This window comes from Coregonus clupeaformis, chromosome 25 (genome assembly GCF_020615455.1).
Source record: "Coregonus clupeaformis isolate EN_2021a chromosome 25, ASM2061545v1, whole genome shotgun sequence".
NCBI classification, from domain to species: Eukaryota; Metazoa; Chordata; class Actinopteri; order Salmoniformes; family Salmonidae; genus Coregonus; species Coregonus clupeaformis.
Window position 1 is genome coordinate 11,544,981 of NC_059216.1, and position 144,179 is coordinate 11,689,159.

General features: G+C 42.6%; 5 protein-coding genes and 4 long non-coding RNA genes across 13 annotated transcripts; 4 read left to right on the forward strand and 5 right to left on the reverse strand.

The window, feature by feature from the left end:
* Positions 1 to 311: 311 nt before the first annotated feature.
* Positions 312 to 47,637, forward strand: LOC121539207 (cytosolic 5'-nucleotidase 1A). The gene is made up of 6 exons (XM_041847526.2): positions 312 to 1,480; positions 21,705 to 21,872; positions 22,005 to 22,134; positions 46,362 to 46,484; positions 46,763 to 46,950; positions 47,189 to 47,637. Exons 1-6 carry the CDS (start codon positions 1,424 to 1,426, stop codon positions 47,567 to 47,569), a joined length of 1,047 nt encoding a protein of 348 aa, XP_041703460.1. The 5' UTR covers positions 312 to 1,423; the 3' UTR covers positions 47,570 to 47,637.
* A 25,596-nt stretch (positions 47,638 to 73,233) lies between these two features.
* Positions 73,234 to 75,199, forward strand: LOC121539205 (interferon alpha-inducible protein 27-like protein 2A). The gene is made up of 5 exons (XM_041847524.2): positions 73,234 to 73,384; positions 73,533 to 73,560; positions 73,689 to 73,718; positions 74,511 to 74,675; positions 74,808 to 75,199. Exons 2-5 carry the CDS (start codon positions 73,551 to 73,553, stop codon positions 74,906 to 74,908), a joined length of 306 nt encoding a protein of 101 aa, XP_041703458.1. The 5' UTR covers positions 73,234 to 73,384; positions 73,533 to 73,550; the 3' UTR covers positions 74,909 to 75,199.
* A 2,346-nt stretch (positions 75,200 to 77,545) lies between these two features.
* LOC123481884 lies at positions 77,546 to 79,499 on the forward strand. The gene is made up of 5 exons (XR_006657423.1): positions 77,546 to 77,671; positions 77,832 to 77,859; positions 77,988 to 78,017; positions 78,811 to 78,976; positions 79,109 to 79,499. It is a non-coding gene; the product is annotated as an uncharacterized LOC123481884 (long non-coding RNA).
* A 2,097-nt stretch (positions 79,500 to 81,596) lies between these two features.
* Positions 81,597 to 83,794, forward strand: LOC121538786 (interferon alpha-inducible protein 27-like protein 2A). 2 transcript variants are annotated; one of them, XM_041846951.2, is made up of 5 exons: positions 81,602 to 81,974; positions 82,135 to 82,162; positions 82,291 to 82,320; positions 83,114 to 83,278; positions 83,411 to 83,794. In XM_041846951.2, the coding sequence occupies exons 2-5, from the start codon at positions 82,153 to 82,155 to the stop codon at positions 83,509 to 83,511; spliced, it is 306 nt and encodes a 101-aa protein (XP_041702885.1). In that variant the 5' UTR covers positions 81,602 to 81,974; positions 82,135 to 82,152; the 3' UTR covers positions 83,512 to 83,794. The 2 variants fall into 2 exon arrangements, with proteins under 2 accessions (XP_045063367.1, XP_041702885.1); XM_045207432.1 differs by lacking the exon at positions 82,291 to 82,320 and having other exon boundaries at positions 81,597 to 81,974.
* Positions 83,795 to 118,909: 35,115 nt separating this feature from the next.
* On the reverse strand, positions 118,910 to 120,676 carry LOC123481886. Its single transcript, XR_006657425.1, has 4 exons — positions 120,628 to 120,676; positions 120,449 to 120,478; positions 119,905 to 120,066; positions 118,910 to 119,562 (listed from the first exon to the last, which is right to left on the reverse strand). It is a non-coding gene; the product is annotated as an uncharacterized LOC123481886 (long non-coding RNA).
* A 2,141-nt stretch (positions 120,677 to 122,817) lies between these two features.
* LOC121539202 (interferon alpha-inducible protein 27-like protein 2A) lies at positions 122,818 to 127,962 on the reverse strand. Of its 4 annotated transcripts, none has more exons than XM_045207502.1 (4): positions 127,870 to 127,962; positions 127,688 to 127,720; positions 123,606 to 123,767; positions 122,818 to 123,264 (listed from the first exon to the last, which is right to left on the reverse strand). In XM_045207502.1, the coding sequence occupies exons 1-4, from the start codon at positions 127,877 to 127,879 to the stop codon at positions 123,170 to 123,172; spliced, it is 300 nt and encodes a 99-aa protein (XP_045063437.1). In that variant the 5' UTR covers positions 127,880 to 127,962; the 3' UTR covers positions 122,818 to 123,169. The 4 variants fall into 4 exon arrangements, with proteins under 4 accessions (XP_045063437.1, XP_045063439.1, XP_045063436.1 ...); XM_045207504.1 differs by having other exon boundaries at positions 127,688 to 127,699; positions 127,870 to 127,894; XM_045207501.1 differs by lacking the exons at positions 127,688 to 127,720; positions 127,870 to 127,962 and adding exons at positions 124,150 to 124,182; positions 124,332 to 124,419.
* A 1,933-nt stretch (positions 127,963 to 129,895) lies between these two features.
* Positions 129,896 to 130,834, reverse strand: LOC123481885. The gene is made up of 2 exons (XR_006657424.1): positions 130,686 to 130,834; positions 129,896 to 130,343 (listed from the first exon to the last, which is right to left on the reverse strand). It is a non-coding gene; the product is annotated as an uncharacterized LOC123481885 (long non-coding RNA).
* Positions 130,835 to 136,675: 5,841 nt separating this feature from the next.
* LOC121539201 (MARCKS-related protein 1-A-like) lies at positions 136,676 to 139,568 on the reverse strand. Its single transcript, XM_041847519.2, has 2 exons — positions 139,280 to 139,568; positions 136,676 to 137,999 (listed from the first exon to the last, which is right to left on the reverse strand). The coding sequence occupies exons 1-2, from the start codon at positions 139,361 to 139,363 to the stop codon at positions 137,493 to 137,495; spliced, it is 591 nt and encodes a 196-aa protein (XP_041703453.1). The 5' UTR covers positions 139,364 to 139,568; the 3' UTR covers positions 136,676 to 137,492.
* Positions 139,569 to 141,632: 2,064 nt separating this feature from the next.
* Positions 141,633 to 143,750, reverse strand: LOC121538784. Its single transcript, XR_005995246.1, has 3 exons — positions 143,716 to 143,750; positions 143,317 to 143,404; positions 141,633 to 142,281 (listed from the first exon to the last, which is right to left on the reverse strand). It is a non-coding gene; the product is annotated as an uncharacterized LOC121538784 (long non-coding RNA).
* Between the last annotated feature and the right edge of the window lie 429 nt (positions 143,751 to 144,179).

A 144,179-nucleotide genomic window follows, 5' to 3' on the forward strand; every position in this document is an offset into this window, starting at 1 on the left:
CTGTTAAATGAGATGTAAGTGCATCTGGTAACCCATTTATCAATTTGTGTCTTTATTAAGTCCTTTACAGGATGTCTATGTAATATCTCTTCCAGTCACTAGTAACAGATTATAGATTTAGTAAAACCATATAACCAACGCGGATATGATTATCCATTTGTGTTCTTCAAAGTAAAAGCGACACCAATATCTTATTTTCCTGGGGCGTCTGCCTCTGTAACGTCATTTCTCAGGCTAAATACAGAGCATGGAACACGGCAGCTAATCAGCTTCCAACGTGAGTGTCCCATGGTTGCTAAGCAGCTGCTGCTGTGCTGTAATTCTATCAAATGAGAGAGCTGCAGGGGTTCGGAAGAGAGGCAATAAGAAATCATCATAAAACGCGGAGGGGACCAATGATCCAGTGACACCATTTTCCTGCATATTAAGCAGTGAAAAGGAAAACACTACTCAGCACTCAAGGGGAGTAGAGTGGTGTGAGGGCTGGGCAACCATGGGTAACTTGCCTGTCTTGAACCTAACAATCACAATTAGCCTACGTTTATAGTGGAGAACAAGCCTCCGCTTCGGTGATCTCTGAGGGTTGTAGCCATTTTCACTCGTACCCGTATACCACTTGAACATTGCAGATTTGGGGACTGATAAACGCATACATTGGAACGCAGTGGCAGTAGGCCTAAAGTAACATATTCAGAGGCGTCATGCCAATCTCAGTCTGTATTGTGAGGAGTTTGCATCTCTTTCTTTATTGGGAAATTGGGAACAACTATTTGATATGCAAAGGGTCCATCCATGTTCAATGTTTGATATGTATCTGTTAGCCTACCTATCAATTAGTTAACTGAATGTACTGTATCTCCTGTCATGTGGCAATTATCATTGACATTTACACCAAATAAGGAACCAGTTCCTTCATTTTAAAAACGTTTGTTATTAGATAGGTAGGCTACTAGACAAGGCTTTCATAATGCATTTGAACTACCGTAGAAGAGAGGCTGTTATGTCAGTAATGACACTAGCAGCCTACAGTCACCCGTTGCGCTTAGTTATTGAAGACAGACCCACATAACTTTATATGCGCCTGCCTGGGGTGATGCAGGGAGTTGGGTGATGCAGGGAGTTATTTTAAGCAGCCTAACTAGCCAAATCAACGGCTAAAATGACCAAATATTTATCCATGTCCAATAGTTTCAGTCTATTGGTAGTAGAATAGAACATTACGTCATAAAAGTATAGCCTACCAAAATGAAAGACAACAATTCCGTCCTGAAGGGTCTGAGACAAACGCATTGTGACAACATCAAACCGGTCAACAAGGAACTGAATAATATTTAGTCCTGCTGTTGAAATATCGCAGACGGCACTTTGACAGGGTCCAGCAACCCCACAGATACATCTCACCTGCCTAATTTCAGAGAGGACAATGCGTCGAAACGATACCGTTCCCACCACACGCAAGGTGCAGGGAGGGATCTTCTTCGTAAGTGAACTTATTTTTTATCTCTGAAATCATCCAACACTTTAGGTGACTGTAGCCTAACCACCTTTCCATCCACAGTTTTTATGCGAGGAAAGTCATATCTTATTAAAATAAATCACAAAATTATGACACCATTTTATAAATGCATACAGATAATTTGTTCGTTCGACATGATGGAATCTTTTTGTGTCGGTAAAATTAATTACGCGAGAAATGGCGGTGGAAACGCCTTTATGCTCAAATATTGATATAATAACCATCATATCGAGGTATACTTGGAGTCATGCGATGACATTGTGTGGTCCTCCGACTACGACTCGGGAAACCATGCAGTTTATTAGGCTACAGATGAAATAATTTGTGATGAACTTCACAGGGTGGTGAAAGCGCACGGTATGAGCTTGCTTTCTAGTAAATGTCGAGGGTCATATTCTGGGGGCATGATAATCAATGCTTGACTGCCGTTTGACAAATAAAAATATTATCGCTCTTATCCATAATAATCTCATCATGTAGACCAGGGGTTCCCAAACGTTTTCACTTGGGGCCCCCCTTCTAGCATTGGGGAACATCCCGTATATTTTTCCCCCTCATCAATCTACACACAATACCCCATAATGACAAAGCGAAAACAGTTTTTTATAGATTTTTGCAAATTCATTAAAAATAAAAAACATAAATACCTTATTTACATAAGGATTCAGACCCTTTGCTATGAGACTCGAAATTGAGCTCAGGTGCATCCTGTTTCTATAGATCATCCTTGAGATGTTCTACAACTTGGAGTCCACCTGTGGTAAATTCTACTGATTGGACATGATTCGGAAAGGCACACACCTGTCTATATAAGATTCCACAGTTGACAGTGCATGTCAGAGCAAAAACCAAGCCATGAGGTTGAACGAATTGTCCGTAGAGCGCCGAGACAGGATTGTGTCAAGGCACAGATCTGGGGAAGGATACCGAAACATTTCTGCAGCATTGAAGGTCCCCAAGAACATAGTGGCCTCTATCATTCTTAAATGGAAGTAGTTTGGATGGGAAGTGTCACGGCACAGCTATTTTCAGGTCTCTCCAAAGACCACCAAGACTTCCTAGAGCTGGCCCCCCGGCCAAACTAAGCAATCGGGGGAGAATGCCCTTGGTCAGGGAGGTGACCAAGAACCCAATGGTCACCCTGACAAAGCTCCAGAGTTTGTCGGTGGAGATGGGAGAACCTTCTAGAAGGACAACCATCTATGCAGCACTCCACCAATCAGGCCACCAACTAAGCGTCACATCTGGAGGAAACCTGCCACCATCCCTACGGTGAAGCATGGTGGTGGCAGGATCATGCTGTGGGGATGTTTTTTTGCGGCAGGGACTGGGAGACTAGTCAGGATCGAGGGAAAGATGAACAGAGCAAAGTACAGCAGGATCCTTGATGAACACCCGCTCAGGACCTCAGACTGGGGAGAAGGTTCACCTTCCAACAGGACAATGACCCTAAGCACACAGCCAAGACAATGCAGGAGTGGCTTCGGGACAAGTCTCAATGTCCTTGAGTGGTTCAGCCAGAGCCCGGAATTTAACCCGATCAAACATCTCTGGAGAGACCTGAAAATAGCTGTGCAGTGATGCTCCCCATGCAACCTGACAGAGCTTGAGAGGATCTGCAGAGAAGAATGGGAGAAACTTCCCAAATACAGGTGTGCCAAGCTTGTAGCGTCATACCCAAGAAGAGACTCGAGGCTGTAATCGTTGCCAAATGTGCTTCAACAAAGTACTGAGTGAAGGGTCTAAATACTTATGTAAATGCGATATGTTTTTATAAATTAGCAACATTTATTTAACCCGCTTTTGCTTTGTCATTATGGGGTATTGTGTGTAGAATGAGGATATTTTTTTATTTTTTTTAGAATAAGGCTGTAACCTAACAAAATGTGGAAGAAGTCAAGGGGTCTGAATACTTTCCGAAGGCACTACCGGTCAAAAGTTTTAGAACACCTACTCATTCAAGGGTTTTTATTTTTTACATTGTAGAATAGTAGTGAAGACATCAAAACTATGAAATAACACACAATCATGTAGTAACCAAATAAGTGTTAAATCAAAATATATTTGAGATTCTTCAAATAGCCACCCTTTGCCTTGATGACAGCTTTGCACACTCTTGGCACTCTCAACCAGCTTCACCTGGAAGGCTTTTCCAACAGTCTTGAAGGAGTTCCCACATATGCTGAGCACTTGTTGGCTACTATTCCTTCACTCTGCCGTCCGACTCATCCCAAACCATCTCAATTTGGTTGAGGTCGGGGGATTGTGGAGGCCAGGTCATCTGATGCAGCACTCCAGTTCTCTCCTTCTTGGTAAAATAGCCCTTACACAGCCTGGAGTTGTGTTGAAAAACATGATTGTCCAACTAAGCCCAAACCAGATGGGATGGCATATCACTGCAGAATGCAGTGGTAGCCATGCTGGTTAAGTGTGCCTTGAATTCTAAACAAATCACAGACAGTGTCACCAGCAAAGCACCCCCACACCATTTTACATTTTAGTCATTTAGCAGACGCTCTTATCCAGAGCGACTTACAGTTAGTGCATACATTATTTTTTTTCATACCCCCTGTGGGAATCGAACCCACAACCCTGGCGTTGCAAACGCCATGCTCTATCAACTGAGCTACATCCCTGCCGGCCATTCCCTCCCCTACCCTGGACGACGCTGGGCCAATTGCGCGCCGCCGGCTACGACAGAGCCTGGATAACACCACCTCCTCAATGCTTGACGGTGGGAAATACACATGTGTAGATCATCCGTTCACCCACAACGCATCTCACAAAGACAGTGTTACGAACCCTGTGGCTTTAAAAGTCTGGGGTGGATGGAAAAGAGACCCGTAACATAACTCATGCAAATTAGAATATTGACACGGAACAGTGAGAACAAAATACACCGACAACCATAAGCTACCGTCAAATACATTTTTAAAAATTATAAAACACACGGTAAAGGTTTGGGGAAAAGGGGCTGAGCTGGACCCAAGGAATAAAACAATAATGTAAAAAAAGAATAAACTGATCTTGCCTGCCTCAAGAACCGCTAAGCTTACTACTAACTACACAGAAATACAGTGGGGTGGTCCGCTCAGGTCTTACTAGTGTTTTTAGACAAAGTTTTCCTACGGGTAATGTATGGCCAAGGGCGACTTGCTAAAAAATCCCCTTTTCCCAGGAACAAACAAACAACATAGTTACCATATGGAGTAAACAGCAAATGAGTGAGTACACAAAAAACAAGACACCACAGTAGCCATACTCACAAACAAAAATAGTCTCTGTCAGAAAACACAACTGACTGGCTTTTAAAACCAGGGGATTTGATATGGTAATGTAAAACCAGAAACAGGTGGTGCAATACGGAGGAATTTCCACTGATTGGTCCACCTCAGCAATCAGCAGACGAACGGATGTCGGACAAGTGGGACACACCAACGACCACCAATCAGGAAAACAAGGGACACCTGTGATTAGGGCAGAAGGAGAAGAAAAACAAATATACATACAGGATACCTGTATCCGTAACACACAGCGTTTGGAACCAAAAATCTTAAATTTCCAGCGGTCTAATGTCCATTGCTCGTGTTTCTTGGCCAAAGCAAGTCTCTTCTTCTTATTGGTGTCCTTTAGTAGTGGTTTCTTTGCAGCAATTTGACCACGAAGGCCTGATTCACACAGTCTCCTCTAAACAGTTGATGTTGAGATGTGTCTGTTACTTGAACTTTGTGAAACCTTTATTTGGGCTGCAATTTCTGAGGCTGGTAACTCTAATGAACTTAACCTCTGCAGCAGAGGTAACTCTGGGTCTTCCATTCCTGTGTCTTTATGGTTTTTGCGACTGCCCTTGAAGAAACTTTCAAAGTTCTTGAAATGTTCTGTACTGACTGACCTTCATATCTTAAAGTAATGATGGACTGTTGTTTCTCTTTGCTTATTTGAGCTGTTCTTGCCATAATATGGACTTGGTCTTTTACCAAATAGGGCTATCTTCCCTATCTTGTCACAACACAACTGATTGGCTCAAACACATTAAGAAGGAAAGAAACTCCACAAATTAACTTTTAAGAAGGCACACCTGTTAATTGAAATGCATTCCAGGTGACTACCTCACGAAGCTGGTTGAGAGAATGCAAAGAGTGTTCAAAGCTGTCATCAAGGCAAAGGGTGGCTATTTGAAGAATCTAAAATATAATAGATATTTAGATTTGTTTAACACTTTTTTGGTTGCTAAATGATTCCATATGTGTTATTTCATAGTTTTGATGTCTTCACTATTATTCTACAATGTAGAAAATAGTAAAAATAAAGAAAAACACTTGAATGAGTAGGTGTATATATACAGTGGGGAGAACAAGTATTTTATACACTGCTGATTTTGCAGGTTTTCTTACTTACAAAGCATGTAGAGGTCTGTAATTTTTATCATAGGTACACTTCAACTGTGAGAGACGGAATCTAAAACAAAAATCCAGAAAATCACATTGTATGATTTTTAAGTAATTAATTTGCATTTCATTGCATGACATAAGTATTTGATACATCAGAAAAGCATAACTTAATATTTGGTACAGAAACCTTTGTTTGCAATTACAGAGATCATAAGTTTCCTGTAGGTCTTGACCAGGTTTGCACACACTGCAGCAGGGATTTTGGCCCACTCCTCCATACAGACCTTCTCCAGATCCTTCAGGTTTCGGGGCTGTCGCTGGGCAATACGGACTTTCAGCTCCCTCCAAAGATTTGCTATTGGGTTCAGGTCTGGAGACTGGCTAGGCCACTCCAGGACCTTGAGATGCTTCTTACGGAGCCACTCCTTAGTAGCCCTGGCTGTGTGTTTCGGGTTGTTGTCATGCTGGAAGACCCAGCCACGACCCATCTTCAATGCTCTTACTGAGGGAAGGAGGTTGTTGGCCAAGATCTCGCGATACATGGCCCCATCCATCCTCCCCTCAATATGGTGCAGTCGTCCTGTCCCCTTTGCAGAAAAGCATCCCCAAAGAATGATGTTTCCACCTCCATGCTTCACGGTTGGGATGATGTTCTTGGGGTTGTACTCATCCTTCTTCTTCCTCCAAACACAGCGAGTGGAGTTTAGACCAAAAAGCTATATTTTTGTCTCATCAAACCACATGACCTTCTCCCATTCCTCCTCTGGATCATCCAGATGGTCATTGTCAAACTTCAGATGGGCCTGGACATGCGCTGGCTTGAGCAGGGGGACCTCGCGTGCGCTGCATGATTTTAATTCATGACGGCGTAGTGTGTTACTAATGGTTTTCTTTGAGACTGTGGTCCCAGCTCTCTTCAGGTCATTGACCAGGTCCTGCCGTGTAGTTCTGGGCTGATCCTTCACCTTCCTCATGATCATTGATGCCCCACGAGGTGAGATCTTGCATGGAGCCCCAGACCGAGGGTGATTGACCGTCATCTTGAACTTCTTCCATTTTCTAATAATTGCGCCAACAGTTGTTGCCTTCTCACCAAGCTGCTTGCCTATTGTCCTGTAGCCCATCCCAGCCTTGTGCAGGTCTACAATTTTATCCCTGATGTCCTTACACAGCTCTCTGGTCTTGGCCATTGTGGAGAGGTTGGAGTCTGTTTGATTGAGTGTGTGGACAGGTGTCTTTTATACAGGTAACGAGTTCAAACAGGTGCAGTTAATACAGGTAATGAGTGGAGAACAGGAGGGCTTCTTAAAGAAAAACTAACAGGTCTGTGAGAGCCGGAGTTCTTACTGGTTGGTAGGTGATCAAATACTTATGTCATGCAATAAAATGCTAATTAATTACTTAAAAATCATACAATGTGATTTTCTGGATTTTTGTTTTAGATTCCGTCTCTCACGGTTGAAGTGTACCTATGATAAAAATTACAGACGTCTACATGCTTTGTAAGTAGGAAAACCTGCAAAATTGGCAGTGTATCAAATACTTGTTCTCCCCACTGTATATATATTTTTTTAAATAGGGGGGACCCACTGATGTAGACTAACCTACCAGCAGAGAGCTGTTGCATCTGTGAGCTGTTGGCTAGAGCGCACATGCCAAGACCAGAGTAGGCACATTTGCTATTTAACGCAACAGTTTGTGACAAAACTATCGGTAGAGAGTTGAAAATGCGATGGAAACACATTGAGCATTATATTTTTATATGGTACATGAAAACTTTAAAATGCACTATGCAGAAATCGCTCCACCATTTCCTGGTTGCTAAAATTCTAATAGTTCCCCTAATTTAAGTTTGTGACAAAACAAGCAAATATAGTGTAGATAATCATTGTACCATCTAAACCGCTGTGAAATAATTTTTTCATAACCAAAATTATTGTGTTTTCAGCTGTTTGAAGCCGAAACCAAACCGAAAGTAAAATCAAAAACGAAACTTAACAAGAAACATAGAAACAATGCACATATTACAGATCTACCGCTTCTTATACTTGCTTTCAATGAGAATGACAGATCTATAATGAACATTTCTTTGTGAATTTGGTCTGGTTGCCCAAAAAGTTACATGTTGCAGCTTTAATTGAAAAAGTACTTTGTTTGCACTATTTCATCACACACTGATGTTTATCAGTGTGGTGTCCGAACAACGATGCTGCGATGATGTGTTGATAAGAAATCCGCTGACACTGTACTTTGATTATAAAGGTTTATTATATCAAAGATTTCAGCATCAATTTACAGACTCTGCAGAATCTAGAAAGCAACGAAACCAATCCCAAATATGATCACTCTCCCCCTCCTTCGCCAAACCATGGTATATAAATCCCATGCTTCATGCAACACAAGGTGGCGTGATTTGAATAGACCAATCCCTGGCCTCCACATAGCCCAATGTCCTCTGTTTTAGGGGGCCCCTATAATAACACTTTCCAGATGTTTCAGCAAAGTAGAGTAAAGTTCATCTAACCCACAATATGAAAACCTCAGAAACTACATATTTCCCCCCTTCGAGACTAATTAAGTCTCGAAAACAAAAATAATAGGATTATGACAAATAACAATTTTTATTACATCAGGCTTCTTGTGTAACTTTAGCAATAAAACAAAGTTTATGGAGTGTGAACAAATTGTTATGGAGTGTAAGAGCGAAAAACCTGTCTGGCAGCTTTCTTTCCAAATATCCATCAATCAATCAAGACAGGAAAATTTTCTCACGGCCCCTCTGCCCCATGCGACCACCTAAGTACTCCAGATCAATTTATAAATCTTTATCAATGCATTTTAAGCTATGGTGCAATCGAATACACGTGAAAGCCTCAGAAAACAAAATAAAATAAAATAAATGTCCACATTCAGGCTGGTCGACCCATCGGACCCTCCCGTGGATTCTCTCTGTCCCTGCCTAGACCCAATATCCCTAAGCGTCAAAGAAAAACGAAAAACATCTGAGGTCCCCACATGTACCCAACAACAGAAAACATATTTAAAAAAAAAAACTAATACAGAAAGAATATGACACAAATTATGTATTACACATGCAAATATGTATATATATCAGTGCAGACACTGGAATGTAGTCCACTATACTGCAGCTCCTCAGCAGTGTCGACTTTCAATGCAACGTCGATGATGGAATCTGAACATTTCCACACCGTCCTTGTTCAGCTTCCTCCAGTCCATTCATATTGTCCATGTTTGTGTATTTGAATCCCACTCTACACATTCCCCATATGCTTCTGGAAGAAAAGAAAACACCAACCAGTATCTTTTGCAAAGCAACACATGAAAATTAAACATCAATAATAATATATAAAAATGATATATAAAAATGAATCACATTCCATTTCCCCCCTTTGATTCATAAGAAAACACTAAATATCACAACAATATGCAAAGAAATGTGAAATTTATCGCACAATCAGATATTCAAACTGGATATCTATCCATCAATACTCCATCCAGTACCACTTGTTCATCTCCATCTAGATCAGTCACGGTTAACAACGGCATCTGAGTGTTGTCTCCAGGCATCACAACTCCAACCCATCTCAATATCATAGCCTTCGCAAAAGTCAATAACAAAGACTTTCCTAGAGTTACTTCAACCCTAGTTTTCGTAACGTTTTGGTCTGACTTTTTTCCGAACTGGTCTGGGGCTACTTTGTCTAACCGAATCACCGGCTTCTCCTGTAACAGAGTTGCCCTTGGTGATCTCTGCGGTTTCACATTCCACTGAAATATGCCCTGTTGTTTCTGGGACGTATTGAAAATCAATGTCCCCAAATCTCCTTTCCTGTCCATCCATTGCAGAGTCGTGTCTGGCATCATCAGAAATGTACACATGATCATCAACGTTGTCCACAGCATGGACAATCTCTCCTTCTGGGTTTTGACTCTGGATATTGTCATGCATCTCTCCTTCTGTCTGTTCTTCCCTATCTTCATCCTGCTCTCTTGAGCCTTCAACATCTTGGCTCTCTGCGCGTGGCACCTCTTCTCTAGGCGCTTTAACACAATGTAACAAATGATACCACGTTGGAGACCCTTTAACCTGGACAGCCGTTCCAGTACTACGAACAACTTCAAATGGTCCCTCACGGCGTTCGTTATACCACTTCCTTCTAAATACCTTCACGAACACCTTGTCCCCAGGTTGCACTGTACTCCTTTTTTGCTCATCGAGCTTCTCCTGCACCTCTTCTTTTCTTTGCCTGTCAGAAACATATGTGGATAGCTTTTTATGACAATGTAACATACGCTCTCATTTCATCTTCCAAAAGAGCCAAACTTGGACCCTTTCCGTTTGTTCGCAAACAAGGCGTAGGCATTCTTCTTCCTGTGACCAGTTCATGGGGTGTCATACGTAGATCACGCAACTCACTTGAGCGACACACCATTAATGCTAAAGGGAGCGCCGCTATCCAGTTTAGACCCGTATGCTGGCAAATCTTGACAATGCGATTTTTCAAAACACCATTCATTTTTTCACAAATCCCTTGACTTTGTGGGTGATAAACTGCTCCTAGACGTTGCTTAATTCCCTATTTTTTCTAAATCAATTTCACTGATTTATCCACAAATTCTTTCCCATTATCTGAGGATATTCGATTGGGAAGTCCCCACCTGCTTATGACTTCTTTACACAAGAACTTGGCAACCGACTGAGCAACCACCAGCATGTATCTTTTCCCTTCAACTGGTTTTATCATATCAACAAAGTCGATAACCAACTCACGCATAGGACCTCTCGGTGTTGGAATGTGACCAGGAAGAACAGTCACACCCCTGCAAACATTATTTTTCTGACAGATTGTGCACCTGCCTATGACATAGTCAACCTGTTCAAGCAAATATGGTGCCCAAAAACCATAGTCCTTTGTGATCTTTCTCCTAACCTCCCCCCTTGCAACATGAGCTAACCCATGTGCTTCCTGAATCATCAGACCTAAAAGGTCTAGAGGCGCTACTATCAACCCCTCATGGTTTCTCCAAAGACCCGTAGCATCTTTGACGGCACCTCGGTCTAGCCATAACTGTTTGTCAATCATAGAAGCAGCTTCCTGCATCAAAATAACATCCTTAAGCGTAATTTTGTCTTCCAAGTCCACTCCATGAGTGACCAGAAAAACCTTGCCCAATTTGTCCGCTCCTGTGATGGCTTTTGCAGCTTCATCAGCAGCTTTGTTCCCTTGTGTGACTTTTGACACATCTGTTTTATGAGCTGCACACTTAGCTATCGCTATCTCTTTAGGCTTCATCATAGCATGCAACAGTTTCATTATTTGCGCGTGATGTTGTATCGGAGAACCATCTGTTTTCTTAAACCCTCGACCTTTCCACACTGCTCCAAACAAATGACATACACTATGTGCATATGCAGAATCAGTATATATCGTCACTCGCTTTCCTTCTGCTAACAAACACGCTTCTGTTAGCCCCACAAGTTCAGCAAGTTGTGCGGACGCAGGCTGTGGTATTACTTCAGCCTTTTCAATAACAAATCCAGTTCCTTGGGCTTTAACTACTGCATAGCCAGCACACAATTTATCTCCCACACGATAACAAGACCCATCAGTCCAATACTCCAGGTCTGCCTCACGTAATGGAAGGACTTGCAAATCTGATCTAAGCCTCGAGTATTTATCTGCTTCTTGAACACAATCATGTGGCTCACCATCCTCTGAAGTTGGCAAATTCTCGGCTGGATTCACCGTATCACACCTCACTAGGGTGACATCTTCCTGCTCTAAGAGCCTATGATAGTCTCTGAGCCTAGGCATAGCCAATGTATATTTTCCATAGTTCAGAAGATTTCTGAGACTATGATGGGTAAGAATTGTTACTGGGTAACCCATCGTAACAGATGATGCTTTGTCATACATTAAATATACTCCCACCATTGCTCTGTAGCACAATGGTAGCCCTAGTTCTACTTCTGAATAGGCAGTAGAGTAGTAGGAAATAGGTTGAGGATTCGTCCCTGTACCTGTCGGCTGACAAAGAACTGCACATGCATATTTACCTCCAGTAGAAGTAGACACATATAGCAAGAAATTCTTAGAGTAGTCTGGTAGTGTGAGTGCTGGTGCCTCTTGTAACCTCTGTTTGATCGTTTCAAATGCTACAAGGCCTTCCTGTGTCCAGGAAAGATTGCTATGGAGTTGACCATTCCCAGTATCTTTAACCATAGCTCTCAAAGGTCCCGTCAAACTAGCATAGCCCTCAACCCAGGCTGAAGAATAACCAGCAATACCAAGAAATGTCATCATCTCTCTGACAGTTCTAGGTGTCGCATCAGGAGGAATTTGGGCTAACAAGGTACGCGGGTCTGGCACTTCTGCTGGAAAATCAGTTACTACTTCATTCACTGCTCTCAAATCATGAACCATACGATAAGTCTCATCGGGTTTCTTCACAGGCAACAAAGGCGTGTTACTCTGAGGATTTTTTATTGTCTTCAAAACACCTGCTTTCGAAAGTCCTTCAATTTGTGGTTCGATCCCTTGGATTGCTTCATCTTTGAATGGATACTGATTCTTCCAAGGAGGTCTGGCTGCACTGCAAATAGATTCATGTGTCATCCGTACAGCTTGTGGCTGTCCTTGTCCTTGAGCCGAAATCATGATTTTGAGAAATCGCTGATCTTCAGTCCTCCAAATCGCCAAATTCTCTTTAATCGGTACAAAAACAGCTTCCTCTGCTTCTGTCATCATTTCTCCTATATGCTTCTGCTCATAGTCTTCAGAAACCAACAAGGTCACATGTGGCACACTCTTCTCAATCTCAAATTCTTCATCCAGATAATCATCTGTGTTTATCTTCATAGCTGCTCCTTGTGGTCCTAAAATTATGCAACATGAGCTGAGTTTAACTTTCTTTGGTTGATGACTCAACCATTCCTCTGAGTTCGATTGGGCAGCATTCTTGAAATACTTGAGCGTACAATGAAATGGATATTCCGGAAGCCTCGCATCTGGCATGTTTGCCACAATTAATTTCTCCCATATCTTAGCCGGCTTCAAAAAATCTGCACTGAGATTTCCAATCCAAAATACTGAAGAAGAGTCAATCTCTGTCGTCATCAACAATTGGTAAACCGTTTCTTTTGTCACTTCTACCAGACAGCCGTCTGGCGTACATTTTATTGTACAATTCAATCTACACAATGCATCTCTTCCCAACAATGCAATAGGTGTATGTTCCGATACCAGTATGGGTATTTTAGTTTTCAGATTTTTATAGCAGAGCTCAATTGGTTCCGTAAGAGGAATCAGCTGTTTCACTCCCTCAAACCCGATTGTCCGAATCAGTTGATTGGACATGGGGAGATGTGTAGCATCTTCAGGCTGAACACAGGTGAAAGCAGCTCCGCTATCCGCCATCACTTCCAATGGTCGGTTGTTTACTTTCACCTCAATTGTTGGATCTTTTTCCGGTCCTGATGCTACCAGCTGACACCCCCCTTTCGGATCTTCTGGGCACCTCTAGAATCCTGGCTCTGGGCCCCTATAAGGGTTCACCGGTCCTCCAAATGATCTTGACTGGCCCCTGTATCTTCCTCTGAAATTTCCTCTGGTGTTTCCTCCTGGCCCATTACACTCACGGGCAAAGTGTCCAACCTGTCCACAATTATAACACACTTCTGAAGATTGCTGGAAGTATGGATTAAATCTTCCTCCTCTTCCTCTTCCTAAACCTTCTCGTCCTCTTCCTCTCCAATTCTGTGTCTGTCCGGAAACTGGCTGTGGATATGAAACAACTGGTACCACTAGTGGTGGCTGGGACAATTGCGGTTGGACCTGGTTTGGTTGAAGCTGTGGCAGTGATTGTTGATTTGGTGAACACTGATTCTGCATAACCAAAGCCTGTTTCTTCTCCGTCTTCTTATTCTCTACCAGTTGTATTTGATTTAGTTTTCTGAGAGTTTCTTGGTCCTGTTCTTTCTGGTTGTGTTCCTTTTTCCTGTATAGATCCACTTGATGGGCTATATGATCTGTATAGATACCCTTTGCCATGCTTCCAAGTCCAACCACCTCTGCCAGTTTGCTCCTTACTGGTGAGGGCAGCCCCATCTGCAGTTTAGCTCGCAAAATTGACTGCTCCATTTGACTCACATCTGGATCATTTCCGGTAATATTTCTCCACACTTGATGAGCTCTTGACACATAGGCTCTCTGATTTTCTTGTTGTCCTAGTGGGTCAATCAGTATGTTGTCAGGATGCACATTTGCTGGAAACGTATCTTTCAGTGCTCTCCACAGCCGATTTCTACTTGCAGCTAACAACTCAGGATCATTCACCGCAGTCCCCACATATCGATTAAGTCCAGCTCTCTGAAAAATGTATTCCATACCTGGAATCCCAAGGAGATTAGCCAAAAGTCTCTTAATGTCTCCTATGGCAGACTGTGTTCCCACCGTAATTTCTTCCAACTTTGAAATCCAAGGATGTGCTCCATCTTGAAGAGTAGGCAGCTTCTCAAGTATATCTGACATATCGGTATTCTGCAAAGGCTTATACTCCAGGTTCTGTCCTCGGATTATCACTGGCATCATCTTCTTACTTGTGCTCCCTTTTCTTGGGCGCAATGTATACATCCTCTCCAATTTTTGGGATTCTTTTTTCAGCAGTTTTTCCTTCTGTATCTTCAGCTTCTCGAGTTGTTCTTCCAATTCTCTTACTTCTTCTAAATTATTTCGACTTATCCAAGCATGATATGTATCGATCCATATCTCTTTCTATTTCTTCTGTGCTAGTCATTGTATGATAAAATCCTCTTGAACATGAAGCACCTTTAATCTCAAAATCTTCATCGCTGTCTCCATCTTCACTTTCATCAGAGGTCGGGTCTCTTGTATCCTTCTTCTTCCAACTTCCATCACCCCTTCTTTCCGCTCTGGCCAACCTCCATCTGATCACAGGGTCATATCCACCCATGATCTCTTCTGAATCACTCTGATCATCATCATCATCTTCAAATTCCATCCTCCTGAACCTCACTCTACCCTTAGTTTCCAGACGTGTCATTTTCTTCTTACTTTTGGAGTTTGGATTCATCTTTATGGTCGTTTCTGCTTGTCCTCTCTCTATTATTCGTTCATCTTCATCTCTGATGCAATAATCACCCTCCTGAATGATCACTGGAAGCTGAGGATAGACGTCCTTAAACTCTACTTCTTCCTCGTAAGGTGGGGGTCTTTTTGCTGAATCCGTATGTGAGAAAGGTGTATTGACTTCTGCCATTAGTTTTTCTGTTACCTTCGCCTCTTTTGTCATTTTCTCTATACCTCTGTCTCTTTTATCTTTTGTATCTTTTATCAGTTTTTGTCCCTCATTTTCAAACAACTTAAGAACACCCAGCTCTCTTTGACTCTTTTCTTTACGTTGTTCCCCTTTTTTCTGCTTCTTTTGATCTGCCTTATACGTGGACACAAGCACTTGCATTATTTTAATTACGTCTGGGTTAAGAGTCCCTTCCACTGGCCATGGTTGTTCAATGTCAGGCCAACGTTTATGCCATTTTCCAGATAACCTTGCAATACCATTAACTAGAGGGTTACTCTTTTGTACTACATCAACAGGAGTAATTACTTTCGTAGTTTTGATGTCCTTTTTCCGCATTGTAACAACTCTTTTATATTCCTTTATTGTGAATTATTTTATTATTATTATTATTATTATTATTATTATTTTACACTAATTAATTTGTAAACCCAAAAATACTTTAAGCTATGTAGCTTATCTTTCCCTCCTATTTTTTAAAAATATTTTTATTTTATTTTTATTCTACCAAATTATTAATTAGTGGCAATCTTACCACATCCGATAAAGAAAAGTAAAGGAAACTAGTCAACTTCAGAGCAATCAAAAAAGAAAGACTTGTAATCCAGCAACACTACAGCGCCCACAAACCAATTGCTTAATAAGCACCCAATCACCTTAATTTTACAGAATAATCTCAGTGCTGGATTTCCAACACAACTCTAATCAAAACAACCCATGCACAAACAAAACTCCAATGTGTAATTCTCCATTACATCAATTGATCAGTCTGTTGCCAAGTCCCTGTTATTCCCAGATGGCATGAACACGGCATTTGTTAAGAGTTTGTGGATAGAACAGTACTGGCCTTAATTGGACTGGATCCGGGTCAGCACATGCTGTCGCGTGACGCACTGGTCAGCACCTCCTCTCTCTCTGTCTCCTCCTTCTCGTCTCTCACACCACAGGAGAACAAAAGAAACAGACAACAATTTAGTATTTTATGTACTCACTGGGTTATTTCAACCATACAATACGTCAACATAGCTCTTATTTATAAATTCAATCGATCTCAATCAAATAGTTTCATAGTCAAGCAACAGCCGCTTAACAAACATAATACTTTATTTGTGTGTACTCAAGTCTCCCCCTCCTTCTCTTTGCATCTATAAGTCTGCGTGTCACAGCAGCTCAGTGCAGGCAGGGGAGTGGCATATTCATTCTGTGTAACTGTAAACTCCTAGAACTCCACACATGCGCAGGTCATTTATTAGTGTGACTTCAGAGTGAGATGAGTGCTCCCGCAAGCAATTTTTCTCCAAGTCAAACAGCAGACAGACCAGCTGTCTCTCCGTTCTTTCCAACAAACCACATTTACCACACAGACAACGGTAACACTGAACAAAACACACAAACCAACACAAAACATAGAACACAAATCCTACATCGAAGTTTCTTAACTTTCCTATAGTCTATTTTCTCTCTCCTCTTTCTTCACCCATTCTACTACAATCTGCAGACCTATACCCATTTTCTTATCCATTACAAATCCTCTCTATACAATCATAATGTCCTCCCGGGGGCTCATAGACTTTAACAAATTTGAAATCGTTCTCTCAAATGGAGACTCATAAGGTTTTAACCGTAATTAACAGATTTCCTTACAAAAAACTAAAATCCCTGTTCTCAACCAAAACATATATATGTATATATATCTAACATAAAATCTTATCATAGCATGAGTCGAGCATATAAACCTCTGCACAATCCACACAGCTGAAACACAGCAGAGACATCTTTCTTTGCGCACACTCTCTTTCTCTCACACACACATGAAAACTTCCCTAAAGCATGCTTCCGCCGCTCCTTTTCCTTTATTTTCTTCTCTTCCTAAATTTTTGCTACCTTGAGTTGCAGATATTCAATGAGAGGCTACATCGGACATATAGCTCGTCAACTATATATCGAAAGGTAACATACAATTGAATTTCTATTCTACAATCTCCCAGTTCCTTGGAACGGACCCGAAAATTCACCTAGTGACTTTCCAGGATTTGCGGCCCATCTAATGATCGCCTCATTTGAGGGCTTCCGTAGATCAGCGGCGTCCTAAACGTTATTCCTGTTTTCCTTATTTTATTCCTTTATTTTATTCCTTTTTCCCTTTAATTTTATTCAAGCCAAATTTCCCTGGGCCCAGTGTTATCAATTCCTTTTTTTTCCTTTGATCCTTTATTATATTCACACTCCCCCCTGTTTGCGTTGTTTCCAACGCAAACAAAATGCAGAAATTTAGAACGGAATCTCATCACACAGCAATCACAGCATGGCACACACAGGTTCTTCACGGTGCATTCCCTCAACGCACACACAGCCACACGAACTGACCAGCGCCCAAAGTTGTGAGAAAGCTCACTTTAACTGCCGGCCTCTGGAGCGGGAGTCAGCTCGGAGCCCATGATGGAACGTTGAAACAGACGCAACTCGCCCCAAAATCCTCGTCAGCAATTTCTGTGGTGTCCGAACAACGATGCTGCGATGATGTGTTGACACTGTACTTTGATTATAAAGGTTTATTATATAAAAGATTTCAGCATCAATTTACAGACTCTGCAGAATCTGGAGAGCAACGAAACCAATCCCAAATATGATCACTCTCCCCCTCCTTCACCAAACCATGGTATATATATCCCATGCTTCATGCAACACAAGGTGGCGTGATTTGAATAGACCAATCCCTGGCCTCCACATAGCCCAATGTCCTCTGTTTTAGGGGGCCCCTATAATAACACTTTCCAGATGTTTCAGCAAAGTAGAGTAAAGTTCATCTAACCCACAATATGAAAACCTCAGATACTACAATCAGCAACAAGTCAGTATGGTGGAAACTGTCTGCATATTTTCTTTATGCGGATTTTAGAATATTTGCTAGCTAGGTTTCCATCCAATTGGCGACAGATTTTCATGTGAATATTCTAAAAGTGTTTCCATCGGATTGTTGCGGATAAAAGGCTGTGCGTGATGACGGAATGCATATAAAAATAACCTATGCGGTTAAAATCCCATTTACCGAATAAAAAAATACAAAATAAATGGGTTTCAATCGCATTTTCAACTCTACTTATTGTTTTGTCACTAAACATTTTGCGTTATATAGCGAATGGGCCTACTCTGGTTTTGGTACGTGCGCTCTAGCCAACAGCTCGCAGATACAGTGCGGGTAGGCTACCTGCAGACTATTATGGACAAAAGAGAGAGATAATTTTTTATTTATCAAACGTCAGCCAAGCAATGATCATCATGTCACCAGTATAAGACACTCAATATTTATTGGAACGGAGCATCGCCATGCACTTCCACTTCCCTGTGATGTTCATCATAATTTACTGCGTTTAATCTGTAGCCTAATAAACTGCATGCTTTCCGGAGCCGTAGTGGGAGGACCACACAAAATAACATTGTGTGACTCCCAAATTGACTTCGATATGATGGATATAATATCAATATTTGAGCATAAAGGCGTTTCCATCGCCATTTCTTGCATTATTAATTTTACCAACACAAAAAGATCCCACCTCATATTTTATTTATGCAGATTTGGATGGAAACCTAGCACTCTTGATTATATGACAGGTTATCTTAGGTTAAAGTTACCACTGGGCTCTGTCTGTCTTCAGGACTGAGTTTTATAATAGATACCTGTACAGTAGGCTATCTATCTGAAGATTCAATAATGGCAGTATACTGTACCTTTTTACTATTTAGGTAGGCCTATGCTTACAGATTTGCCATAGACAATTATAAAAATATATATATATAAAAAAACAAGGCACATAAATGTTAAACTGATACCATTCCAACACATCCATACAACTGATTCAAATAAACTAAATGGAGATAGAAAATCAAGAACCATTTAAAGATGCACTATGCAAAAATAGCTCCGCCATTTCTTGGTTGCTAAAATTCTAATAGTTTGCCTAATTTCAGTTTATGTGACAAAATAAGCAAGTATAGTGTAGAGAATCATTATACCATCCAAACCGCTGTGAAATATCTTTTGCATAACCAAAAATATTTCTGCTGTTTGAAGCTGGTGTACAAATCCGAAAGTAAAAGACGCAAAAAACAAAAACAACACTTAAGAACGGGAAGCATAGAAATAGCGTGCATAGAACAGATCTACCGCTTCTTAGACTTGCTTTCAGTGAGAATGACAGATCTATAACACACATTTTTATGTGAATTTGGTCGGGTCGCCTAAAAAGTTCCATATTGCAGCTTTAAATGTGGTATTGTACTCTGGTTTGAACCCTATACAGGTACTCAAGGGGTTAACAAGTGGCAGCCAATCTGGAATGTAGCTCTGCTTCATTTGTTATCAATCTGGCTGGGGGAAGGTAGTCATGTCAAACTGTCACCTCAGCTCTTATCACACAGCTCTATCACTGTGACTAGTCTGAAACCAGTGGGGCGCGACCGACCAGCATTTTATAGTGGGACCTACCCATGTAATGAGTCTGTTAATGTGCTCTTCAAGGCTGTTTTCTGTTAGCCTGGTCCCAGATCTGTTTGTGCTTTTGCCTACTCCATTGTCATTGTCAAGCCAAATCACTCTGTAAAAAGTTGCTAGGTCACGTCACATTTCTCCAACTTAATACATACTACAATTTCAACCACAAAGCTTATTCACTTTGATTTTAAACATCAAAATACAAGTGCTTGCCTAGCTAACATCTAAATGTTTGATTTTGTTGTTAACATTTTTATTCTAAATTGAGGTTCCAGATGTTGTCTTGGAATTATTCAATGTTATGTTCAGCAACCAATCAGTGACCTTGCACAAAATTCGGCTGCATATTGAAATGTTGAGATTCACAGAAAGGCCAGACTGTTTTGCATGTCAATTCCATAAGGAGTTGGCAAGAGAGTAAAAACAGACTGGAAACCAGGCTAGTTTTCTGCAGTTATGTTTACAATAAAATAGCTCTCTCCAACCCACCGCCCTAGCCTTAGCCAGCGGTTGAGATAGGCCTACATGATATGCAAATACAGTAGGTTCTATCCTCGTAAAAATAGTTGGTTCAATCACTGAGGTAGAGCATTTCCTTTGCTGTGAAATATGATCCAATCGAAACTGAGCAAGCCAATTGACAAAGAGAACAAATGTGATTAGACTGCCAAGTACTTTTCCTTCCCCTAATTCCAAGTATGTCCCTTCTTAGTTTATCCTCACAGATTCCATGTTGCTCACAGATACCTTTAAATCAGCTGCTGTACAGTATTTCACTTTGACACTGTCCACTACAGCTATAAAACAAGTAGAACTATGGACACCAGTATACCTTCTGTCTAACTCTGGCGCCACAGTACCCTGTCCCTGTCTGGGGGCCACTTAACCTACTTACACTCCAACTCCATCATCACTACCAAGGAGTTACTGTCTCAGACTGTAGTGGACTGATCCACAGGGCTTCTGGGTGATTCTACACAAGGATGGTCCCAAAATATTTTTGCCATCTCAGATTGTTCTGGCAATTCTCACATACAAACTTAATTGTGAGGAAGGATGTTTGATATGCTTTTTACATTTATATCACAAACCATTTCTGAGAAAATCATGATGAACGTGGCCATTTTAGGCCCTTTTTAGACCTATACATGCATCCTGTAAGACCCTATGATCCGTGAACCGTACATGATACAGACACAACATCATGTCATTATACTCCTTATAGTGTGCTCTAAAATATGGAGTATTCCTAAAAGTACCCTTTTTGATTTTGACATTTTTTGGAACCATATACTTTTGAAGATGTGAACCATTTTATTCATAGAAATTGACATTATAGGTCATTAACCAATCACATTCAGCAAATCACCAGCAGTTCCCTTTGAATCCATTTTCCCATTCACGATGTTGGTGGTGCTCATAAAATGTATCATAACTTCAAAAGTAGCAGAGTACCCACTCTGGAAATGTGATGTACTTGTAGAGTATATTGTTTAAAACAATATGTCCAGAAAATTTACAAAATCAAAAAGGTTACTTTTGAGATATTAATATTTGTAATGTTTAATACATTTGTGAATTTTTTTATTTCAGAATCTAGACATACTAAATATTTTAGAGCACACTATAAGGAGTATAATGACAAGATGTTGTCTGTATCATGTACGGTTCACGGATCATAGGGTCTTACAGGAGGCATGTATAGGTCTAAAAAGTGCCTAAAATTGCCACTTTCATCATGATTTCGCCCCCCCCCCAAAAATGTTGATACAAATTTAAAAAGCATATCAAACATACTTCCTCCCAATTAAGTTTATATGTGAGAATTGCCAGAACAATCTGAGATACCCAAAATATTTTTGGGCCTTTCTGGCGTGGAATCGCCCTTCTTACTTGTGTGTTGGAGTATTTGTGTGTGTTGTATTGTGTGATCAGGTATTAAGCATTGTGTCCCCTCATTCAACAGCCTAAGCCTCAGAATGCCATCACCATTGCGGTGTCATCGCGGGTCCTCTTCAACATGGATAAGGAGCAGCAGATCTACGAACAGAAAGGCATGGAGGACTACCTCAAGTACCAGATAGAGCACGAGATGGAGCCCTTCGCCCCCGGCCCTGCTTTTCCTTTCGTTAAGGTCAGGGAAATAAAGACACAAAGACATACAAACAGACAGAAATACACCCAGAGCTTTGACATTGCCGATCATGTTCGTCAATGTGCATGATGTATGGTGAATGTTGAGAGCTTCTGTTTGACGTGACCCCAGGCTCTGGAGGCAGTGAATACTCGGCTGAGGGAGCTGTACCCTGAGAGTGAGGAGCTCTTTGACGTTGTGCTCATGACCAACAGCCACGCACACGTCGGTCTCCGACTCATAAACACAATCAACCACCATCGTGAGTGCCTAATCACACACACAGACACACATGCATAAACACGTGCACACATGTGCACAACCTGGCCATTGTGCTGTGAATGAGGACATCTTTCATTCAAATTCAGTGTGATGCCCTGATATTAGGTTGGGCTTAAGGGTACCAGGAGATGAGGGCTGGTCTGATGCACTGATGATGAAGTTTGAGTTCATTTATTCTTGCTCACAGATAAAACTGAAGAAGTGCAGAACTGACATTACTAATAATTGCAAAACACTAATTTAAAATACATAATACGTGACATAAATAGAATACAGAACACTTGAAACATCACAGACATTTTTCATGATGGAAATTTAAATGTTAAAATGTGATTGTAAAAAAAAGAATCTTTGGGAAAACCATTGAAGAACTAGAGTCTGACAGCAGTGGGTAGAGTGGCGTTTCGCAGGCGGTTCGTACGGGCAGTTATATAGTGTAACCAACTTCACATATCCCCCCAGAAGAAAGGCACACGGACACCCACACTTCAGGTTGACTCGGTTTTTATCTGCAGTAAAATATATCAAACAGTGATGACAGGCATTGACAGGACGGTCACAGCCACACGTTCACTGCTCTCAGAATATCTCTCTCAGACTGAATCCACAAAGTGATCGTATAGTATACATGCGTTGTGTTTAGAAAATAACAAAAATACAGAAAAGCATACCTGCAGTAAAAGATATCAAACAGTGATGACAGGCATTGACAGGACGGTCACAGCCACACGTTCACTGGTTAGGTAGTGTAGCTCCTCCAGTGACAGGCATGAGGCATGAGGTCTTGATTTGAATACAGGGCTTTAATGCTGGTCAACCCGTGAGAACTGGTTTAAAGAAAGAAAAAATACATTAACAAAATAATGCCATATGCATGGCTCACACATCTGGCGTTATAATCAAGCTCATACAGCTAGACACTTTATGTATATTTTACACCAAAAAATGACGCACGTAAACACAAACACCCTCATAGCAAAATAAATAGTCAACAAACCTCATTGCTGCTTATCACACAGAGGTGCTAAACATCCTTTTAAATGTCCTTTATCTTCTTTGTAAGTATGCACTTAAACACGATAACAGTGGAAAAATAATTCGCTTTTTGCGGTAAAGTTTCCTCGGTGCGTCGCTAAAGGCGCTTGGGTGACAACACTCGGGCGGAACCAATAATTAGTTCCGTCTTGCTGTAAACGTACAATTCAGAACAAATTAAATAATAAAAAGTGCAAATACATTAAATAAAAAGTGCTAATACATGAAATAAACTGGCGACAGAGGCAGTTACACTCCCACCAAATCACAAGTGATTTCTTAAAACTTGGAGACAAACCTACTGCATGAATAAATTAAATGAAACTCTGTCCTAATAAACAACTAATAAACTGTGTGTGAGTGTATGATAGAACCATCAGTCTGCTTCTAGCAATGTAACTGTTTTCTGAATGGGTCTCTCCAGGTAAACAGGTTTGGCTGTACGCTTTCCTCTTCCATCCAGGGAGGAGTCACTGATGAGTAACTTGAGTCTCCTCACTCTTTCATCACTTCCAGGATACACCTCGATGACTCTTGCTAGCTTCCATTGGTTTCGTGGTGTGGCAGCATCTTGTAACAGAACAATGTCACCGACCTTTGCATTTCTGCGATCTTTGGTCCACTTCTGTCTGTGTTGGAGATTCAGGAGATACTCTTTTTTCCATCGTACCCAAAAGTTGTTGGTTAAGAGTTGAACTCTGCGCCATCTTTTGCGGAGGTAGAGATCCTCTTTGACAAACTTTCCAGGAGGAGGGAGAATGATTGTGGATTTCATGGTCAAGATGTGGTTTGGTGTCAAGGGCTCTGGACTGGTAGAATCGTTCAGATGATCAGTGGTTAGAGGTCTGCTATTCACAACCGCCATAACCTCATATAGAAATGTTCGTAGGGAAGAGGAGTCAAGTTGTCTGGACGACTGTTCTAGAATGGACGCCAGGACGCTTCTGATAGTGCGGATTTGTCTTTCCCAGACTCCACCCATATGACTTGAGGCAGGGGTGTTCATGATGAACTCGCAGCCCAAATCTTTGAGCTCTTCTTGATCCATCTCTTTCAGTGCTTCAATGAACTCACACCTTGCTCCGACAAAGTTTGTCCCTTGATCACACCTTATTTGCCTTACTGATCCACGAATGGCGATGAATGAACGCAGAGCATTGATAAAGGCATCTGAGGTCAAGTCATCAAGTGCTTCAATGTGAACAACAGCCCATAACGCTTTAGCTCCTTTCTTCCTTCCTTAATGTGAAATGGTCCGAAGCAGTCCATTCCACAGTAAGTGAATGGAGCAGTTGTTTCCATCCGCTCTTCTGGAAGGTCTGCCATCCTTTGTTGCCCTGTGCATCTTCGGAACCTTCTGCAACTTGTGCACTTGTGAATATGGGATGAAACAAGCTTGCTGCAACCCAGGATCCATATGCCATTGGATCGGAGTTCATTTATAGTCATTCCTCGACCTTGATGGTACACTCTCTCATGATAGTGCTTGACGAGCAATGCAGAAACATGACTGTCTCTAGGAAGTACTGCTGGATGCCTCACATGTGGATGTAGGGCAGCATGAGCTAAGCGGCCTCCTACTCTGATTACACCTTGATCATCCAGGAACGGACATAGTTTGTGCAACTGGTTGGCTTTGTCTTTGACCTTTGTCTCCTTATGATGTCTAAGGCGTTGAATTTCTTGAGAGAGAGTTGCTTCCTGGACCATCTTGATTATGGTCAGCTCCGCCTCTTTCCTTTCCTCCAAGTTCGAGGCCTCACAGGACTTTGGCTTGAGACCTTTGATTTCCTTAGCACGGCGCTTGAGTCTGGCAACAGCCTTCACCATTCTTGCCCAGTCTGAGAACTTGTGTAGACGATCTAAAGTTGTTTTTGCTTCTTCTGCCTGAGTGTCATGAACCTGAGCTTTCTTGACCTCTGGGTCACTGCTCTCGATCTCTCCCACCATGACAACTCCAGTTGGTAGCTCTTTTTGCCAAAGAAGGTCTGGACCTGTGAACCAGTTAGAAGCTGTGAGTTGTTCTGCTGTGACACCCCTTGAGGCGTGGTCAGCTGGGTTGTCTTCTGAAGCTACATATCTCCATTGTCTGGCCTCTGTACTTAGGTGCACTTCGTTTGGGAGATTTGGAAGAACTGATGTCACTTGCTTCACAATGACTTGATGGCTTATTCCAAAGGCATCTCCAAAGTCAAGACATGGGTTGCCATAGCCGACTACACTCCAACCCAAGTCTGTTCTCTGAGCAAAGGGCTCATTTTCTTCTCCAGCAACCACTTGTCTTGGTACAAGAGCTTGAGGACAGTTGTAGCCAATTAGTAGGCCGATGTCACAGCTCTGCAGAGGAGCAATTTCATCTGCAATGTGCTCAAGATGAGACCATGCCTTGGCAGTCTCTGGTGTGGGAATATGATCTCTGTTTGCAGGGATGAATTCTCTTGAGTAAGTAACTGGCAGGTAGATTATCTTATCGGAGTAGAATCCTCTTATTTGTAGATCAGTCAGCCTTCTGCTAGGCACCACTGTATTTCTTGAAGCCATTGTGGAGAGCTTTAACTGGACTGGTTCATTTTTAGTGTGAAGCATCTTTGCTGTCTCTTCAAGGATGAAGGTCGTGTCACTCTGTGTATCGAGAAGAGCATACACAAGGACTTCATGATTTGGCTTACTTGTAGTGGACAACCACACAGGAATGACTGAGGATGTATGGGTGCCTTTAACATTCTGGATAACTCTGTTAGATGTTACCTCGCGTGGTGGTTTTGTCACCCTCTCTTGTGAACGATCTGTCGTTCCTTCTTTTGACTTGTCACTCTCCATTTCTCCATCAGTCCTTGTTGACATTCCTCTTTCTTTGCTGCGATTATCGTGTAGGCAGGTTGGATGTCCTTTCTCACAAGTATCACAGATCCTTCTATTTTCACACTCCTTTGAGCGATGGCCAGGCTTCAGACAGCCAAAGCACAACTTCATCCCTTGAACAAACTTGACTCGCTCAGAGATGGTTTTATTCATAAATTTCCAACACTTGTGTAGACTGTGACCTGACTTCTCACAAAAAACACAGCTTGTGGAGGAAGCTTTTTCATCTGAGTTAGTTGCTAGTACCTTTGCTCCGAGAGCTCTGTTCTTTAAAACCTTGATCTGCTCACCTTCAGCAGATTTCAGAGCATGGAGAGATGTTATTGGGTTATTAGCAATCTTAGCTTCACGTGTGAGAAACTTTACAAACTGCTGGAAGCTTGGTAATGTTTGACTTTCTTCCTCCACTTCTATGACCTTTCTGTTCCATCTCGAGGTCAGCCAGTCTGGAAGCTTTGCAAGTAACTTCTGGTTCTCATTGCAGTCATTAAGTACTTCGAGGCCTCTGATCTGAGTCATAGCAGCCTCACAGCTCCGAAGAAAATCAGCAAACTCTTGAAGTTCGATACTGCCTTTGGAGCTTATCTTGGGCCATGCCTCCAGCTTATCTCTGAATGCTTTGGCTATGAGGAATGGATTTCCATATCTTTCCTCGAGAATCCTCCATGCTGCGTGATAGGCTGACTCTGAACCAAGCAGGAAGTAGCTCTCTATAGCCTTTTTAGCAGGTCCACCCACATACTTTCGCAAGTAATATATATTTTCTTCGGCTGGAATGTTTTTCCGATCAATGAGTGTCTGAAATGAAACCTTCCAGTCATTGAATCTGAGTGGGTCGCCATTGAATATTGTTGGTTCAGGTATAGGAAGACGACCTGCACTGATGGACTCTGCAAGTGCTCTAACAAGAGCTGCTGTGCTGTCATCCTGCTTTGAATGTGCCCGGTCTTGTGGTGAAGAATGGTGCTGCAACAGATTATTTTCATGTTTAACTTCTTCCTTTTCCTTCATACAGACACTTTGATGGAGTAGACTGCTTATTTCTTTATCTGAGCACTCACTCTGATCATACACTCGCTGACGTGCCTTAGCAGCCTTTAACTTTTTAACTGTCTCTAGTCGCTCCAGTTGTCTCCGCTTTGCATCTAGCACCTTTTGTCTCTCTGCAGCTTCAGCTTCAAGCCTTTCCAATTCCTCAATGCAACACTCTTGTTCTAGTAGTACTTCTAGAGTAGCTTCATTGGCAGCAACTTCAGCAGCGGCATCTTGTCTGCTAACAGAAATCCGACTTCAATGTCTGGAGCTGCTTTGAGCATGAGAGGACTTAGTGCATTGGGATTTGATACTTATCTTGTCTGAGGCTACAGACTTGAATATAGACGATGTCGCCCTGTTGCCTCGTTGTTCATCTCCTCCACCGTTATCTGCTGTCTCCAAACGATCTTTTGCAGTTTGGATGATCTTCCTGGTTACTGCATCACAGGTGTCAATTCTGCGACGTGTGTCATGGTCAGGGTTGTCTATGCGCCTTACCTCATCATAAGCAATGTTCAGATTCTCTGAGGCAGCACTTATTTTGCTTATGTGTTCATGTAGCAGGTTGTTTGAGCATTGCCCACTCAAAGCTTGCTTGGCGTCTTTAGCAATAGCCTTCCACTCCTCATAGCTCACAGTGAAACGGTGAGCAAATCTTCTTATTTGCTCATTGTACAGTTCTTGGCCCTTTTCTGTTAACTTTTGGTCTCTTTGGCTTCTTCGTGGTTCTTGTGAGGGAAGTGTGGTCATTAGCTCTTGTGCCTTTAGTAGCCTGTGGTTGCATGTCTATGCACTGCTGCTCTATACTTTCACCTACATTAACCTGCTTTCTCCCAGAGGTAAGACTAGGCTCTGACATTGTTACTTGGTGTACTTAAATTTGGGTTAAATCTAATTTGGCCTGTAGCTAAGTGATTCAGCTCCCATTAGCTATTCACATTTATACTATTTTTACCACTAATATTATTTTTTAGAACATATTCACATCTACTTCACACAAATCAATATCACGTTGTTCTATGAAATGCAAAATTCAGTCTCTTGGTTGTAGCTTAGTTAACACTTAAACATACACACAACTATACCGTATGAATATGAAGGCAAAAATGTGTCAGTCTCTTGTGGGAAATAGTTTAAGCTTCTTTGCATCGGCTGGATTCATGGTAAGGCGCCTGGATTCTTCTGTGGATGCTGCGGCTGTGTAAATGTCAGGAGCAGATGCACACTCTTGGATGTAGAGATGTCCCTTCTTGTCACGGCTCTTTGGTACTGTCTTCCTCGTCTACTCATGCAGAGCAGATGAGTTCTCACTGTAGCTCCTCCAGTGACAGGCATGAGGCAAGAGGTCTTGATTTGAATACAGGGCTTTAATGCTGGTCAACCCTTGAGAACTCGTTTAAAGAAAGAAAAAATACATTAACAAAATAATGCCATATGCATGTCTCACACATCTGGCGTTATAATCAAGCTCATACAGCTAGACACTTTATGTATATTTTACACCAAAAAATGACGCACGTAAACACAAACACCCTCATAGCAAAATAAATAGTCAACAAACCTCATTGCTGCTTATCACACAGAGGTGCTAAACATCCTTTTAAATGTCCTTTATCTTCTTCTGTATACTTTCTTTGTAAGTATGCACTTAAACACGATTAAAGTAAAGTTTCCTCGGTGCGTCGCTAAAGGCGCTTGGGTGACAACACTCGGGCGGAACCAATAATTAGTTCCGTCTTGCTGTAAACGTACAATTCAGAACAAATTAAATAATAAAAAGTGCAAATACATTAAATAAAAAGTGCTAATACATGAAATAAACAGTGCGAATACATGAAATAAACTGGCAACAGAGGCAGTTACAGGTAGGACACAAGATATATTTTAGATAGGAGCAACAGTAGTGATGCATTCCCTCAATGTGAAGTAATATTAATCCATAAATACAGAGCACAAGTACAACCATTTTATATAAACCTTTTAAGGTAGTAAGAAAATAAACATTCACTTAATTTCAATAAGTCACCTGCTAGCAAATCACCTGCTGGCAATAGCTAGCGTGACGTTGTAGTGCAGTGACCATCGGTGCTAGTTAGCTCATCATTAACATGGCTAGCTAAGCCAGCAAAAACTTGGTTAACTTGCTGAAATAGGTCTTCAATACATTAACGGCAAAATAAATATACATAGCCACATTTGCTATTGACTTTAGGATATATGAACCAGTTTTCCAAAAACACTTATTATACAGTTTTAAACAGTTTTTTATATACAGAGGAAGGAGACACAAACCTGCTCTCAGAATATCTCTCTCAGACTGAGGAGCAGGCAGACCAACTTCCCAAATAGGGGAGAAGCACTCAAAACCCACTAGTTTTTCTTTCAAAAGAAAATAGTACAAAAAATGGTAAGTCCGAAGACCTCTCGTATTACCAACCTTACTACAATGGCAGCAAATATTTTTATGAATTCAGTAACACAAAATTAAAGGAAACTTTATTTATATCACCCCTTTTCCTGAAGTGAATGGTTTCACCCACTACTCTACCGCGAACTGCGCCGTTCTTTGACGTCTACATTGCGCGCGAGGTTGATGGAAACTACATTTTCACTTTGTTACAATAGCACAGTTCGTATTTGTGTCTCAGGAGCCTGGTGGTGCAGTTACCTCTTTTTGGAGGGAGCAGGTTGTTCAGTGGATGGTCAAGAGAGTGCATGTCCTTCACCAGGTGCACTGCAGCCTGCTCTCGCCTGCTCTGCAGTGACGGGAGCTGTGGTTGGACTGCTCCACCTCTGGAGATGATCCTCAAGGCCCTCCTCTGCACCCTGTCTAGTTGGGCCTGCTGCTTTTTACTGCATCCAACTAACAGCACTCCACCGTATTCCAGACAAGACCAGACCAGTGTAGGGTATACTCTGATCAGATCTTCAGTGGGTAGGCCATTTCTGGTAAGAACAGTCAAAAAGGGCATGCGTTATGAGAACTTCCTCACTGACTGCTCCACGTGTGTGTCACCACTGAGGTTAGAGTCTAGATGAAAACCAAGATACTTGGTTGTTGTTACCACTGGTACTTCCTGTACTCCTAGGATTAGTGGTGCAGGTTGTGGATGGTCTCTAGAAAAACATATCCGAATTTCCACAGACTTTTTCCCATTCAGGAGCATGTTGTTGGATGTGGCCCGCTCTTCCAGCTGCTTTGCCTTCAAGCCCATGGAACTGTCCTCTTGGATGCTGGTTAATGGTATGACTCGGAACAGCCCTACATTATCTGCATACCCAGTGTCCAGAGTGTCACTGAAGACAACTTTTCGGGTGGACATGTGACGGAGAAACAGATATGGTGAAACCCCGCCCCTTTGTGGCACACCAGAGGTGACCTCTGACCAAGGGCTAAATGTGCCATTTTCCATCACCCTCTGCCTTCTTCCGGTGGTGTAGCTGTGGAGCCAGGCTAGTAACCTTGGACACAGTTCAATGTCAGACAGATGTTGCAGGAGCTTTGTGTGATCTACTCGATCAAAGGCTTTGGACATATCAGCAAGTAACACCTTCACCATTGTTGGTTTTCTGGAGTCTGTAGCTGTCAGCCAGGAGTGTGTGGCTTTCACAAGGGCGGTAGTAGTGCAGAACTTTGGGAGATAGGCATACTGATTCGTGCACTTTTTTTATGATGAAGCTCTCCTGGATTTTTCCAAGGAATGAAGTTAGAGAGATGGGCCTCCAGTCACTCTTTGTACATGGGTTGACACTTTAGGTATGGGACACATATTGGCAATCTTCCAGGCAACAGGGACAGTACCCTGCCAGTAGGAGGTGTTAACAATGTGTGTGATGACAGATGCTAGATCTTCTTCATGCTCTTTTAGTAGCCAGGCTGGAATGCCATCAGGCCCACTCGCTTTACGTGGGCTGAGTCAGGTCAGAGCTTGCTTTATCTGGCCAATGCTGCACAGCTCAACCTGCCTTATAGGCATGGGCAAGGGGAAGATGGCAAGAGGTGTGGTGCTTGCCCATGCCTCAGCAAATAAGCCATTGAAAACATCAGTCACATCGTCGTCTTCAATTTCCTCGACCCGTATTCTCCCTCAAATGTTGTTTTCTTTCGTCCCAGTCCTTTGTTAATGAAGTCTCACCATTCCTTTGGGTTTTTCTTCTTTAGGTCCTGGATTTCAGTTTTGTAGTAGTTTGTCCTTGATACGCATTTGCACTGTGTTTCTGTATTCTCTCCATTTCATTGTTTTCCCCCATCTGTTGAAAATCTGTCTTTTCCTGATGGCAGCCTTTATTTGTTCAGTCATCCAGGGCTTGTCCAGTGTTGTTGTTTTCTTATTGGCATGCATACATCAAGTGCAGTTTGAATGCAGGAGTTGAACATCTACCCCTTTGCATCGATGATCTCCACCTCATATATGGCAGACCAGTCAGTACATCGTGCCAAGGCCTCCTTTCTGTTCTGGGATACCAGATGTCCTTTTTTCCCGCTGCACCACGCTTCTCCCTCCTGATGTTGTATTTGGAAAGAACAGCAGACATTTTTGATCACTGGAGCCGAGAGGAGTGATTCTTCAGATTTGTAATGATCAGATCTAGGATGGAGTACCCTCTGGTCTTGTCTTTGACCACTTGTTTCATATCTGGATAGGAGTTTGGCAATATCTTGATCGACAGGTGATTAAAGTCTCCACACAGGATGAAACCCATTTGGGGAGAGGACATCCTGATCACATGGACAGTGTTTATGAGATAATCCACAGTGTTCTGCTGAAGTGTTTTCTCATTTGCCCATGGTGGATGGTAGAGTACTCACACTACCAGAGTTTAAACTGAGCTGGGGAGTCATTTAGGACGAAGCTGAAGCCACACACACACACACTCAAACTCCTCTTTCTCTAGGTCTTCTCTTTGCCTGCATACTGTGATTCACATACATAGCTACGCCCCCTCCTATCATCCCCTCTCTGGACCTGTCATTTCTGAACAGCTCATAGTCTTGTATGAAAAGAGATTCATCTGGGATATTTTCGTGGGCCCATGTTTCAGTGACACATCCAATGTCTGCATTTACTGATTGAAGACGCAGTTCAAATGCATCCACTTTGTTTATCAATGATCTTGAATTACAAACAAGCACATTCGGAGTCTCTGGGGCATTTTTTGGTGTATTTGCGACATCAAATAATTCAGTTAGAATTATGAGCGTGAGCGATTGTGTTTTCAATGTATTTTAGGTCTGTTACCTTCTATTGTCAGTATTTTCTTCCTTCTGCCCTTACCAGCTGTAGTCCCTCTCACCCGGCTTCTTGCACGCATTATCCCGAAGCACAAACGTTTGTCTGACTCGGATATGCGGTACTAGTGGAGGTGCATGTTTTTTGTAAATCCGTAGAAAATGCGATGATTATTCCAAAACGTTTGTACAATCCATTGTTATCAGAGCCATGGTTAATCCGTTAAAAGAGCAGGAAAAGTATGCAGTGCGACAAAAACACAACTATAAAATACAAACATTTCAAACATTGTAACGTTACTCTCGAGCTGATGATGGTGCTCTGGGTGCTCCACACAGCTAATCATTCCCATTTCCACACAGCCTGTATGACCCTGTGGCCCTCAGAACACATGCCTGCTTAAAACCTCACCAAAATAACTTCAGCTGTGTGGGTCCTTATGTCCAAATGCATCATCATGATGATGTGGCTGGTGACATTTCAAGGTTACTTTCTAAATGTAATCTCTTACAGTTACTAGTTACCTGTCCAAAATTGTAATCTGTAACGTAACTTTTGGATTACCCAAACGTATGGATTTGGATTACCCAAATCTGATTGCTTTCAGTGACTTTTAGATTACTTTCCCTTTAAGAGGCGCAGATTAGTAGCTGGCACAGCCACAAAATCTGATTTCAAATCTAACCTTAACCCTAACCACACTGCTAACCCTAATGCCTAACCCTATCCTTAAATTAAGAACAAAAAGCTAATTTCTGTTTTCATAAATCTTTGCAATATAGCCATTTTTGACTTTGCAGGCGGCCCATCTATCGGAAATCGCACAGTTTTGCCTCAAGGACAAGACTCTTCCCAATAAACATCAACCTGCTTAAAAGGCATTAGAAGAAGACAAAAATGAATATTACCAATTGAACAACATCTATTGCAGGATAAATCTATGTTAGAGTTGACATAGTTGGCCATAAATGGATGTTGCATTTTACTTCATGGTTTGGTTATGTAGGCTTCTTCTAAACCATTGCTTTCTACTACAGATAATAATACGATTAGGCTATATCTTTATATTTAAAAAAGAGTCTGTCAGATTTCCAGTCATTCCAATTAATTGAATACCCCCTGATCTTCAATAATAGGACTTAGAAATATGGAAATATAGATTAGCCAGATTGTTTTATCTGAGCATAACCTCAAAACTAAAGACTAATTAGCCTAATCCGTTTTTATTTTTTATTTTTTTGTCTAGAAGGACTGATTGGGGTCATTGCTTCGATTTGAAAAAAAAGTGCTGCTCTCGGAATGGCATGCTTTGAGCACTACCGGAATGTGCTACTTGCATGTGAAAAATTAGATGGTAATGTTCTATTAAGAAAATAAAAGCCCCATTCATGGTCTTCTTAAATTATACTAGTTTTTGACCTTATGGAGCACAATACCACAGCGGGGTTTAGAAGGGAGAAACTCAAACTTTTATTCCATAGGCTGGGATCCGCACTATGCAGCTGTTGCATGAGCGCATTTTTCACTGACTGTCCACTGGCGCGTATTCATTTCTCCAATTCTGTTGCAAAATGTTTCTTAAACAGAAGCAAACGGAACAACTGGGAGGGACCTACTTGAATTTGTCCAATAGAAACTCTCGTTTTGCTCTGTTAGTTTCCGTTTGGTTCTTAAAAGGTATACGGTTTCTGTAATGAATACACCCCATGTCACAAATACAATGATTGATAGGCAGCTTAAACTTCTTCAATTCAACCATTATTGGGTTAAAATACACATACATTTGTGAACAGCCATCCACAACAACCACAATCTGTAAGGCACAAATAAATGAGAGGGCAGTAGTGTGATTCACATTAATGCGCTATGTAGCCTAGATATCAATAATAAGTTAAATCCGTATCGCCCGTAGCAGTGGCGATTTTAGCTTGTAAATTTTGGTGGGGCAAACTCACAAATGTTTTGGGGATGCATGCCAGCAAAGCCACTACACAACACTAAACAATATATAAATTGCACAATGACGGTGACAAATGGTACCCACAAACTGTTAGGGCCATTAAACCCCTACAACTCATCCAGAATGCCGCAGCCCGTCTGGTGTTCAACCTTCCCAAGTTTTCTCACGTCACCCCCCTCCTCCACACACTCCACTGGCTTCCAGTTGAAGCTCGCATCCGCTACAAGACCATGGTGCTTGCCTATGGAGCAGTGAGGGGAACGGCACCTCTGTACCTTCGGGCTTTGATCAGTCCCTACACCCAAACGAGGGCATTGCGTTCATCCACCTCTGGCCTGCTGGCTCCCTTCCTCTGCGGAAGCATAGTACCCGCTCAGCCCAGTCAAAACTGTTCGCTGCTCTGGCACCCCAATGGTGGAACAAGCTCCCTCACGACGCCAGGACAGCGGAGTCACTCACCACCTTCCGGAGACATTTGAAACCCCACCTCTTTAAGGAATACCTGGGATAGGATAAAGTAATCCTTCTACCCCCCCCAAAAAAATTGTAAAGTGGTTATCCCACTGCCTATAGGGTGAATGCACCAATTTGTGAGTCGCTCTGTTTAAGAGCGTCTGCTAAATGACGTAAATGTGCCCTTGAGCAAGGCACTTAACCCTAATTGCTCCTGTAAGTCGCTCTGGATAAGAGCGTCTGCTAAATGACTAAAATGTAAATGTAATGTACATAAAGCTTTCCCAACAGCAGAGCTTTCTTTTCAGCACCATGGAGTGAATCCTTAGCTACACCTGGCTATCAGTGGAGCCTTGTCTGGCAGCGAAACAGTTCATTCATTTACTGCCTTTTTAAAAAACATAGCTGATATGACTGACTTGCTTAAACAAATGTGGTTTCTACTGACAATTGAGATGTGCAAACTATGGCATAAGGGAACAACGAGAGGATAAGATGCAATCCGTAATTTCGATTAAGAAATTAATGAGCGAGCTAGGACAGATGTAGTCAATATAACTATTTGTTCAGCACTTTTGAAATGTACAGCGACAGAATTCAGAACATGGGCTATACTTACAGTATTCTCCCTGTACACCAAGTCAGAACCGTAGGATAAATAAAGGGGGCATACAGTGGGGAAAAAAAGTATTTAGTCAGCCACCAATTGTGCAAGTTCTCCCACTTAAAAAGATGAGAGAGGCCTGTAATTTTCACCATAGGTACACGTCAACTATGACAGACAAATTGAGGAAAAAAAATCCAGAAAATCACATTGTAGGATTTTTAATGAATTTATTTGCAAATTATGGTGGAAAATAAGTATTTGGTCACCTACAAACAAGAAAGATTTCTGGCTCTCACAGACCTGTAACTTCTTCTTTAAGAGGCTCCTCCTATCCTCCACTCGTTACCTGTATTAATGGCACCTGTTTGAACTTGTTATCAGTATAAAAGACACCTGTCCACAACCTCAAACAGTCACACTCCAAACTCCACTATGGCCAAGACCAAAGAGCTGTCAAAGGACACCAGAAACAAAATTGTAGACCTGCACCAGGCTGGGAAGACTGAATCTGCAATAGGTAAGCAGCTTGGTTTGAAGAAATCAACTGTGGGAGCAATTATTAGGAAATGGAAGACATACAAGACCACTGATAATCTCCCTCGATCTGGGGCTCCACGCAAGATCTCACCCCGTGGGGTCAAAATGATCACAAGAACGGTGAGCAAAAATCCCAGAACCACACGGGGGACCTAGTGAATGACCTGCAGAGAGCTGGGACCAAAGTAACAAAGCCTACCATCAGTAACACACTACGCCGCCAGGGACTCAAATCCTGCAGTGCCAGACGTGTCCCCCTGCTTAAGCCAGTACATGTCCAGGCCCGTCTGAAGTTTGCTAGAGTGCATTTGGATGATCCAGAAGAGGATTGGGAGAATGTCATATGGTCAGATGAAACCAAAATAGAACTTTTTGGTAAAAACTCAACTCGTCGTGTTTGGAGGACAAAGAATGCTGAGTTGCATCCAAAGAACACCATACCTACTGTGAAGCATGGGGGTGGAAACATCATGCTTTGGGGCTGTTTTTCTGCAAAGGGACCAGGACGACTGATCCGTGTAAAGGAAAGAATGAATGGGGCCATGTATCGTGAGATTTTGAGTGAAAACCTCCTTCCATCAGCAAGGGCATTGAAGATGAAACGTGGCTGGGTCTTTCAGCATGACAATGATCCCAAACACACCGCCCGGGCAATGAAGGAGTGGCTTCGTAAGAAGCATTTCAAGGTCCTGGAGTGGCCTAGCCAGTCTCCAGATCTCAACCCCATAGAAAATCTTTGGAGGGAGTTGAAAGTCCGTGTTGCCCAGCGACAGCCCCAAAACATCACTGCTCTAGAGGAGATCTGCATGGAGGAATGGGCCAAAATACCAGCAACAGTGTGTGAAAACCTTGTGAAGACTTACAGAAAACGTTTGACCTGTGTCATTGCCAACAAAGGGTATATAACAAAGTATTGAGAAACTTTTGTTATTGACCAAATACTTATTTTCCACCATAATTTGCAAATAAATTCATAAAAAATCCTACAATGTGATTTTCTGGATTTATTTTCTCATTTTTTCTGTCATAGTTGACGTGTACCTATGATGAAAATTACAGGTCTCTCTCATCTTCTTAAGTGGGAGAACTTCACAATTGGTGGCTGACTAAATACTTTTTTCCCCCACTGTATAAGCAGACAATGAAAGCTCTTACAATATTCAATGATTACATTTATCTAAAACAGGCTGTAGGCTACATATGCACCACCAAGTCAGAACAGTAGACTAAGATATGAGGGGGAAAGGGACCAAATTATTACTACACAACATACACTTAATATAACTTTCTTAGCTACAGTATACATATCTCCCTGGCATATTACAACATTTATGCAGCAGCATACAATACATTTTTGGACCTTGTTGTGCTGTGCTCACTTGAACAGGAAGGTGGCGCGGCGGTCCTTCGTGGCAAATTTTGAAATAAAAGTTTGTCATCAAAGTCTGGTATTCTCTGGATGTATGGTGCTTTCAAGACAACTGGGAACTCTGAAAAAAACATGTTCGAATCATGACGTCAGTGATCTTCAGGTCGGAGCTCTAGAAAGAGGCCAGAGTTCCCGACTTGGAATTCAGAGTTTGATGACCGTTCAAAACATATTTTCCCAGTCGGAGCTAATTTTTCCCAGTTGTCTTGAACTCACTGAAGTCTGAGATTTCCCAGTTCCGAGTTTCCAGTTGTTTTGAACGTGGCAGAAGTCATGCTGGATTGACAGCATAGCCAATGTATTCAACCTTTTCTGGCCCATGGCATGTAAATGATTATCCTTTTAAGCTTGGAAAAGAGACCCTTAAACCCAGACTTGGACCACACACTCACTCCACTGAATAGCAGGCTAGTGATTGCTTTGCATTGCTTGCAGTTAGCCACTGATTCCGTCCAAACCACTCATTGTTGAATTTGCGATTTCCAACTTGTTGTGTAATGTTTATGTCAAATGGCCGATAAGCACCGATACGTTTTGTCTATAATTTATCTTCATATGAGAAGGATTGAAAATGATTTGCCAGTAGATTCTCAACTTGATTCATGATGATTCATGATGATGACTGCTTGTCTAGCTTGCTAGCTAAGATTTTGAAAGTATGATGTTGACATGATCAGTCCAATCAAAGCTACGGTAGATATAAAGTGATTTGACGTCATTTTATCTGAGGCCAATGACCTTGAGCCTGGATGGGCACTTCTAATGTAAATCTATGGCAGCACCCAAGGGGCTTGAATTTTTTAGATCGCTCCGTAGATTTTGCAGTGACGTAGTGTCCCCATGAGTGACAGAACACTGAGCCAATCACGGCACAACTAGAGAACATTACCAACCCCTATGCTCTGTATTTTCCGCTGGCTGGCCCACCACCACAGAAAGCACTGAGCTAGGCTGAAACGGCTGCATTTTGGAGCTGTCTTACTCAAGAAAGCAAAAAAGAGACCATGTTTGTATACGACTTTATTAACTCAATGTTTTTTTTATTTTTTACATTGTTTGCAAACTGATATTGACACGTATTAATGCCAAAATGACATGCAAAACAGGGCAAAAATATTGGGTTTATTTTAATTTTAATATTATTATTATTATTTTATTTTTTTGCCCCACCTGCCCTGAATAATGTGTCGTCACTGGCCCTTAGGCTATACTGCTGTCGTCCTTACCTCCAAGCGTTTATTCAAGATGGATAATCTTTGGATGCCGACAGCAGTTGCACCATTGGAAGACATCGTTTGGACTGTAGCCTACAAAAGCTCCAGATCCATCAAACACATTTGGTGTGTCAGGTAGCTTAGTGGTTAAGAGCGTTGTGCCAGTAACCGAAAGGTCGCTGGTTCTAATCCCCGAGCCGACTAGGTGAAAAATCTGTCGATGTGCCCTTGAGCAAGGCACTTAACCCTAATTGCTCATGTAAGTCGCTCTGGATAAGAGCGTCTGCTAAATGACTAAAATGTAAAAATGTAATGTCATAGTGGTCTCTGATTTGTGGTCAGACACGCTCAGGCGGAACAAACTTTTTTTTTAAACTTGCGCCTTTTTTCAATGCTGATTTGAATGTCATTGCGAAAACAGAAAGGTGTCAAATCATTTTTGCTCAAACATCCTTTCTAAAAAGCAATCCTAGAAGTTAAAAAAAATATTGTTTTTGATTGGATTTTCCTTTTAAGGTTAAGTGTGTGGCCTTCTGGGTTGGGGTCCATTCCATTTAAATTCAGAAAGTAAACCAATTTCCAATTCCAATTCCAAATGGTCCTCAATGAAAAGCATTGAAGATCATTGAAATTTCAGTGTACTTCCTGAATTGACTGGAATTTAAATGGAATTGACCCCAACCCAGGTGGCCGTGTTCGAAACCTGTCTTGCCTACTACTTACAAAAACTGCATGCTGTGTACTAATCATACTACATACTATTTACAACGTACGGTTTAGTCCCCTTACCTCATTATCAGCTGACTATCAGCTGTTGTCAAACCCACGTGAGTCTGGAATGACGATTCCTTTCCTCAAAACTGTGCAGTGAATTCTAGATGAAAAGCTGAAATGAGTATAACATCCTGGCGTTTAAAGCATACTCGATTTTCGAAATTTCACATACTATAAAATGTTATATTTCAGCATACCTAAAATGCTTACTATTTAGAAACCAAATATGGGTATTCGGACACGGCCTGTGTGTGTGTGTGTGTGTGTGTGTGTGTGTGTGTGAGAGAGAGAGAGACCCTCCAACCCAAAAAGGCCTGTGGTGTTGATGGTATCCTCAATGAAATGATAAAATATACAGACCACAATTGGACCACAAATTCCAATTGGCTATACTTAAACTCTTTAACATCATCCTTAGCTCTGGCATCTTCCCCAATATTTGGAACCAAGGACTGATCACGCCAATCCACAAAAGTGGAGACAAATTTGACCCCAATAACTACCTGTGATGGGTGATTTGAAGGAGTCAGGCGCAGGAGGGTAAATCACAGAATACAGAGTTTATTCCGGAATACAGAGTTATGCAGGATAGCGTCAAACAGTCCAGTACGCAAAACAGGCGCACTGGAGCATAACAGGCACACAGGGAAAATATACCCCGGCAATACAAGATACATGTAGCTCAACCGAGCTACTCTCTCCTCACATTAAACAATCACCCACAAGGACAAGGGGGCAGAGGGAACACTTATAAACGTACTAATGAGGGGATATGAACCAGGTGTGTGTAATAGACAAGACAAAACAAATGGAATGATGAGATAGGATGCGGCAGTGGCTAGAAGGCCGGTGATGACGAACGCCGAAGCCTGCCCGAACAAGGAGAGGAGGCAGCTTCGGAGGAAGTCGTGACAGTACCCCCCCCTTGACGCGCAGCTCCAGCAGCGCGCCGACACCGGCCTCGGGGACGGCCAGGAGGACGCGGAGCAGGGCGAGCCGGATGGCGACGGTGGAAATCCCGCAACAGGGAGGGATCGAGGATATCCTTCACCGGGACCCAGCACCGTTCCTCCGGACCGTACCCCTCCCACTCCACGAGGTACTGAAGGCACCCCACCTGACGCCTCGAATCTAGGATGGAACGGACGGAGTACGCCGGGGCCCCCTCGATGTCCAGAGGAGGCGCAGGGACTCTGTGACGTATGTCTCCATAGCCTCCTTTTTAGCCTGTGACAGGGGAAACACATGACTCCTGGAGGCACAGCGTCTACCCAGAGGTTTAACCGCCCAATGAGGTGGTAACTTGGTCGCCAGCATTTTGGAAAACGCGTGCGCCAAATCGAGGTATTCGGGGGGAATGCGCACGGTGGAGGTACTGTCTGGACTTTCCACCGTTGTTGCACCAACGGAAACACTGAGACACCTACCCTGACAGTCTCGCAACCACCCCGTGAGAACCCTCTGCGGCCATGAGAAGGTGGGGTTGTGGAGTGCTAACCAAGGAATACCTAATACAACAGGGAAAGCAGGAGACTCAATAATACAAAAAAAGTGACTTGCTCGTGATGAGTCTCGTGGGTAACCATAGTGACTGGTGCTGTAACTTCCCTAACAAACCCGGATCCTAATGGTTGACTGTCAGGTGCTCTGATGGGGAGTGGAATAGATAGGGGAACCAATGAAATGCCTAGACTGTGTGAGAATGACCTGTCCATAAAGTTCCCAGCTGCGCCTGAATCGACTAGCGCCTTACACTGGGGAACTACAATGTGATTAGGAAAGTGGATGGGTAGGGTACAGTGCGCAGCAGAGGGCTCTGAACGAGTGTGGGTGTTCGATACCTGGGGTGACGCGAGAATGTCCTGCCTGCCACCTCCGGACCCAAAAGAACGCTGACGACATTGTGCGGTGAAATGTCCTCTCGTGCCACCAGAGTGACACTGGCGCTGTCGTCCTCCGCTGTCTCGAATCGCCGCTCCACCCAGCTCCATCAGCTCGTGATCCGAGTCGGGCGGGGTTGGAATGGGCAGACCCCCTCCAGGATGTCCTCGGGCCGCCAGCAGGTTGTCCAAGTGGATGGCCATGTCCACCAGTTAAGTGAAGTACAACATGGTGTCCCGGCAGGCTAGCTCCCTTCGGAGGTCCTCCCGCAGATGGCACCGGAAGTGGTCGATGAGGGCCCGGTCATTCTACCCGGACCCAGCTGCAAGAGTCCGGAACTCCAGGGCGAAGTCCTGCGCGGTCCTCGTCCCCTGCCTCAGGTGGACCAGCCGCTCGCCCGCCTCTCGACCCTCGGGCGGATGATCGAAGACAGCCCGATAGAGGTGAGCGAACCCCCCCGTAGTTGTCCAACGCGGCTCCTCCTTCATTCCAGACCACGTTGGCCCACTCCAGGGCTTTCCCCGAGAGGCAGGAGACGAGGGCGGACACCTTATCCCGCTCCGATGGGGCCGGGCTGATGCTGGAATAATAGAGCTCCAGTTGGAGGAGGAATCCTTGGCAGAGAGCAGCTGTCCCGTCGAAATCCCTTGGTCAGGATATATGGATCCCTCTGGGTGCCTGGGTGTGGGTGGCTGGATCCGGTCGCCCAGCTGGTCACGACAGATCGGGTCCTCTCCTCTCCAGGCGTTGGATGACCTGGAGAACCCGATTGGTGGGTGATTCTGTGATGGGTGATTTGAAGGAGTCAGGCGCAGGAGGGTAAATCACAGAATACAGAGTTTATTCCGGAATACAGAGTTACGCAGGATAGCGTCAAACAGGCACACAGGGAAAATATACCCCGGCAATACAAAATACATGTAGCTCAACCGAGCTACTCTTTCCTCACATTAAACAATCACCCACAAGAACAAGGGGGCAGAGGGAACACTTATACACATACTAATGAGGGGATATGAACCAGGTGTGTGTAATAGACAAGACAAAACAAATGGAATGATGAGATAGGATGCGGCAGTGGCTAGAAGGCCGGTGACGATGAACGCTGAAGCCTGCCCGAACAAGGAGAGGAGGCAGCTTCGGAGGAAGTCGTGACACTACCGTGGGATATGCGTCAACAGCAACCTTGGGAAAACCCTCTGCATTATCATTAACAGCAGAGTAGTTCATTTCCTCAGTGAAAACAATGTACTCAGCAAATGTCAAATTGGTTAAATTGGTTAAAAATCAAAATTACCGTATGACAGACCACGTATTTACCCTGCACACCCTAATTGACAAATAAACAAACCAAAACAAAGGCAAAGTCTTCTCATGCGTTGTTGATTTCAAAAAAGCTTTTGACTCAATTTGACATGAGGGTCTGCTATACAAATTGATGGAAAGTGGGGTTGGGGGAAAAACATACAACATTATAAAATCCATGTACACAAACAACAAGTGTGCGGTTAAAATTGGCAAAAAACACACACATTTCTTTCCACAGGGCCGTGGGGTGAGACAGGGATGCAGTTTAAGCCCCACCCTCTTCAACATATATATCAACGAATTGGTGAGGGCACTAGAACAGTCTGCAGCACCCGGCCTCACCCTACTAGAATCTGAAGTCAAATGTCTACTGTTTGCTGATGATCTGCTGCTTCTGTCACCAACCAAGGAGGGCCTACAGTATCACCTAGATATTCTTAGACCTGGGCCCTGACAGTAAATCTCAGTAAGACACAAATAATGGTGTTCCAAAAAAGGTCCAGTTGCCAGGACCACAAATAAAAATTCCATCTAGACACCGTTGCCTAGAGCACACAAAAACTATACATACCTCGGCCTAAACATCAGCGCCACAGGTAACTTCCACAAAGCTGTGAACGATCTGAGAGACAAGGCAAGAAGGGCCTTTCTCTGCCATCAAAAGGAACATAAAATTCGACATACCAATTAGGATCTGGCTAAAAATACTTGAATCAGTTATAGAACCCATTGACCTTTATGGTTGTGAGGTCTGGGGTCCGCTCACCAACCAATAATTCACAAAATGGGACAAACACCAAATTGAAACTCTGCAAAAATATCCTCAGTGTATAACGAAAAACAGCAAATAATGCATGCAGAGCAGAATTAGGCCGATACTCGCTAATTATCAAAATCCAGAAAAGAGCCGTTAAATTCTATAACCACTTAAAAGGAAGCGATTCCCAAACCTTCCATAACAAAGCCATCACCTACAGAGAGATGAACTTGGAGAAGAGTCCCCTAAGTAAGCTGGTCATGGGACTCTGTTCACAAACACAAACAGACCCCACTGAGCCCCAGGACAACAACAACAACACAGTTAGACCCAACCAAATCATAAGAAAACAAAAAGAGAATTACTTGACACATTGGAAAGAATTAACAAAAAAACAGAGCAAATTAGAATGCTATTTGGCCCTAAACAGAGAGTACACAGTGGCAGAATACCTGACCACTGTGAAAGCTTTGACTATGTACAGACTCAGTGAGCATAGCCTTGCTATTGAGAAAGGCCGCCGTAAAATGAGGTGGAAACTGAGCTGTACTTCCTAACCTCCTGCCAAATGTATGACCATATTAGAGACACATATTTCACTCAGATTATACAGATCCACAAAGAATTCGAAAACAAACCCAATTTTGATAAACTCCCTTATCTACTGGTAGAAATACCACGGTGTGTGCCATCACAGCAGCAATATTGAAATACAACCCATATTTATGTTTATTTATTTTCCCATTTGTACTTTAACTATTTGCACATTGGTGGTCAAACGTTTTGAGAATGACACAAGTATTGGTCTTCACAAAGTTTGCTGCTTCAGTGTTTTTAGATATTTTTGTCAGATGTTACTATGGTATACTGAAGTATAATTATAAGCATTCCATAAGTGTCAAAGGCTTTTATTGACAATTACATTAAGTTTATGCAAAAAGTCAATATTTGCAGTGTTGACCCTTCTTTTTCAAGACCTCTGCAATCCGCCCTGGCATGCTGTCAATTAACTTCTGGGCCACATCCTGACTGATGGCAGCCCATTCTTGCATAATCAATGCTTGGAGTTTGTCAGAATTTGTGGGTTTTTGTTTGTCCACCCGTCTCTTGAGGATTGACCACAAATTCTCAATGGGATTAAGGTCTGGGGAGTTTCCTGGCCATGGACCCAAAATGTCGATGTTTTGTTCCCAGAGCCACTTAGTTATCACTTTTGCCTTATGGCAAGGTGCTCCATCATGCTTGAAAAGGCATTGTTCGTCACCAAAATGTTCTTGGATGGTTGGGAGAAGTTGCTCTCGGAGGATGTGTTGGTACCATTCTTTATTCATGGCTGTGTTCTTAGGCAAAATTGTGAGTGAGCCCACTCCCTTGGCTGAGAAGCAACCCCACACATGAATGGTCTCAGGATGCTTAACTGTTGGCATGACACAGGACTGATGGTAGTGCTCACCTTGTCTTCTCCAGACAAGCTTTTTTTCCGGATGCCCCAAACAATTGGAAAGGGGATTCATCAGAGAAAATGACTTTACACCAGTCCTCAACAGTCCAATCCCTGTACCTTTTGCAGAATATCAGTCTGTCCCTGATGTTTTTCCTGGAGAGAAGTGGCTTATTTTCTGTCCTTCTTGACACCAGGCCATCCTCTGAAAGTCTTCGCCTCACTGTGCGTGCAGATGCACTCACACCTGCCTGCTGCCATTCCTGAGCAAGCTCTGCACTGGTGGTGCCCCGATCCCGCAGCTGAATCAACTTTAGGAGATGGTCCAGGCTTCCAGTCTGTTATTCTAACTCAATCAGCATGACAGAGTGATCTCCAGCCTTGTCCTCGTCAACACTCTCACCTGTGTTAACGAGAGAATCACTGACATGATGTCAGCTGGTCCTTTTGTGGCAGGGCTGAAAAAAAAATTTCATGGCAAAGAGAGACTTTGCAATTAATTGCAATTAATCTGATCACTCTTCATAACATTCTGGAGTATATGCAAATTGCCATCAAAAAAACTGAGGCAGCAGACTTTGTGAAAATTAATATTTTGTCACGATGTTCGAAAGGGTGTGGTGTGGAATCAGGCGCAGAAGCAGAGAGACAGTCCAACAAGGCTTTACTGGAGAGTGCAAAATAATCCAAAAACAGCCAGAGGCCAAAAGACGCACACAGGCGTCCAAACACGAGCGCACAAACACAGGGCGCAAAACTCTCCTCAACCGAGGAGGAAGCTAATTAGCAAATGGCGTGCCGAAACACGGGACACGCATAAACACCTGACACAAAACAATTACACACAACACTACACTAAACACAAGGAAACTAAATAGGGTGCTTAATGAGACATAACACAAGACAGGTGTGGCTAACAGACAAAACTAATCAAACAGGAAACATGGAGCGGTGGCAGCTAGTACTCCGGAGACGACGACCGGCGAAACCCGCCCGAACAAGGAGGAGGAGCTGCCTCGGCCTAAACCGTGACATATTTGTGTCATTCTCAAAACTTTTGACCACGACTGTACAGAATATGACATTTGAAATGTCTTTATTCTTTTGAAACTTCTGAGTGTAATCTTTACTGTTAATATTTATTGTTTATTTCACTTTTGTTTACTATCTACTTCACTTGCTTTGGCAATGTTAACATGCGTTTCCCATGCCAATAAAGCCCTTAAATTGAATTGAATTGAATTGAGAGAGAGAGAGATGAAAAAGAGAGGGGGGGTGTGGGTAATGGTGGGGTCAGTCCTCTCACACTCTACCCTCACTAAAATAACCTGGCCAAGTGGAAACATCTGCCCTGCCTGAGCCCCTACCTCAGGCTCTCCCTACTCCTCTCTAGGCATTTCTCTCTCTTTGTATCTCCCTAGCCTTTGGTAACTGTTATCTCATCCCTTGAGTGTAATCAGATATACAGCTGCTCATGCCACTGGCTCTCCTTAGACTCTGCTGGTACTGTTGGTATTGGTCTGCAGCTCATTGACTCAAGCCAACACTGAAGCTTTTAAGATCGAACAATACAATTGCCACACTCCCTTTGTCTGGGAGTGTAATCCATCCGGCCAAAGCATGAGGAATTACTGAATTACAGTCAGGAACCAGTACATTGACTCTATGCTCTTTCCTCTGCAGAGCTCTTCATTGAGCGTTTCTGTATGACGGGTGGGAACAGTCCCATTGGGTACCTGAAGGCTTACCACACTAACCTGTACCTGTCTGCTGACCCCATGAAGGTCAGAGAGGCCCTGGAGGAGGGTAAGTGGACAGAGAGCATAGTCTTGTTAGTTACACTCTAAGAAAAAACAGCCGAAGAACCCTTTTCTCTAAGAGTGTACTGTCCGTCTCATCGATGGACACTTTGATCTGTCTCGTAACACTGTTATCTAGTTGTTTAATACAGTGAAAGAAGCTTACGTTGATCAAGTGATACTGAGTAATCTCCCTCTGTCTCTCTCTCTCTCTCTCTCTCCCTCTCTCTCTCCCTTGATCTCTGTCTCTCTCCCTTTATCTCTGCCTCTCTATCTCTCTCTCAGGGATCGCGGCAGCCACAATGTTTAACCCACCAGAGAAGAGAACAGAAGTGTCAGAGACTCAGCTGCGGGTGGCCTTCGATGGGGATGCAGTGCTCTTCTCTGACGAGTCAGAGCGCATCTTTAAGGCCCACGGACTGGACAAGTTCTTTGAGCATGAGAAGGCACACGAAAACACGCTTCTTGATCATGTATGTCCACGTATCATTCCATAACACATTAAATCACAAATGGATATGCAGCAAAATCTAAATAGTTTGTATATTGACAAAGCAATATCCCTCTGTAATTCATATGGATTAAGGAATCTAGTGCGGGCAGAAGAGGTTTGGTGTCTCTGTAGATTTACTGTAGATTTAAGTGACACATGTTCAGTGTTCAGGCCCATCGTGCAGCAACTCCCTCTCTCTCCCTCTCTCTTCCTCTCAGGGACCACTGAAAGGGTTCCTGGAGTCTCTGGGGAAGCTGCAAAAGAAGTTCTATGCCAAGGGTCAGCGTCTGGATTGCCCCATCCGTACCTACCTGGTGACGGCACGCAGCGCAGCCAGCTCAGGCACCCGGGCCCTGAAGACACTGCGATCCTGGGGCCTGGAGACAGACGAGGCCCTCTTTCTTGCTGGGGCCCCTAAGGGGCCAATGCTGGAGAAGATCCGGCCTCACATATTCTTTGACGATCAGATGTTCCATGTGGAGGGAGCGGCGCAGCTGGGGACCGTGGCAGCTCATGTGCCATATGGTGTGGCTCAGAAACTGCCCCAGAAGAAGCCTGCTAAGGAGAACGCTAAAGACTTTAGCGCTGCCACCAAGTAGTCTGGATTTTGCTCTCTTCCCTAACCCTGTGATGGCAAGGGACAATAAAACAGCATTGTGGATTTGAATGAGACAGTCCTTTTCAGTGCCCTCAGTTTTCTGGGGAGAGAAGCACATGACAATGGGAGGAGTATAGAGGGAGAGCATGCTGTCACATGTCATGTGAGCGATGATTCATCAAAAGAGAAGGTGCCAGTAGATGTAAAACAAAAACGTCAAATATTGTATGCCCAAAAAGTGCTGTACGTACATATCCAGGGTCTTGACCTACAGAGGTAAAATAACTGGAATTGTATCTAATTAACTCTGTCAGACCAGGAAAAATACAATTTTACATGAGAGTACAGCAATTCCTCAAATAGAATCTGCACACAATTACAAGGAGGTCTATCGCCATTCCTACAATAATGTTGGAATAATACTGTGAAATTGTGAAAATTATAATGCCCTTTTAGTGTCAGAACTGTTTGAAAAGACTGCCTGTCCTAGCAAAATTCTTGTTTGAGAAATGTCTCTTTGCTAAGAAGCTATTTTTGTTTCATTTTAATTGAAAACAATCACAGTAAGGTACTTAATTGTTACCCAGAAATGATTTGATATTGAGATGGAAATGGCTGCATTGGACCTTTACCATAGCATTAAAGGTCCAAAAACTAACATTTACATCCAAACATCAACCCAAATATAGGCTATACAATATTTATAGAGTTTACACATCTGTGAATTGTAGCAACAACATGATGAAACTGCAGAACCAAAACATTTATAGATACATTGTATTGTATTATATTATACATATTTGGCGATACAGTATTTGTAACATTGAGGGGGAGGGGTGTTTATAAACCTACAGTAGACTGTACCTGTATCATTTCAGTATATCACATTTATCTTAGGTTGAAAAGTTTACAGAATATGTATTGCATGTTATTGACGTCATTGTTTGTTCTAGTCTTTTGTTTCTAATCTAGGCAACTTTTATGAATTGCCTTCGGTGTATTTTTGCATGCTCCTCATGCAAGTTACTGTATGTGCTGTATGGCTGCGTTTACACAGGTAACCCAATTCTGATCTATTTTCCACTAATTGGTCTTTTAACCAATCACATCAGATCTTTTCATATCAGCTATTTTTCAGAGCTGATCTGATTGGTCAAAAGACCAAGTGAAAACAATATCAGAATTGGGCTGCTTATTTTCAGTTGTTGTTTATGGTAGAGTAATGGGCCTCACTTACACCCTATCCGACTAACTAATGTCGTAGAGAAAGAGGTAGGTGAAGTGGTGAAATTAGCTGGGTTCATTGGAAATGGTAGATTGTTAATCTTGTGTGGTAGCCAGGCTCCGCAAGAGAGGATTCTGAAAATGGAAAAGCTTAATGGGAAGAAGATTAAAAGCCATGTCCCTGGTGCTTATCCTAGGTTGAGGGGAGTCATCACTGGGTTCCCAATATATATGTCCATAGATGATATTAAAGAAAATGTGAAGGGAGGCAGAGTGATTGAGGCCAAAAGGTTGATCAGTAGGAAAGCCGGTCAAAGAAGTGAAAGGTTATCAGTGATGCTGAGGTTTGAGAAAGTCTTGCCGGGAAAAGTACAGATAGGATTCCTTCATTTCAATATTCGAGAATTTATCCCATATGCACTGCGGTGTTATAAATGCCAAAGAATGGGACAAGTAGCTGTTCAGTTTAAAGGAAATAAAAGATGTGTCAAGTGTGGAGGGGCATATGATTACGGTGAATGTGGAAGCAATGTGAAGGTTAAGTGCTGTAATTGTGGGGGAGAACACAGTGCAGCATTTCGTGGATGCCAGGTGCAGAGAGATGCTCAGAGATAAAGGATCAGTCAAGATGTATCATATGCAGAGACCGTAAAATAGATTGGTAGAACTACTGTGTGGACTGATGGAGCTTACATGGATGTACCTGTAGTAAGTGGACCTACTGTCGGGGCTGGTGCTTCTGATGGTCCTGGCATGGTTTCGAGGCCTGTTCAGAAATCTTGTGCTCATGAATGTGCGGTGACAAAGGACACTTTGATAATGAATAAAGTTGACTTCATAGCTTTTATTGGTAAGTTTATCAATACGACTCGAATTGTGGAAAGCAGAAATGCCAGGTTGAAGGCAAAAGAGATATTGGGGGTAAGAGATGTTACTGTTGAAATTGTGGTTGACATGCTGATGTCGTGATGTAACTTACTTTAATGTATTGACTGTTATTTATCTAATCAACTATGTTTAATTGTCACTCGATTAAATTAATCATGTAACAATTAACTCATTAGGAATTTGGGGCACCACGGAATAAGTTATTTAACGAGTTACCATCTCCCGAAATTAAACTCTTAGAAGATATATGTTATATATCGATAACAGTCACTTATCAAATAATTACCTTATCAGTCTCATTCTGAACGTCGCATAATCCTTGAACCTACAAAAACCCTAACCTTATTGATGAATCAGCAATACACAAATTGGCTTAATTATTTATTTACTAACTAAATAATAACACAATACAAACACACACACACACACACACACACACACACACACACACACACACACACACACACACACACACACACACACAGGTTATTGATTACTAACATAATACAATGAGAACAGGTCCCTAGTGGACTGGACTAACAATAGCATGAATGCTTGGGTAGAAGGAGGGGTCAGAATGGAAGGGAGAGACAGAGATTCAAACTATCGTAGTTACTTTGGAAACTACGCTCACAGTAATCATAATACTTATGCACCCTAATAAATCGCTCATTCAGATGTACCAGCGGTTGTCTGAGAGGGATTGTCCTTCCCACGTCGTGTCTTTAGTGAAAGTTCTCTAGACGACATATACATGCCAGCTGCAGACTGAAATGATAAGGTCTAGTGCATTGTCTTCTTCTTCACCTCGTGTAGAGATTGAGAGTTTCAGAGTTTCTCCATTTCAAATGTGTGGACTAATGTCTCACGTTTTCTGGTCTTTCTGGTCTAACCATTTTGTAATGTGTAGCTTCAGCTTCACGCTTCTTGGTCTTGTAGAAATTCAACCATTTGCAACATCCGGCTTATACCGTAGTATGCTTGGTCTTCCTTTGGTAATGGAGTTGTAGTTTTAAACCATTTTGTAACATTTAGTTCACGCTTCACATCTGCTGGTCTTGTAGAGTTTTTTCCCATTTTTTTTAATTTTTTTATTAAAACAGTAACATGTAAAACACAAAAAAACAGAACAGCCAGAGGGATTACACAAATAAATAAGGAAGAGAGAAAAAAAATAATAATAATAATAATACAAATCCACATTATATCAAATCAAATACGTAACGAATGTTTTGTATACGTTTTAATGATGCTAAATAGTTTTCCAAATCGGATATTATTTTTTTAAAGGGCCTTTTTCTTCATAAATTTTGATTTGTGTATGAAACATTTTCCTAATAAAATAAAGAGATTTATGATATGCTGACGTTCAATTGTGGAATCAGTGTAGTACAAGAATGTCAAATGTAGATATTTCAATGGTTGTATGCATTTTGTTGCCAAGATATAGTTGTACATCAGTCCAGAACACCTCACTATGTAAACAATTACAAAAATAAGTGTTCAACAGATTTAGTTTCTAGTTCACAAAAACTGCATTCACTAGTAACATCAGGTATATTTTTAGAAATCAGGCTATTACACGGGTAGAATCTATGGATAATCTTAAAGGAGATCTCCTTTACTTTATTGGTCACCATAAATTTGTGTGGATTGAGCCAAGCACTGCGCCAGTTTACATCAAACGATGAAGCCCAATAAAATATAGCAGAAGGAATAGAATTCCTGTAGAAAATATCCCTTAAAAAACGATTATTGAATTTCTTATCTAGTAAACCTATGCCATTCACTTGGATATCGCTTACAATAGATGTTCCAAAATATGCATTATTCTGAAGTAAAGATTTTATCCCACTAGGTATAGCTTTTATAAGTGTCATATTCCTTGCTATTATTCCATATAAAACATGAGGTGAAAAGTTGTTTATACAGCAAAGCCCAACACATTAAAGCCTGCTTGTGAAAAGCCACCAATTTCACAGGACGTTTACCCACAATATAGGGACATTGTAGTAAAAAAATAAGCCCTCCGAGCTTCTGAAAAACAAAATGAGGTATAATATTCCAGAAACTGAGGATTTTTTAAAGTACCTTTTTAACCCAGTTTACTTTGATATCTGATTAAAGAGAGTGAAGTCTAAGACATTTAGACCGCCATCACAAACCCTGTTGGTGAAAACATCTATTTTTATCTTATGTGGCTTGTTTTTCCATATGAAGTTGTACAATAGCATATCTAAGGTACATCAAGTGGATTTGGGAATGTCAATAGATGAAGAAAGATAGCCCCTCAGCTTTGGATAAAAGCACCCTCCCTTGAAGACTTAAATCCCTCCTTAACCATGAGGAATTTATTTTTGATAGATTCAGTTACAGGATTCAAATTAAGATCATTCACAGCCTTAAGATTTTTTGGTGATCTTTATACCGAGGTACAGTGAGGGAAAAAAGTATTTGATCCCCTTCTGATTTTGTACGTTTGCCCACTGACAAAGAAATGATCAGTCTATAATTTTAATGGTAGGTTTATTTGAACAGTGAGAGACAGAATAACAACAAAAAAATCCAGAAAAACACATGTCAAAAATGTTATGAATTGATTTGCATTTTAATGAGGGAAATAAGTATTAGACCCCTCTGCAAAACATGACTTAGTACTTGGTGGCAAACCCTTGTTGGCAATCACAGAGGTCAGACGTTTCTTGTAGTTGGCCACCAGATTTGCACACATCTCAGGAGGGATTTTGTCCCACTCCTCTTTGCAGATCTTGTCCAAGTCATTAAAGTTTCGAGGCTGACATTTGGCAACTCGAACCTTCAGCTCCCTCCACATATTTTCTATGGGATTAAGGTCTGGAGACTGGCTAGGCCACTCCAGGACCTTAATGTGCTTCTTCTTGAGCCACTCCTTTGTTGCCTTGGCCGTGTGTTTTGGGTCATTGTCATGCTGGAATACCCATCCACGACCTATTTTCAATGCCCTGGCTGAGGGAAGGAGGTTCTCACCCAAGATTTGACGGTACATGGCCCCGTCCATCATCCCTTTGATGCGGTGAAGTTGTCCTGTCCCCTTAGCAGAAAAACACCCCCAAAGCATAATGTTTCCACCTCCATGTTTGACGGTGGGGATGGTGTTCTTGGGGTCATAGGCAGCATTCATCCTCCTCCAAACACGGCGAGTTGAGTTGATGCCAAAGAGCTCCATTTTGGTCTCATCTGACCACAACACTTTCACCCAGTTCTCCTCTGAATCATTCAGATGTTCATTGGCAAACTTCAGACAGGCATGTATATGTGCTTTCTTGAGCAGGGGGACCTTGCGGGCGCTGCAGGATTTCAGTCCTTCACGGCGTAAAAAAGTGTGTTACCAATTGTTTTCTAGGTGACTATGGTCCCAGCTGCCTTGAGATCATTGACAAGATCCTCCCGTGTAGTTCTGGGCTGATTCCTCACCGTTCTCATGATCATTGCAACTCCATGAGGTGAGATCTTGCATGGAGCCCCAGGCCGAGGGAGATTGACAGTTATTTTCTGTTTCTTCCATTTGCGAATAATCGCACCAACTGTTGTCACCTTCTCACCAAGCTGCTTGGCGATGGTCTTGTAGCCCATTCCAGCCTTGTGTAGGTCTATAATCTTGTCCCTGACATCCTTGGAGAGCTCTTTGGTCTTGGCCATGGTGGAGAGTTCGGAATCTGATTGATTGATTGGTTCTGTGGACAGGTGTCTTTTATACAGGTAACAAGCGGCGATTAGGAGCACTCCCTTTAAGAGTGTGCTCCTAATCTAAGCTCGTTACCTGTATAAAAGACACCTGGGAGCCAGACATTTTTCTGATTGAGAGGGGGTCAAATACTTATTTCCCTCATTAAAATTAAAATCAATTTATAACATTTTTGACATGCGTTTCTCTGGATTTTTTTGTTGTTATTCTGTCTCTCACTGTTCAAATAAACCTACCATTAAAATTATAGACTGATCATTTCTTTGTCAGTGGGCAAACGTACAAAATCAGCAGGGGATCAAATACTTTTTTCTCTCACTGTATGTTTGTCACGATCGTCTAATGAGGAGGACCAAGGCGCAGGGTTGAAAGTGAACATAGTATTTATTAGACTGATCACACGATCAAAATAACTGACGAAAACGTGATGTCTCTGGTTACATAAACAAACCAAAATGAGAACAAGAAACCACAACACAAAGTGGAAAGACCGATAGTTAAATATGGCTCCCAATCAGAGACAACCAGCTGACACGCGTTGCCTCTGATTGGGAGTCACTCAGGCCAACATAGATATACAAACATAGAATACACACCCTGGCTCAACATAACATAGTCCCCAGAGCCAGGGCGTGACAGTACCCCCCCCCAAAGGCGCGGACTCCGACCGCGCCAAACAACCACAACAGGGGAGGGACCGGTGGGCACTCCGCCTCGGCGGCGGATCCGGCTCCGGACATGACCCAGGCACGGGTTGTGCTGGACTGACGACGCGCACCCCTGGCTTGGTGCGTGGAGGAGGAACGGGCCTTACCAGGCTGACGACGCACACCGTAGGCTTGGTGCGTGGAGCAGGGACAGGCCGGACTGGGCTGGCGACGCGCACCACCGACTTGGTGCGGAGAGCAGGAACGGGCCGGACAGGGCTGACGAAACGCACCACAGACTTGGTGCGGGGAGCAGGAACGGGCCGGACAGGGCTGACGAAACGCACCACAGACTTGGTGCGGGGAGCAGGAATGGGCCGGACTGGGCTGGCGACGCGCACCACAGACTTGGTGCGGAGAGCAGGAACGGGCCGGACAGGGCTGGTGACGCGCACCACCAACTTGGTGCGGGGAGCAGGAATGAGCCGGACCGGGCTGACGACGCGCACCACTGACTTGGTGCGGGGAGCTTGGATGGGCCGGACTGGGCTGACGACGCGCACCACTGACTTGGTGCGGGGAGCTTGGATGGGCCGGACTGGGCTGGCGACGCGCACCACAGACTTGGTGGGAGTGGCAGGAACAGGCCGGCCCGTACTGGGAACACACACCACTGGCCCTACGTGGGGATCAGGAACAGGCCGGACCGGACTGGCAACACACGCCAGTACCTCTCGCCGTGCCTCTACAACCTCCCTCCCCCTGGTGACCAGTGACTCCCGTAACCTGGCGGCCTCCTCTGCCAACCCGCTGGACCGCTCTATCGCGGCCTCCTGCTGCCCCGACGTCGTGAGCCCCCCTAAAAATTTTCTGGGGTCTCTCCTCCCCCGTGGGCCAGGCCTCCATCGTTCTCGCCAGACTCTCACCCCACTGCTCCAAAGTCCAACCTCTCTCCTCTTCTCTTGGCTTGGCCCAGTCGAGACTCCTACTCCACTGCTCCCAAGTCCACCCTCTCTGCTCCTCACTAGGCTGCTTGGTCCAGTTCTGGTGGTTTCTTCTGTCACGATCGTCTAATGAGGAGGACCAAGGCGCAGCGTTGAAAGTGAACATAGTATTTATTAGACTGATCACACGATCAAAATAACTGACGAAAACGTGATGTCTCTGGTTACATAAACAAACCAAAATGAGAACAAGAAACCACAACACAAAGTGGAAAGACCGATAGTTAAATATGGCTCCCAATCAGAGACAACCAGCTGACACTCGTTGCCTCTGATTGGGAGTCACTCAGGCCAACATAGATATACAAACATAGAATACACACCCTGGCTCAACATAACATAGTCCCCAGAGCCAGGGCGTGACAATGTTACAGTATTTTTTTCAGAGATGTTACAATCTGCTGGATTGACAGCTCCTTTCAGAACAAACATCTCACATTTGGAAAGATTGAATACCAAACCTGAGATTCTGGAGAACTGCTTCACAATATCCTAAATGCTAATCTAGCTTGTGAAACATTTTCCAAAAAAGTGAGGTGTCATCCGCCAGTTGGGATATCTTGATCTCTCTGGCCTGGAATGTAATGCCTTCAAATTGACTTTGATAAACTAATGAGCATAAGGTTTGAGAAACTAACCAAAAAAAAAAAAGGTGAGATTTGACAACCTTGCCGTATTCATTTGTAAATGTTAAACCTTGAGGATGTTCCATGACAGAGTTTGATACAGCTATTGCTACCATTATACAGAGTTCTAATAGCATCAACAACAAAAATGACCAAACTCCAATTGCTTAAGACAATCAAAGATACAATTGTGACTTACGGTATCAAATGCTTTCTGAAAATCCAAAAATAAGATAACAGGGGAGTCATCCAATAGATCACAATACTCAACCAAATCTTTTTTATTTCACCTTTATTTAACCAGGTAAGTCAGTTGAGAACAAGTTCTCATTTACAACTGCGACCTGGCCAAGATAAAGCAAAGAAGTGCGATAAAAACAACAACATAGTGTTACATATGGGGTAAACAAAACATAATGTCAAAAATACAACAGAAAATATATATACAGTGAGGGAAAAAGTATTTGACCCCCTCTCAATCAGAGAGATTTCTGGCTCCCAGGTGTCTTTTATACAGGTAATGAGCTGAGATTAGGAGCACACTCTTAAAAGAGAGTGCTCCTAATCTCAGCTTCTTTCCTGTATAAAAGACACCTGTCCACAGAAGCAATCAATCAGATTCCAAACTTTTCACCATGGCCAAGACCAAAGAGCTCTCCAAGGATGTCAGGGACAAGTTTGTAGACCTACACAAGGCTGGAATGGGCTACAAGACCATCGCCAAGCAGCTTGGTGAGAAGGTGACAACAGTTGGTGCGATTATTCGCAAATGGAAGAAACACAAAAGAACTGTCAATCTCCCTCTGCCTGGCGCTCCATGCAAGATCTCACCTCGTGGAGTTGCAATGATTATGAGAATGGTGAGGAATCAGCCCAGAACTACATGGGAGGATATTGTCAATGATCTCAAGGCAGCTGGGACCATAGTCACCAATAAAACAATTGGTAACATGCTACGCCGTGAAGGACTGAAATCCTGCAGCGCCCGCAAGGTCCCCCTGCTCAAGAAAGCACATTAACATGCCAGTCTGAAGTTTGCCAATGAACATCTGAATGATTCAGAGGAGAACTGGGTGAAAGTGTTGTGGTCAGATGAGACCAAAATGGAGCTCTTTGGCATCAACTCAACTCGCCGTGTTTGGAGGAGGAGGAATGCTGCCTATGACCCAAGAACACCATCCCCACCGTCAAACATGGAGGTGGAAACATTATGCTTTGGGGGTGTTTTTCTGCTAAGGGGACAGGACAACTTCACCACATCAAAGGGACGATGAACAGGGCCATGTACCATCAAATCTTTGGTGAGAACCTCCTTCCCTCAGCCAGGGCATTGAAAATGGGTAGTGGATGGGTATTCCAGCATTCAAACACACGGCCAAGGCAACAAAGGAGTGGCTCAAGAAGAAGCACATTAAGGTCCTGGAGTGGCCTAGCCAGTCTCCAGACCTTAATCCCATAGAAAATCTGTGAAGGGAGCTGAAGGTTCGAGTTGCCAAATGTCAGCCTCGAAACCTTAATGACTTGGAGAAGATCTGCAAAGAGGAGTGGGACAAAATCCCTCCTGAGATGTGTGCAAATCTGGTGGCCAACTACAAGAAACGTCTGACCTCTGTGATTGCCAACAAGGGTTTTGCCACCAAGTACTAAGTCATGTTTTGCAGAGGGGTCTAATACTTATTTCCCTCATTAAAATGCAAATCAATTCATAACATTTTTGACATGCGTTTTTCTGGATTTTTTTGTTGTTATTCTGTCTCTCACTGTTCAAATAAACCTACCATTAAAATTATAGACTGATCATTTATTTGTCAGTGGGCAAACGTACAAAATCAGCAGGGGATCAAATACTTTTTTCCCTCACTGTACAGTGTGTGCGAATGTAGTAAATTATGGAGGTAAGGCAATAAATAGGCCATAGTGCAAAATAGTTACAATTTCGTATTAACACTGGAATGATAGATGTGCAAAAGATGATGTGCAAATAGAGATACTGGGGTGCAAATTAGCAAAATAAATAACAATATGGGGATGAGGTAGTTGGATGGGCTAATTACAGATGGGCTGTGTACAGGTGCAGTGATCGGTAAGCTGCTCTGACAACTGACGCCTAAAGTTAGTGAGGGAGATAAGAGTCTCCAGCTTCAGAGATTTTTGCAGTTCGTTCCAGTCATTGGCAGCAGAGAACTGGAAGGAATGGCGGCCAAAGGAGGTGTTGGCTTTGGGGATGACCAGTGAGATATACCTGCTGGAGCGCAGACTACGGGTGGGTGTTGCAATGGTGACCAGTGAGCTAAGATAAGACGGGGATTTGCCTAGCAGTGATTTATAGATGACCTGGAGCCAGTGGGTTTGGCGACGAATATGTAATGAGGGCCAGCCAACAAGAGCATACAGGTCACAATGGTGGGTAGTATATGGGGCTTTGGTGACAAAACGGATGGCACTGTGATAGACTACATCCAATTTGCTGAGTAGTGTTGGAGGCTATTTTGTAAATGACATCGCCGAAGTCAAGGATCGGTAAGATAGTCCGTTTTACGAGGGCATGTTTGGCAGCATGAGTGAAGGAGGCTTTGTTGCGAAATAGGAAGCCGATTCTAGATCTAACTTTTGATTGGAGATGCTTAATGCGAGTCTGGAAGGAGAGTTTACAGTCTAACCAGACACCTAGGTATTTGTAGTTGTCCACATACTCTAGGTCAGACCCGCCGAGAGTAGTGATTCTAGTCGGGTGGGCGGGTGCAAGCAGCATTCGGTTGAAGAGCATGCATTTAGTTTTACTAGTGTTTAAGAGCAGTTGGAGGCTACGGAAGGAGTGTTGTATGGCGTTGAAGCTCGTTTGAAGGTTTGTTAACACAGTGTCCAATGAAGGGCCAGATGTATACAAAATGGTGTCTTCCGCATAGAGGTGGATCCGAGCGTCACCAGCAGCAAGAGCAACATCATTGATATACACAGAGAATAGAGTCGGCCCGAGAATTGAACCCTGTGGCACCCCCATAGAGACTGCCAGAGGTCCAGACAACAGGCCCTCCGATTTGACACATTGAACTCTATCTGAGAAGTAGTTGGTGAACCAGGCGAGGCAGTCAATTGAGAAACCAAGGCTATTTAGTCTGCCAATAAGAATGCGGTGGTTGACAGAGTCGAAAGCCTTGGCCACGGCAGCTTTCCAATCTCTGGGGATCTCAGACGTTACGAAAGAGGTTGAACAGGCTAGTAATAGGGGTTGCGACAATTTCGGCTGCTAATTTTAGAAAGAAAGGGTCCAGATTGTCTAGCCCAGCTGATTTGTAGGGGTCCAGATTTTTCAGCTCTTTCAGAACATCAGCTGTCTGAATTTGTGTAAAGGAGAAGTGGGGGGGTCATGGGCAAGTTGCAGCGGAGGGTGCAGAGCTGGTGGCCGTGGTAGTGGTAGCCAGGTGGAAAGCATGGCCAGCCGTAGCAAAATGCTTGTTGAAATTCTCGATTATTGTAGATTTATCGGTGGTGACAGTGTTTCCTAGCCTCAGTGCAGTGGGCAGTTGGGAGGAGGTGCTCTTGTTCTCCATGGACTTTACAGTGTCCCAAAACTTTTTGGCGTTAGTGCTACAGGATGCAAATTTCTGTTTGAAAAAGCTAGCCTTTGCTTTCCTAACGGATTGTGCATATTGGTTCCTGACTTCCCTGAAAAGTTGCATATCGTGGGGGCTGTTCGATGCTAATGCAGTACGCCACAGGATGTTTTTGTGCTGGTCAAGGGCAGTCAAGTCTGAGGAGAACCAGGGGCTATATCTGTTCTTAGTTCTGAATTTGTTGAATGGGGCATGCTTATTTAAGATGGAGAGGAAAGCACTTTTAAAGAACAACCAGGCATCCTCTACTGACGGAGTGAGGTCAATATCCATCCAGGATACCCGGGCCAGGTCAATTAGAAAGGCCTGCTCGCTAAAGTGTTTTAGGGAGCGTTTGACAGTAATGAGGGGTGGTCGTTTGACCGCGGACCCATTACGGACGCAGGCAATAAGGCAGTGATCGCTGAGATCCTGGTTGAAGACAGCGGAGGTGTATTTAGAGGGTACATTTGTCAGGATGATATCTATGATGGTGCCCATGTTTACAGATTTTGGGTTGTACCTGGTAGGTTCGTTGATAATTTGTGTGAGATTGAGGGCATCTAGTTTAGATTGTAGGTTGGCCGGGGTGTTAAGCATATCCCAGTTTAGGTCACCAAGCAGTACGAACTCTGAGGATAGATGGGGGGCAATCAGTTCACATATGGTGTCCAGGGCACAGCTCGGGGCTGAGGGGGGTCTGTAGCAAGCGGCAACAGTGAGAGACTTATTTCTGGAAAGGTGGATTTTTAGAAGTAGAAGCTCAAACTGTTTGGGCACAGACCTGGATAGTACGATAGAGCTCTGCAGGCTCTCTCTACAGTAGATTGCAACCCCACCCCCTTTGGCAGTTCTATCGAGACGGAAAATGTTGTAGTTGGGGATGGACATTTCTGAATTTTTGGTGGCCTTCCTCAGCCAGGATTCAGACACTGCTAGAACATCAGGGTTGGCGGAGTGTGCTAACGCAGTGAATAACTCAAACTTAGGGAGGAGGCTTCGGAAGTTAACGTGCAAGAAACCAAGGCTTTTATGGTTACAGAAGTCAACAAATGATAACGCCTGGGGAGTAGGAGTGATACTGGGGGCTACAGGGCCTGGGTTAACCTCTACATCACCAGAGGAACAGAGGAGGAGTAGAATAAGGATACGGCTAAAGGCTTTAAGAACTGGTCTTCCAGTGCGTTGGGTACAGAGACGCACTAGAAGTCTAACACCAACCTCAGATTATTAGATATATGGCGCTCTTTCTCATAAAACTTAGTGGTAAAGTCTGATAACAACTCCTCTATCCTTAATCTTAAGTTTCCGAAGTGTGTTGAGTTCCCCCTTTTTCAAGCCATTGTTTTCTGGATCTTATGAAGGCTCCTCTAGCCTTCTCCTCATAAAATGTATCTAGTTGATTCTGTAAATCATTCAATTTAGCTTTTTCATTAAGATCAAGATGCTCAATTTCTGTGATATCAGCAATTTTCTTAGAGAGTTCACATCTCCTTCTTAAAGCAAACTGTTTCCTGTAAGTAATACAGGCTGAGCGGATTTAAAATGTAATATTTCCCATATTCTGCATTAGAGGTAGCTAAATTACAGTAAACAGAAATTAGATTCTTAATCACATTTTTTTAATCGTCATGCAATAACAATGAGTTATTCAATTTCCAATAACCACCAGAGTATTTCTTATCATCATTACTGCACATTCTCACAGTCAGCCATATGACTTTATGATCCATCAGGACTGCAGGCAGTATTTTTACGTCTACGGTGTTGGGCTCAAGACTAAAGGTTATCACCCACAAGTCAATTCTTGATTGTAGTGAACAATCTCCATTACTCCATGTGTACTGTTTCTCCCCAGGGTTTTTAACTCTCCATATGTCAATTAAGTCCAGGCTTTGGCAGAAATTCACCAATTTGTTCACACCAATGTTAGGGGCAATCTATCAGTCTCATTATAATAAACCATGTTAAAATCCCCACTGGATGGATATTTTCTCAGAAGACTTAAGAACTTCCACAATTTCCTCTAGAAGTAAGTTATTTGGAGGACTAGTACAGTATCCATATACATTACACAACACAAATAATGTGTCCATGTGATTGATGACCGCTACTAGCCAATGTCCATTGGTGTCCATTTGAGTAAACAAAAATGTCCCTTTGAAATTGTGTGCTAAAATTGAAACCCCAGCTGAATGATTAGTCCCGTGGGCCAAGAAAATATCACTGCCCCACTGATTTTTCCAAAAATTATATAATTCTGTTTGCATGAATGTGTTTCTTGAACGAATACAAGATCTGCGCTGCAGTCCTTACAAAAAAAGAAGCTTTCCTCTTCAACAAGTTTCGTATCCTCCTGGCATTGATTGACATCAACTTCAAATCCATATATACAAAATAGAAAGGAAAATCCTATGCAATCTCAACTCTACCCTCTCTATAAAGGGTGCTTCATATATGTATTAACATAAGTCTTAACTTGTAAACCATAACACCAGAATTCAAAACTAGAACGCTCAGTTTGTTGTGGGGAATGGGCTACCGGCGGAGCAAATCAACCCGGTCGAATTTCTTTTCCGTCTGCTAAAAAGGCTCTGATTCCCCTATAGTATGCACCCCTTCCTTGATTTCGGGCCTGTTGGACGAGAGGCCACAACTTTGCCTTTGCTGCCTTTTCTGCTGTAGTCAGGTCCTCACCGAATCTAAATGTTCTCTCTTTCAGAAAGGCGCTTTCCTTTGCTTTTTTCCGAACTGCATCTCTCGCTGTGCGGAAAGCGAACTGGATGATGATTGAGCGCCTGCGGATGGCATCTTGCTTCTTCCCAATACGATAAGCGACATCCACAGCCATGTCCTTCGGGGAAGTCCGGTAGTGAGAGGAAGCTCACTGGCCGGCAGTGGGAGAAGATGGAACAAGATGGATTTTGGCCCTCATTCTGCAGATTTTCTCATCTATGAAATATTTGATCTCAATACAATTTTCTATTCCCAAAACTAGAATATGTTATGAACAGAGTGGATAAAGTTTTGTAGAGTTTACCCTTTGTACAAGTTTTTTTTAATGAAGTTGTTTAGGAGTGCAAAGGCAAATTTAGTTATTGCGCACCACACTTCATAGTAGGCTTTCCCTAACGGAAGTATGCAGATGCATGCTAGAACGCACCAATAGGATCTCGCTAGCTCGTGCTTGGCTCTGCCCACCTCCTTTCTTGTTCTGCACACTATGACTAATTTGTTCCCATTGGAAACGACAGGCTGTGGTCTATCTTGGTTTAGTTATAAGAAATATTTGGTAATCCTTTTCCCTTTATCACAAAGTATAATGGATATATATTATAGTCCAGTTGGGGGCGGTATTGCCGACCGCTGTTAACTCCGAAGAAGATTTCCACAAACGTATTTGTCCAGTAGATGATCACAAAGTTACAGCTCTGATTCATGAACAAAAGTACTGTAGGCTACCACAGAGTTATTGACTGTACTCTGGACTTGATCATAAACATTTTGAAACAGAGTGTGATCTTACAAGAAGTGGTCTTATTTTGAGTTTTTGTGTGTCTGCGGAGCAGAAGTGTGTTTTAAGACTCAAGATATCGGAGTGAAAGTTTCCTGTGTATGGATTTTCGTAGCAGGGCGCCTATCAAGTGGGTTATTTCTGGGGTGGCGCAAGAAATGAAGGCAGAGGATATTACTGAAGACATCGATGGAGTGGTTGGTGCACGTCGACTGACCTGTATGCTGAAAATAAATTCACTTAATCCATGCTACTGTTTTTGATGAGTCTCTCCCTTCTCATATAAAGTTAGTATTCACGAGATACCCTGTAAGAGCTTTTGTGCACAAGCCCCTTCAGTGTCATAAATGTAAAAGATTTGGTCAAGTGTGTGCAGAAGGGAAGAGTATCGTAAACCAGATGACGTGAAATGCTGCAACTGTGGAGGTGAACATGCGCCTGGAGTGCCCTGTTAGGGTGAATGAGAATGAGGTGGTTAAGGAGTGTCCAGCGTGTCTCCTATCTGGAGGCGGTGAGAAGATTGGAAGTAACGAATGGCGGGGAAGAAACAATCGAGAGCCACCACGACCAGTGAAGGTTTCTCATCAACCGAGGGATAGTGAAATACTACATGTTAAAAAGGTGGACTTTGTATTATTTATTGCAATGGTCATAAACCGTACAGCATAAGCAGAGAAGAAGTCTAAGAAAATTGGAATCATTGTGAATGCCGCTGAACGTTTTTGGGGTCTTTGTGATTTCACGGCCGTGCAAGAAATCCTGTCAGTGAATGGACCGCCATCTGTGTAGGGATGTATTTTGGAGTGGACTGTGATTGAAGAAGTGGGATGGGTTTTCTTAGTTGACCTGTTTTATTTTGTATGATGTCGTTCTATATCGTGGAGCTCCGCCCCATAGGGGAGCTCTGCTCCTATTGGTTTACCCACTGCCCTAAGGCAGCATCAGCCTGAGACAAAATGATGCACACACCTGCAGCCAATAGGAGTACAGGTGTCCCTATAAGAGGGGATGCCTCCCCTCAATCAGCCTCCCTTTATCTTCAGCGACTGGACTAGACTGAAGAAGCCAAGAAGAGACGAAGAGAAGACTCAGGACGAAGAAACGCCGTCGACCTAAAATGAGCACACCAAGTTTTTTCCTTCCATAAGGTAGGTATTAAACAAAAGCTATTTTCAGAGCTCAATGTCGCTGTTCCCCTTGGCGGCTGTCGACCCCCACCGACTTATGTTTTGTGGGTTGAGGGACACAGCATGCCAGGGACGGCCTCATTAATCCCCCACTATGCGCCCTCCCTTTTTTGAAGGAGAGGAAGCAGCGTTGGGCATTTTTCTTGAGGATGTGCTATCAGTGTTAGCCTCAGCTTCTGAGGTATCATCTGAGGGTGCTGACTCAGGAGATTACAGGGCTATTGGGGAGGAAATTAATATTCTATTGGAATAATTCATTACACTGACACAGATGTTTTAACACCCCTTTTCCCTCAGGAAAGTGTGAGGTCTGTTACAGCCCTGGATGATGACGCCACAGCCTCTCTGCGCTCTGAATTTCCAGGTCTCATTGAGAGGGCTGCTAAACGGCTGGAGATTAAGCTGCCTCCCATTCCCTCCAACCGGAAGTGGACATGATGGAGGGCGGCTCTCACTCTCGCTACTGCTCGGCGTCGTGCCCGCCGTCAGACGGCGGCCTTCAGCAGCAAGGGAGCGGGCCCCGCCCCTCCTACAGCTCCTGAGGTGCCGACCATTCCGCCGGCGAGAGAGGTCATTAAAGCGTCATCCTGGCATCACCCGAAGGGCGGCCAGAAGAGACGCCGTTTATGACATGGCGAGGGGGAGAGAACGGAAGACGGCGCTGCACCTAGTGTGATTGTGCCCACTGTTCCCCCCCACCCTACCGTTGAGGGTATGGAGGAGAATGTTTTTGTTGATGTGTGTGATAAAGAGTTGGCTCCACCTGACTTTGTCAAAAAGAGCCCCTTTTCCATAATACATCCAAGAGCATTTGACCTTCCTCACTCTCGCTCTCTCTCTTTCACCACTCTGAGTGCAGCTCAGCCCACCACGGGTGAGTTGCTGAGCGCACACATAAGGTAGGTATTAAAAAGGTATCAAGGCGCCGCCTTGTGTTACCTCATAGAGACCTCACATTACAGACTCCTAGGAGTGCTGTAGTGAGTGTCTCACATATCAGGCTGCAGTCTCAGTCAGACGCAGCCGCTATTCGGGGATGGCGCACTGTCTCAGGCTAAGGCCTCTGTCAGTGCAGTTCAGACCTGTGCTGCGTTCACGGAGGGCCGGAATACTACGATTACGAGTTTAACCTCCCGAGTGGCGCAGTGGTCTAAGGCACTGCATCGCAGTGCTAGTTGTGCCACTAGAGATCCTGGTTCGAATCCAGGCTCTGTCGTAGCCGGCCGCGACCGGGAGACCCATGGGGCGGTGCACAATTGGCCCAGCGTCGTCCAGGGTAGGGGAGGGAATGGCCGGCAGGGATGTAGCTCAGTTGGTAGAGCATGGCGTTTGCAACGCCAGGGTTGTGGGTTCGTTTCCCACGGGGGGTATAAAAAAATAATGTATGCACTCACTAACTGTAAGTCGCTCTGGATAAGAGCGTCTGCTAAAATGACTAAAAATGTAAAAAAAATAATGACAGGGTGACGCAGCCGCTATTCGGGGATGGCGCACTGTCTCAGGCTAAGGCCTCTGTCAGTGCAGTTCAGACCCGTGCTGCGTTCACGGAGGGCCTGAATACTACGGTTACGGGCGTAACCAACGTATCGGCGCCCCCGTTTCTCTCAGAACGCGCTGATGCTCACCACGCTGAGTGTAGCTCAACCCACCAGAGGTGCAGAGCTGAGCACACACAGAAGGTGAATGTTAAGACGGTATCAAGGCGCCGCCTTGGGTTACCTCATAGAGACCTCACATTACAGACTCCTAGGAGTACTGTAGTGAAGGGCTCTCATAGCGAACTGCAGTCACAGCCAGATTCTGGAATGATGACGCAATCGTTTTCTGGGGATGATGCTCTGTCGCAGGCCATAGCCTCGGTCAGTGCAGTTCAGACCTGCGCTGCGTTCACGGAGGGCCGGAATACTACGGTTACGGGTTTAACCAACGTATCGGCGCCCCCGCTTCTCTCAGAACGCGCTAATGTTTCCTCTCCCTTTCATTGGAGGCCCGCCTTGGGCTGTTCCACCACCTCAGTGCTGGGGAACAGCGGCGGCAAGGGCCATCGAGGAATACAGGTCCTTCCTACTGAATGTACCACAGCTTCGCGCTCGCCCGCTTTCTCTGCATTGCTGGCAGTGGCGGCGAAGCTGTACCCTCTCACGCTGGCTAGACCAGACGTTGCAGAAAGGTTATGCCATCCAATTCCATCGGACCCCGCCCACATTCAGGGGAGTGGTGGAGACGGTGATGAAAACGCCCAAAAAAGTGGCCGCTCTGTTTTCAGAGATTACGGAACTTTTGGCGAAGGAGGCGGTCACAGTAGTTCCCCAGGAGCAAAGGAACAGAGGGCTGTATTCGCCCTACTTCCTGGTGCCCAAAAACACGGGGGGAATGAGGCCGATATTGAATTTACGCATTCTCAACGAGAGCGTAACCAAACGGCCCTTCCGAATGCTCACGACAAAACATCTACTGGAATGTGTCCAGAAAGGAGACTTTTGTACAAGCGTAGACCTAAAGGACGCGTACTTTCATGTGCCGGTGCAGCCGCGTCACAGAAAGTTTCTGCGATTCGCCTTTCAAGGGGTGGCGTACGAATACACGAGGATGCCATTCGGGTACGCCCTGGCACCTCGCACGTTTTCCAAGTGTGTGGAGGCGGCATTGGAACCGTTGCGTCGTCAGGGAATAAGGTTACTAGCCTATCTAGACGACCTACTGGTTCTCGCCCCGTCAGCAGAGTTGGCGTTCACTCACACGACACAGACAGTGATTCATCTCACACGTCTGGGGTTCGCTGTGAATTGGAAAAAGAGCACCCCCTGGCCCAGTCATCAGATTGTCTACCTGGGGTTACAGCTAGACACTGTAATGATGAGGGCTCGAATTTCGGACCCTCGAAGGGTAGCCTTGTTGCTAGCCCTGAGAAAGTGTCGTCCGAATCACACGGTAACGGCGCTGTCGGTCATGTCACTCTTGGGTCTCATGTCGTCAGCCCATTCCGTGGTTCCGCTGGGACTCCTGTGCATGCGCAGGATGCAGCGATGGTTCGCCCAACTAAGACTAGACCCAGTGTGTCAACGTCATCGGTTGGTGGTGGTTCCCCTCTCGCTCAGTGCAGATCTGAACTATTGGAGAGACCCGCGCATTCTCACGCACGGAGTCCCGATAGGCAAAGTGTCCTCCTACATTCCAGTGTTTACAGATGCCTCTCTGACTGGATGGGGAGGGACATGTCAGACCCAAGCGATAGGAGGTGTGTGGCCTCTTTCGAGTCGCCACATCAACCTCTTGGAGTTGGAAACGGTTCGACTGGTTCTGACCCACTTCGCGTCTACCCTTCGGGGTCGCGATGTGTTGGTCTGGTCAGACAACCGGACCACAGTAGCTCACATAAATCGCCAGGGAGGAGTCAGGTCTCCTGCTCTCCACCGGGCGGCAGAGGAATTGTGGCTGTGGGCTCACGAGCACCTTCGCTCATTGAGAGCAGCACACATTCCGGGCTACTTGAACGTAGGAGCAGACCTCACGTCGCGAGGGGGTCCTCGAGACGACGAGTGGCGTCTGCATCCGGACATTGTTCTCCAGATTTGGGAACAATTCGGGAGAGCCGAGGTGGATCTATTCGCGTCATGCGTGAACGCGCAATGTCCCCTATGGTTCTCTCTGAGAGAACAGGACGAACCGCCACTGGGAAGAGACGCATTTGCGCACCACCCGAGGCAGAGAGTTCTTCTGTATGCATTCCCTCCGCTGTCCTGCATTCTCCCACTGTTAGCCAGGGTGAGATCAGGAGGGCTGTCAATAATATTGATATCCCCCGATCGCCCAGGGGCTCCATGGTTTGCGGAGATGAGTCAGATGTTGATTGCACCTCCTTGGACAATTCCACATCGACGGGACGCATTGTCTCAGGCGGGGGGTTCGATAGGGCAATTGCCCATAATTGACCAACCACTGAAGGCTTGGCTCCTGAGAGGGACAGAGCGCCGTGGGTTATCTGATTCAGTAATCAGGACCATACAGGGTTCACGTGCCAGTTCCACTTCCAGGGTGTATGCCAGTAGATGGAACGTCTTTTCACAGTGGTGTGTCACACAGAGTGTAGACCCCATGAGCTGTTAGGTTGAGAGTGTTCTCTCTTTCCTGCAGTTTATGTTTGATAAGCAGCGATTGCCCGCCACCATTAAGTTGTTTGCAGCGGCGATTTCAGCCACCCTCTAGTGAAACGTTTCTTATTGGGAACGCGGCGGCTTAGGCCAATGCCTAGAGCCACGCTTCCTCAGTGGGATTTGGCTTTGGTACTCGAAGCGCTATGTAAGTCGCCGTTCGAGCCATTGAATCAAATACCCCTCAAGATGCTGTCTATGAAGACAGCACTGTTGCTCGCTTTGACTACGGCTAAGCGTGTTAGTGATTTGTGACCCGACTGCCTTGCCATTAATGGCGATCTGAGCAGAGCGGTGTTACGTTCTAACCCGGCATTTGTGCCGACGGTTATTAAGAGCTCATATAGATCACAGACCGTGGAGCTGTGGGATTTTTCTCCCCCTCCTCATAGGGAGAGGAGTGAGGAAAGGCTATAAGAGCTCACTCCACTCGTGGAGTAGCGGCTTCTACTGCCCTTTTCAGAGGAACAGGGGTAGAGGATATATGTGCAGCGGCGTCATGGTCGTCACCGTCTCCATTTATCCGTTTCTATCTCTTGGATATGTCTTCTAACTCTTTGGCTCAGTCTGTACTCAGCGTGGCTGAGGGGAGGACTTGAGCTAGGAGAGAGGAATGCAGGACTGAGGAGACAGGTCTCTTTCAGGTCCGCTTCTGATGGAAGGACATATTCTGGTATGACTCCTGACCAGTGGCGGCTCCTGAAAAAATTCTCAGGAGGGGCAATTTTTCTGATGATTTAGGTGACCTACACACATTTTAAAAAAGATATGTCCAGCAACAACATGAAGACAGGGGCAGCATATAAGTCAATACCAGAAGCATTTATTGACTGATCTCAAAAGTGTTGGCTTACAAAATCAAAATAAGTTATCACAGTAAAAATAATCAAGGGTGTTCTTTCACATTCCTCAACACTGCATAAACAATATGCATTTCCATAAACAAATGAAATAAGAATGAAAACAGAATTTGAAAGTAATTTCTAGAAAAGGTAAACACAGCTATCTGTATGGCTTTGTAAAAATGAACAACCATATTCTGGCCAATTGTATAGATTTGTAAATATGAACAACCATATTCTGGCCAATTGTATAGATTTGTAAAAATGAACATGAACAGATTTTTATTTTTATTACTTTTTTTAAATGAAAAAAAAACTATTTTAAACAACATCAACTGTGAACTGATTTGGGCGTGTGTGTGTTAAAGAGACAGACAGGGAGGGACAAAGAGAGAGAGAGGCTACATTACTTGTACTGAAACTGTTCTCTTCTCTGTTTCAATACAGCAAAGCGTTCAATGACTTTCTCATTGAAATCAGGCATGCTGAGGACTAGTTCCCTCTCCATGGAAAGCATGGCCAGTGCATTCAGACGTTCCTGGCCCATTGAATTTCGCAGGAATGTCTTAACTCGTGTCAAAGTTGAGAAACATCTCTCAGCTTCAGCTGTTGTCATGGGAGTAGTTATGAGGATGTTCAACAGAGTCACAGTCTCAGAGAACGTCTCCTGGAGGTTGTAGCTCATGAGAACCTGGTACAGTGCCAGTGCACCACAGCCTCCCTTGAATTCAGGATTCTCATAGATCAGAGATAGTTCTGTCTTGAGCTTTGCCTTGCTCAGCATGGGGTATGCATTCACAGTGGCATTCAGAGCCTCATCAGGAAATGAATGGCAGTACCTTTCAAACATGTCTGCTTGCAGTAAGGTAGCACTCACAAGGTGGCCAGAGAAAGAGAACCTTTCTTTGGTGTGATCCAGGATGGTGTTGCAGACCTCTTCAGACAGCCTCTGCTTCTCCTCTTCTCTCAAAGCTGTTCTGGGTCTTTTGGCTCCTGTTGCTTCTTGCAGCTGCTGTTGAGAGGAGTCCCTGAAGGCAAACAGACCAATGTGTTTGTTGGCTTTGTACAGTATTGTTGTCTATGTGATGCACAGGTATATGCAATGTATCCATGTATAGTACAAATACTTAAGTTCCACTTAAAATGGGCAGGGATGCATAAAGTCTTTAGTGTTTAAGTTAGCCTTTGTGTCTCACATAGCCTGGATGTTCAGCACAGTATACAGTGGTGCTCATAAGCTTATGATCCCATGCTAAAGTTGACTAAAAAGAGGAATAAAAAGAAAAGAAAATTGGTGTCCTTAAAGGTTGGATTTTCCAACTTTTTTAATTAAGTCATTAAGATCAATTTCCAAAAGATGATTTTTTTATTTTTTTATTCCTCTTTTTAGTCAACTTTAGCATGGGATCATAAGCTTATGAGCACCACTGCACAGTACACATAGTATATAAAATAAGATAGATTACACCACTGGCCATATATAATGAGAATAATGTGATTTCAAACACAAATGCAGTCTCCTTTCATGCATACATTTTCAAATAAAGCTCTGCTTTGAGAAAGATCGAATGATATTGTTTAATCTTACCTTATGGCCTGCACACTGCTTGTGAAGCTGTCGAGGGCACGTTTGATAAAGACAGCATCGATGTCCTTCTTCTGTAGCTTCTGGTACAGAATGTCGACGTGGGGCATGATTTTGTGAAAAAGCCGCAGGAAAAAAATAAAATCTTCATCATGTAGCATCCTCACGTAACCAGATGCCTCTCTCACAGTAAGCTGGTCAAATGAACCCAATGAACCCGTCCGGATGGCTTCAAAACATTCTATGAGGTCGTCTCTATTCTCGTAGACAGTGTTCACGACTCTGCTGTTGAAGTTCCACCGTGTGGATGAAGGTCTGGGCAGTCTTCGTGCAACAGTCTGGTCAAGAATGCTGGTGCGTTTGGGTGACCGGGAAAAAAACGTTGTAATCCCGCTCAGATCGGAAAAGAAAATGTTCACTTTTTTGATGCGAGAAGTAGCTTGATGCATGATCAAATTCAGCTGATGCGCATAGCAATGCACGTAATGGGCATTCTTGAAATGCTCACGCACCTTCTGCTGCACACCTGCCTTCTCTCCCCTCATCACACTGGCTCCATCGTAAGCTTGCGCAATGAGTTTGACTTTCTCGTCATCGGCAAAAAGACCGTTCAGTCTCTCCAAAAGTACACTGGCGATTGAGGCTGAGGTTGATTCCGAGATGGGAAGGAACTCAAAAAAGCGCTCCTGCACTTTGTGCTTGCTATCTATGTACCTCAGCACAAGCACCAACTGTGTCTGCGTAGAAACATCCGTGGTCTGCGTCAGCTTGGATAGCTACGAAGTTCGCAGACTTCACCTCCTCCACAATATGTTCCCTCGTGACCGCTAGCATACACTCCAGTAGCTCGTTTTGAATGGTCTTTGATGTGCCCTTGAAAACTTTAGCATTTTTAAGATGGTCATCAAACACCTCATCTAATTGTGCCACAAAGTTGACAAGTCCAAGAAAAATACCAGGGTTGGTGGAGCCCTCAGTTTCATCTTTGCCTCGCAAAGCTAACTCAAACACTCCGCAAAACTTAACACACTGGATTAGCCGGCTGAGGATATGGCGGTTCTTGCTAACCTCATCGTTGTGGCGGCGGACAGCTAGCCTGTATCCCTCATCCAGTTGAGTGGCAATATTCACTCTTCCCAAAGATGACAATCTCAAACAGCTATCCATGTGGGTCTTTGACAGCTCATGTTTCTTTATCTTTTCTGAAAGATGGTGCATGTCGGTTACACCAGTCGCTGTCCAAGCGGTGCTGTCTGCTGTGCCGCCTTCAGGGTGGAAGAGTAAGCAGGGGTAGCAAAAAACTGCATTAGCTACATCGCAGCCTGCTAGCCAGGTTTTCCGTTCATACCAATTTTTGGAAAATCCTCGGGTGTAGGACTTCCCCCCTTTAGTAGACACCTGTTGAATTATTAAATTTGGTCTGGGAGGTCCTAATTGTTTCGTTGCCAATTTATCTTCATTTGTTCGCCGACAAAAAGGAACTTCTTTCAAAGACACAATCGAGTTGGACTGAAGCCTAGCCATTTTGATAGTAGTAGTGAATTGATTGAGGCTGCTACCTGGTCTTTTCTTAGTTACGTTCATTCGTGGTTACGTTATGTATGACGAAAGCGCGTAAGTGCATGCCCACAGACACCCATAGAGAATGTATTGAAAGCTTTGAAATGTGAAAAAAATAGATTTTACATGGGAGTCTATGACAGACTTCTGGGCGATTTTCAACCTGACTGAAATCGCCCAAAAAACGGGCGGGGCCATTTGAAGCACGACTTTAGCCTGATTTGACATTTAGTGGCTGGCAGATCAGACGTGAACACTGATAACTGCTGTTGCCGTGATATAATTTTTTATAAATTTATAAAAAAAAAATATAATTTTTTATTTTTTTATATTTTTTTAAAATAATTGATTAGAAAAAAAATCCCTTCCTTTTCCCGTTTGGCAGTGCGTCGCCCATATCGCCCTATTGAACAAGCCGTCCCTGCTCCTGACTGACATGTTCAGTACAGTAGAGGGCATGTATTGATCTGCCCACCAGTGAATAACTGGGTTGAGGCGGAATGATGAGGGATAATAGTAGTAACCTTGGTTACGGTACTATTTGACCCGTCATGACAATTTTGACGGAATGTGACGTCATCTATCTGCTTGTTCAGATTAGTATGAATCATGTTCTGGGATCTGCCCACTAATCTCTGGGGTTCCACTGATTGAGTGAGGCGGCCTACCATGTACACAATGTAGAGTGGTCGGTATTATTGTGACAGGATTTTGAGGTACCATCTATCTGCTAGTACAGAATAGTATGGCCCACTAGTCATTGGTGTTGCCATTGGACTAGGTGGGGCGGGTTTTTAACCGATGACGCAGTATATTGTGACACTTGTATTGTCATACAGTGGTTGCAGTACTGCGGGACTTGGTTGCAGCCATTGCTAGACCTGACCTTTTTGTTTCGATGGGAAGTGTTGGGCTCGGCAGGGAGTACATTTTGGAGCGCTACGCTCCGCCTTAAACCAATAGGAGCAGAGCTCCCCTATGGGGCTCCGCTCCACTCATTGAACTGGAGTTACACTCCGGTAACTATCGTTTTCCCGCAATGTTTTTTTAAGTTTCTTATTCAATACACCAGCCAGCTGGTGGCGATAATGCACCATTAACATTGGATGACAACCGCCGCTAAACCCCATCGAATAAGAAGCATGTGCTGTCGCGAAATCAGGATTGTCGAACGACACTAAAGTACTGTAGCCTACTCCGGTTTACTTTTGTGTATTATATTATAGTCTACACATCCAAGAGTCACTCTCATTGAACAAAGACTCAAACGGGTAGGTAACATGTCCATATTTGATTTATTCTGTTATAATGCTGTATGCTATGTTGTGTTGGCGCTGTATTAGCAGTTTCCTTCTGAGATTGCCTGTAGATCTTTTGTCACTAACAACAACATTAACTGAATCTTTATCTCACTTTTAGCTAGTTGAATCCAAGAAAATGGTGGCTGGTGAGTATAGTTCATTGTTTGGGGTTAGTTTTGGCAAGGTAACTGCTTTGTCTAAGAAAAATATTGCATTAGTTTAGTTAACCATAATGATGATGACCTATGTACTGAATGCTTGTTTCTCTATTTAGTATCGGTGATTGCCATGGCAGTTGGAACTGGTAAAGTGTCCTTTTACCAATTCTTCTAAGAATGAATAGCCTACAGATACATGACTGTAAAAGGGCTAGCTGGAGCCATCTGAGCGGTTGGCCTTAGATGCCCTCACCAATTAGTGACTTAATGCTGACTCTACTTTGGTCTGACCCCACTACAGGCGGTCCGGCAAGAACCAGGCAGATGTGTTCATATCCAGAGTTTTACCACCACCCATAGTATTAACACACAGACACACTCTTCAGTTATTTAGAAATATACTTTTTCTAAACGGAATAACTAACTTTTGAGGTATGACATGCTGTATGTGAACCTAACAGTTGGATATTAAATATTACCCATCTAAGAGAGAAGTTGTTGGGCTCATCCTTATATCCATGCCTTCCAGTACTATTAGTAACTAAGCATCGTTTAGCAGCACAAAACCCCCAACAGTAGGCCCAACTCACTTTCTTAGACGCACGCACAATCTTCCTAGTGAACAGCCAACTTGGTCACCAGCCAAAACTTGCGTCGTCTTCTTCCGATTAAAACACGCCATAGACTGGTGGCCCGTGACTCAGCATAATGGAATCCTGATATTTGTTACTACAAAACTCCAATGTCAAAACAAATGTTTGTCACTTTATTACAATTTAAACAACAGTATGGGGAGACATGTCTACAATCTGCATTCTGCACTGTAATTTTGCCCTCGTGCACATGACAGTAGTGCCATATCTGCTTATGGGAGGTGTGACCCAGAACTCCTGTGTTTTTGTTTGCTTGTTGAAAGGTTTGTTGTTTGGGCCTGACAGGTACAGCTGCATTGCTCATGGCCCCTGTTGCTTTGGGAGTGATGGGGTTTGGTGCTGGTGGGGTTGCAGCTGGATCAACCGCAGCAGGCATGATGTCTTCTGCAGCCGTGGCCAATGGAGGTGGGGTAGCAGCAGGGAGCCTTGTTGCTGCTCTACAGTCAGCAGGTAAAGATGACAAGAAATTGAATTTTTCAATGTAATGTAAACTAAATTTATCAGGACAGTCTTGTGGTTCTGTCATGATTTTAACTAGTGTGTTGGACATAAATAGGCCTAATCTGGTTGCTGTTCCTCTAGGAGCTGCAGGACTCACTAGTGTGGCCACAGTGGTTGTGGGAAGTGTAGGAGCGGCAGCCGGTGGAGCGGTGGGATGGGTGACGTCGAAGTTCAGGGGGTGACCTCAACATTCAGCCCTATTGACGCTGGGGTCTCATCCTCGCTATGATTATATTGATAATATCATTGATTATACTGAATATTTGGCTTCGTCCCATACTGTATGTGCTGAGCTGTAGGATAGAAAAGTTGACTATAGCACACAGTGTTATGAGGGTACTGAATGTTCTCATTGATTTCTGACTGATAAAGAGGATGTGTTGAGGTTGATTAGTGAAAAGATCAGTGAGTATTGCAATGCATTCCCTTGCTATGAAGACTGAAGAAAAATAAATATATTTTCAATTTGCCAAGGAGGTTGTGCTTATTGGTCAATTCCATTTTAATTTGGTCAATGTAAGAGATTAATTGAAATTCGATTACATTTTAATGTAGTGAAAATGCATGAAAACTAAAGGATTTGTCTGTATAAAATGACATTTGTGATTGCAGATTTATAGGCTATAAATATTATTGTAGGCCAACTAATGTGGACGGGGGCCCATTCCATTGAAAATCAGTTCAATGTCTTGGTTTGAAGTTACTTTGAGATCATTGATTTGGGCATGGAATTTACATGTTAAATATCGTATTTACTTCCAGTTCTTTTTAGAGAGAGAGAGAGAGTAGACTGTTGCTTCTCTGTATTCTGATCTTGGAATTCTCATGTGGGGCCATCACATGTGAGTCATGACACTGAACAATCCTAAGGGTGGAGTGTTTCAGCATGATAAAGTTTAATGAGGTTGGAGGAGGGTTTGGGGGGAGGGTGTGGTAGAAGTTAGGGATTTCTTTGTTTTTGAATTTAATTTTCATGGTAGTACAGAATTGGGCAGATCATGATTGAGGGTACATTCCAGCACAGTAGGTGGCGGCATGCACTTTAAACATTTGTTTGCCGACTGCAATGATATCATAGAGGTAGAGTAATCCCACAGAACAATGACCGATATTTCACCGGAGGTATAAATGTGAAGCATCCGCCTTGCTTTTTCCACTCACTACCAAATATGGTAGTGAGAGGAAGCCCACTGGCTGGAGGTGGGAGAAGATGGAACGAGATGGATTTTGGCCGTCATTCTGCAGATTTTCTCATCGATGAAATATTTGATCTCAATGCAATTTTCTGTTCCCAAAACTAGAATATGTTATGAACAGAGTGGGTAAAGTGTTATAGAGTTTACTCTTTGTACAAGTTTTTAAAAATTGCGTTGTTTAGGAGTGCAAAGGAAAATTTAGTTATTGGGCACAAACACTTCATAGTAGGCTTTCCCCTAACGGAAGTATGCAGATGCATGCTAGAACGCACCAATAGGATCTCGCTAGCTCGTGCTTGGCTCTGCCCACCTCCTTTCTTGTTCTACCCACTATGACTCATTTGTTCCCATTGGAAACGACAGGTTGTGGTCTATCTTGGTTTAGTTCTAAGAAATATTTGGTAATCCTTTTCCCTTTATCGCAAAGTATAATGGATATATATTATAGTCCAGTTGGGGGCGGTATTGCAACGGTATTGCCGACCGCTGTTAACTCCGAAGAAGATTTCCACAAACGTATTTGTCCAGTAGATGATCACAAAGTTACAGCTCTGACTCATGAGCAAAAGTACTGTAGGCTACCACAGAGTTATTGACTGTACTCTGGACTTGATCATAAACATTTTGAAACAGAGTGTGATCTTACAAGAAGTGGTCTTATTTTGAGTTTGTGTGTGTCTGCGGAGCAGAAGTGTGTTTTAAGACTCAAGATATCGGAGTGAAAGTTTCCTGTGTGTGGATTTTCGTAGCAGGGCGCCTATCAAGTGGGTTATTTCTGGGGTGGCGCAAGAAATGAAGGCAGAGGATAATACTGAAGACATCGATGGAGTGGTTGGTGCACGTCGACTGACCTGTATGCTGAAAATAAATTCACTTAATCCATGCGACTGTTTTTGATGAGTCTCTCCCTTCTCATATAAAGTTAGTATTCACGAGATACCCTGTAAGAGCTTTTGTGCACAAGCCCCTTCAGTGTCATAAATGTAAAAGATTTGGTCAAGTGTGTGCAGAAGGAAAGAATATCGTAAACCAGATGACGTGAAATGCTGCAGCTGTGGAGGTGAACATGCGCCTAGAGTGCCCTGTTAGGGTGAATGAGAATGAGGTGGTTAAGGAGTGTCCAGCGTGTATCCTATCTGGAGGCGGTGAGAAGATTGGAAGTAACGAATGGCGGGGAAGAAACAATGGTAATAGAGCCACCACGACCAGTGAAGGTTTCTCATCAACCGAGGGATAGTGAAATACTACATGTTAAAAAGGTGGACTTTGTATTATTTATTGCAATGGTCATAAACCGTACAGCACACGTGGAGAAGAAGTCTAAGAAAATTGGAATCATTGTGAATGCCGCTGAACGTTTTTTGGGTCTTTGTGATTTCACGGCCGTGCAAGAAATCCTGTCAGTGAATGGACCGCCATCTGTGTAGGGATGTATTTTGGAGTGGACTGTGATTGAAGAAGTGGGATGGGTTTTCTTAGTTGACCTGTTTTATTTTTTATGATGTCGTTTTCCCGCAATGTTTTTTAAAGTTTCTTATTCAATACACCAGCCAGCTGGTGGCGATAATGAACCATTAACATTGGATGACAACCGCCGCTAAACCCCATCGAATAAGAAGCATGTGCTGTCGCGAAATCAGGATTGTCGAATGACACTAAAGTACTGTAGCCTACTCCGGTTTACTTTTGTGTATTATATTATAGTCTACACATCCAAGAGTCACTCTCATTGAACAAAGACTCAAACGGGTAGGTAACATGTCCATATTTGATTTATTCTGTTATAATGCTGTATGCTATGTTGTGTTGGCGCTGTATTATCAGTTTCCTTCTGAGATCGCCTGTGAGAATGCCTGTAGTTCTTTTGTCACTAACAACAACATTAACTGAATCTTTATCTCACTTTTAGCTAGTTGAATCCAAGAAAATGGTGGCTGGTGAGTATAGTTCATTGTTTGGGGTTAGTTTTGGCAAGGTAACTGCTTTGTCTAAGAAAAATATTGCATTAGTTTAGTTAACCATAATGATGATGACCTATGTACTGAATGCTTGTTTCTCTATTTAGTATCGGTGATTGCCATGGCAGTTGGAACTGGTAAAGTGTCCTTTTACCAATTCTTCTAAGAATTAATAGCCTACAGATACATGACTGTAAAAAGGGCTAGCTGGAGCCATCTGAGCGGTTGGCCTTAGATGCCCTCACCAATTAGTGACTTAATGCTGACTCTACTTTGGTCTGACCCCACTACAGGCGGTCCGGCAAGAACCAGGCAGATGTGTTCATATCCAGAGTTTTACCACCACCCATAGTATTAACACACAGACACACTCTTCAGTTATTTAGAAATATACTTTTTCTAAACGGAATAACTAACTTTTGAGGTATGACATGCTGTATGTGAACCTAACAGTTGGATATTAAATATTACCCATCTAAGAGAGAAGTTGTTGGGCTCATCCTTATATCCATGCCTTCCAGTACTATTAGTAACTAAGCATCGTTTAGCAGCACAAAACCCCCAACAGTAGGCCCAACTCACTTTCTTAGACGCACGCACAATCTTCCTAGTGAACAGCCAACTTGGTCACCAGCCAAAACTTGCGTCGTCTTCTTCCGATTAAAACACGCCATAGACTGGTGGCCCGTGACTCAGCATAATGGAATCCTGATATTTGTTACTACAAAACTCCAATGTCAAAACAAATGTTTGTCACTTTATTACAATTTAAACAACAGTATGGGGAGACATGTCTACAATCTGCATTCTGCACTGTAATTTTGCCCTCGTGCACATGACAGTAGTGCCATATCTGCTTATGGGAGGTGTGACCCAGAACTCCTGTGTTTTTGTTTGCTTGTTGAAAGGTTTGTTGTTTGGGCCCGACAGGTACAGCTGCATTGCTCATGGCCCCTGTTGCTTTGGGAGTGATGGGGTTTGGTGCTGGTGGGGTTGCAGCTGGATCAACCGCAGCAGGCATGATGTCTTCTGCAGCCGTGGCCAATGGAGGTGGGGGTAGCAGCAGGGAGCCTTGTTGCTGCTCTACAGTCAGCAGGTAAAGATGACAAGAAATTGAATTTTTCAATGTAATGTAAACTAAATTTATCAGGACAGTCTTGTGGTTCTGTCATGATTTTAACTAGTGTGTTGGACATAAATAGGCCTAATCTGGTTGCTGTTCCTCTAGGAGCTGCAGGACTCACTAGTGTGGCCACAGTGGTTGTGGGAAGTGTAGGAGCGGCAGCCGGTGGAGCGGTGGGATGGGTGACGTCGAAGTTCAGGGGTGACCTCAACATTCAGCCCTATTGACGCTGGGGTCTCATCCTCGCTATGATTATATTGATAATATCATTGATTATACTGAATATTTGGCTTCGTCCCATACTGTATGTGCTGAGCTGTAGGATAGAAAAGTTGACTATAGCACACAGTGTTATGAGGGTACTGAATGTTCTCATTGATTTCTGACTGATAAAGAGGATGTGTTGAGGTTGATTAGTGAAAAGATCAGTGAGTATTGCAATGCATTCCCTTGCTATGAAGACTGAAGAAAAATAAATATATTTTCAATTTGCCAAGGAGGTTGTGCTTATTGGTCAATTCCATTTTAATTTGGTCAATGTAAGAGATTAATTGAAATTCGATTACATTTTAATGTAGTGAAAATGCATGAAAACTAAAGGATTTGTCTGTATAAAATGACATTTGTGATTGCAGATTTATAGGCTATAAATATTATTGTAGGCCAACTAATGTGGACGGGGGCCCATTCCATTGAAAATCAGTTCAATGTCTTGGTTTGAAGTTACTTTGAGATCATTGATTTGGGCATGGAATTTACATGTTAAATATCGTATTTACTTCCAGTTCTTTTTAGAGAGAGAGAGAGAGTAGACTGTTGCTTCTCTGTATTCTGATCTTGGAATTCTCATGTGGGGCCATCACATGTGAGTCATGACACTGAACAATCCTAAGGGTGGAGTGTTTCAGCATGATAAAGTTTAATGAGGTTGGAGGAGGGTTTGGGGGGAGGGTGTGGTAGAAGTTAGGGATTTCTTTGTTTTTGAATTTAATTTTCATGGTAGTACAGAATTGGGCAGATCATGATTGAGGGTACATTCCAGCACAGTAGGTGGCGGCATGCACTTTAAACATTTGTTTGCCGACTGCAATGATATCATAGAGGTAGAGTAATCCCACAGAACAATGACCGATATTTCACCGGAGGTATAAATGTGAAGCATCCGCCTTGCTTTTCCACTCACTACCAAATATGGTAGTGAGAGGAAGCCCACTGGCTGGAGGTGGGAGAAGATGGAACGAGATGGATTTTGGCCGTCATTCTGCAGATTTTCTCATCGATGAAATATTTGATCTCAATGCAATTTTCTGTTCCCAAAACTAGAATATGTTATGAACAGAGTGGGTAAAGTGTTATAGAGTTTACTCTTTGTACAAGTTTTTAAAAATTGCGTTGTTTAGGAGTGCAAAGGAAAATTTAGTTATTGGGCACAAACACTTCATAGTAGGCTTTCCCTAACGGAAGTATGCAGATGCATGCTAGAACGCACCAATAGGATCTCGCTAGCTCGTGCTTGGCTCTGCCCACCTCCTTTCTTGTTCTACCCACTATGACTCATTTGTTCCCATTGGAAACGACAGGTTGTGGTCTATCTTGGTTTAGTTCTAAGAAATATTTGGTAATCCTTTTCCCTTTATCGCAAAGTATAATGGATATATATTATAGTCCAGTTGGGGGCGGTATTGCAACGGTATTGCCGACCGCTGTTAACTCCGAAGAAGATTTCCACAAACGTATTTGTCCAGTAGATGATCACAAAGTTACAGCTCTGACTCATGAGCAAAAAGTACTGTAGGCTACCACAGAGTTATTGACTGTACTCTGGACTTGATCATAAACATTTTGAAACAGAGTGTGATCTTACAAGAAGTGGTCTTATTTTGAGTTTGTGTGTGTACTGCGGAGCAGAAGTGTGTTTTAAGACTCAAGATATCGGAGTGAAAGTTTCCTGTGTGTGGATTTTCGTAGCAGGGCGCCTATCAAGTGGGTTATTTCTGGGGTGGCGCAAGAAATGAAGGCAGAGGATAATACTGAAGACATCGATGGAGTGGTTGGTGCACGTCGACTGACCTGTATGCTGAAAATAAATTCACTTAATCCATGCGACTGTTTTTGATGAGTCTCTCCCTTCTCATATAAAGTTAGTATTCACGAGATACCCTGTAAGAGCTTTTGTGCACAAGCCCCTTCAGTGTCATAAATGTAAAAGATTTGGTCAAGTGTGTGCAGAAGGAAAGAATATCGTAAACCAGATGACGTGAAATGCTGCAGCTGTGGAGGTGAACATGCGCCTAGAGTGCCCTGTTAGGGTGAATGAGAATGAGGTGGTTAAGGAGTGTCCAGCGTGTATCCTATCTGGAGGCGGTGAGAAGATTGGAAGTAACGAATGGCGGGGGAAGAAACAATGGTAATAGAGCCACCACGACCAGTGAAGGTTTCTCATCAACCGAGGGATAGTGAAATACTACATGTTAAAAAAGATGGACTTTGTATTATTTATTGCAATGGTCATAAACCGTACAGCACACGTGGAGAAGAAGTCTAAGAAAATTGGAATCATTGTGAATGCCGCTGAACGTTTTTTTGGGTCTTTGTGATTTCACGGCCGTGCAAGAAATCCTGTCAGTGAATGGACCGCCATCTGTGTAGGGATGTATTTTGGAGTGGACTGTGATTGAAGAAGTGGGATGGGTTTTCTTAGTTGACCTGTTTTATTTTTTATGATGTCGTTTTCCCGCAATGTTTTTTAAAGTTTCTTATTCAATACACCAGCCAGCTGGTGGCGATAATGAACCATTAACATTGGATGACAACCGCCGCTAAACCCCATCGAATAAGAAGCATGTGCTGTCGCGAAATCAGGATTGTCGAATGACACTAAAGTACTGTAGCCTACTCCGGTTTACTTTTGTGTATTATATTATAGTCTACACATCCAAGAGTCACTCTCATTGAACAAAGACTCAAACGGGTAGGTAACATGTCCATATTTGATTTATTCTGTTATAATGCTGTATGCTATGTTGTGTTGGCGCTGTATTATCAGTTTCCTTCTGAGATCGCCTGTGAGAATGCCTGTAGTTCTTTTGTCACTAACAACAACATTAACTGAATCTTTATCTCACTTTTAGCTAGTTGAATCCAAGAAAATGGTGGCTGGTGAGTATAGTTCATTGTTTGGGGTTAGTTTTGGCAAGGTAACTGCTTTGTCTAAGAAAAATATTGCATTAGTTTAGTTAACCATAATGATGATGACCTATGTACTGAATGCTTGTTTCTCTATTTAGTATCGGTGATTGCCATGGCAGTTGGAACTGGTAAAGTGTCCTTTTACCAATTCTTCTAAGAATTAATAGCCTACAGATACATGACTGTAAAAAGGGCTAGCTGGAGCCATCTGAGCGGTTGGCCTTAGATGCCCTCACCAATTAGTGACTTAATGCTGACTCTACTTTGGTCTGACCCCACTACAGGCGGTCCGGCAAGAACCAGGCAGATGTGTTCATATCCAGAGTTTTACCACCACCCATAGTATTAACACACAGACACACTCTTCAGTTATTTAGAAATATACTTTTTCTAAACGGAATAACTAACTTTTGAGGTATGACATGCTGTATGTGAACCTAACAGTTGGATATTAAATATTACCCATCTAAGAGAGAAGTTGTTGGGCTCATCCTTATATCCATGCCTTCCAGTACTATTAGTAACTAAGCATCGTTTAGCAGCACAAAACCCCCAACAGTAGGCCCAACTCACTTTCTTAGACGCACGCACAATCTTCCTAGTGAACAGCCAACTTGGTCACCAGCCAAAACTTGCGTCGTCTTCTTCCGATTAAAACACGCCATAGACTGGTGGCCCGTGACTCAGCATAATGGAATCCTGATATTTGTTACTACAAAACTCCAATGTCAAAACAAATGTTTGTCACTTTATTACAATTTAAACAACAGAATGGGGAGACATGTCTACAATCTGCATTCTGCACTATAATTTTGCCCTCGTGCACATGACAGTAGTGCCATATCTGCTTATGGGAGGTGTGACCCAGAACTCCTGTGTTTTTGTTTGCTTGTTGAAAGGTTTGTTGTTTGGGCCTGACAGGTACAGCTGCAATGCTCATGGCCCCTGTTGCTTTGGGAGTGATGGGGTTTGGTGCTGGTGGGGTTGCAGCTGGATCAACCGCAGCAGGCATGATGTCTTCTGCAGCCGTGGCCAATGGAGGTGGGGTAGCAGCAGGGAGCCTTGTTGCTGCTCTACAGTCAGCAGGTAAAGATGACAAGAAATGGCATTTTTCAATGTAATGTAAACTAAATTTATCAGGACAGTCTTGTTGTTCTGTCATGATTTTAACTAGTATGTTGGACATAAATAGGCCTAATCTGGTTGTTGTTCCTCTAGGAGCTGCAGCACTCACTAGTGTGGCCACAGTGGTTGTGGGAAGTGTAGGAGCGGCAGCCGGTGGAGAGGTGGGATGGGTGACGTCGAAGTTCAGGGGGTGACCTCAACATTCAGCCCTATTGACGCTGGGGTCTCATCCTCGCTATGATTATATTGATAATATCATTGATTATACTGAATATTTGGCTTCGTCCCATACTGTATGTGCTGAGCTGTAGGATAGAAAAGTTGACTATAGCACACAGTGTTATGAGGATACTGAATGTTCTCATTGATTTCTGACTGATAAAGAGGATTTGTTGAGTTTGATTAGTGAAAAGATCAGTGAGTATTGCAATGCATTCCCTTGCTATGAAGACTGAATAAATATAAATATATTTTCAACTTGCCAATGAGGTTGTGCTTATTGGTCAATTCCATTTTAATTTGGTCAATGTAAGAGATTAATTGAAATTCGATTACATTTTAATGTAGTGGAAATGCATGAAAACTAAAGCATTTGTCTGTATAAAATGACATTTGTGATTGCAGATTTATAGGCTATAAATATTATTGTAGGCCAACTAATGTGGACGGGGGCCCATTCCATTGAAAATCAGTTCAATGTCTTGGTTTGAAGTTACGTTGAGATCATTGATTTGGGCATGGAATTTACATGTTAAATATCGTATTTACTTCCAGTTCTTTTTATTAGAAAATGTTTTATCTTTGCCAGTGGCTAGGTAAACCAACCCAAAGCGTTGATTGCACTACGTCTACAACCAGGCCTGCGTTTTGTTAATTGTGTGGACTACCCTTTTAAAGTGAGCAGGAACCCAGTGGGCAAAACCTGGTTGAAAAGACGTCAATATGGCGTCTTTTTATGACTTCTTACTCTGGTCGCAAACTGGTAGGAAAATGCCATTATTATTTATTTTTTATACAGTACCAGTCAATTAAAATATATTTGATATTTGAGGTTCTTCAAATAGCCACCCTTTGCCTTGATGACAGCTTTGCACAATCTTGGCATTCGCTCAACCAGCTTCACCGTTAATGCTTTTCCAACAGTCTTGAAGGAGTTCCCACATATGCTGAGCACTTGTTGGCTGCTTTTTCTTCACTCTGCGGTCCGACTCATCCCAAACCATCTCAATTGGGTTGATTTCGGGGGATTGTGGAGGCCAGGTCATCTGATGCAGCACTCCATCACTCTCCTTCTTGGTAAAATAGCCCTTACACAGCCTGTTGAAAAACAAATGTTAGTCCCTCTAAGGCCAAACCAGATGGGATGGCGTATCACTGCAGAATGCTGTGGTAGCCATGCTGGTTAAGCGTGCTTTGAGTTCTAAACAAATCACAGACAGTGTCACCAGCAAAGCACACCATAACACCTCCTCCTCCGTGCTTTACGGTGGGAACTACACATGCAGAGATAATCCGTTCACCCACACCAAGTCTCACAAAGACACAGTGGTTGGAACCAAAAATCTCCAATTTGGACTCCAGACCAAAGGACGCATTTCCACCGGTCTAATGTCCATTGCTTGTGTTTCTTGGCCCAAGCAGGTCTCTTCTTCTTATTGGTGTCCTTTAGTAGTGTTTTTTTTTGCAGCAATTCGACCATGAAGGCCTGATTTACACAGTCCCCTGAACAGTTGATGTTGAGATGTTTCTGTGACTTGAACTCCGTGAAGCATTTATTTGGTCTGCAATTTCTGAGGCTGGTAACTCTAATGAACTTATCCTCTGCAGCAGAGGTAGCTCTAGGTCTTCCATTCCTGTGGCGGTCCTCATGAGAGCCAGTTTCATCATAGCGCTTGATGCAATATTTAAAATACAATCAAGGGAAAACACAGGTTGGAAAGCAAATGGATCCTGCTGAAAAGAGAAGACTAATCTGTCTGTAGGCTACCAAGTTATCAACTTCCAAATAGGCCTATTGAGTGAACAGCATTGTTTTACAAAGTAAAACAAGAGAGATAAGCTTTTGGCACGAGTGAGCTGCGCATCATTGGGTGAGTCAGTGAAGCTGGAAATATTTTTTAGGACTATAATTTCCTCCACAAGGTCGTTTTGATTGATTTCAGATACTCAGTTTGTCAGTGTCAAAGTACCCTGTCATTTCGATCATTTGTGAGGTATTAAATAAGTATCCAGTCATCTAAAATTATGTAGAATTGCATGAAATTCGTTGAAATTTTTCCTGAACCCTAGGCTATAAAAAATGTGTTCAGGTACCTAAGAGCCACCCAGGTCACCCCTCTCTCGGGCTTACTTTTTGTTCCGGCACTTCCCAATTTACAAATTAAGCACTGGGCACTACAGAGGGTAGTGCGTACAGCGCAGTACATCACTGGGGCCAAACATCCTGACATCTAGGGCCTCTATACCAGGTGGTGTCAGAGAAAGGCCCTAAACATTGGGTGGCTGGAGTCTTTCACAAGTCATAGACTGTTCTCTCTGCTACTGCATGGCAAGTGGTACCAGAGCGCCAAGTCTGGGACCAAAAGGCTCCTGAACAGCTTCTACCCCCAAGCCATAAGACTGCTGAACAGTTCATCAAATGGCCACCCGGACTATTTATATTGACACCCTTTTTATTTTTTACTTAATATTTTTCAACAAACTCCCTTGCACTGGCTCTATGCACACTCACTAGACTCTATCTACACACTCATACATACTACACTGACACTCCAACACACACTACATACGCTCACACACATGCATATTGACCCCACACACACTCACACAGACACACTTTCACACTCTTCACATACGCTGCTGAACACTGTTTATTATCTATCCTGATTGCCTAGTCACTTTTACCCCTACCTACATGTACATAATGTATTACCTCAATTACCTCCACTATCTCGTACCCCTGCACATTGACTCGGTACTGGTACTCCTTGTATATTGCCTTGTTATTTTGTGTTACTATTTCCTATTTCCTATTTTTAACTCTGCATTGTTGAGAATGGGGCTCCTAAGTAAGCATTTCACGGTAAAGTCTACACATGTTGTATTCGGCATGTGACCAATAACTTTTTATTTTATTTGATATCAAACTAAATAGGCCCGAGCCCAGAATGTTGACTACAGTATGCCATGAGACCCTAAACCGCTTTGGTGCGCTCTGCCAGCTGTTGTTTGCCAACTGTGCTAAGCTGAATCATGCAAACCCTGCTGAAAAAGAACATTACTCCAGTTGTAATGGTTTTCGTGTCTTATATCCAATGAGTGTATGGCCCACAAATACTATGCACATGTTTATATACACTGAACAAAAATATAAACGCAACATGCAACAATTTCAAAGATACAGTTCATATAATTTACAGTTCATATAAAGAAGTCAGTCAACTGAAATAAATTCATTAGGCCCTAATCTATGGATTTCACATGACTGGGCAGGGGTGCAGCCACGGGTGGGCCTGGGATCCAGGCCCACCCATTGGGGAGCCAGGCCCAGCCAATCAGAATGAGTTCATCCCCACAAAATGGATTTATTACAGACAGAAATACTCCTCAGCACCCCCCCAAAAAGACGTCATGATAAAGACGTCTTAATCTGGTTGTGATCTGATTCGATCGTGATGTGATTCTGATCGGTTATATGAAGTGCATACCAGATTTCAACCAGAAAAATACGTATTTTATAACGTTGTATGCCCACTGGGAAGAACAACACACACCTAGGGAACATTTGGGGAGAGATTGGAAAACCTTGTCTCTCAGAGAGGACTTTTTCAATATCATAAATTATCATAAACAAATAATTTTGTTGTATTTCTAAACATAAATGATCTCCAGTTTCCCAAAAGCATTGTAGCACTAAGATCACCTTTCATCCATTTAGTTTTAATGGAATTAAGATGATCTTAGTGCTATGATGCTTTTGGGAAACCCAGCCCTGTTGGGAAGCATCAGGAAACAGGCTGCTTGGGAAGGAGCCATACGCTGCATTCATAACCAAGTGGGAGGTGGGAATTTAACAGTTGTAAATACTAGTTGAATGCATTCATGTGGTTTGAACTCGTTGAGAAACTAAAAGTACAGCTATCATGCTTGCAAACAAATTATAGTGTTCAAAAACCACATTAGATTGCTTTTTATAAATAATATTTTGTTGCATTTTAACTGCAACAATAAAACTTATCGAGGTCATTTCCTTAATAGGTGACCGGTGACATCAGAGGTCACCATGTGGGAGAATTCAGAGCTCGGGATGATAGACGAATTTCCCACTATCAATTACCCATTGGAGGGGCCGTTCAAGTGGATTTTTCCCTTTCGTGTGGTAAATTCCCACTTCCCACATGGTTATGAACGCAGCAATAGACCATATATACAGGGAGGAGTAAGTCCTCTGACATCACATTGCTTGGTTTGTGTGTTTGACTGAGGCTCCTTCAGTTTCAAGAACGTCAATGGACAACATCAACATGGGTGAGCTTTATTGATCAATAACTCTGTGTAATATTGGGAAGTATTTGGCATAATAAACACGTTTCCATAAACAGTTTTTATGCGCGTAAAGTCATACTGTATAAAAAAACAGAGGATTTGATCCTGAGGTGCGTTCAGTTCGCTTGAACGTTTGCTATGTTGCGGAATGGTTTGTACTGAACGAGGGAGGGAGGGAGGGGTTGGTTGTGGGTTGGGGAACGCTGTCACCTTTAAATACGTCACTCATTGATTCAAGCCACACCTCGGCACACCCACCAAACGGGAGCAAACGTACAGTGCATTTGGAAAGTATTCAGACCCTGATATGAGGATTTGTGATAAAATATTCATTAAGGTGTGTAAACTCCTAAGCTGAATGAGTGACAATGAACAGGGACACACCATGTGTTAGTGGTATCACGAGTGAGGAAAAGAAGGTCAGTGTGCCAAGATAGATTTGGGGCCACTGGTGCTAATCTTAGGATGGGTGCGTGATGGAATGGCCTGGCTAGGGTGCCACACGACACCAAGGAGAGGAATGATATGTAGGGTTAGGGTGAGTGGCAGTTTAGTAATAGTTAGCAACTGGGTATGATAAAAGTAGGTTGGAAGGGCATTATATAAGTTGAAATATGTGGTAAGGAAGTCATTCATATGATAAGAGGCAAAGCACGTTTGTCTTATTATATGATCCAGTACTGAAATAAATGTAAATCAAACTTCCATCTGAGTGTCGACTGCTCTCTTGCATCCTGAACTTCTCAATACCAGAAACTCATCATAACAGACCCCTTCCCTTTTTTCCCACATTTTGTTACGTAACAGCCTTATTCTTCACACCATACCCCATAATGACAAAGTTAAAACAGGTTTTTAGAAATTGTTGCACATTTATATATAACAAAAAGTATTGCTATGAGACTCAATTGAGCTCAGGTGCATGCTGTTTCCATTGATCATCCTTGAGATGTTTCTACAACTTGATTGGAGTCCACCTGTGGTAAATTCAATTGATTGGGCACGATTTGGAAAAGCACACACCTGTCTACATAAGGTCCCACAGTTGACAGTGCATGTCAGCTCAAAAACCAAGCCATGAAGTTAAAGGAATTGTCCGTCGAGTTCCGAGACAGGATTGTGTTGAGGCACAGATCTGGGGAAGGGTACCAAAACATTTCTGCAGCATTGAAGGTCCCCAAGAACACCGTGGCCTCCATCATTCTTAAATGGAAGAAGTTTGGAACCACCAAGACTCTTCCTAGAACCACCAAAACTGAGCAACCAGGGGAGAAGGGCCTTGGTCAGGGAGGTGACCAAGAACCCAATGGTAACTGACAGAGCCCCAGAGTTCCTCTGTGGAGATGGGAGAACCTTCCAGAACAACAATCATCTCTGCAGGACTCCACCAATCAGATCTTTATGGTAGTGGCCAGATGGGAAGCCACTCCTCAGTAAAGGCATATGACAGCCCGCTTGGAGTTTGCCAAAAGGCACCTAAAGGACTCTCAGACCAGAGAAACAAGATTCTCTGGTCTGATGAAACCAAGATTGAACTCTTTGGCCTGGAAAACCAAGCGTCACGTCTGGAGGAAACCTGGCAACATCCCCACGGTGAAGCATGGTGGTGCTAGCATCATGCTGTGGGGACTGGGAGACTAGTCAGGATTGAGGGAAAGATGAACGGAGCAAAGTACAGAGAGATCCTTGATGAAAACCTGCTCTAGAGCGCTAAGGACTTCAGACTGGGGCGAAGGTTCACCTTCCAACAGGACAACGACCCTAAGCACACAGCCAAGACAACGCAGGAGTGGCTTCAGGACAAGTCTCTGAATGTCATTGAGTAGCCCAGCTAGAGCCCGGACTTGAACCCGATCGAACATCTCTGGAGAGACCTGAAAATAGCTGTGCAGCAACGCTCCCCATCCAACCTGACAGAGCTTGAGAGGATCTGCAGAGAAGAATGGGAGAAACTCCCCAAATACAGGTGTGCCAAGTTTTTAGCGTCATACCCAAGAAGACTCAAGGCTGTAATCACTGCCAAAGGTGCTTCAACAAAGTACTGAGTAAAGAGTCTGAATACTTAAGTAAATGTCATATTTCAGTTTCTAAACATTTCTAAACCTGTTTTTGCTTTGTCATTATGGGGTATTGTGTGTAGATTGATTTTGTGGGAAATTATTTTAAAATCAATTTTAGAATAAGGCTGTAACGTAACAAAATGTGGAATAAGCCAAGGGGTCTGAATACTTTCTGAATGCACTGTAGCTCAAAGTCTTTGGTGTGTTCAGTTCGCTTGAACGTTTGCTACGTTGCGGAATAGTTTGTACTGAATGACACTTTTCCCTAAAATGATCTTGTACGCTCTTGAACAGACTTTGAGGTACATTTGCTACCATTTGGTGGGTGTGGCGAGGTGTGGCTTGAAGCAATGAGTGACGTATTTAAAGGACAGTGGCCATGCTGACAGCGTCCCCCAACCCCTCCCTGTTTTTCAATTGGTTGTTCAGTACATCACCGTTTCCGTTCAATTGAATGTTCCAGAACGTAAAAACATACTGAACGCAGCCCTGTTCAAGAACGTTTTGGGGTAACGTGTCGTTCAGTACAAACCGTTCCGCATAGCGCAGGAAACATTCAGCGAACTGAACGCACCTGTCTGTCGAGTTGCTAGCTCACGTCTAAATTCTCAAACTAAATACATATTGCAATTCCAACCACAAAATGTCTAAATACAACAACTTGTCTAGCTAACAGCTGATGTTTGTTTTTGACTTTGTTATAAATTCTAATTCTATTTTCGAGGCTCCACATGTTGTCATGGAAAATATTAATGATATTTCCAACAAACAATGAGCAGTTGAAACTAGCCAGCCAGCTAACTAATTAACTAGCTACTTGCTATTAGCCACCGTTAGCGGTTTTCACCCAGAACATCGGATTTTCTGCCGGAATAACTGAATCACTGGACCTTAACACCGGATCTAGCTAGCCGCAACCGAATGGATGTTGCTGTAGGCTAATCACTACTGCCCCCGAAGCACCAGTTAGCCTTGAGCTAGCCCCGGCTATCACCTCTCTGTCTACCGGACGGGAGTAGCCAGCTAACCAGCTAACTAGCTACTTGCTATTAGCCACCGTTAGCGGCTTTTCTCCATTGTCCGTGGCCTCCACTACCTACCAGCCAGCTCTAGCCTGGACTGTTATCGGCCAGTCTGCACTGTCTGCACAGCGCGTTATCGACCCAGAACCTATCTGATTTTCTGCCGGAATCACTGAATCACTGGACCTTTAACACTGGATAATTGCAACTAGCTAGCTGCAACCAAATGAACGTTGTTGTTGGCTAATCAGCCTTGAGCTAGCCTTGAGTCAGGCACATCTCCCGGCTATCTACCTCTCTGTCAACCGGACGGGACCTCCTAGAGTCGACACGGAGCCCTGCCGATCCATCACGACTGGTCTGCCAACGTAATCGTCTGTGGTTTCAACAGGCTTCCAGTTGCGACGACCACGAAGATCCATCTGCTAGCCCCGGCCCGCTAGCATCGCGCAAACAACAACCGTGCTTCCTGCTCGCTGTGCTGAAGCACCAATTTGAACTGCTCTCGGACTCACATATTGCTGTTCACTGGACCTTATGATCACTCAGCTGCACAGCTGATGCCTGCTGGACTGTTCCTTTACACGGTACCCTGTTCTGTTTAGCCTCAGCCCAAACTTTATCGCCATTACCAGTTGTTGTCTTAGCTCTCTCTAATAACACCTGTGATTGCTTTATGCCTCTCTCCCATGTCAATATGCCTTGCCTATTGCTGTTTCAGTTAGTTCTTATTATACACTGATCAAAAAAATAAAGGGAACACTAAAATAACACATCCTAGATCTGAATGAATGAAATAATCTTATTAAATACTTTTTTCTTTACATAGTTGAATGTGCTGACAACAAAATCACACACAAATGATCAATGGAAATCAAATGTATCAACCCATGGAGGTCTGGATTTGGAGTCACCCTCAAAATTAAAGTGGAAAACCACACTACAGGCTGATCCAACTTTGATGTAATGTCCTTAAAATAAGTCAGAATGAGGCTCAGTAGTGTGTGTGGCCTCCACGTGCCTGTATGACCTCCCTACAACGCCTGGGCATGCTCCTGATGAGGTGGCAGATGGTCTCCTGAGGGATCTCCTCCCAGACCTGGACTAAAGCATCCGCCAACTCCTGGACAGTCTGTGGTGCAATGTGGCGTTGGTGGATGGAGCGAGACATGATGTCCCAGATGTGCTCAATTGGATTCAGGTCTGGGGAACGGGCGGGCCAGTCCATAGCATCAATGCCTTCCTCTTGCAGGAACTGCTGACACACTCCAGCCACATGAGGTCTTGCATTGTCTTGCATTAGGAGGAACCCAGGGCCAACCGTACCAGCATATGGTCTCACAAGGGGTCTGAGGATCTCATCTCGGTACCTAATGGCAGTCAGGCTACCTCTGGCGAGCACATGGAGGGCTGTGCGGCCCCCCAAAGAAATGCCACCCCACACCATGACTGACCCACCGCCAAACCGGTCATGCTGGAGGATGTTGCAGGCAGCAGAACATTCTCCACGGTGTCTCCAGACTCTGTCACGTCTGTCACATGTGCTCAGTGTGAACCTGCTTTCATCTGTGAAGAGCACAGGGTGCCAGTGGCAAATTTGCCAATCTTGGTGTTCTCTGGCAAATGCCAAACGTCCTGCACAGTGTTGGGCTGTAAGCACAACCCCCACCTGTGGACGTCGGGCCCTCATACCACCCTCATGGAGTCTGTTTCTGACCGTTTGAGCAGACACATGCACATTTGTGGCCTGCTGGAGGTCATTTTGCAGGGCTCTGGCAGTGCTCCTCCTGCTCCTCCTTGCACAAAGGCGGAGGTAGCAGTCCTGCTGCTGGGTTGTTGCCCTCCTACGGCCTCCTCCACGTCTCCTGATGTAATGGCCTGTCTCCTGGTAGCGCCTCCATGCTCTGGACACTACGCTGACAGACACAGCAAACCTTCTTGCCACAGCTCGCATTGATGTGCCATCCTGGATGAGCTGCACTACCTGAGCCACTTGTGTGGGTTGTATACTCCGTCTCATGCTACCACTAGAGTGAAAGCACCGCCAGCATTCAAAAGTGACCAAAACATCAGCCAGGAAGCATAGGAACTGAGAAGTGGTCTGTGGTCACCACCTGCAAAACCAGTCCTTTATTGGGGGTGTCTTGCTAATTGCCTATAATTTCCACCTGTTGTCTATTCCATTTGCACAACAGCATGTGAAATGTATTGTCAATCAGTGTTGATTCCTAAGTGGACAGTTTGATTTCACAGAAGTGTGATTGACTTGGAGTTACATTGTGTTGTTTAAGTGTTCCCTTTAATTTTTTTGAGCAGTGTACAATTTCACTGTAGAACCCCAAGTCCCTCTCAAACTACCTCAAATAGTTCCTTTGTTCCACCCCCCATACACGCCGAGACCAGCTCAATCGGTGCCTCCAGTGATGCTATCTCTTTCATTGTTACCCAACACTTAGGTTTACCTCCACTGTACTCATATCCTTCCATATACTTGTCTGTACATAATGCCCTGAATCTTTTCTACAACGCCCGGAAATCTGCCCCCTTTATTCTCTGTACCCAACGCACTAGAAGACCAGTTCTTAAAGCCTTTAGCCGTATCCTTATTCTAGTCCTCCTCTGTTCCTCTGGTGATGTAGAGGCTAACCCAGGCCCTGCAGTCCCCAGTATCACTCCTACTCCCCAGGAGATATCATTTGTTGACTTCTGTAACCGTAAAAGCCTTGGTTTTCTGCACGTTAACATCCGAAGCCTCCTCCCTAAGTTTGAGTTATTCACTGCGTTAGCACACTCCGCCAACCCTGATGTTCTAGCAGTGTCTGAATCCTGGCTTAGGAAGGCCACCAAAAATTCTGAAATTTCCATCCCCAACTACAACATTTTCCGTCTCGATAGAACTGCCAAAGGGGGTGGGGTTGCAATCTACTGTAGAGAGAGCCTGCAGAGCTCTATCATACTATCCAGGTCTGTGCCCAAACAGTTTGAGCTTCTACTTCTAAAAATCAACCTTTCCAGAAATAAGTCTCTCACTGTTGCCGCTTGCTACAGACCCCCCTCATCCCCGAGCTGTGCCCTTGACACCATATGTGAACTGATTGCACCCCATCTATCCTCAGAGTTCCTACTGCTTGGTGACCTAAACTGGGATATGCTTAACACCCCGGCCATCCTACAATCCAAACTAGATGCCCTCAATCTCACAAATTATCAACGAACCTACCAGGTACAACCCTAAATCCGTAAACATGGGTACCCTCATAGATATCATCCTGACTAACTTACCCTCTAAATACACCTCCGCTGTCTTCAACCAGGATCTCAGCGATCACTGCATTATTGCCTGCGTCCGTAAAGGGTCCGCGGTCAATCGACCACCCCTCATTACTGTCAAACTCTCCCTAAAACACTTTAGCGTGCAGGCCTTCCTAACTGACCTGGCCCAGGTATCCTGGATGGATATAGATCTCATTCCGTCAGTAGAGGATGCCTGGTTGTTCTTTTAAAAGTAATTTCCTCTCAATCTTAAATAAACATGCCCCATTCAAAAAATATAGAACTAAGAACAGATATAGCCCCTGGTTCTCCTCAGACTTGACTGCCCTTGACCAGCTCAAAAACATCCTGTGGCGTACTGCATTAGCATTAAATAGCCCCCGCGATATGCAACTTTTCAGGGAAGTTAGGAACCAATATACACAAGCAGTTAGGAAAGCAAAGGCTAACTTTTTCAAACAGAAATGTGCATCCTGTAGCACTCCAAAAAGTTTTGGGACACTGTAAAGTCCATTGAGAATAAGAGCACCTCCTCCCAGCTGCCCACTGCACTGAGACTAGGAAACACTACCACCGATAAATCTACAATAATCGAGAATTTCAACAAGCATTTTGCTACGGCTGGCCATGCTTTCCACCTGGCTACCACTATCCCGGCCACCAGCTCTGCACCCTCCGCTGCAACTTGCCCATGCTCCCCCCACTTCTCCTTCACACAAATTCAGACAGCTGATGTTCTGAAAGAGCTGCAAAATCTGGACCCCTCCAAATCATCTGGGCTAGACAATCTGGACCCTTTCTTTCCTAAAACTAGCCGCGAAATTGTCGCAACCCCTATTACTAGCCTGTTCAACCTCTCTTCGTAACGTCTGAGATCCCCAGAGATTGAAAGCTGCCGCGGTCATCCCCCCTCTTCAAAGGGGGTGACACTCTAGATCCAAACTGTTACAGACCTATATCCATCCTGCCCTGCCTTTCGAAAGTTTTTGAAAGCCAAGTTAACAAACAGATCACCCGACCATTTCGAATCCCACCGTACCTTCTCCGCTATGCAATCTGGTTTCCGAGCTGGTCATGGGTGCACCTCAGCCACGCTCAAGGTCCTAAACGATATTATAACCGCGATCGATAAAAGACAGTACTGTGCAGCCGTCTTCATCGACCTGGCCAAGGCTTTTGACTCTGTCAACCACCACATTCTTATTGGCAGACTAAATAGCGTTGGTTTCTCAAATGACTGCCTCGCCTGGTTTACCAACTACTTCTCAGATAGAGTTCAATGTGTCAAATCGGAGGGCCTATGGGGGAGCCACAGGCTTCAATTCTTGGGCCGACTCTTTTCTCTGTGTATATCAATGATGTCGCTCTTGCTGCTGGTGACTCTCAGATCCACCTCTACGCCGACGACACCATTTTGTATACATCTGGCCCTTCATTGGACACTGTGTTAACAAACCTCCAAACGAGCTTCAATGCCATACAACACTCCTTCAGTAGCCTCCAACTGCTCATAAACACTAGTAAAACTAAATGCATGCTCTTCAATCGAACGCTGCTGGCACCCTCCCACCCGACTAGAATCACTACTCTCGACGGGTCTGACCTAGAGTATGTGGACAACTACAAATACCTAGGTGTCTGGTTAGACTGTAAACTCTCCTTCCAGACTCACATTAAGAATCTCCAATCCAAAGTTAAATCTAGATTCTGCTTCCTATTTCGCAACAAAGCCTCCTTCACTCATGCTGCCAAACATGCCCTCGTAAAACGGACTATCCTACCAATCCTTGACTTCGGTGATGTCATTTACGAAATAGCCTCCAACACTCTACTCAGCAAATTGGATGTAATCTATCACAGTGCCATCCGTTTTGTCACCAAAGCCCCATATACTACCTACCACTGTGACCTGTACGCTCTTGTTGGCTGGTCCTCACTACATATTCGTCGCCAAACCCACTGGCTCCAGGCCATCTATAAATCACTGCTAGGCAAATCCCCGCCTTATCTTAGCTCATTGGTCACCATAGCAACACCCACCCGTAGTATGTGTTCCAGTAGGTATATCTCACTGGTCATCCCCAAAGCCAACACCTCCTTTGGCCGCCATTCCTTCCAGTTCTCTGCTGCCAATGACTGGAACGAATTGCAAAAATCTCTGAAGCTGGAGACTCCTATCTCCCTCACTAACTTTAAGCATCAGTTGTCAGAGCACCTTACCGATCACTGCACCTGTACACAGCCCATCTGAAATTAGCCCACCCAACTACCTCATCCCCATATTGTTATTTATTTTGCTCATTTGCACCCCAGTATCTCTATTTGCACATCATCTCTTGCACATCTATCATTCCAGTGTTAATACTAATTGTAATTGTTTTGCACTATAGCCTATTTATTGCCTTACCTCTATAACTTGCTACATTTGCACACACCGTATATATATTTTCTGTTGTATTTTTGACTTTATGTTTTGTTTTACCCATATGTAACTCTGTGTTGTTGTTTTTATCGCACTGCTTTGCTTTATCTTGGCCAGGTCGCAGTTGTAAATGAGAACTTGTTCTCAACTGGCTTACCTGGTTAAATAAAGGTTAAATAAAAAAATTAAATAAAAATACTGGTCCTTAGACTAGGTGGAAATTCCTTTATGCGCAAATTGATTTAATAACCATCATATTGAAGTAAACTTGGAGTCACGCGATGATATGCTGTGTGGTCCTCCCACTACGACTTGGGAAACCATGCAGTTTATTAGGCTACAGATTATATAAATGATGATGAACTTCACAGGGTGGTGATAGGGCACAGTGATTAACTTTTGTGTGCACTGTCATCAGCACTTATTTTTATCCGCAACAAGTCAGTTTGGTGGAAACGCATAATTTCTTTATGCAGATTTTAGAATATTTGCATGAAAATCTGTCACAAATTGGATGGAAACCTAGCTACTGTTAGCCTACTGCATTACTAAAATGCAGAGGTGGGTAGTAATGCTCTACAAGTAACACGTTTCATGTGCTTAAAGGTGCAATATGCAGAAATTGGTCCGCCATTTCCTGGTTGCTAAACTTCTAATTGTTTGCCTAATTTCAGTTTGTGACAAAACAAGCAGTCATTGTGTAGAGAATTATTGTACCATCTAAACCGCTGTGAAATATATTTTCCATAACCAAAATTATTGTATTTTCTTTCAGCTGTTTGAAACTGGTGTACAAAACCTAAAGTAAAAGATGCTAAAACTAAACTTAAGGACAGGAAGCAAAGAAATAGCGCACATAGAACAGACCTACCACTGCTTAGACTTGCTTTGAATGAGTAATGACAGATTTATAACTTACATTTCTATGTAAATTTGGTCGGTAGCCCAAACAGTTGCATATTGCAGCTTTAAGTACATTTTGGGAGGAACTAGTACTTTTCTAGTTACTCTCTGTGGGCTGTACTTGTACACTTACTCAAGTCATTTCTGAACGAAGTAACTTGATTTTTACTCAGTTACATTTTACAAAATCAATTCAGTTACATAGATTTATATTATTATATGAAATGGCTAGGTAGCTAGTTTGGTTTCACTAACCGAGAATCTGACAATGTTGAATCTCCTGTTTTTAGCTCCCCATATGATCTCTACTTGTTAGATGAGTTAACCTTGTCATTGGCATAAAGAGTGAACAGATTAATCAGATGTGTGTGGCAATAGCTAACTAGTTAGGTATCACATTGGGTTTCCACTAAATAAGCTGGCTAAAGGACAGTGCGTTATTTATAATGAGGGATACCTGGAGAAAATCGGATCTCTCGGAAATGAAAATGGATGGTCCTCCCTTCAGTAAAATATATTTTTACCCGACCCTCCCCGAACGCTTGAAAAAAACAAACAAGTGACCCTACCCTATACCCCAAATAATAATGAAAACAAAGTGGATAGCAGAGAACATGGCTACCGTTTACCCTCCCTCCTAGGACAGACCAGAGCCTTAGATATGCAGTTTTAGAAACTGTTATTCGTTTTGTAAGCATTACATGGCAAAGTAGCCAGAAGGGTTGTGGATTCGCAGACCACCGGCGGACAAGGGGGGGTGAAAAGATATCCATTATAATAAAAGCACTGCATGAATCTATCATCTTATTTGCAGTCTGAGAAAAAATTGCCTTTTAAAACACATTTCATGCAATTCTATGTCATTTTACATGACTGGAGACAAGCAGAATATTTTTCAATACCACAACAGAGCACGACAACGAATGAGCGCATGCTGCAGCACCAGAGAAGTTTTGATTTCTATACAGGCTATTGTTAAAAAAGAGGATAGTCTAAGTTTGGAACAGTGCTAAAGTTGTCAACTTAAAAATAAAACAGAAAGAGTTACAACTGAAGGATCTGATCCTCAATGAATTTGAGAAAAAGTCATTAATTGTTTAACACAGCAGCCACATAGCATCAGGGAGGCCTATATGGACTTGTAAAGAAATATAATTTAGGAAATTATCATTTTCGAATTGTTTATATTTTATTCCATGACATTGTTGTTACAAAATAGATTTGTGTTGACTGTGATTAGACCGTGGGAATATAAGAGCATCTGATAGGCTAAATTAACAAACTAGGCATGCATAGCTCACCACATGATCCTCAAGCCAAAGACTGGCCAAACTCATGTTTCTAAAAGTGAATTCAAAGGCACTGTAGAATAAGGCATTTTACGTTACATTATCGTTTCATCGTTTCAATTCTACTTTTGTGAGAATTTGTGTATTTTTATTTTTCAGGAGGGGTGCTGCAGCACCCTCAGCACCCCTACATCCCATGGCTAGGAGTATGTTTTTTAATAGCCTGTTGCAGCTCTCCCTCACTTTTTTCAATGGGCCAATGGTAAAACTATTTCTGGAACATTCATTCAGATAAAATCGTAATAAATTGTATTTAGGCCTAATTACCACTAAAATTCCATGAAAATGATAGAATGACTAACTAAATAAACATGTAGGCTATAGCAGCCTATAGGTAGGAAGCCTAAATGATGGTTTGTACCCTGTATTCTTTCGCTATGGTGGTGGCACGAATGATGAACTGTAGGCGTGTGTGCAGAGGCCTGTCGGTCAGAGGCGTGACCACTTTGAGCAGGTAAAATCCGACAGAACAAGAACAGCCACAGACAGAAAACTCTACCAGGGGTTGCTAAAACGGCTGTCCTCAAAACAGTCTTGTACGACGCACTTGAACTTGCCCTATTGTCCGAGTGCTTAGCTTACAGAAACGTACAGTACCATCTCCTATTGCATATAATGACAAACTGATCCACCGTATGAACCTTATCATCACACCAACGAGATCTCTGATCCAAATTCACCACGTGTCTGCCATGATGTTCATAAAACTCCAAGGACCCCCTTGCGCAGCGGAGCCCAGAACGATATGTGACCATTGCTGTCCTTTCAGCACCAGAAGTCAAAGGGCTCTCAAATCGCTCAAAAATTACCCTCATCAAGATGTTGTCTAGATCTAATAGTCCTACTCATCACTTACTATTATTATTATTATTAAAATAGAATATTCTCACTTCTCACAATGGTGGTCGTTTAGTAAAGTTTAATAAAAGCTGAATCAATGTCTTGCAAGATCACACAATGATTAATTAGCATTTTACATAGCAGATCCGAATGTAATAGTATATAGGCCTAAGCCTACTGTAGCATAGTAGGCCTATAATATGTTACAACAGTGGGTGCTCATGGTGGGTGTCTTTTAGGTCCCAGTTGTTGTTGCTATGCAACTTTCAGTGGACACCCCCATTAGTGTCTTTCAGAACCCCTCCTAAAACCCCAACTGTTTTGGTTGTTGTCAGTGACTCTTTGTTAGTTCCCCCATCTGTTTGAGCAACATTTTTGGGTTTTCTTCCTGGGGAACATAACATTTGATTGAAACAAAATAAGCCTACAAGAAATGCTAATAGTTAAACCATCTGCCTTCGCTTGCCAAACAGTTATTCAACAACATCTAAATGCATATTCCCATGAAACTGATTGAGATCAAATGACAGTTTGGAAATTTCACCGGTAAAACCTGAATAATTATCATTCACGATTGACAGTGCTAATGGCCTACTTTGAAATTAGGTATGCCTAACTTGGTGTTTGAGGGTATTGGCAGCAGCTAATGGGGTTGCGGAATAAAATAAAACAAAAAAATACCTCTGGTCCTCCTCATCTTCACGCTCTCCCTCTCAAACTGAACAGGACATCAGTAGGCCTAGTCCGCGCACAGATATAGCACCTTAAGTGCCACTGTACACAGCACAGTCATTGGTTAGGCGGCAAAAAATGGTTTACATCAGCAAGAGCAGGGCAGGCTGGGGCTCATGAGTGTGCAATGCAGTGTAGCCTTGTTTTATATACACCATCCCAGCAGCGCAAAAACTCGTGAAGGAAGTACATTTTCTTATAAATATAACTTTGCCCTGTGCTTCTCTCAAGCATGCTTTTCTTATAGCCTAGGCCTATAGTATAGGTTATGGATCATTTTATTGAGACCACACTAGGCGAACTTGATATTGCACGCCCACCAGAGAATCAGAGATGAGGGGCATCATCGAGCACACATGAGATACTACAATAAGCAACTCATTCTCAAACCCTGAGCAATATGACTAAATAAAACAAGTACTAAACCATCCCCCTGACTGAAATTGAAAAAGCATTACCCTCCCCATTAGCCTCGAGTCTTCTTGGGTATGATGCTACAACCTTGGCACACATGTACTTGGGGAGTTTCTCCAATTCTTCTCTGCAGATCCTCTCAAGCTCTGTCAGATTGGATGGGGAGCATCGCTGCACAGCTATTTTCAGGTCTCTCCAGAGATGTTCGATCGGGTTCAAGTCCGGGCTCTGGCTGGGCCACTCAAGGACATTCAGAGACTTGTCCCGAAGCCACTCCTGCGTTGTCTTGGCTGTGTGCTTAGGGTCGTTGTCCTGCTGGAAGGTGAACCTTTGCCCCAGTCGGAAGTCCTTAGCGCTCTGGAGCAGGTTTTCATCAAGGATCTTTCTGTACTTTGCTCCATTCATCTTTCCCTCGATCCTGACTAGTCTCCCAGTCCCTGCCGCTGAAAAACATCCCAACAACATGATGCTGCCACCACCATGTTTCAGCGTAGGCCATTCTCCCCCGATTGCTCAGTTTGTCTTGGTGGTTCCAAACTTCTCCCATTTAAGAATGATGGAGGCCACTGTGTTCTTAGGGACCTTCAATGCTGCAGACATTTGTTGGTACCCTTCCCCAGACCTGTGCCTCAACCTCATGGCTTGGTTTTTGCTCTGACATGTACTGTCAACTGTGGAACCTTATATAGACAGGTGTGTGCCTTTCCAAATCATGTCCAATCAATTGAATTTACCACAGGTGGACTCCAATCAAGTTGTAGAAACATCTCAAGGAAGATCAATGGAAACAGGATGCACCTGAGCTCAATTTCGAGTATCATAGCGAATGGTCTTAATACTTATGTAAATAAGGTATTTTTAATTTCATTTTAATACATTAGCAACATTTTCAAAAAACCTGTTTTCGCTTTCATATAATGGGATATTGTGTTTAGATTGATGAGTAAAAACATGTATTTATCCATTTTAGACAAAAGCTGTAACATAACAAAATTTGGAAAAAGGGAAGGGGTCTGAATACTTTCCGAATGCACTGTAGCTACTGGACAGTGTGGTTGTCCCACTGGCTATCATAAGTTGAATGCACCAATTTGTAAGTCGCTCTGGATAAGAGCGTCTGCTAAATGATGTAAATGTAAATGTGAAGAAGGCGCAACAGCGCCTCTTCAACCTCAGGAGGCTGAGACCTTCACAAATTTCTACAGATGCACCATTGAGAGCATCATGTTGGGCTGTATCACTGCCTGGTACGCCAATTGCACCGTCCACAACCGCAGGGCTCTCCAGAGGGTGGTGTGGTCATCCCAATGCATCAGGAAGGCCAAGAAGATCATCAAGGACCTCAGCCACCCAAACTATGGCCTGTTCACCCCACTGGAGTCAAAAGAAACGACACCTGTTTATGCGAGGTGCTGGCTAGCGGAGTAGAACACTTGAAAAGGAGAGCCTCACACTCTAGGAGCTCAGATGCAATAATTATATAACCAACGTTTCGACAGTCTTCATCAGGGTATAATGACAAACACTGCAGGTCACTAATTTATATACTTTGAAAGGACATACACAGGTATCTGTAATCATGGCCGGGAGTGGCTTGATTTCATTGGTTGATTTACAGATATAAATAGAACATATAAAAAAGCATGAATGGATAACATACGATAATAGATACAATTTGGCTACATAGGCCAACAAACATTTACAATGGATAGCAAAAACACAATAATCCCAAGAATGGCTTCAGATCAAAGTCTACATTGAGACCGAAGGGAGCAAGGGTCTTTAAATTAAAGATCCAGGCGGCCTCTCGTTTTAACAATAAATTGTCAAGGTCACCCCCTCTCCTAGGGTGGGTGACGTGTTCAATGCCGATATAGCGAAGGGACAAAATAGTGGTTCACTATACTACAGTGTTTTAGGTGCCAACTTTATGGTCATGTTGCAGCAGTGTGTAGGAGGGAGATTGCTAGATATGAGAATTGTGCAGGAGGGTATGAGACGAAGGAATGTGTAGTATCGGTGGAGAAAGTTGTATGTTAGCTGTGGGGGTGCCCATGGGGCTGGAGATCAGTGGTGTCTGGTGAGAGAAAGGCAGGTTGAGGTTACCAGGGTCAGAGTAGTACAGAAAGTGTCATATGCTGAAGCAGTGAAGAGAGTGGTAGAGGAAGATGGGTACAGGGTGAGGATTCCTGTGAGTAGGCAGAGACCAATAGAGAGTGATGGGAATAATATGTGCTTCAGTTAAGGTGGGTTTCTTAGTTTTCATAGCCATGGTTATCAACTGTACTGCAGAAATGGAACGTAAGTCACAGAAAATAGAGGTTGTGGTGGAAGCTGCAAAGAAGTACTTGGGATTGCAAGGTTTTACTGCAGAAGAGTTGCAGGGGGTGTTGAGTGGTAATGTTCTGTCCTCCCAGACTCTTGGCCTGGAGTAGGATTAGATAGGGTTAAATGGTGGAAAGGGGTGGTGGGTTTTTTAGTGAGGGCTAATAGTTGACATGGTAATTTTCCTTTCCCCCAATTTTGTATTACCGTATCACAAAGTATAATGGTTGTACAGTAGGTGGCGGCAATACGCCAATTGGTGTAGTCTGCCATTAAAACTTAAAAGCACAAACCAATGCAGCCATAGACACTGTACAACAGAACAGTGAGGTACAGATTTGAAGACAGCAGCCTACTCAGCTCAATTGGGAAACATCAAGTTTCAAAGACTAAACTGATTTCCATCCCTAGCTGACACATACTGTATATGGAGACAAAGACACCAGACAAATGTTTACAATATATCTGGCAACACCTGACCTTTTATTGAGATAAAGAAGGTATTCAACTGAAATATGAAAAAGTAAAAAGTAAGGTATATAAAAGCTCTGGGCTTGAAAGAACATAATAAAGTGCATCTTACCAATATGTACAAACAGAACAAGTTAGTCATAATTTGCCTTCATTGCACACAATATGGCAGATATGAACTTCAATATTAAACCTTTTTAACACAAAGCATTCCTTCACCATGTTATCAAGTGTTAACATGTATTCGCTATTTAAATAGGTGATCTCTGAGATTAAACATCTCTTTGACAAGAGAGTTGTCCCAAGACAGCTATCAATCATCAATGTTTGGATCATCAGATGAGTGCAGCGGTGAGCCATCCCACTGTTCCTCCAACACCAGCCACCACTGCGGTTGTAGACCCAGCTAACCCTGCTGCACCTAGAGGGAAACAACACAACATACATCGTTCACTGTGGCATTCACAACAGAATGTACCTCAGGCACCAGGGCATCGTAGCCTTGTCTTGTCTGAAAATAAGAGCTCTTCAATGTTCTAATATGCACAATAAAGGGGGAAGAAATAGATCATAAAGAGAGATGTTCATGGTATAGTTGGGGGATTATCACGAGATCATATTGTTTTTGATTCTGTGACTCTAATAGCAATTAATTGACAATATGGTTCTCTGTAAGGTTGCCACTGTATTGGACACAACACAATTATGTAAGACAGATTTTTAAATATGATATTTAAACACATGAATATGTGACTGTCATTACCTGCCGACTGCAGAACGGCAACGGTGCTTCCAGCCAACACACCGCCACCACTTGCAGAGGCTGCCGATGCCATCATGCCGGCTGCAAGGGAGTTTGCGGCGATGCCAGCGGCGGTAAACCCTACAGCTCCTAGGGCAACTGGAGCCAAGACCACCGCTCCCCCTTAAAAGTAAAAATACAAATAAACATTTGAATTGTATATTGAAGTTATTGGGTAAAATGTTAACAAAACATTGAATTTCTCAAAATGAGATGTAAAAACGATCAATGATTTAACATGCAGCTAACTAGTACTTTTTGGTAAAAACTAAACTCGTCGTGTTTGGAGGACAAAGAATGCTGAGTTGCATCCAAAGAACACCATACCTACTGTGAAGCATGGGGGTGGAAACATCATGCTTTGGGGCTGTTTTTCTGCAAAGGGACCAGGACGACTGATCCGTGTAAAGGAAAGAATGAATGGGGCCATGTATCGTGAGATTTTGAGTGAAAACCTCCTTCCATCAGCAAGGGCATTGAAGATGAAACGTGGCTGGGTCTTTCAGCATGACAATGATCCCAAACACACCGCCTGGGCAACGAAGGAGTGGCTTCGTAAGAAGCATTTCAAGGTCCTGGAGTGGCTAGCCAGTCTCCAGATCTCAACCCCATAGAAAATCTTTGGAGGGGAGTTGAAAGTCTGTGTTGCCCAGCGACAGCCCCAAAACATCACTGCTCTAGAGGAGATCTGCATGGAGGAATGGGCCAAAATACCAGCAACAGTGTGTGAAAACCTTGTGAAGACTTACAGAAAACGTTTGACCTGTGTCATTGCCAACAAAGGGTATATAACAAAGTATTGAGAAACTTTTGTTATTGACCAAATACTTATTTTCCACCATAATTTGCTAATCAATTCATTAAAAATCCTACAATGTGATTTTCAGGATTTTTTTTTCTCATTTTGTCTGTCATAGTTGACGTGTACCTATGATGAAAATTACAGGCCGCTCTCATCTTTTTAAGTGGGAGAACTTGCACAATTGGTGGCTGACTAAATACTTTTTTCCCCCACTGTACATCGGTCACTGTGGCATTCACAACAGAATGTACCTCAGGCACCAGGGCATCGTAGCCTTGTCTTGTCTGAAAATAAGAGCTCTTCAATGTTCTAATATGCACAATAAAGGGGGAAGAAATAGATCATAAAGAGAGATGTTCAAGGTATATTTGGGGATGGCTGTCACGATCGTCGGGAAGAGAGGACCAATGCGCAGCGTGGAATGTGAACATACTTTATTTATTATTCACCACACGAACAAAACAACAAACGATACGAAACGTGAAGTCCTTGGTTACAACACAAACCATACGGAACAAGATCCCACAAACACTGTGGAAAAACAGGCTACCTAAATATGGTTCCCAATCAGAGACAACAAGCAACAGCTGATTCACGTTGCCTCTGATTGAGAACCACACCGGCCAACATAGAAACAAACGAACTAGACAATCACCCTAGCACACAAAACACATAGAAACCACACACCCTGGCTCAACATAACAGAGTCCCAGAGCCAGGGCGTGACAGTACCCCCCCCCAAAGGCGCGGACTGCGACCGCGCCAAACATAAACCGAACAGGGGAGGGCCGGGTGGGCATTCCTCCTCGGAGGCGGTTTCGGCTCCGGGCTTGACCCCCACCCTTCAACCAACCCCCCAAAGCGCCCCTGGTCCGGTCTGGCCCTGCTGGCCGGAGCTGGACTGAACACTGGTGGAGCGGATTGCTCTAGCTCCGGAGTGGAGCAGCTGACCGGTGCCGGACCAGGCACCGGTGGAACAGGCACGGGCTGTGCCGGACTGACGACGCGCACCACAGGCTCGGTGCGGGGAGCAGGGACGGGCCGGACCGGGCTGACGACGCGCACCATTGGCTTGGTGCGGGGAGCAGGAACGGGCCGAACCGGGCTGACGAAGCGCACCACTGGCCTGGTGCGGGGAGCAGGAACAGGCCGGACCGGGCTGACGACGCTCACCATTGGCTTGGTGCGGGGAGCAGGGACGGGCCGAACCGGGCTGACGGGGCGCACCACTGGCTTGGTGCGGGGAGCAGGAACAGGCCGGACCGGGCTGACGACGCGCACCACAGGCTTGGTGCGGGGAGCAGGGACGGGCCGAACCGGGCTGACGGCCGCGCACCACAGGCTTGGTGCAGGAGCAGACGGGCCGAACCGGGCTGACGAGCGCACCACTGGCTTGGTGCGGGGAGCAGGAACAGACCGGACCGGGCTGACGACGCGCACCACAGGCTTGGTGCAAGGGGCAGGAACATGCCGGATCGGGCTGACGACGCGCACCACAGGCTTGGTGCGGGGAGCAGGGACGGCCGAACCGGGCTGACGAGCGCACCACTGGCTTGGTGCGGGAGCAGGAACAGACCGGACCGGGCTGACGACGCGCACCACAAGCTTGGTGCGAGGGGCAGGAACATGCCGGACCGGGCTGGCGACGCGCACCACAGGCTCGGTGCGAGGGGCAGGAACATGCCGGACCGGGCTGGCGGCAGCGCAACACAGGCTCGGTGCGAGGGACAGGAACAAGCCGGACCGTACTGGGGACACACACCACTGGCCCCTACGCGGGGATCAGGAACGGGCCGGACCGGACTGGCAACACACCCCAGTACCTCTCGCCGTGCCTCTACATTCTCCTTCCCCCTGGTGACCAGTGACTCCCGTAACCTGGCGGCCTCCTTTGCCAACCCGCTGAACCACTCTATCCCGGCCTCCTGCTGCCCCGTCGTCCACGGCGTGAGCCCCCCCCTAAAACATTTCTGGGCATCTCTCCTCCCCGTGGGCCAGGCCTCCATGGCTCTCGCCAGACTCTCGCTCCTCTGCTCCAAAGTCCAGCCTCTCTCCTCCTCCCGCGGCTTGACCCAGTCGAGGTTGATATCCTTCAGAGTCACCTCTGGCGTTGGCTCCTGGACACGCTGCTTGGTCCAGTTATGGTGGGATCTTCTGTCATGATCGTCGGGAAGAGAGGACCAATGCGCAGCGTGGAATGTGAACATACTTTATTTATTATTCACCACACGAACAAAACAACAAACGATACGAAACGTGAAGTCCTTGGTTACAACACAAACCATACGGAACAAGATCCCACAAACACTGTGGAAAAACAGGCTACCTAAATATGGTTCCCAATCAGAGACAACAAGCAACAGCTGATTCACGTTGCCTCTGATTGAGAACCACACCGGCCAACATAGAAACAAACGAACTAGACAATCACCCTAGCACACAAAACACATAGAAACCACACACCCTGGCTCAACATAACAGAGTCCCAGAGCCAGGGCGTGACAACCGCCACCACTTGCTGTGGTTGCAGATGCCATCATGCCGGCTGCAAGGGAGTTTGCGGCGATGCTAGCGGCGGTAAACCCTACAGCTCCTAGGACAACTGGAGGCAAGACCACCGCTCCCCCTTGAAAGTAGAAATACAAATAAACATTTGAATTGTAGCCTACTACAGTTGTCTAGGTAGTATATTGAAGTTATTGGGTAAAATGTTAACAAAACATTGAATCTCTCAAAATGAGATGTGAAAACGGTCAATGATTTAACATGCAGCTAGCTATTGTTAAGTTGCGTCAATTCAAATCTGGTATTGGAACAAAAAGTGGTCAATACACGTCTTCTAAAATAGACTAGTATTTTAATTAATGCAAAACACTTCAATGGTAAATATGATGTTCGTATATACGGGTCCACTGAAAAACCACGCAGGGCAGTCAGAGAACTAGTCCATTGTTATAAGTTCTTCTTTAAATACTCTGACAGAGATAGTTCCCGCTCCCTGCTGGCCTATCACAGTAGAGACTGAGCATGGTTTAGACTTACTCAGCCTATCGTTGGCGCACAGGCTGGTCCCAGCCCCTTGGCGCTTCACTGTTGCCAGGTGTTGGTTGTTTTGCAACTTGTCCAGAGAGTCAGCACTTTTGCAGTACACATGTCCTTGAGCGGTCTAACAAAGAGGCAGTGTGTGTGTATGTGAGACACAAGTCTTATCTCATCCTACCCCCTAATAGTTCCTCACATTAATCACAGCTTGTTATGTTGACCAATCTATATCAGTACAGTACAAACCTATTATGTTTAATCATTAATGCTTTCTTATTAAGCTAACAGCACATCTAAAATATAAGAGAATAATTTCCCACAATCCCCCTTTTCACAGCCACTGGGTGTGAACCCAAAATAAGAAAACCCAAAATAAGAAATTTCAGGGAAATTTAGGATTCCCCCTTTTGACACCCACTAGGGTATCACTCGTTAAAATATAATACAAACAAAAATAATCACTCTTTTATTAATAGGCAATAATGATAATAAAAAATAAAAACCCTCAGTCCTTCCATCTACACCTAACTTGTACTAGGTTGGCTACCAGCCACCCAGGAACTTCAAACCTTCACATAAGGAAAGACAAACATTCACAATGGTTAACTTGATTAATAAAGCATAAAACATAAACAGGGAAGTTAACTTTGGCCCCCTTTAGACACCCTCTAGGGTGTCACTCCACCACCTCACCAATAGCAAACCAAGGGTCATCCTTTGTCAACCCCATCTCAGTGTCTGCATCCCCTTCTTGAGCCCCTAGGAGGGGCATCATACCAGCCGTATGCACGACATCTGTAACAGACTTTCTCAGACAAGGAATTACACAGGCAGTACAGCACATTAATATTAGAAACACAACTACTAGGGTCAGAAATCCAGTAACCACCAATGATGCGAACTTACCAAACCACTCCCCCAACCAGGAGAGCAGTCCGTTTCCCTCCATTCCAGCCATGCTCTTCATTTCAGCTGATAGTTTATCTAAACCAACTAGGGCTTTAGAGATACTCCCGTCAGGACTGGTATTGTTAGGGATAAATGCACAACAATGGCTTACCATTCTATAGACACCACCCCTTTCTGCCTGATCTAGAGCCAACCTCTTTTTACTAAGTCATAAGAGTGAGATGGCGGATAATTGTTCAAAAGATCCCTTCTGTTGCATCCCTAGTCCAGCCAATAAATCGTTGTTGGTCGTAATAGATATAATTAATCAAATTCACAATTTTGTTTATTGTCACCCACCAAAAGAACGTGGTTGTTTCATAGCTCGGTATCCATCCGATACCCCCCTTGGTATCCCAATCGCATCCATCTAAATAGGGCTATTCTCCTTCTTGTTAAAACTCCTCCTACATCTGTTTAATCCTTGGTTCCTGGTGACTAATTCTAACTAGTTGAACCAGTATAACCAGGGCGCATGTATCTAGCCACCCTTTTGGAATTCTCTGCCTTACACTGCCCTTACTGGCACACGCCTACCACACATCGGTTACAGGGGCTGTAAGGTTCAAAATTCTCTCCTGTGCTTCCGAACTTAAGTCTGTCACATTACTACTATCTCCAATTGATAATTGGTGATGTCTTTATTTCTCTTTACCCCCCATCTGGATGTTCAGTCCCCTCGGTCTCATATCCCCATCCCCAAGTGTATTTAAACACTTGAGTCTAGGAACAATCCGCCGTGGGGGCCGAACACGAATATAATGGGGTTTTATAATCCCAAGCTGTTTATTGACATGTACCCCACCCATTGGCTACGTTCCTAACACTTATTTTGAATCTGACAGTCTGCCCTTCTCTGACTCCCATTTTGTAGGCCACTCGTCCTTGACGGTCAGTATGTCGGGTCGCTTCTCTTCTCTTTTACTTTTTAACAATGGTAAGGGCATAGCACAATTGGTGGTGGATCTTGACATATCAAGACCATTACGGAGACTATGATGCAACTCAAGTTATCCATATTCCCAAAAACCGCCAACCCTCTCCTGTCCTCAGTCTTTCTGCTTAGTACTACCCCATACTCACACCCTGAGAACACACTACAGTGATGATAGGTCGGGGTAGGAGATCTTCATTAACAGAGGTGATCCCCAGACCCTATTGGTTCAGTTCTTCTCTCTAACTCTGCATGTGTTCAATGGTGCTTGTATGTGTTCTTACCTTTTTGCAGTGGGTAACGTGGACCCAGGTTGCTCTTTCTGCTATTCTAATGGCAAAGGCAGTGACCAATATAATCTGATAGGGCCCTTCCCAACAGGCCTGCTTCCAGTTTTTCTTCTTTAGGGACTGGATGCTCACCAGTCACCTGGTTAGATAGAGTGGGTCACCTTCTCCTTTAGTTCACCTGTGGGGCACAAAACCTCTGACATACGGGTGTGGTTAATAAACTATCTTCACACATGTTCAGCTCTCAATTTCTATTTCTGACTGCATTCTCATTTCTATTTTTTTTTTTTTAAGTATTTTGTCCTCTCCTTCGTATATATTTATCATTTAATCCTACCATCTCCTACCATCCCCCTTTTGACACATGTTTTGCTCATGTGTCAATATTACCACCTACCTAAACAATCACTTAGGTAATATTGGTAATTTATCATCCAATTGCCATCCCTTATTTTAAAATACTGCCTAATTTTAACATAACAACCCTTTATAACCATCATACTAGGTGTGTTGTTTTTTATTTGAAAAACCCAATTTGAAAAACAACAACCACAAATAGCCAGGCCCCACTTGATTTGGTAGCTCACTGCCTAACTTCACTACTGCTCCCCCTCACCCTGGCCAACATTCCAATGAGATAAGCTAATCTCTTTCTCCTGGTTATACATTTTGTTAACCTTCAATTACCATCAGTAATCTAAAGATGGTAGTACACACAAAACATGATACAGATATCCCCAGTCCTAACCCATCAATAATTGTTTGTATCAATCTAATTCCTCATAACTAATCCATAAAACCACTCAAAATTCCTAGAGTATACAATGATTATTTAATTGATTACCCTAAATCTGCTACATGTGATCTCATCTCAAATGATCTATTATCAATTATTTGATCAACCCCCTAGGAAAATCTGTCTCCCCTTCTATTGTTCCTGTCCCCCCTGTAAATGTCATATTTCATTTTTTTAGCCAATACAATCACGGTTACATCAAATGTTCCCTCCTTTGGCCATTTAGTTACTATCTTTCTGGTCCTTTTTCTCATTTGTTAGAGATATTACCAATATCTTCACTATTTTCTGGTAACCTTCTCTTCATGATTTCTACTGGTGATCCGGCCCTCTCTACTTCTGGTGTGGTCTAATGTATATATTAGGGTGTAAGGTAAATTATTCCTGTTGTCTTTTTCAGCTAAACGTTTTATATCCCTCAGTTAATGGTATTTTCTCCCTAATATATCTTCATACTCTTCTTCTTTCCCTAAATGAGATTTAATCCCTTGCCTTTCCTCTACTATCCTTCTATCATTACTGGATCAATGATAATAACTGTAATAACTATTAATAATAATTGTAATAACTATTTCACATAACTATTCCCCCCAAAAAAAAAAAAAAAAAAAAAAAAACTATTTCACATTAAATTGTGCCTTTTTCTGATAATGTTATAATTGTAGCCTATTGCATTACTTTAGTTTAAAATATAAGTTTGTTTATTTAACAAATCTAGAACCCACTATAGGTTGGTGCTATTCCCTCAGCATAATAGCTAAAGCTACTTGCATCCCCTGGTCGCCGTAACGAAAATAAATTATCGTTCTAGAATTCACCAACTATTTGCATACACCACTGGTGTTAAGCAACCTATCGAATAAAGTAATAACAATTAGAATTTATCAAAGCACTGCCTTTCAGTCAAGTATTCAGACCTCCACTTGAAATCTTACAGCTCAATCTAACTCGCTTGACTGTCTCTATTTTTTTCTCTCCCGCTAACCAGAGCCATAAATTATTCTCCTTTGTCCTCAACTCAATTTTCACAGCTCTATCGCCATTTCAGTTCGCTATTCAATTTCTTTAACTGTTCTCTCTGATTAGGCCCTAATTAAAAAAACTAATACTTGCTATCGTTGATAAGCATACATTTAATGATATTCCTATCATTTGAACTATCTCTCACCCCTCCCCTTGCTCCTTCCTACACAACGGGGAAGGCGCGGGGACCTTGTAACATATTTTCATAGACCTTTCTAGAATACTTCTACTTAAGCTATCTAATTCAACCTTTCACATTTCTCAATCCACGTAGTAATCTAGGTCTACAGCCCCAATGCGAAAGCTTTACCCACTGTCCCTACCTGTGTTCGAACCAGGGACCCTCTACATACAGTGGGGGGAAAAAGTATTTAGTCAGCCACCAATTGTGCAAGTTCTCCCATTTAAAAAGATGAGAGAGGCCTGTAATTTTCATCATAGGTACACGTCAACTATGACAGACAAATTGAGTAAAAAAATCCAGAAAATCACATTGTAGGATTTTTAATGAATTTATTTGCAAATTATGGTGGAAAATAAGTATTTGGTCACCTACAAACAAGCAATATTTCTGGCTCTCACAGACCTGTAACTTCTTCTTTAAGAGGCTCCTCTGTCCTCCACTCGTTACCTGTATTAATGGCACCTGTTTGAACTTGTTATCAGTATAAAAGACACCTGTCCACAACCTCAAACAGTCACACTCCAAACTCCACTATGGCCAAGACCAAAGAGCTGTCAAAGGACACCAGAAACAAAATTGTAGACCTGCACCAGGCTGGGAAGACTGAATCTGCAATAGGTAAGCAGCTTGGTTTGAAGAAATCAACTGTGGGAGCAATTATTAGGAAATGGAAGACATACAAGACCACTGATAATCTCCCTCGATCTGGGGCTCCACGCAAGATCTCACCCCGTGGGGTCAAAATGATCACAAGAACGGTGAGCAAAATCCCAGAACCACACGGGGGGACCTAGTGAATGACCTGCAGAGAGCTGGGACCAAAGTAACAAAGCCTACCATCAGTAACACACTACGCCGCCAGGGACTCAAATCCCTGCAGTGCCAGACGTGTCCCCCTGCTTAAGCCAGTACATGTCCAGGCCCGTCTGAAGTTTGCTAGAGTGCATTTGGATGATCCAGAAGAAGATTGGGAGAATGTCATATGGTCAGATGAAACCAAAATATAACTTTTTAGTAAAAACTCAACTCGTCGTGTTTGGAGGACAAAGAATGCTGAGTTGCATCCAAAGAACACCATACCTACTGTGAAGCATGGGGGTGGAAACATCATGCTTTGGGGCTGTTTTTCTGCAAAGGGACCAGGACGACTGATCCGTGTAAAGGAAAGAATGAATGGAGCCATGTATCGTGAGATTTTGAGTGAAAACCTCCTTCCATCAGCAAGGGCATTGAAGATGAAACGTGACTGGGTCTTGCAGCATGACAATGATCCCAAACACACCGCCCGGGCAACGAAGGAGTGGCTTTGTAAGAAGCATTTCAAGGTCCTGGAGTGGCCTAGCCAGTCTCCAGATCTCAACCCCATAGAAAATCTTTGGAGGGAGTTGAAAGTCTGTGTTGCCCAGCGACAGCCCCAAAACATCACTGCTCTAGAGGAGATCTGCATGGAGGAATGGGCCAAAATACCAGCAACAGTGTGTGAAAACCTTGTGAAGACTTACAGAAAACGTTTGACCTGTGTCATTGCCAACAAAGGGTATATAACAAAGTATTGAGAAACTTTTGTTATTGACCAAATACTTATTTTCCACCATAATTTGCTAATAAATTCATTAAAAATCCTTACAATGTGATTTTCTGGAAAAAAAATTCTCATTTTGTCTGTCATAGTTGACGTGTACCTATGATGAAAATTACAGGCCGCTCTCATCTTTTTAAGTGGGAGAACTTGCACAATTGGTGGCTGACTAAATACTTTTTTTTCCCCACTGTACATTGCCAGTCACCCCACACATTCCGCGATGCTTTCAAAGTAAATACTTCCAGTTCATAGAGCAGGTGACGTCACCAAATGAAAACCGCACTAGCTCTCACCTCATTCAGCAACACAAAGTAATGCTCTCTCTCCCTTCACCCATTCCCTATTGAATAAGTGAGTATTTCTATTTAACCCCAACCACGCTACAAATCTTCCATTCAACATCAACAAACCAAATACTCAGCAGTATCCGGTCACCACCCATACCAGCCGCCGAATTCACTCATACACACAGATTTCACCTTATGCCATTGAAATGCCAAATAAACCATAATAGTTCAATGGAACCCTCTGTTGGCTCTCTACTATATTATACATTACTTCTATACCCACATTAGTGATGGTCCGATTACCCATTAAACCTTATCACATGATCAAACAACGGTACAACCTTAAACTCATATTCTCTACTTTCTCACCCATTACGTACGTCTATCTTCGGGTGAGCAAGTTCATACGTATATATCGTTAGAAATGTATAGGTACCTCTCAAATAATCGCTTCGTGGTGTTTTTAGCCAATTCTTAATCGACACAAATCACTTCTTAGTCTTTCCTGACTCTCCAAAAGCCATACTCTCGCTGTCTCTAGCCCCTCCCCTCGCGGTTCTCCCTCCTGTGTCCAGTCGGAACAGGTTTTGTCTGTTTTTCGTTTTAATTTGTAATATTCGTCCGTTATTTAATTATTTAAAGTACGTCTATCTATTTATTTAAATCAAATTATTCCCACCTAATTAGTTAAAGTCGGTGCATATTTATATTTCAACGATAAACCAAATTATTTCAGTCTAATTATTTAACCAGTATTTTGCAGGGTCAAACATCAAACGTTAAATTAAATAATAAACCAAATTGCTTCAACTTAATTATTTAAAGCCAGTATTATGCTATGTCAAACATCAAACGTTAAATTAAATAATAAACCAAATTGCTTCAACTTAATTATTTAAAACCAGTATTATGCTGTGTCAAACATCAAACGTTACAGTTCAGTTATATCAGTTCAAACGTTTCAGTTTAGTCATACTAGTTATTCATTATTCTACCTTTATATTCCTAATTGTTATTAACGGGTTGTACGGTTTAAGCAAACACAGACTTCTTTAACTCCTAATTAGTTTTCTATCAAGGTATACAGGTTTATTAATTTTAATAACCCGCATTCACTCTTTTATTACACTGGGATCATTCGCACTCTCATGCATACAACACCCTAAACTCTAAAGTGTCCCTCTGATCCTAGCCGTACCTAGCCCCCGGGTACGTGTCAGTAGTGCAACACTATCTAAAATTGTAAGTGTCCCTCTGATCCTAGCCGTATCTAGCCCTCTGATACGTGTCAGTAGCGTAACACCTTTAGCCAATAATTCCCTACGCCTCCAGTTCTCACCACTGGTGATCCTAGCCTGGAGTCGACTAAAATGTAAGTGTCCCTCTGATCCTAGCCGTATCTAGCCTTCTGATATGTGTCAGTAGTGCAACACTTTTAGACCAATGATTCCCTATATCCCACAGTTCCCACCCCTGGTGGTCCTAGCCTGGGGATTTCAGTATTTTCCCTGATCCTAGCCGTACCTAGCCCTCTGGTATGTGCCGGTGGAACAATACTCTATAATACCATGGTTTAACATCACATTCACCACAGGTTTGCATGTCACAATATGGTGCTTATCTACTCATAATAATTCGTATAATAATTCATAATTTAGTTCACTTACATCAGACAGGTGTTTCACAAAATTAATTTGGATAAAGCCAATGTGCAGAACTTCAGTTATATAACAATAGGTGTCTGCTTACCTGTTTTTAGTAGTCCGGACTCTTTGTGAAACACACGTCCAATGACAGAGATGTCCAATGGGCCGGACGATATCCAGCGAAGTCCCTCTACCAGATCACGTCGGTGGTCACCAATTGTTAAGTATTGGAACAAAAAGAGGTCAATACACGTCTTCTAAAATAGACTAGTATTTTAATTAATGCAAAACACTTCAATGGTAAATATGATGTTCGTGTATACGGGTCCACTGAAAAACCACGCAGGGCAGTCAGAGAACTGGTCCATTGTTATAAGTTCTTCTTTAAATACTCTGACAGAGATAGTTCCCGCTCCCTGCTGGCCTATCAGAGTAGAGACTGAGCGTGGTTTAGACTTACTCAGCCTACCGTTGGCGCACAGGTTGGTCCCAGGCCCTTGGCGCTTCACTGTTGCCAGGTGTTGGTTGTTTTGCAACTTGTCCAGAGAGTCAGCACACATGTCCTTGAGCGGTCTAACAAAGAGGCAGTGTGTGTGTATGTGAGACACAAGTCTTATCTCATCCTACCCCCTAATAGTTCCTCACATTATTCACAGCTTGTTATGTTGACCAATCTATTTCAGTACAGTACAAATCTATTATGTTTAATCATTAATGCTTTCTTGTTAAGCTAACAGCACATCTAAAATATAAGAGAATAAATTCCCACACTATGCTTTTTATTATGCACTTGTAACCATGGGTTGAATTGGCATTTTGCTGGTAGCTTAGCCTACTTAAACTAGGCTATCCACAATATTGGTATTTACATGAAAATTCACATTGTCTTCTTATCATCAGCTTTTGGTTTTAAATGAAATTGACACAGGGTAATTTGATAATATATTACCGTTTTAATTATGTCACAGAGTTTATTCTTAAATAGCATGGCAAATGTCTCACCTGCTCCTGCTGCTGTGACCGCAATAAAGGTAACTGTTAAAAAAAGCAAGAATGTACAATGAGCAAATATAATTAATTACATGTAAATTAAATGCAAAAATTATGCATTGGTTATTGTTACTGTAGCCTAACCTACTTCACACAATTTAGATTTAGCCAGATATATTAGAGGTTTAGGTTACTCACGAAGTCCCATGGTTCCTCAGTGACTGTATCAGTGACTGTAGGGAAAAAGACTGGGTCAGGGTTAAATAATGCAGTGGCTAGAACGTTTTGGTAAACAAAACTTAAGTGTGCCAATTTAGGGTGTGTCTGTATACATCTCGTTGCGCTTATCGGACATTTCAGGCATCCTGCATTTGAAACTTGATTGATAGGGTGCTGGTTGTCATGACTTGCCGGAACAAGTTCCGTTGTCCATTGTCGTCGAGCAGGCAAACAGAAACGAAAGTCAACCTTTCTTATTCCAGTGAAAAGGACATTAGATAAAGATCTTCGATAATTAGGCCATCACGTGAAAGGAACATGAAACAGGACAATAGAGCCAAAGGTGTTGGCTAAAATGCTTTTAGTTATTTTCAAAGTTAGTAAAGAAAGGCACAATCCTTTATTCGTTTGGGGCTGGAGAAATGTAACCACTCCCAAATTCATAGATGGCTCTACAGATGCAGAACGCAAGTATAGTGCGTTGCAATACAATGACTGCCATGAGATTAAAATGATAGTTTTTAAGTAATTTTTGTCTACGAAAACATTGTTTAAAACAACCTTTTATTTTGGCCTAAGAGAGTTGTACTAAGCTTATATGACACTGTTTAAAATAATATTCTTCATTGTGGCTTTACAGTAAGTAATGTAAGTGACATGCCAGTATTTTTATTGTTTTGGCCCATCCCTTGACACTAGGTGGCGATAAAGGCTTGCATGTGACAATACGGCAACTACAACTGTGAGTGAACAGTGACTCTGCAGGTGGCACTGTGGTCTCTTTAACCCTTATTACTGTAAAACCACAACCATCATCTCTTCATTAAGGGCATTACACTACAAAGCCCCACTATCAATTGAGAGCACTGTAACAAATGTGTGTTTTGGTAAACTAACTGTAACCAGGCCATGGGATTTTACAGAACAAAGGAACAAATTGACCAGAAAGTAAAGCGTTTAAAGCAACCCATTTGAGTGAGTCTTTGAAAATATACAGTGAGCTACAAAAGTATTTGGACAGTGACAAATGTTTTGTTCCTTTGGCTCTGTACTCCAGCACTTGATACAATGACTATGAGGTTAAAGTGCAGTCTGTCAGCTTTAATTTGAATGTATTTTCATACATATCAGGTGAACCGTTTAGAAATTACAGCACTTTTTGTTCATAGTCCCCCCATTTTAGGGGACCCAAAATATTGGGACAAATTTGGCCTCATATTCCTAGCACGCAATGATTACATCAATCTTGTGACGCTACACACTTGTTGGATGCATTTGCTGTTTGTTTTGGTTGTGTTTCACATAATTTTTTGTGTCAGATGATTTTGTGCCCTATAGAAACTAATGATAAATAATGTATTGTATATTTTGGAGTCACTTTTATTGTAAATAATAATAGAATATGTTTCTAAACACTTCTACATTAATGTGGATGCTACCATGATTACGGATAGTCCTGAATGAATTGTGAATAATGATTAGTGAGAAAGTTACAGACGCACAAATATCAGGGGGTGTTGAGTGGTAATGTTCTGTCCTCCCAGACTGTTGGCCTGGAGTAGGATTAGATAGGGTTAAATGGTGGAAAGGGGTGGTAGGTTTTTTAGTGAGGGCTAATAGTTGACATGGTAATTTTCCTTTCCCCCAATTTTGTATTACCGTATCACAAAGTATAATGCTTGTACAGTAGGTGGCGGCAATACGCCAATTGGTGTAGTCTGCCATTAAAACTTAAAAGCACAAACCAATGCAGCCATAGACACTGTACAACAGAACAGTGAGGTACAGATTTGAAGACAGCAGCCTACTCAGCTCAATTGGGAAACATCAAGTTTCAAAGACTAAACTGATTTCCATCCCTAGCTGACACATACTGTATATGGAGACAAAGACACCAGACAAATGTTTACAATATATCTGGCAACACCTGACCTTTTATTGAGATAAAGAAGGTATTCAACTGAAATATGAAAAAGTAAAAAGTAAGGTATATAAAAGCTCTGGGCTTGAAATAACATAATAAAGTGCATCTTACCAAGATGTACAAACAGAACAAGTCAGTCATCATTTGCCTTCATTGCACACAATATGGCAGATATGAACTTCAATATTAAACCTTTTTAACACAAAGCATTCCTTCACCGTGTTATCAAGTGTTTACATGTATTCGCTATTTAAATAGGTGATCTCTGAGATTAAACATCTCTTTGACAAGAGAGCTGTCCCAAGACAGCTATCCATCATCAATGTTTTGATCACCAGATGAGTGCAGCGGAGAGCCATCCCACTGTTCCTCCAACACCAGCCACCACTGCGGTTGTAGACCCAGCTAACCCTGCTGCACCTAGAGGGAAACAACACAACATACATCGTTCACTGTGGCATTCACAACAGAATGTACCTCAGGCACCAGGGCATCGTAGCCTTGTCTTGTCTGAAAATAAGAGCTCTTCAATGTTCTAATATGCACAATAAAGGGGGAAGAAATAGATCATAAAGAGAGATGTTCATGGTATAGTTGGGGGATTATCACGAGATCATATTGTTTTTGATTCTGTGACTCTAATAGCAATTAATTGACAATATGGTTCTCTGTAAGGTTGCCACTGTATTGGACACAACACAATTATGTAAGACAGATTTTTAAATATGATATTTAAACACATGAATATGTGACTGTCATTACCTGCCGACTGCAGAACGGCAACGGTGCTTCCAGCCAACACACCGCCACCACTTGCAGAGGCTGCCGATGCCATCATGCCGGCTGCAAATCACTTTGCGGCGATGCCAGCGGCGGTAAACCCTACAGCTCCTAGGGCAACTGGAGCCAAGACCACCGCTCCCCCTTAAAAGTAAAAATACAAATAAACATTTGAATTGTAGCCTACTACAGTTGGCTAGGTAGTATATTGAAGTTATTGGGTAAAATGTTAACAAAATGTTGAATTTCTCAAAATGAGATGTGAAAACGGTCAATGATTTAACATGCAGCTAGCTATGCTTTTTATTATGCACTTGTAACCATGGGTTGAATTGGCATTTTGCTGGTAGCTTAGCCTACTTAAACTAGGCTATCCACAATATTGGTATTTCCATGAAAATTCACATTGTCTTCTTATCATCAGCTTTTGGTTTTAAATGAAATTGACACAGGGTAATCTGATAATATATTACCGTTTTAATTATGTCACAGAGTTGATTCTTAAATAGCATGGCAAATGTCTCACCTGCTCCTGCTGCGACCGCAATAAAGGTAACTGTTAAAAAAAGCAACAACATAAAATGAGCAAATATAATTACATGAAAATAAAATGCAAAAATGATGCATTGGTTATTGTTACTGTAGCCTAGCCTACTTCACACAATTTAGATTTAGCCAGATATATTAGAGGTTTAGGTTACTCACTATATTTCATGGTTCCTCTGTGACTGTATCAGTGACTGTAGGGAAGAAAACTGGGTCAGGTTAAATAATGCAGTGGCTAGAACGTTTTGGGAAACGAAACTTAAGCGCGCCAATTTAGGGTGTGTCTATATCCATCTCCGTGCCCCTATTGGACATTTCAAGCATCCCGTATATGAAACTTAATTGGTATGGTTGTCATGACTTGCCGGAACAAGTTCTGTTGTCCATTGTCGTCGAGCAAGCCAACAGAAACGAAAGTCAACCGTTTGTTATTCCAGTGAAAATGACATTAGATAAAGATATTCGATAATTAGGCCATCACGTGAAAGGAACATGAAACAGGACAATAGAGCCAAAGGTGTTGGCTAAAATGCTTTTAGTTATTTTCAAAGTTAGTACAGAAATGCACAATCCTTTATTCGTTTTCCAGCCGAACGGCATCCCCATCACTTGGCTTTTTATAAAACTGAAGTTTGGGGCTGGAGAAATGTAACCACTCCCAAATTCATAGATGGCTCTACAGATGCAGAACGCAAGTATAGTGCGTTGCAATACAATGACTGCCATGAGATTAAAATGATAGTTTTTAAGAAATTTTTGTCTACGAAAACATTGTTTACAAACAGTGGAGTAAAACAACCTTTTATTTTGGCCTAAGAGAGTTGTACTAAGCTTATATGACACTGTTTAAAATAATATTCTTCATTGTGGCTTTACAGTAAGTAATGTAAGTGACATACCAGTATTTTTATTGTTTTGGCCCATCCCTTGACACTAGGTGGCGATAAAGGCTTGCATGTGACAATACGGCAACTACAACTGTGAGTGAACAGTGACTCTGCAGGTGGCACTGTGGTCTCTTTAACCCTTATTACTGTAAAACCACAACCATAATAATAATAATAATAATATGCCATTTAGCAGACGCTTTTATCCAAAGCGACTTACAGTCATGCGTGCATACATTTTTGCGTATGGGTGGTCCCGGGGATCGAACCCACTACCTTGGCGTTGCAAGCGCCGTGCTCTACCAGCTGAGCTACAGAGGACCACTAACCATCATCTCTTCATTAAGGGCATTACACTACAAAGCACCACTATCAATTGAGAGCACTGTAACAAATGTGTGTTTTGGTAAACTAACTGTAACCAGGCCATGGGATTTTACAGAACAAAGGAACAAATTGACCAGAAAGTAAAGCGTTTAAAGCAACCCATTTGAGTGAGTCTTTGAAAATATACAGTGAGCTACAAAAGTATTGGGACAGTGACAAATGTTTTGTTCCTTTGGCTCTGTACTCCAGCACTTGATACAATGACTATGAGGTTAAAGTGCAGTCTGTCAGCTTTAATTTGAATGTATTTTCATACATATCAGGTGAACCGTTTAGAAATTACAGCACTTTTTGTTCATAGTCCCCCATTTTAGGGGACCCAAAATATTGGGACAAATTGACTTATATGTGTATTAATGTAGTCAAAAGTTTCGTATTTGGCCTCATATTCCTAGCACGCAATGATTACATCAATCTTGTGACGCTACACACTTGTTGGATGCATTTGCTGTTTGTTTTGGTTGTGTTTCACATAATTTTTTGTGTCAGTTGATTTTGTGCCCTATAGAAACTAATGATAAATAATGTATTGTATATTTTGGAGTCACTTTTATTGTAAATAATAATAGAATATGTTTCTAAACACTTCTACATTAATGTGGATGCTACCATGATTACGGATAGTCCTGAATGAATTGTGAATAATGATTAGTGAGAAAGTTACAGACGCACAAATATCAGGGGGTGTTGAGTGGTAATGTTCTGTCCTCCCAGACTGTTGGCCTGGAGTAGGATTAGATAGGGTTAAATGGTGGAAAGGGGTGGTGGGTTTTTTAGTGAGGGCTAATAGTTGACATGGTAATTTTCCTTTCCCCCAATGTTGTATTACCGTATCACAAAGTATAATGGTTGTACAGTAGGTGGCGGCAATACGCCAATTGGTGTAGTCTGCCATTAAAACTTAAAAGCACAAACCAATGCAGCCATAGACACTGTACAACAGAACAGTGAGGTACAGATTTGAAGACAGCAGCCTACTCAGCTCAATTGGGAAACATCAAGTTTCAAAGACTAAACTGATTTCCATCCCTAGCTGACACATACTGTATATGGAGACAAAGACACCAGACAAATGTTTACAATATATCTGGCAACACCTGACCTTTTATTGAGATAAATAAGGTATTCAACTGAAATATGAAAAAGTAAAAAGTAAGGTATATAAAAGCTCTGGGCTTGAAAGAACATAATAAAGTGCATCTTACCAAGATGTACAAACAGAACAAGTCAGTCATCATTTGCCTTCATTGCACACAATATGGCAGATATGAACTTCAATATTAAACCTTTTAACACAAAGCATTCCTTCACCATGTTATCAAGTGTTTACATGTATTCGCTATTTAAATAGGTGATCTCTGAGATTAAACATCTCTTTGACAAGAGAGCTGTCCCAAGACAGCTATCAATCATCAATGTTTGGATCATCAGATGAGTGCAGCTGCTGCAGCGGTGAGCCATCCCACTGTTCCTCCAACACTAGCCACCACTGCGGCTGTAGACCCAGCTAACCCTGCTGCACCTAGAGGGAAACAACACAACATACATCGCTCACTGTGGCATTCACAACAGAATGTACCTCAGGCACCAGGGCATCGTAGCCTTGTCTTGTCTGAAAATAAGAGCTCTTCAATGTTCTAATATGCACAATAAAGGGGGAAGAAATAGATCATAAAGAGAGATGTTCATGGTATAGTTGGGGGATTATCACAAGATCATATTGTTTTTGATTCTGTGACTCTAATAGCAATTAATTGACAATATGGTTCTCTGTAAGGTTGCCACTGTATTGGACACAACACAATTATGTAAGACAGATTTTAAATATGATATTTAAACACATGAATATGTGACTGTCATTACCTGCCGACTGCAGAACGGCAACGGTGCTTCCAGCCAACACACCGCCACCACTTGCAGAGGCTGCCGATGCCATCATGCCGGCTGCAAGGGAGTTTGCGGCGATGCCAGCGGCGGTAAACCCTACAACTCCTAGGACAACTGGAGCAAAAACCACCGCTCCCCCTTAAAAGTAAAAATACAAATAAACATTTGAATTGTAGCCTACTACAGTTGGCTAGGCAATATATTGAAGTTATTGGGTAAAATGTTAACAAAACATTTAATTTCTCAAAATGAGATGTGAAAACGGTCAATGATTTAACATGCAGCTAGCTATGCTTTTTATTATGCACTTGTAACCATGGGTTGAATTGGCATTTTGCTGGTAGCTTAGCCTACTTAAACTAGGCTATCCACAATATTGGTATTTCCATGAAAATTCACATTGTCTTCTTATCATCAGCTTTTGGTTTTAAATGAAATTGACACAGGGTAATCTGATAATATATTACCGTTTTAATTATGTCACAGAGTTGATTCTTAAATAGCATGGCAAATGTCTCACCTGCTCCAGCTGCTGTGAGAGCAATAAAGGTAACTGTTAAAAAAAGCAACAACATAAAATGAGCAAATATAATTACATGAAAATAAAATGCAAAAATGATGCATTGGTTATTGTTACTGTAGCCTAGCCTACTTCACACAATTTAGATTTAGCCAGATATATTAGAGGTTTAGGTTACTCACGAAGTCCCATGGTTCCTCAGTGACTGTATCAGTGACTGTAGGGAAGAAGACTGGGTCAGGGTTAAATAATGCAGTGGCTAGAACGTTTTGGTAAACGAAACTTAAGCGCGCCAATTTAGGGTGTGTCTATATCCATCTCCGTGCCCCTATTGGACATTTCAAGCATCCCGTATATGAAACTTAATTGGTATGGTTGTCATGACTTGTGGAACAAGTTCCGTTGTCCATTGTCGTGGAGCAGGCAAACAGAAACGAAAGTCAACCGTTTGTTATTCCAGTGAAAAGGACATTAGATAAAGATCTTCGATAATTAGGCCATCACGTGAAAGGAACATGAAACAGGACAATAGAGCCAAAGGTGTTGGCTAAAATGCTTTTAGTTATTTTCAAAGTTAGTAAAGAAAGGCACAATCCTTTATTCGTTTTCCAGCCGAACGGCATTCCCATCACTTGGCTTTTTATAAAACTGCAGTTTGGGGCTTGAGAAATGTAACCACTCCCAAATTCATAGATGGCTCTACAGATGCAGAACGCAAGTATAGTGCGTTGCAATATAATGACTGCCATGAGATTAAAATGATAGTTTTTAAGTAATTTTTGTCTACGAAAACATTGTTTACAAACAGTGGAGTAAAACAACCTTTTATTTTGGCCTAAGAGAGTTGTACTAAGCTTATATGACACTGTTTAAAGTAATATTCTTCATTGTGGCTTTACAGTAAGTAATGTAAGTGACATGCCAGTATTTTTATTGTTTTGGCCCATCCCTTGACACTAGGTGGCACTAAAGGCTTGCATGTGACAATACGGCAACTACAACTGTGAGTGAACAGTGACTCTGCAGGTGGCACTGTGGTTTCTTTAACATTTATTACAGTAAAACGACAACCATCATCTCTTCAGTAAGGGCATTACACTACAAAGCATCACTATCAATTGAGAGCACTGTAACAAATGTGTGTTTTGGTAAACTAACTGTAACCAGGCCATGGGATTTTACAGAACAAAGGAACAAATTGACCAGAAAGTAAAGCGTTTAAAGCAACCCATTTGAGTGAGTCTTTGAAAATATACAGTGAGCTACAAAAGTATTGGGACAGTGACAAATGTTTTGTTCCTTTGGCTCTGTACTCCAGCACTTGATACAATGACTATGAGGTTAAAGTGCAGTCTGTCAGCTTTAATTTGAATGTATTTTCATACATATCAGGTGAACCGTTTAGAAATTACAGCACTTTTTGTTCATAGTCCCCCCATTTTAGGGGACCCAAAATATTGGGACAAATTGACTTATATGTGTATTAATGTAGTCAAAAGTTTCGTATTTGGCCTCATATTCCTAGCACGCAATGATTACATCAATCTTGTGACGCTACACACTTGTTGGATGCATTTGCTGTTTGTTTTGGTTGTGTTTCACATAATTTTTTGTGTCAGTTGATTTTGTGCCCTATAGAAACTAATGATAAATAATGTATTGTATATTTTGGAGTCACTTTTATTGTAAATAATAATAGAATATGTTTCTAAACACTTCTACATTAATGTGGATGCTACCATGATTACGGATAGTCCTGAATGAATTGTGAATAATGATTAGTGAGAAAGTTACAGACGCACAAATATCAGGGGGTGTTGAGTGGTAATGTTCTGTCCTCCCAGACTGTTGGCCTGGAGTAGGATTAGATAGGGTTAAATGGTGGAAAGGGGTGGTGGGTTTTTTAGTGAGGGCTAATAGTTGACATGGTAATTTTCCTTTCCCCCAATGTTGTATTACCGTATCACAAAGTATAATGGTTGTACAGTAGGTGGCGGTAATACGCCAATTGGTGTAGTCTGCCATTAAAACTTAAAAGCACAAACCAATGCAGCCATAGACACTGTACAACAGAACAGTGAGGTACAGATTTGAAGACAGCAGCCTACTCAGCTCAATTGGGAAACATCAAGTTTCAAAGACTAAACTGATTTCCATCCCTAGCTGACACATACTGTATATGGAGACAAAGACACCAGACAAATGTTTACAATATATCTGGCAACACCTGACCTTTTATTGAGATAAATAAGGTATTCAACTGAAATATGAAAAAGTAAAAGTAAGGTATATAAAAGCTCTGGGCTTGAAAGAACATAATAAAGTGCATCTTACCAAGATGTACAAACAGAACAAGTCAGTCATCATTTGCCTTCATTGCACACAATATGGCAGATATGAACTTCAATATTAAACCTTTTTAACACAAAGCATTCCTTCACCATGTTATCAAGTGTTTACATGTATTCGCTATTTAAATAGGTGATCTCTGAGATTAAACATCTCTTTGACAAGAGAGCTGTCCCAAGACAGCTATCAATCATCAATGTTTGGATCATCAGATGAGTGCAGCTGCTGCAGCGGTGAGCCATCCCACTGTTCCTCCAACACTAGCCACCACTGCGGCTGTAGACCCAGCTAACCCTGCTGCACCTAGAGGGAAACAACACAACATACATCGTTCACTGTGGCATTCACAACAGAATGTACCTCAGGCACCAGGGCATCGTAGCCTTGTCTTGTCTGAAAATAAGAGCTCTTCAATGTTCTAATATGCACAATAAAGGGGGAAGAAATAGATCATAAAGAGAGATGTTCATGGTATAGTTGGGGGATTATCACAAGATCATATTGTTTTTGATTCTGTGACTCTAATAGCAATTAATTGACAATATGGTTCTCTGTAAGGTTGCCACTGTATTGGACACAACACAATTATGTAAGACAGATTTTAAATATGATATTTAAACACATGAATATGTGACTGTCATTACCTGCCGACTGCAGAACGGCAACGGTGCTTCCAGCCAACACACCGCCACCACTTGCAGAGGCTGCCGATGCCATCATGCCGGCTGCAAGGGGAGTTTGCGCGATGCCAGCGGCGGTAAACCCTACAACTCCTAGGGACAACTGGAGCAAAAACCACCGCTCCCCCTTAAAAGTAAAAATACAAATAAACATTTGAATTGTAGCCTACTACAGTTGGCTAGGCAATATATTGAAGTTATTGGGTAAAATGTTAACAAAACATTTAATTTCTCAAAATGAGATGTGAAAACGGTCAATGATTTAACATGCAGCTAGCTATGCTTTTTATTATGCACTTGTAACCATGGGTTGAATTGGCATTTTGCTGGTAGCTTAGCCTACTTAAACTAGGCTATCCACAATATTGGTATTTCCATGAAAATTCACATTGTCTTCTTATCATCAGCTTTTGGTTTTAAATGAAATTGACACAGGGTAATCTGATAATATATTACCGTTTTAATTATGTCACAGAGTTGATTCTTAAATAGCATGGCAAATGTCTCACCTGCTCCAGCTGCTGTGAGAGCAATAAAGGTAACTGTTAAAAAAAGCAACAACATAAAATGAGCAAATATAATTACATGAAAATAAAATGCAAAAATGATGCATTGGTTATTGTTACTGTAGCCTAGCCTACTTCACACAATTTAGATTTAGCCAGATATATTAGAGGTTTAGGTTACTCACGAAGTCCCATGGTTCCTCAGTGACTGTATCAGTGACTGTAGGGAAGAAGACTGGGTCAGGGTTAAATAATGCAGTGGCTAGAACGTTTTGGTAAACGAAACTTAAGCGCGCCAATTTAGGGTGTGTCTATATCCATCTCCGTGCCCCTATTGGACATTTCAAGCATCCCGTATATGAAACTTAATTGGTATGGTTGTCATGACTTGTGGAACAAGTTCCGTTGTCCATTGTCGTGGAGCAGGCAAACAGAAACGAAAGTCAACCGTTTGTTATTCCAGTGAAAAGGACATTAGATAAAGATCTTCGATAATTAGGCCATCACGTGAAAGGAACATGAAACAGGACAATAGAGCCAAAGGTGTTGGCTAAAATGCTTTTAGTTATTTTCAAAAGTTAGTAAAGAAAGGCACAATCCTTTATTCGTTTTCCAGCCGAACGGCATTCCCATCACTTGGCTTTTATAAAACTGCAGTTTGGGGCTTGAGAAATGTAACCACTCCCAAATTCATAGATGGCTCTACAGATGCAGAACGCAAGTATAGTGCGTTGCAATATAATGACTGCCATGAGATTAAAATGATAGTTTTTAAGTAATTTTTTGTCTACGAAAAACATTGTTTACAAACAGTGGAGTAAAACAACCTTTTATTTTGGCCTAAGAGAGTTGTACTAAGCTTATATGACACTGTTTAAAGTAATATTCTTCATTGTGGCTTTACAGTAAGTAATGTAAGTGACATGCCAGTATTTTTATTGTTTTGGCCCATCCCTTGACACTAGGTGGCACTAAAGGCTTGCATGTGACAATACGGCAACTACAACTGTGAGTGAACAGTGACTCTGCAGGTGGCACTGTGGTTTCTTTAACACTTTATTACAGTAAAACGACAACCATCATCTCTTCAGTAAGGGCATTACACTACAAAGCACCACTATCAATTGAGAGCACTGTAACAAATGTGTGTTTTGGTAAACTAACTGTAACCAGGCCATGGGATTTTACAGAACAAAGGAACAAATTGACCAGAAAGTAAAGCGTTTAAAGCAACCCATTTGAGTGAGTCTTTGAAAATATACAGTGAGCTACAAAAGTATTGGGACAGTGACAAATGTTTTGTTCCTTTGGCTCTGTACTCCAGCACTTGATACAATGACTATGAGGTTAAAGTGCAGTCTGTCAGCTTTAATTTGAATGTATTTTCATCATATCAGGTGAACCGTTTAGAAATTACAGCACTTTTTGTTCATAGTCCCCCCATTTTAGGGGGACCCAAAATATTGGGACAAATTGACTTATATGTGTATTAATGTAGTCAAAAGTTTCGTATTTGGCCTCATATTCCTAGCACGCAATGATTACATCAATCTTGTGACGCTACACACTTGTTGGATGCATTTGCTGTTTGTTTTGGTTGTGTTTCACATAATTTTTTGTGTCAGTTGATTTTGTGCCCTATAGAAACTAATGATAAATAATGTATTGTATATTTTGGAGTCACTTTTATTGTAAATAATAATAGAATATGTTTCTAAACACTTCTACATTAATGTGGATGCTACCATGATTACGGATAGTCCTGAATGAATTGTGAATAATGATTAGTGAGAAAGTTACAGACGCACAAATATCAGGGGGTGTTGAGTGGTAATGTTCTGTCCTCCCAGACTGTTGGCCTGGAGTAGGATTAGATAGGGTTAAATGGTGGAAAGGGGTGGTGGGTTTTTTAGTGAGGGCTAATAGTTGACATGGTAATTTTCCTTTCCCCCAATTTTGTATTACCGTATCACAAAGTATAATGGTTGTACAGTAGGTGGCGGCAATACGCCAATTGGTGTAGTCTGCCATTAAAACTTAAAAGCACAAACCAATGCAGCCATAGACACTGTACAACAGAACAGTGAGGTACAGATTTGAAGACAGCAGCCTACTCAGCTCAATTGGGAAACATCAAGTTTCAAAGACTAAACTGATTTCCATCCCTAGCTGACACATACTGTATATGGAGACAAAGACACCAGACAAATGTTTACAATATATCTGGCAACACCTGACCTTTTATTGAGATAAATAAGGTATTCAACTGAAATATGAAAAAGTAAAAAGTAAGGTATATAAAAGCTCTGGGCTTGAAAGAACATAATAAAGTGCATCTTACCAAGATGTACAAACAGAACAAGTCAGTCATCATTTGCCTTCATTGCACACAATATGGCAGATATGAACTTCAATATTAAACCTTTTTAACACAAAGCATTCCTTCACCATGTTATCAAGTGTTTACATGTATTCGCTATTTAAATAGGTGATCTCTGAGATTAAACATCTCTTTAACAAGAGAGCTGTCCCAAGACAGCTATCAATCATCAATGTTTGGATCATCAGATGAGTGCAGCTGCTGCAGCGGTGAGCCATCCCACTGTTCCTCCAACACCAGCCACCACTGCGGCTGTAGACCCAGCTAACCCTGCTGCACCTAGAGGGAAACAACACAACATACATCGTTCACTGTGGCATTCACAACAGAATGTACCTCAGGCACCAGGGCATCGTAGCCTTGTCTTGTCTGAAAATAAGAGCTCTTCAATGTTCTAATATGCACAATAAAGAGGGAAGAAATAGATCATAAAGAGAGATGTTCATGGTATAGTTGGGGGGATTATCACAAGATCATATTGTTTTGATTCTGTGACTCTAATAGCAATTAATTGACAATATGGTTCTCTGTAAGGTTGCCACTGTATTGGACACAACACAATTATGTAAGACAGATTTTTAAATATGATATTTAAACACATGAATATGTGACTGTCATTACCTGCCGACTGCAGAACGGCAACGGTGCTTCCAGCCAACACACCGCCACCACTTGCAGAGGCTGCCGATGCCATCATGCCGGCTGCAAGGGAGTTTGCGGCGATGCCAGCGCGGTAAACCCTACAGCTCCTAGGACAACTGGAGCCAAAACCACCGCTCCCCTTAAAAGTAAAAATACAAATAAACATTTGAATTGTAGCCTACTACAGTTGGCTAGGTAATATATTGAAGTTATTGGGTAAAATGTTAACAAAACATTGAATTTCTCAAAATGAGATGTGAAAACGGTCAATGATTTAACATGCAGCTAGCTATGCTTTTTATTATGCACTTGTAACCATGGGTTGAATTGGCATTTTGCTGGTAGCTTAGCCTACTTAAACTAGGCTATCCACAATATTGGTATTTCCATGAAAATTCACATTGTCTTCTTATCATCAGCTTTTGGTTTTAAATGAAATTGACACAGGGTAATCTGATAATATATTACCGTTTTAATTATGTCACAGAGTTGATTCTTAAATAGCATGGCAAATGTCTCACCTGCTCCAGCTGCTGTGACAGCAATAAAGGTAACTGTTAAAAAAAGCAACAACATAAAATGAGCAAATATAATTACATGAAAATAAAATGCAAAAATGATGCATTGGTTATTGTTACTGTAGCCTAGCCTACTTCACACAATTTAGATTTAGCCAGATATATTAGAGGTTTAGGTTACTCACGAAGTCCCATGGTTCCTATGTGACTGTATCAGTGACTGTGGGAAAGAAGACTGGGTCAGGGTTAAATAATGCAGTGGCTAGAACGTTTTGGTAAACGAAACTTAAGCGCGCCAATTTAGGGTGTGTCTATATCCATCTCCGTGCCCCTATTGGACATTTCAAGCATCCCGTATATGAAACTTAATTGGTATGGTTGTCATGACTTGTGGAACAAGTTCCGTTGTCCATTGTCGTGGAGCAGGCAAACAGAAACGAAAGTCAACCGTTTGTTATTCCAGTGAAAAGGACATTAGATAAAGATCTTCGATAATTAGGCCATCACGTGAAAGGAACATGAAACAGGACAATAGAGCCAAAGGTGTTGGCTAAAATGCTTTTAGTTATTTTCAAAGTTAGTAAAGAAAGGCACAATCCTTTATTCGTTTTCCAGCCGAACGGCATTCCCATCACTTGGCTTTTTATAAAACTGCAGTTTGGGGCTTGAGAAATGTAACCACTCCCAAATTCATAGATGGCTCTACAGATGCAGAACGCAAGTATAGTGCGTTGCAATATAATGACTGCCATGAGATTAAAATGATAGTTTTTAAGTAATTTTTGTCTACGAAAACATTGTTTACAAACAGTGGAGTAAAACAACCTTTTATTTTGGCCTAAGAGAGTTGTACTAAGCTTATATGACACTGTTTAAAGTAATATTCTTCATTGTGGCTTTACAGTAAGTAATGTAAGTGACATGCCAGTATTTTTATTGTTTTGGCCCATCCCTTGACACTAGGTGGCACTAAAGGCTTGCATGTGACAATACGGCAACTACAACTGTGAGTGAACAGTGACTCTGCAGGTGGCACTGTGGTTTCTTAACATTTATTACAGTAAAACGACAACCATCATCTCTTCAGTAAGGGCATTACACTACAAAGCATCACTATCAATTGAGAGCACTGTAACAAATGTGTGTTTTGGTAAACTAACTGTAACCAGGCCATGGGATTTTACAGAACAAAGGAACAAATTGACCAGAAAGTAAAGCGTTTAAAGCAACCCATTTGAGTTAGTCTTTGAAAATATACAGTGAGCTACAAAAGTTTGGACACATGTTTTTCCTTTGGCTCTGTACTCCAGCACTTTGATACAATGACTATGAGGTTAAAGTGCAGTCTGTCAGCTTTAATTTGAATGTATTTTCATACATATCAGGTGAACCGTTTAGAAATTACAGCACTTTTTGTTCATAGTCCCCCCATTTTAGGGGACCCAAAATATTGGGACAAATTGACTTATATGTGTATTAATGTAGTCAAAAAAATAGTATTTGGTCCCATATTCCTAGCACGCAATGATGACATCAATCTTGTGACTCTACACACTTGTTGGATGCATTTGCTGTTTGTTTTGGTTGTTTTTCACATAATTTTTTGTGTCAGATCATTTTGTGCCCTATAGAAATGAATGCTAAATCATGTATTGTATCATTTTGGAGTCACTTTTATTGTAAATAAGAATAGAATATGTTTCTAAACACTTCTACATTAATGTGGATGCTACCATGATTACGGATAGTCCTGAATGAATTGTGAATAATGATTAGTGAAAAAGTTAGACGCACAAATATCATAGCCCCCCAAAAATGCTAACATCCCCTGTTATTGTAATGGTGAGAGGTTAGCATGTCTCTGGAGTATGATATTTATGCGTATAACTTACACACTCATCATTATTTACGATTCATTCAGGACTATCCGTAATCATAGTAGCACTATGTACAAAAAGTGCTGTAATTTGTAAGAGGTTCACCCGATAGGGAGGAAAATACCCTCAAATTAAATCTGACAGTCTGCACTTTAACCTCATTGTATCATTTCAAATCCAAAGTGCTGGAGTACAGAGCCAAAACAACAAAGAAATATGTCACTGTTCCAATACTTTTGTAGGTCACTGTATACAGTGCATTCGGAAAGTATTCAAACCCCTTCACTTTTTCCACATTTTGTTATGTTACAGCCTTATTCTTAAATGGATATAATTATTTTTCCCCCTCATCATTCTATACACAATACCCCATAATGACAAAGCGAAAACAGGTTTTTAGAAATGTTTGCAAATGTATTAAAAATAAAAACAGAAATACCTTATTTACAAAAGTATTCAGACCCTTTGCTATGAGACTCTAAATTGAGCTCAGGTGCATCCAGTTTCCATTGATCATCCTTAAGATTTTATACAACTTGAATGGAGTCCACCTGTGGTAAATTCAATTGATTGGACATGATTTGGAAAGGCATACACCTGTCTTCTATATAAGGTCCCACAGTTGACAGTGCATGTCAGAGCAAAAACCAAGACATGAGGTCGTAGAGCTCCGAGACAGGATTGTGTCGAGGCACAGATCTGGGGAAAGATGCCAAAAAAATTATGCAGCATTCAAGGTCCCCAAGAACACAGTGGCCTCCATCATTCTTAAATGGAAGAAGTTTGGAACCACCAAGACTCTTCCTAGAGGTGGCCGCCCGGCCAAACTGAGCAATCGGGGAGAAGGGCCTTGGTCAGGGAGGTGACCAAGAACCCAATGGTCACTCTGACAGAGCTCCAGAGTTCCTCTGTGATGATGGGAGAACCTTCCAGAAGGACAACCATCTCTGCAGCACTCCACCAATCAGGCCTTTATGGTAGAGTGGACAGACGGAAGCCACTCCTCAGTAAAAGGCACATGACAGCCCGCTTGGAGTTTGCCAAAAGGCACCTAAAGGACTCTCAGACCATGAGAAACAAGATTCTCTGGTCTGATGAAACCAAGATTGAACTCTTTGGCCTGAATGCCAAGTGTCACGTCTGGAGGAAACCTGGCACCATCCCAACGGTGAAGCATGATGGTGGCAGCTGTGGGGATGTTTTTCAGTGACAGGGACGGAGAGACTAGTCAGGATCAAGGGAAAGATGAACGGAGCAAAGTACAGAGAGATCCTTAATGAAAACCTGCTCCAGAGCGCTCAGGACCTCAGACTGGGGCGAAGGTAGTGGCGTCGGGGTAAGTCTCTGAATGTCCTTGAGTGGCCCAGCCAGAGCCCAGACTTGAACCCAATCGAACATCTCTGGAGAGACTTGAAAATAGCTGTGCAGCGACGCTCCCATCCAACCTGACAGAGCTTGAGAGGATCTGCAGAGAAGAATGGGAGAAACTCCCCAAATTCAGATGTGCCAAGCTTGTAGTGTCATACCCAAGAAGACTCAATGCTGTAATTGCTGCCAAAGGTGCTTCAACAAAGTACTGAGTAAAGGGTCTGAATACTTATGTAAATGTTTTATTTACGTTTTTTGTTTTTAATACATTTGCCAAAATTTCTAAAAACCTGTTTTTGCTTTGTCATTAGGGGGTATTGTGTGTAGATTGATTAGGGGGGAAAACAATTGAATCCATTTTAGAATAAGGCTGTAACGTAACATAATGTGGAAAAAGTCAAATTGTCTGAATACTTTCCGAATGCACTGTATATTTTAATATGTAGCATCTAGTAGTGCAACCCCGTCAAGAGGTTTGGACCTCTTTTGAGTGTAATTGCGAAGGTCTTAGACTGTCAGATCCGGATTCAGTCCCAGTTGGGTTATCACCCGAATTTGCTGCCATTTATCACTGAGATAGTTAGTGTAAACCCAATATGTCATATTTCCTAGAACTTGCACCTTGTGGTAGAACTATGTCTCTGAAAGACCTTCAGTCCTGCTTTAATCCACTGTGACTTTATAGGTGTCACCACCTGTAACAAATAGCTAGGACACTGAATCATCGGGTTTTAGTGCTGGGGTCTTCCACAAAATATAAATATTTCTTTGTTAATGTGTGTGCTTTCCCTCTTTTAGAAGATTATACTTGGACATTTTTAAGCAGTATGGTAAAAATGACACCAAGCCTGAGAGGGCAAGGTGGAGCTTCTATCACATTGTTATACCCATCCATTCGGGGAGGGACCTACCTGAATTTGTACTATAGAAATTCTTGTTTTCGTTGGTGTGCAGTGATGAATAAACCCCAGATCACCCAGTCTCCCACACGATTTCCACAACCTAGGGAGATTCTAAATTGGGCAAAAGCCCGTCCTCCATTCCTCCGTGACCCGGAAACCAATAAGTGGTTGAGGAGTCAATTTGTTAGTAGGCGAACAGAAGAGTCTGCTCCCCTCGATTACCTACTTCGGCAGGAGGCACAAGAGTATTCTCGTGTTTTAAAATCCGCCACACCTTTTGAATCAGGTGTTGTTTTCTCGAAGGGGAAAAGAATGCACACATTTAAAAATGATATGGTACTTCTCCTTTTATCTGTAAAATGTATTACACAACTAGCTAAATTAGTTTGTCACTTTACACACTTTGTGATTCCACCCCTGCAAAGTCATTTTGCCTGATGACGCTTGAGTGGGAGTCATTTCATAGATGCACATTGGTTTCCACATTTCTTCTCCTTGCCGCCTCTATTACCTTGAGTGTTGGTGGTTCCCAAACAAAGTAAAAATAATAATTGGTGAGCAAAACCAATTGAGATTCTCCCCTAACTTCCAACCAAGGCTACTTCTTATAGAAAAACCACCCATCTTCAGCATTGGTTTCTACCTCACCAGTTGCCACTGTTGCTCTTCGGAGGTTTAGGCTCGGTCCTTGTTAAGTACTTTGACATGCACGTGAAAATGTTATAATATGAAAATGATAGATGCAATTGATGATTGATCAGTTAAACTTTTTTTTAAATTTGCCAAGCTTTCCTTCACATACAGCTTTTCTTATAAAGCTGTAAAGTTATACAGCTGTAATGATTTAAAGTGTAGTCTGCTCGTTATGAGTGTTTAAGTCAAAATGAAATGTGAGAAGAGAACGTTTGTAGCCAAGCATGATAAAAAAAAAAAAGTGATCCAATTGACATTCTAGTCATTTAGCAGACGCTCTTATCCAGAGTGACTTACAATTAGTGAATGCATACATTTTTCATACTGGCCCCCGTGGGATATGACATTGACATGCTGTGGCTCAGCTCATATGCATGGTACCTTGTCAGTCATTGATTTGTCAGTTTATAGTTGTTTACCTCAATCATCCTCCTGGAGTTCTGTGAAGTTGAAGATGTACTGGTTGAAAGGTCTTGGATGAAATTAATGTGGTACATTCATCCATTTAAGATTTGTGTGTAAAAAAACAGTTCACCGATAACCCTATCCCAAGACTAACCGGTCTCCCACATCCACATGGCATAGGATGACAAAGGCAAAACACGATCAGAGGGGATCAAACATTTATTTACCCTTATTAAAAGTTACAATAAAACCATTAGCATCTTTAAACGATAACAAAATAAAGAGAAACAAAAATATTGGCCAAAACATATTTACAGAGACAACTTGCTGATAAAAAGCTCACATTTTTGTATACACGACCCAACATATGCATCATAAACTCTGAAATGTGAACGCCGCAAGACTCAGAAGCTCAAATGTGGTTTAGCCAGAAAATAACCAGAATGCACGAACAAAGACATTGCCTTATCCAACTCCCCTCCTTGAATTTTGTTTTTCTATACAGCACAAAATACTTAATTTGGGGGTAAAACATAGGAATGTAGAATTTTTAAAAATGTATACAATGATTTGAAAGATTTATGTGTCCATATAACAGTCATTTCGAGTGAAGGAGGTTGTCTGCCCTGCTCCATAACCGTTGTCGATTTTTAGATCCCCAAAAGATAAGAAAAAATACAATGTTATAGGGCTGCCACAGTTAAAAGTATGCTTCTCCATAAATTGGGAAAATAAGTCAGTATTCCTGATTCGTTCTACATCCAATCCAATACCTTCCCCACATGCCAGTCCCAGTGTGTACCATGAGGGGGCGCCGTAAGCCAACACTTTCATCATGAGAGGGCTAGTGAGATTCCGTCAGTAGAGAAATGATAAAGGCAGTGAACTGGTGGCTGAATCAGCAAACATGATATAGCCTTCATTTGTAGTTTTGTTTATAACTTTAAGAACGTGGCACGAGTCTCATATATTTATATACTTTAATCTTGGAAAAACAGTTCAAGTAGCCGCGACGAGGCACAGTCACTCTGCCTTGGGTTCGGCCTCAGATGCTACGGGTGTCGTGACCTCTGTGGGGGCGGCGGCCTCCTCTGCAGGAGCGGCTTCCTCTGCTGGAGCGGCCTCCGCTGCTGCAGCCTCACCCTCTGGGGCCGGAGTGGCCTCCTCCTTGGCCTCTGCCACAGGCTCGGCGGCTGGCGTCTCCTTTGCTGCGTGGCCATTCTCCTCTAACTTGGCCTCTGCCGTGGGGGAGGCAGCCTCCTCCTTGCCCCCCTCGCTGCTCTTCTTGGTCTTCTTGAGCGAGATGCCCTTGAACTTGAAGGAGTTCTTCAGGGAGAACTTCTTCTTCTTGGCATCCTTGGCGGCCTCCCCCTCGACCTTAGCCGCCTCTCCTTCGGCAGCAGGGGCAGCCTCGATGGCATCTGTCTCGCCCTCTTTGGCTGGCTCGGCTGTGTCATTCCCGTCTACGGGAGCTGTGTCCCCATCGGGCTTCACAGAGACATCTCCATTGGTTTTAACATGGCCATTCTCCTGTGGACAACAGTGAGATAACCATTTACACATTCGCAAAATAAACTGGTATGGGGAGAAAGTTACAGTAACCATTATATGCAGCCCATACCAATATCAAATTGACTCAACAATCTACAAGCCAATGTTGATCAAGAAAGTGGCTCAGGAGATTTAAAAAAAATCAAGACTTTAATTATCTGAGATAAGGCAGTGTGATATGGCCAACCGACATAGAGGTTGTGTCATTGTGGACGATTACTTGACTAGGTCAAATGCAAAGCGCTTCATATGCACAGCAGGTTTGCATTACTCGTATCGACCACGTGGGGTCAGTCGCACTCCACCACAGCCAGTCGAACAGCAAGCTGAATTTTGTAACAAAGGAATCCCCATCGAATCTAACAGCAGATTGCAAAATGTCAATATCGTACATTTCTAGCCTTTCGAATAACCCAAACTAACTTCTCTCAATATGATTACATGTCCTAGCATTTTGGCCAAGCATAAATTAGTAAATTAACAATCTTTGCTAACGTTAGCTAAAGAATGCACCAACTGTAGACATGCCGCCTCAGTGAGATGGTAGACTGGCAATTGCACCCATCAGCTAACGTTAGCATAGCGACTCATTGTCCAGCTAACGGGCATGCAGGCATGTACAATAAAACAAGGTTTGAGTAGATAATTTAGTGTTTCCAGCTCAACGGATCAAGGATTACATCGAAAATGGCACAAAAGTCTGATTGCTCGCTTTTTTCAACAGAACGCTTTCCTGTCCTGCCCGTGCGCTTTGTTTGCAACGAGCCGACCTCATTTGCATCCTTTGCACCTTTTGTTCTGCGAGTGGGCGACCGATGATGGCTTCTAGTACCAACTCATGAGAGAAAGCTAGTTAAATTAAATCCGCTTTCCATTCAGGTGATAACTATGTGACTTTGCCTGGTGTTAAAGAACGGACAACTAGCTACTTGATTAGATAGACTAAAAACTCGAGACGAATTTAACAAAAGGTTCTGGTGGTGGTTGTGGCGCATGGCACCCATCAATTAGCCACTCAACCAAGCACAGTATTAGTTAAAGCATTTAATTACAAAATGTCATCTCTGCTATCGAAACAAGTGGTTCAACTGCGAATAGTCAAATTTTTATCCTAATATAAGTTTAGGTAATTAGTCAAATGTACTGTAACTGTTAGTTGTGAGGTCTCGCTAGCCTGGTAACACGTTGCCCATCCAACTCACGCTGGAGGTGGGCATTGGGTGCCAATGTGAACGCGTACAACTGTACTTCTCTCTTACCTGGCCATTTGTTTTAGCGACAGCCGGGTCGTCGACGGCTTTTCCCTCAACAGCTACTCCACCCTTGGACAACTGAGCTCCCATCTTTTAGGTTTTCTAAACAAAAAGAAAATCTAAAAGAAAAACCTCGAGACGATTTACGGTTTTAAATCCAGCCAGAGATAGGTAGATCTTGCCAGATTTTGAAATCGGTGTTGATCCCTTTTCTTACGTTTGAGAAGCAACAAAAGTTTCCCCACTCTGGTCAACTAACCTCACCACAGCTGAGCACAAATTAAAGAAGGCTAGGGCTACAAGTGTGAGTATTTCAACCGTGCCTCAAAATTGTGGAAGACTCCACCTATGGGCGTGACTGCACGGACATACCCAATCTGCAACCATGGGTTGGGGTTGGAATCCCCTCCTCGCCCCCTATCAGCTTCAACGGGAGTATTTATTACAGACGTTATGAATATGGCGACTGTACAAGTAAGAATTGTATCTTTATTTACAGATATTTTTATTAAACATAAATAGTAAATAACACTAGTGTCATATCTGAAGGTTTCCAAGTACTTTACTTCAAATTAATGCCAGACAGTGGACTGCAATTCTACACTAAAAAGAAAAGGTAGCTGAGGCACCTTTAGAGGGTTCCTCAGATTTCAACACCGGGTGAACCCCTAAAGGTGCTTCCGGGAACCTTTTCAAAGAACCTTTTAGGGTGTTAAGGTTCCTGTAGGAACCTTTTATGTCCCATGTATTCTATTATGAATAATAATATTAACAATAATAATACAAATAACATTGAGTGGCAAACTTGTAAAGTCACAAATTAATTTTATTGACTTTAAAAGTCACAGAAATCTCACTTGCAGACATCACAGAAGTCTCTGGTCTCCCTTATCCCGCTCTACAGCAAAAAGTTTAACATTCGTACAACATTTGTTGGTAATTTAACCCCCCCCTCATTAATTCTCAGAGCACATTTCTGAATGAACAGCATAGTGCTTTTCACTGATGCTGCATACTCAATATTAAAAAGGAAATGGACCCCCATTGCCACTACCAATCCCATGGAGACAAAACCATGGTGCTTGCCTACGGAGCAGTGAGGGGAACGGCACCTCCTTACCTTCAGGCTCTGATCCTACACCCAAACGAGGGCACTACGTTAATCCACCTCTGGCCTGCTAGCCCCCCTACCTCTACAGAAGCACAGTTCCCGCTTAGCCCAGTCAAAGCTATTCGCTGCTCTGGCACCCCAATGGTGGAACAAGCTCCCCCACGATGCCAGGACAGCGGAGTCACTGACCACCTTCCAGAGACACTTGAAACCCTACCTCTTTAAGGAATACCTGGAATAGTCTAACAGTAATCCTTCTACACTCCCCCTCCCCCAGTGGTGGTTGTCCCACTGGCTATCCTAAGTTGAATGCACCAATTTGTAAGTCGCTCTGGATAAGAGCGTCTGCTAAATGACTTAAATGTTAAATGTTAAAAATGTTAAATGAGATGTCCTCCGGCTCTTCAGTGAGTAGCTCCTCTCCATCCAGGAAGAGTTGGATGTGACTCTCATCTGCAAAGCGGATTCCCCTCTATTCTTATGGTAGGTAATGGGAACTTTACACATTGTAATAAGTAAAAATAAATAAAAAAATAAGGTTACTCAAGTCTTATTTCAAACAGACTCTTTGGCTGATTGATGTGTCATGTTGCTGGCCAGTTGATATGTCATGCTGAAGGCCAATTGGTGTGTCATTTTGCTGGAAAGATGTTGGGTTATTTTGCTGGGCTGTTTGCTGCAGCTGTGAATGAACAATAATATCGTTTTTTTGGGGCTTTCAGGCTCAGAAAGAAAGAAAAAAGAGCAGAGAATTGTAATAGGATCAATGTGATAGAATCAATTATGCAGATAAGTCATACATTGACTTACCTATTTACAGCTTTTAGATTCTCCATTCATTTTGTGAATTTGATTCGAACTTCTTCGTAAGTGGTGACTTGTTTTTGAATGAGGCGGTGATGAACCAGTGTGGAGAGGTACAGTGCCTTCGGAAACTATTCAGACCCCTTGACCTTTTCAAGGGGTCTGAATACTTTCCGAATGCACTATATATTTAGGAGTTGGGAAGTATCCTTGTGGTCAAGATTTCCTAATCTGAAGTACACTGTGGTCAATTTGTGCTTGCCTTTTTTTAGAACCCAGTGGAATGACAACTTCAAATTAATCTACATAGAACTTTGTTAGGTTGGGATTTGATTTGCCCTCTTGTAGCTCAGTTGGTAGAGCATGGCGCTTGCAACGCCAGGGTTGTGGGTTTGTTTCCCACGGGGGGCCAGTATGAAAAATGTATGCACTCACTAACTGTAAGTCGCTCTGGATAAGAGCGTCTGCTAAAATGACTAAAATGTAAAATGTAAAAAACAATTCACCGTCAGTAAAGTCTTCCAGAATTTGATCATTATGTGGCTTTTGGTCTTGATTCAAGGTGGCCCAGACCTCTTCATTACTTGCTATTTTTTGCAGTGTGCTGACGAATAGGATGTATTGAAATGACCTTGTGTTATAACCTTCTTTGTTGCTCAAGGGTACTTCAATTGAACATGTTCAGTCTCTGGCAGACTCTATACATTGCTCACGTCATTTTCAATGGGATCAGTCCCAGTCTCAAATTCATCATGAGGCAAAACTCATCTAAGTTGGCATTTAAAAGCTCTCTGTGGTTTCAGTAGATGTGTGACTGATACGCGCTGAAACATCTGTTTTCCCTCACCCATTAAGTTCACAGGTAATTAGAAAACGTGGTTCATGCTGGTGATAGAGGCCAACATGTGTGAGTAGTTTGGACACAGAGAAAGTATGTTTGTTGCAAAGTGGACAATTGAATAGTTAGCATTCTTCAGACAGATTGTGAACCTTGGAATGATGGGATGGAATCATGGAGATCATTGGTACTCAGCCACTTGCAGACATCATCAAGGGCCAGTCTTCCACAGCCACACTCAAATTCAAGTTGACACTAAAAGCAAAAGTGAAATGTATTAGTGTTGAGGCTAAAACAAAACCTATACCACTCTTTCCAGACAACCATCTGGTTGTTCCATAATGAAGCAGAGCTTGTCAGGAAAGGTGAAGATGTCTCTCTCTTATTTATCTGACATTTTTCTTAGTATGGGACATTATGGGATTCTGCAGTCCCACATTTAAGTGTTGACTCAGATAATATGATGCTCCAAATGGGGCATTAAGTTCTTCTTCCATGTCAACCCAAATTGGCCTATTAGAGTTCTCAATAAAGAGAGCCTATTTGGGCAGTTATAAAGGCTTCTTGATATAATTACATGTTAGGGAGCTTTAATCCTCCCTTCTAAATTTTTGCCTGTAATCTAGCTAAATTAATCCTTGCCCTTTTAATAGTCCAAATAAACTGAGTAATAATTTTGTCTATGGTGTTAAAGGGGTAGGCAGGTATGGACAGTGGAAACATGCTGATGACGTAATTCAGTTTAGGAGCTTTAACCATCTTTATAACATGTGGCCTACCCCACAATTCGATTTGTAGCTTATCCCAGTTCTTAAACTGGAGTTGAATTTTGTTTGAATATACAGAATGGAAAATAAACATTTCCCTTCCCGTTCCCATAAGAAACAACTTCAGTTCTCACATAATACAAAAAGACAAAATGACACCAGACATTCACCATTCAGTTACCATTGGAAAAGAAAAAGGAATTACACAGAACACACAGTAATCACACTGTATTGATTGACTGTAAATACATTCATTCACCATTCAGTTAGTATTGGAAAAAACAAAGGATTTACACAGAACATACAATAATCACACTGGATTGATTGATTGACTGTAAATACATTCATTCACCATTCAGTTGGTATTTAAAAAGACAAAGACATCGGACTACCAGAACAAACAATAATCACACTGTAAGTACATTCATTCACCATTCATTTAGTATTGGAAAAGACAAAGAAAAAACACAGAACACACTATAATCAAACTGCAAATACATCCAAAGACTTTATAGAGGCTAACCTGTTTGTAGATCCATAGTGAGCTTTAAACATTGTCTTGCTTTGGTCTGAAATACAGAGGACAGAACAGGCCGCCCTAATACACCAACCTGAAAGACATTAATTAGACACATAAACAACATGAGTATTCGATATCAAATGTATCTAACTAATCTGATCAGTTTGATGTATTCTTCTTTTTGTCAAGTTTAACATAACCTACATTGGGTTGTGTGTGTGTGTGTGTGTGTGTGTGTGTGTCTTACCTGTTCGTGGAGGTTGATACATTTCTCTATCAGAGCTCACAGCTCCCAAACTCTCCACCACTTAACTGGACAGGGGCAGGATAAGCCAGGTACTAAAGGGAGGGACTAAATAATAATATGCCATTTAGCAGACACTTTTATCCAAAGCAACTTACAGTCATGTGCACATACATTTTTACGTATGGGTGGTCCCGGGGATCGAACCCACTACCCTGGCGTTACAAGCACCATGCTCTACCAATTGAGCTACAGAGGACCACCTAAAGGGAGGAGGATAGAAGGAGATGGTGAGAGAGTGTATCGGGTTTAAATGAGGACAAAAATTTCTCAATATTGAATCTAGCTAGCTAAAGTTAGCTAACATTACAGTAACTTTAACTAGTTAGCTAACGTTAGCTAAAACATACCAAAACTTATACAACAATTACCAGCTAACATTACAGGCTATGTAGCTTGGCTAGCTGACGAAGAGTACATTACATTATGTATTGTTTTTTAGTTATTTGATAGTAGTTTGATGAATTATTATCTTAACTAGCGAATAGCTAAGGTTCATTCACCTTTTACGTCGATCCGTTGCAAGTAATCTCTTATCTCTTATTGTTCTTCAAAGCACCCC

Bases quoted from the DNA above. Each gene is read 5' to 3' on its own strand.
- LOC121539207 (XM_041847526.2), top strand. From the start codon at position 1,424: ATGCGTCGAAACGATACCGTTCCCACCACACGCAAGGTGCAGGGAGGG. The intron at 22,135-46,361 runs GTGAGTGCCTAA...TTTCCTCTGCAG, and splicing joins AAACACAATCAACCACCATC to AGCTCTTCATTGAGCGTTTC. The intron at 46,485-46,762 runs GTAAGTGGACAG...TCTCTCTCTCAG, and splicing joins CAGAGAGGCCCTGGAGGAGG to GGATCGCGGCAGCCACAATG.
- LOC121538786 (XM_041846951.2), top strand. The intron at 82,321-83,113 runs GTAAAGTGTCCT...TGGGCCTGACAG, and splicing joins TGCCATGGCAGTTGGAACTG to GTACAGCTGCAATGCTCATG. The intron at 83,279-83,410 runs GTAAAGATGACA...TTGTTCCTCTAG, and splicing joins TGCTGCTCTACAGTCAGCAG to GAGCTGCAGCACTCACTAGT.
- LOC121539205 (XM_041847524.2), top strand. The intron at 73,719-74,510 runs GTAAAGTGTCCT...TGGGCCTGACAG, and splicing joins TGCCATGGCAGTTGGAACTG to GTACAGCTGCATTGCTCATG. The intron at 74,676-74,807 runs GTAAAGATGACA...CTGTTCCTCTAG, and splicing joins TGCTGCTCTACAGTCAGCAG to GAGCTGCAGGACTCACTAGT.
- LOC121539202 (XM_045207502.1), bottom strand. The intron at 123,768-127,687 runs GTGAGACATTTG...TTTACTTTTAAG, and splicing joins TCTCACAGCAGCTGGAGCAG to GGGGAGCGGTGGTTTTTGCT. The intron at 123,265-123,605 runs GTAATGACAGTC...GTTTCCCTCTAG, and splicing joins TGCCGTTCTGCAGTCGGCAG to GTGCAGCAGGGTTAGCTGGG.
- LOC121539201 (XM_041847519.2), bottom strand. From the start codon at position 139,363: ATGGGAGCTCAGTTGTCCAAGGGTGGAGTAGCTGTTGAGGGAAAAGCC. The intron at 138,000-139,279 runs GTAAGAGAGAAG...TGTTGTCCACAG, and splicing joins TCGCTAAAACAAATGGCCAG to GAGAATGGCCATGTTAAAAC.